At 41.3% G+C, this 144,179-nt stretch overlaps 7 protein-coding genes across 10 annotated transcripts in view; 3 read left to right on the forward strand and 4 right to left on the reverse strand.

Annotated features, from left to right (window-relative positions):
• Positions 1-18,688, forward strand: part of gabbr2 (gamma-aminobutyric acid (GABA) B receptor, 2) — a 155,535-nt gene extending 136,847 nt beyond the window's left edge. The window contains exons 14-19 of the mRNA XM_031853813.1: positions 4,820-4,930; positions 6,156-6,380; positions 6,627-6,809; positions 7,468-7,597; positions 12,660-12,777; positions 14,894-18,688. Of these exons, the coding sequence (XP_031709673.1) occupies positions 4,820-4,930; positions 6,156-6,380; positions 6,627-6,809; positions 7,468-7,597; positions 12,660-12,777; positions 14,894-15,059 (933 nt within the window). The 3' untranslated portion in view covers positions 15,060-18,688. The remainder of the gene's footprint in view (positions 1-4,819; positions 4,931-6,155; positions 6,381-6,626; positions 6,810-7,467; positions 7,598-12,659; positions 12,778-14,893) is intronic.
• Positions 18,689-22,417: 3,729 nt separating this feature from the next.
• On the reverse strand, positions 22,418-50,593 carry elp2 (elongator acetyltransferase complex subunit 2). 2 transcript variants are annotated; one of them, XM_031853955.1, is made up of 22 exons: positions 50,462-50,593; positions 50,231-50,309; positions 49,675-49,745; positions 49,454-49,598; positions 47,987-48,064; positions 47,518-47,582; positions 47,339-47,405; positions 44,089-44,235; positions 43,770-43,865; positions 42,978-43,078; positions 34,927-35,058; positions 34,277-34,426; positions 33,174-33,365; positions 32,837-32,906; positions 32,527-32,622; positions 30,982-31,039; positions 29,897-29,969; positions 29,021-29,213; positions 26,399-26,520; positions 26,123-26,265; positions 24,606-24,719; positions 22,418-24,095 (listed from the first exon to the last, which is right to left on the reverse strand). In XM_031853955.1, the coding sequence occupies exons 1-22, from the start codon at positions 50,591-50,593 to the stop codon at positions 23,912-23,914; spliced, it is 2,508 nt and encodes an 835-aa protein (XP_031709815.1). In that variant the 3' UTR covers positions 22,418-23,911. The 2 variants fall into 2 exon arrangements, with proteins under 2 accessions (XP_031709815.1, XP_031709814.1); XM_031853954.1 differs by having other exon boundaries at positions 47,339-47,408.
• A 7,388-nt stretch (positions 50,594-57,981) lies between these two features.
• ctnnal1 (catenin (cadherin-associated protein), alpha-like 1) lies at positions 57,982-102,745 on the forward strand. 2 transcript variants are annotated; one of them, XM_031853756.1, is made up of 19 exons: positions 57,982-58,390; positions 83,219-83,408; positions 86,819-87,006; positions 87,816-87,935; positions 89,303-89,392; positions 89,665-89,835; positions 90,619-90,819; positions 91,867-91,953; positions 92,297-92,455; positions 92,987-93,079; positions 94,588-94,729; positions 96,058-96,095; positions 96,184-96,234; positions 96,543-96,697; positions 97,035-97,083; positions 97,666-97,722; positions 99,054-99,173; positions 99,848-99,931; positions 100,508-102,745. In XM_031853756.1, exons 1-19 carry the CDS (start codon positions 58,295-58,297, stop codon positions 100,676-100,678), a joined length of 2,262 nt encoding a protein of 753 aa, XP_031709616.1. In that variant the 5' UTR covers positions 57,982-58,294; the 3' UTR covers positions 100,679-102,745. The 2 variants fall into 2 exon arrangements, with proteins under 2 accessions (XP_031709616.1, XP_031709615.1); XM_031853755.1 differs by having other exon boundaries at positions 94,588-94,738; positions 100,508-102,744.
• On the reverse strand, positions 101,272-104,314 carry abitram (actin binding transcription modulator). Its single transcript, XM_031853757.1, has 6 exons — positions 104,123-104,314; positions 103,891-103,942; positions 103,212-103,341; positions 103,004-103,080; positions 102,848-102,917; positions 101,272-102,562 (listed from the first exon to the last, which is right to left on the reverse strand). The coding sequence occupies exons 1-6, from the start codon at positions 104,202-104,204 to the stop codon at positions 102,425-102,427; spliced, it is 549 nt and encodes a 182-aa protein (XP_031709617.1). The 5' UTR covers positions 104,205-104,314; the 3' UTR covers positions 101,272-102,424.
• A 7,705-nt stretch (positions 104,315-112,019) lies between these two features.
• sla1a (Src like adaptor 1a) lies at positions 112,020-116,564 on the reverse strand. The gene is made up of 8 exons (XM_031853929.1): positions 116,419-116,564; positions 115,842-115,929; positions 115,483-115,582; positions 115,198-115,284; positions 114,852-114,955; positions 113,812-113,943; positions 113,229-113,358; positions 112,020-112,635 (listed from the first exon to the last, which is right to left on the reverse strand). The coding sequence occupies exons 2-8, from the start codon at positions 115,903-115,905 to the stop codon at positions 112,434-112,436; spliced, it is 819 nt and encodes a 272-aa protein (XP_031709789.1). The 5' UTR covers positions 115,906-115,929; positions 116,419-116,564; the 3' UTR covers positions 112,020-112,433.
• A 13,173-nt stretch (positions 116,565-129,737) lies between these two features.
• On the forward strand, positions 129,738-136,347 carry ccn4a (cellular communication network factor 4a). Its single transcript, XM_031854300.1, has 5 exons — positions 129,738-130,008; positions 132,349-132,637; positions 133,506-133,760; positions 134,823-135,016; positions 135,129-136,347. Exons 1-5 carry the CDS (start codon positions 129,958-129,960, stop codon positions 135,426-135,428), a joined length of 1,089 nt encoding a protein of 362 aa, XP_031710160.1. The 5' UTR covers positions 129,738-129,957; the 3' UTR covers positions 135,429-136,347.
• ndrg1a (N-myc downstream regulated 1a) overlaps positions 135,943-144,179 on the reverse strand; it is a 13,119-nt gene continuing 4,882 nt past the window's right edge. The window contains exons 1-14 of one of the 2 annotated variants that reach the window (XM_031854298.1): positions 142,724-143,220; positions 142,054-142,159; positions 141,606-141,726; positions 141,162-141,224; positions 141,002-141,062; positions 140,438-140,524; positions 140,259-140,315; positions 140,055-140,158; positions 139,860-139,916; positions 139,718-139,769; positions 139,161-139,208; positions 138,637-138,672; positions 138,230-138,281; positions 135,943-137,518 (exon numbers count right to left, since the gene is read on the reverse strand). In XM_031854298.1, the coding sequence (XP_031710158.1) occupies positions 137,259-137,518; positions 138,230-138,281; positions 138,637-138,672; positions 139,161-139,208; positions 139,718-139,769; positions 139,860-139,916; positions 140,055-140,158; positions 140,259-140,315; positions 140,438-140,524; positions 141,002-141,062; positions 141,162-141,224; positions 141,606-141,726; positions 142,054-142,159; positions 142,724-142,777 (1,158 nt within the window). In that variant the 5' untranslated portion in view covers positions 142,778-143,220 and the 3' untranslated portion in view covers positions 135,943-137,258. Of the gene's footprint in view, positions 137,519-138,229; positions 138,282-138,636; positions 138,673-139,160; positions 139,209-139,717; positions 139,770-139,859; positions 139,917-140,054; positions 140,159-140,258; positions 140,316-140,437; positions 140,525-141,001; positions 141,063-141,161; positions 141,225-141,605; positions 141,727-142,053; positions 142,160-142,723; positions 143,221-144,179 lie in introns of those variants that run through there. The other variant, XM_031854297.1, reaches the window with a different exon arrangement.

The raw sequence follows: 144,179 nt of genomic DNA on the forward strand, positions 1-144,179 counted from the left end.
GGTTTAACAGTCTATTGCTGGCATTCATTTGATGTGTTTTAAAAGTAAAAAGCAACATTTTTGGCAACAGCTTTGTTGCTAGCAGCCATTTCCAACAGCAGTGTCTAACCAGACTGTACAGTGACAAAGACCTATTGCCTGCAGACAACATAGGAAAAATAGGAAGAATATGAATTATAGTTATATGAGTTTCATCCAACCATATGCATGATTAAGGGGGAAACTAAAATACTTTTGGTTAGGGTGAGGCAATCAGAGGCTGGGCATTTACAGTAGTTGTTACGTGTTATGTTATGTGGAGCCTACAAGAAAATATCTCCTCAGTGGGTGTGAACTCCTTTTTAGCATTACTGGCATCAACCTCCCGGTCCAACCAGCTGAGCGAATTACCCACCATGCACTTCTCCTATTTGCTTGTCTAAAGGCCATTACTGCTGTTCAGAATTTCGTAGAAGGCTTGTGAAAACTCTGCTCGCTGCTTCTCAAATGATTTCCTACAAATTACTGCATCATAAAGTTGCCTTTCATCTTCCGATATCTTTTTGCCCTCTGTGCTCTCGGTTTGTTTTTCTCCCCCTTTCACTCTCTAAATCTCTCATCCTGGCTTTTCTACTTCCCCTCATTCATACGTTAAATACCTCCATCTTTGTAACATTTCTCAAAAATCCTGCTTCTCCTTCTTTCCCCCAGTCCTCGAGACTATAAACCAAAAATGGAATTTGATTAACTGTGGTACTTATTGGGTCTCTTCTAAAACCACTTTCAACACATTCGATTTTTCATGCTATGACATTTGTCACAAGCTTTTACAGTCCTAATAACGGCATTTACCCTCAGACAGCGGAGGCAGGCTGAGAATGACATACGACATGCAGAAAATGTCTGTATTTGCATGTATGAAAACAGTTGGTGCCACGCAGGATAATGTGTTTGTGTTTGCGTGATATCAGACAGCACTCTATCAGTGCGTTTCTCTCCCTGTCTCTGTGCCCAGGAAAACAGTTGGTGGGGCTGGTTCCCTGGGCATCAGCAGAACACGATGCCACCCGCTGACTTTCAAAACACCACCAATCACCAATCAGAAAATCTACATTTTTTATTATTATTTGATAAACAGCATATGACATTGCTTAGTGTTCTGAGAGAGATTTCAAATAGCCTCAGCGTTCATAAATGTAAATTATTTAATCCCTGGAGTAATCACAACACAGTAATTTGATGCAGCGTTTTTATGATAAAACTTTTACAATCATCCTTGAGGACAAAAAAAAGGACTTTTTTTTTTTTTTAAATGATTTCTATTTTTTCTCTCTGCTATTCTCAGTGGCTTTCCCTTCGTCATTTTTCATCACAGCCACAAAATAGTACAACATAAATTGCTGCCACAAAGTCTATCTTTTGTCCCCCATCTCTCTCTCTTTCTCCCTCGTTCTTTCACCATGGTGGAATCTCCTCTGTTGTAATTGCCAGTATGTTTGATGGAGTGTTTCCGTCAGTGTTTGCCCGATAGCTCATCTATATATACATGCACACACTGACACACAAACAATCCCATTCACATTACGTATGTGTGCTCACCGAATGCAAACGTTGACACCCACAGGGACAGATATAAATGGGCTCAAACAAGTAGAATAAAAAATTAAAAAATAAACTTTTATTCTGCTCCATCTTTGGGAACCGTGGAGTGTGTTCCTCTGAGCACCCATTTTGATAGAAAAACACACAAATAGTCAAACAGTTGCAAATTACTGTCAGTTTGCCCCCAATCTTTACCTCCATTTCTCCACCTTGTCCTAGCTCTTCCTGATGTATTCACTTCCCTCTGCTCTCTGATGGTCTCTTTATTTTAGATTTTCTCCTTTCCTTCACTTTTCTCTTTGAAGAAACATGATTGACAGCATATATTTATTTTGCCTCTCCACACTGTCATTTGTACCTTTCTTCCATCTATCCTGCTATCCCCTTATTATTCCATTTATTTCAACTTCCATCTTTCCATCCATACTTCTTGCTTCTTGTCTTCTCTCCATCCCACCCTCCATTTCTTTCTACCTCTTTCCTCCATCACTCCTTTCATCGCCTCATCTGGCTCCATTTCTCCACAGAGAATCTGCCTGCCCTCCCAGAGTGATCCCGTTAGAGGGCTAATGCTGTGAAAAATGACAGCGAACCGCCACTTTTGCCGCCATCACCACCGCTTTGGGGCCGCCTGCTGCCTACAGCCCTGTTGCCTGGCAACTCCCCAGACAGCTTCCCTCCGAACGGCGCTGTCTGCTCTGCTGCGATAGACTCCCGAGCCTAATAAGCATTATATCTCATTTTGTCTTATCATTTTGTTGTTAGTGACACAAGTTTGCTCGGAGCTGCGACTTTGCAAAGAGCACTGATGCAGAATGTGCCTCTCATATCGAATGAACAGAATAATTTAGCAACAAGTGTGACTCCTCGAAGCATTGTTGTTTGAATAACAGATTGCTCAGCCAAAAAACGTGACCTTAAATATACAGAAATGACGAAGATGCAGACGATGCTGTAAAGCCGTTCAGTGGAAACAAACAATTAACATTAAGGTCTGACCTAGTATGAAAAAGGTTATCGCCTGAACGGAGAGATGAACTCACCAATGTTATATTCCATGTTTGAAAAGGGCTTTAGTCTTTTCTTCCATGAATGTAGGAAAGGCAAAGGGAGCGGGGCCTGTTTTTGTAGAGTGTCATCTTCCACGCTACTTCAGTCAGCAGTGACCAGCAGTTTGCAGAACGATTGTCTGTATTGCAAACATCTATCACTTCCTGTGACAAGAGATGATCCATGCCCAGAGACTTTGCCAAACCAGGGCATCTTATGCATAACTCCTGATTTTCTCTTGCTCAGTGCAAACACATTTCTAAGTTTGAAAGCATTTTATGAAGAAATTACCCGTAGCTGTATGATGGAAATACCATGCTTGAGTCTCACGTTCCATTTTCTATACTGCGTCAACTAATTGTGGTTCTTTTTCAAATATAAAAAAAGCCAGTCTGTGCGTCATCTCCTGCCCCACTTTCCTGCGTTTCCACCTCCTTGATGGCTTTTAAAGCAGAAACACTGCTCTGCCAGTTCTTCACCGTCATGTTAACAATATTCCAGTGATCGAGTTCCAGATATGAGTGACATGAGTCACACAGTTGCCACGGAAATTCTCAAGGGGTTACATGAGTGCTTTGACAAAGTGTGTGAACTCACTGCCACCGAAGCAATCCTCGCTTTATAATGTGTTTCTGTTTTGAGACATCAGAGGTTATGAGGATCTTCGGCAGATGGTGGGAAAGTTGACTCTACATCTGAGTTGTAGGGGGTTCCGCCTGCCACGTTGTCGTCGCGGTGTCTTTTTAACAAACAGCGTGTGATGTGTTCTGCATAAGTAATCCTTTGTGGGATTGAATGTTGAAAGCAAAAGACAGCAAGTGCAAGCAGGAATGAGGAACACTGTGTGGAAGTTGTATTTCCAAGGCGGAGACATGGGAATTAAACCGAGAGAACTGTACAATGATACAACACTTCAAAGATATCCAGAAATGATACGGTATGGCCACTTTTCTGTTCCTCTCTGTTGGGTGAATCACTGCAGCTTTTTAAGCACCAATTTCCCATTTTAAGTGATCATTCTATAGAAAACCACTCATTTAAATCCATCAAGGTCCATTAATGGGAGCTGAATGGAGAATATGGGGGTCAAAGGGACTAGTGGAAGTGGATTTTGCAGCCGAAGAGGGATGTGTATGTGTAGGTGTGTATTTATTTTGTGTTGTCACAGAGACACATTTAACAAAGTGCATTCTCAGCGTAGTATGTGTGGGGAGTGACGACCACAACAAAGCTCACATTTCAGTATAATTCCTTTCTCCTCATCTTGCTTTCTGCCTTAAAGGACTTTCCTTATGAACTGAATTTCTGCAAATCAAAGACTTTGATGTAGATGCGTGTACACAAATACACACAAGCACCATCTGATGAGCCATTAGACATGTCTTACTGTAAATAAGCCTGAAGACACACACACACGCACACACACGCACCTAGCAAGCAGCATGGCATCATGCCCAGCCTTGCCCCAGGTGTCTCAGCGTTGATATATTGGTGTGGCCTCAGATGAATCCATGCAGGCCAGACTAATGCTCTTATTAAAAGTTTTTTAAAGCCCAGCCTAACAGAGAGAGTGAGAAAGAGAGAGGAGAGGTGACGTGTTTTAGCATATTAATATCCACCTCAGGTGCTAATTTCCCCCGTAAGTCACACGTGTCACCAGCTGTTATGGAAGACAGTGGAAATGAAAAGACAGCTAAATAAATAGAGAGACTGGGTCGACTGAGTGAGGAACAAGAATAAAAAGAGGAGGTGTAAATCACATTAATGAATAAGCCTCATTAGTCGTGCCCATTAGTGTCCTTAGCATGGATTCATTTAACTTCAGCCGACATTGGAGAAGCCCAGTGGCCATGATAGGACGCGGTTTGATTACACAGCTGAATGTTTGATCAGTGACACCGTCATTCTGACTAGCAGCAGACAGTCCGTGTAGCTTCTGTCCTTGAATGTGAAATTACAACACCTGCAAAGAGAAAAACAAATGTGGAAACATTTGCCTCCTGAGGATTTCTTCCTTTTCTCAGCTGTTTTACTGCTCCGCAAAGAAATGCTGCCTGTTCCACTGTGGACTGCCTGTCCACTTTGCACTTTTTTGTTCACCTGCCTTTGTTTTTCAAAAACAAATAAATTACTTTTTGGAGGTTTGTACTAAATACTCCTCCTCTCGATGTGTTTGTGTTGTCAACAGGCGGACCCCCAAGGCCGAGACATAGCCATCCGTCCCTTCTTGGAGCACTGTGAGAACACCCACATGACCATTTGGCTGGGCATCGTTTACGCCTACAAGGGGCTGCTAATGGTGAGAGGAAAGGGTTAACCTTTCATCATGTACTCACAGTCTGTACACACACATTTACACAATGAATGTAATCAATGTGTACTTCCCAAAAATGTCAAACTATTCCTTTACATTGTTGTGATATCAGTTTAGTGTTGTTGCTTAACTGACCTTTGCTTTAACTCCTACTAATCTAATGCTAATAGCAAGGGCATTGGAAATTAGCAGTAGCTATAAAGGCTCTGACACATTGTATTGGATAATTGTTGAGCAATTTTCTATGTATACTGTATAAGTCTCTTTCAAAATAAACATGAATTAATTAATTTGAAAAAATACAATCAAAAAAAGTTAAAAGACGGAGAGATCAAATTGTAGGGTAACAAGTAGGAGGGGCTTTGCTGTAAAATAATAAGACGGCAACAAAGAAGTTGAGCAGCAGGAAAAGTTTGTATCAAGTGATTGACAGGAGTCCACATCTGTATGAGGCATACAGATGTGGATACGGACAGCGCAGTAAAAAGAAGCATTAAGGCTTGAGTCATCCCTGCCTTCGCAGACACACAAACAAATACCCACACACACACACACAGTCTCACATATGAATGCATACACGTGCACATCACCACCACTTCACGTTCGCGTACACATGCTCACACACCTGAGATCCACTAATCCTTGATGACTGCTCCTGTAAATCTGCTGCTTGTCATTCCGCTAACTCTCATTTAGACTTTAGGATAAGCAGGCTGGCCAATTTACACAGCACACAGTGAATTATTCAGCAGACTGCTGCTGCTGCAACTTTAATGTTCCACAAAACAAACGCTCTAAATAAACATTTCACAAGCATGAAACCAAAGGCTGCTTTAGAAAGATGTTCTTCAGATAGTTTTCCTCCTCTTTAAGGCATTCTAATGATTCTAATGATTTTTTTTTGACTGTTTAAATGTTTCTTAACACTAAATCAAATAAGATTAAATGTTTCTCGGCACTCCATTTATGAAGAACAATAAAGAGCAGTGTCCAACAAACAACATTAAGATGAATACGACATATTTTATTCTGGAAAAACAAAAAACTGCAGAGCTTTAAAAAGTGAGGATGACGAAACTTTTGATTAACTGTGTGCGCATTGCCCCAGAGATACTGCCTGCAGTTGTTGTTTTTAAAAAGTCAGTTTAACCTTCTCTCAAACATGTTTTAACAAAAACAAATATTACTTTTCCTCTCTTTTCCCCGACAGTTATTTGGCTGTTTCTTGGCATGGGAGACCAGGAACGTGAGCATCCCTGCTCTCAATGACAGCAAATACATTGGGATGAGTGTTTACAACGTGGGCATCATGTGCATCATCGGCGCTGCGGTGTCTTTTCTTACAAGGGACCAGCCCAATGTCCAGTTCTGCATTGTGGCACTGGTGATCATATTTTGCAGCACCATCACGCTCTGTCTGGTCTTTGTTCCCAAGGTCAGTTTATTTGTGTGTGTGTGTGTGTGTGTGTGTGTGAGTGAGCAAGGAGAGTGTGTATGAGCAGACCTGGTTAACTCAAAAACTGGAGTGCTTAATTATCACCAGATTCACACACCACACTTCACTAAATCCTGTGTCCTAAACTTTCAGCGTAAACAGTTATGTGTAGCTTTTTTTGCCCATGTAATTCTATAACAGACCCTAACTCTAACTCTGACTAATACCCCGAAACCCTTCTTCCAGTTAATCACCATGAGGACCAACCCAGACGCAGCCACCCAGAACCGCAGGTTAAACTTCACCCAGAACCAGAAGAAGGAAGACTCCAAGACCTCCACCTCAGTCACCAGCGTCAACCAGGCTAACACTTCGCGACTGGACGGGCTTCAAACTGATAACCACCGCCTCCGCATGAGGATAACAGAGGTCTGACCCGATGAATACACATTCATGTTCATACATGTCATTTTTTTTCATTGATGGTCATGATTTTACAAGACAAGACGCCGGTGCAGTGGGTGTCAGGGTTTTTAATGCAATCACTGGATAAGAAGAAGCTTTTGAATGTAATTGAAGAAACAGTAACTGAGCACAAGTTGTACAAGAACTCTGAGAGAGATGCTGTTATCTCTGTAACATCCACACTGTACCTTCTCTCTGATTCATTTCCTTAACATGTTCACTGACATTGAGTGACAAAAAAACAATCACCTTGGCTTTTCTTATCAGCTCTCTCAGAGGTGAATTACTGCTGTTATCATTGCTTTTGTTCATGATTGTTTTAAATGAGGAGCTACTCAGACACGAGTAAGGACACGTAAAATGATTAAGTCTTTGGCAGGCAGAAGTCTTTTCCCTTCTTCCCTGTGTTTTGAAATGAAAATAAGTTATCCATAGAGCCACACTGGGTAATGTTTGGCTGATAACCATGTAGCCTACTTCAGCTAGGTTGTCTTTGAATGATTTCTGCAAACTTGATGTAATTAAAGATGGTTCAGTTTATGATAATAATGGACTCACTCTACTTTTACCCACTTGAAAAAAAACATAAACCAATATTTTCTTTGTTTTTCCTGTTTTATAGCTGGATAAAGAGCTGGAAGAAGTGACCATGCAGCTGCAGGACACCCCAGAGAAAACTCCCTACATCAAACAGAACCATTACCCGGATGCCAACAACATCCTCAGCATACGCAACTTCACAGACGCTAAAGGTAAGAAACCGGCTGTATGTTTCCATATAGCCCTATCGCAGTCATGTTGAGGCATCAGTGTGACACCACCCATTTTAGGCATTCAGTACTTACGAAGCAAATGGAAAAATTAACCGATACCAATACTGATATCGTATATCGGTCCGATACTGACTCAAATAGCTGGATTAATAGGCCGATCTGGTACTTGATACCATTATTTTAATAAATAACAATCCAGTACATTTCTATGTATGTATTTATTTGTTACATTTTGTTGTATAAAGTTAGAAAAGTCAAGTTTAAGTCAAGTCTGATGTTGTTTTATACATAAAAGATTGATCTCAGTCTCTTCCACACAGTGAGGCATTCAGCTTATTGATCAGACACTGGTATCGGATCTTACTTTGTATCGGCAGATACCTAAAGCCCAGGAATCGTATCAGTATAGAGACCGAAGAAGTCAGATCTGTTCAATCCTAATAGTTAATCCCCCTGTGGTCCTCGTTGGATCGATCGCTTTAACAACTGAGGAACAGCTGTTGCATGTGTTGATGCCAGACGCAGTCGTCAACTAGGTGGAGTGGGCAGATTCAAAGGTCTAGTCCCAGGCAATGAATAGATGAATAGAAAGATACAATCTCACAAAGACCATCCGGAGAAACAGCGTTGATGTTTGGTGGGCGTGAAGTAACAAACACATCACTTACTCTCACGATGTGTTGATGCTCTCCATTACAATCAATACAACCCATGTAAAATCCAACATGATGTATCTTTTCTTCTTCACTAACTGACTGGAGCTGCTCAGATGGCTTGTTTAATTAATGCTGCTTCTGGTGGCTGAAACTAGATTGCAGCAGTCTGTATAGACCAAGATAAAACCAAGAATGAGCAGCTCAGTAAGATGCAACTCAGTCCTGTCTCGCCTCATTTCAGCGTGATTCAGTCTGATGCAATTTAATATAAAGTCATATTTATAGCCGTAATGAGGTGTTTCACGTTATTTATGCAGGTACGTTTGCATATTCGGTGGCTTTCGGGAAGGATTTTAACGCGGCTTTCAGAGCAGCGGCTTGAAATAATATCGTGAATTTTTTATTATTTTTTCCCATTGCTGGAGCTCCTGTCAGCTGCATGTGAAGAAGGGACACATGAGTACTCTGCCTGACAGCAAGTCTGTGACGTTTCTTGGGATAAGTCATAAGATTAGTTAGAGTACCTGCATACTCCACTGCTGCTTAGCAAGTTTTACACACACTGTAGTCACACTTCTCTCCCACCGCTTATTATTAAGCCCAAAGTGAGTCCACACTTGATTTTGCACCTAATTATTTGGTGTGTGGGATGTTGTTTGCTGTGTGTTGAACAATGTACTTGAGAGAAGATTAAAGAAGGGAGGAGGGGTCAGTTAAGGTGAACCATAATTGGGTGAGACAAGCAAAGGGAAACACAAGGAGTAAAACATCTAAAATTTAAAGGTACGTGTCATATCCCTCTTTTCCAGAGCTTGTGTCATTCACCCTCCTAAGTTCTGCCCGATACAGGCTATTTGAATTGATGCAGCTGTATCTTAGACATTGTGAAGTCGAGGTCATCAAATTGAATCAGTGAATCTTTACACCCCAGCAGCATCGCTTTGCATTAGGCACCATTTTAGCAGACGCAGGGTGATGGTGACGTGACGTACAGCGGCCAGTTTCAGCACATCGGATGCACACGCCAGCACGAAGCTGGTCTCAAGGAATGGATTTGTCTGAGTTTGGGAAGGTAAAACAGTAAAACAGCTGCGCTCATTCTGCAGATTGGGAGCAGACGTTGGAACTGTTTGAGAAGTTTCTCATCTGTGAAAGTTCACTGTTACGCAATGAACTGATGGCAGTTAGTTAGTACATTCACCAGGCAACGTGTCAAATGCCTCTTCTTTGTGTTGTAGTTTGTTCTCTGCTTCCTTCTGTTCCTCCTCCTTCTCTGCCTGACACATCCTCCTGTCTTAGCCTTGTTAGGTACCCTTACAAGGATTGATCTGAACTAAAAATATGTGTGTTGTGGCACAATTGGTCGATGGAGCGGCTCAGTGTTGTCTTTTTATGGAACGCAGAGAGCTAGAAGTCAGTGCCAAGATTATTTTTGATTAGTAGATAATTAGTAAATGAGCTACCATCTGTGCAATTTTTTTGATTGTCTTCTGAACCAGAATACTGCATCAAATTTTGTAAGTTTGATATTTTGGTTTTTCAGCCGTGTATCAGGGTTCAAATGTATATTGAATCATATTTCCATTCCTCAGAAAAAAAAGAAAGATTGTGTCGTATTACCTGAAAATATTTGTCTTGCATTATTTAAACGAAGACATTCTGACATTTTTCATTTGTTGAAAATAATCTCTCTAAAGTCCTCGCAGCAGCTGGCGGCTGATATCAGGCTTAATTTGAGTTTACTCAAAATGTCTAATTGTTTGGGCTCATAGCGATACATTTATTTTAGACTAACTCTGTGTATGCACTGTCCTGGTTAGTTTGTCAGGAAGAGAACGGAGACACTTTTTTGTACAAATATTCGTTTACGGACATATTTTTATAGAAAAAAACTATAATCTGTATTTGTCTTCTCAAAATTTGAGTCTGATTACTAAATACAGTCATATTTAAAAACCTGTGTTGAGTAAAGTAACAAATATCTCTCCCATTCCCACCAGCTGGAGTTGGTAGCAACAATTGTGAATCAGTCATTTTTAAATTGAAATACAGTAGCTGATTTCTGGAGTGCACACGCCTTCCAAAAATAAATTTCACTTCTTTGAAAGGATTAGACAGCCATCAACTATTATTTCCCTCAGCAGGGAAAACATGCTGATGCTGGTAGAGAAATGATCCGTTTGCCTCTTGGGGCATAGGGATCAGATACAATGAAGCAGCAAAAGTGGGCTGTCTTATTAATTTATATCGGCATATTCCTGCTCCTGTCAAGTTTTAAAACTGACAGATGAATTAAAACTTAGTAGAGCCACAGCTCTCTCAAAGCAAGACTCTCATATTTAGCGATAGACCGACCTTGCTATTACTTTTTACTCACACAGAGAAGTCTAGGTTGCTGAAGTGTTCACGATAACGATCTTGTGAGGAGAGAAGGAGAACGAGAGATCAGACGAAGAGAGACAGCACATTAGATGCTGCTCAGAATTGTCAATCTGACATTATGGAAATAAAATCACAGGTCATTAAGCCTCCTTCAAAGATCACCAGCATTATAATCTTTGCCTCAATCTGCTTGTGCTTGGCAGTCATCATCATCATCATCATCATCATCATCGCCGGGCTCCGAACTGCAGTCATCAGTATTCATAAGAGAGCTGGTCTAAATGTATTGAGGTCCGTGAATGAGTGGCTGTTATAAGTGTAGAACGCCATGTCAGCAGCGATTACCCTCACTGAGAAGCCACACTTCACGTCTCCCTCTATCTCTCTGTCTGTCTATCTTCATGATGGAGAAAACCTGTGGGTGACAGTTCAGGTGTAGTTTTCTGACGGATTAGCTGCTGAGAACGGATCCATAAAGAAGTGTATAAATATGTGTGTGTGTGTGTGTGTGTGCTTTTAACACAGCTCTGAGTACTACAAGGTTAGGCTTCTTTTTTTAATACAAAGAGGACTAGTCTGCTTAAAAATAGTTCAGCGAGCTCAAAGGTCCATGGAGTGCTGTGATCAGTGAATCAGGTCAGCAGGTGCTGGGAAATCTGGGACAACTGGAGAGAAAACTCTGCAGGGGGAAAGAAATTGTCCCATTACTCTCCAGGTACATTTATTTTTTTTAACTGATAAGGCTGTTTACTACAATTCTTATTGTGTTTCAACCTCGTCGGCCCCCACAACATCCGGAGCGAAGAATGCAGAAATCAATGTTGGGAAGCCTTTTCTTGTGTCCTTTCTGCCTTCCTCTCTGGATAAGGGTTCTTTCTTTTCTATCTCACTTTGATGCTTTCTTTCTCTTTGCACCCGTTTCCACTTTTTGAATTTGTTCCAAACTGGTGTAAGTTTTAGTTTTTACCTGGGCTTTAATATCACCCTGCATATGTGATAGATTATCTGTTTTCCTTTTTGGAAAAAAGAAGCTGATAGTACAGTCAGTTGACAGACACGGTTGATGACATATTGGCAGGTCACTATTATGAACAACACAAAGGTGTCTTCACATTTGAGCTTATTGATGGTTTTTGTTTTTTTACAAACAAAGAGGACTCTTTACTTCATTGCAAGACCAGTCGTGACCAGAACTGCAGGGATGTCACTAAATTGGATTATCGGATTTATTTTGTTATTATTATTATTACTGGGATTGCTTATAGAAAACAAATGAAAATTCAACAAGTAAAATTCATCTTTTGGATTGCACTATTTTATCAAGACATTTCCTATGCATACATATAGTATATTTGGTAATTAAGAGGTGAATGAAGAGGAAGCTTCATTTGTTTTCTATGGGATTGTGGATGAATTTGAGGAGTGAGGAGTATATGGTTTGTGTGTTGCAGTGGTCTGGTCTGGTCTGGTCTGGTCTTGGTCTTGACTTGGTCCCCACCCCTCAAAGTATTTGTCTCGTCTTGGTCTTGATACACTCTGGTCTTAGTCAAGACTTGGTCTTTGTTAAGGTGCTCTTGACGACAACTTTCTTTGGTTTGCAAGAGTGAGTTTATCTTTGTGGTGTGAATGAACTGTGCAGCGACACATGTGCATTGACAATAACCCTTCTCAAACCAGGGAATTGATTCATTTTTTTGGTAATGTTGGAATATTAACATGCCATGCTCCCAGGATTTACAGATTGTTATTGCTTTTGCATGGCATCAGGATCAGTGTAACAGCATAAGTAACAGAAACCCCCTTCCATGCGCATGACTACCCAACCTCCTAAATAAACCAATGACTCAGGTATTCGGTCCACAGGCTGGTCTCAACAACTCCCTTAAAGTCATGTCCCAGATCCCTGGCACATGCAAAGTCCAGCATTTGAGCAGTTAAGGATGACAGCCCATTTCACACGGCCTATCATAGTTTTTACAAACCTACATGTGTTTTCAATGCAGATGGAGAGAAGTCGATACTGAAGAATCACCTGGAGCAGAAGCCTCAGGCGCAGTGGGGCTCCATGGATCCTTCCAGAATAAACAGAGGTCCTCTGGAGGATATCAACTCGCCCGAACAGTGAGCTCTTCTATTTCTTCAGCACCTCTACCCCCATGTCCCTCTCGCCGTCTTGTCAGCTTTTTCATCAGACTACACATCACACGTATCGCAACCACCAGCAGTTCTCAGGCGGTTGCTCTGGCAACAGAGCCCTGCGAAAGCATGGACCGGTCCTGCACTTTTCTCTCCCGCGCACATCAACATACGTATAACCAAATAGTGTGTATGTCTATTGTCCCACCACGCTAGACTTACTGCAGCACATACTGTATAGTCACAGTCAAACACGTACAAAAACACACACGTGTGCTTGTACAGTGTGCATGCGTTTACATGCAGTTGATTGGTTTGTTGTCCCGACTTGTAAGAGAAGATGGTCTGAGACACTTGTGACAAATGCTGATCTACATTCACTCACTATTCATTAGGAAGCAAAGTAGAGGTTGACTTCATCAATGGAGGGGGGGGGGGGTACTTCATGCTTCATTGAGAGCTCTCCCTCCCACACTTGTTTAACTAGACCCAGGAGAAGAATGCGTAACATAGAGGGACAGATGAATGGAAATGAATGGGAGAGGCAGCAGACAAGGTGGGGGTAAAATATTGTAGAGAGGGCAGTTACAGTAAGAAGGTGGATAAAGACAGAAGGATGTTTAGATAGGAAAGAGAGACAGAGATGAAGATGAGAAGGCGGAGAGAGAAAGAAAGAGGTAGAGACTCACAGAGGCTTATGTAACCAGTGATTTACAGTTCGCATTGGAAGCAGCTCTGAAAATAGACAGGGAGGAGAAGTAAAGGAACACTTGGAGCTATTCCCGTGCCGCATAAATGTTTGATCACATAGAGGGAAGAGAGACAAAGAGGCAGCGAGCGAGACAAGAAGAGATAAAGAAGTGAGAAAGGAGGTATGGGAAGAGTAAAGACAGAGGACCACAAATGGTCAGACTTTGTGACATGACGAATGCTACCGAAAGTCACACATCAGGTGCATAATGTTGTTTCTGTGTGATATTATACATCAAAAAATGATGTCATTTATGAGAAAAGTGTTTCCATCACAAGTAGAAACAGGTCAGGACAACTGACTAGGCCCATTAATATTAACAAAATTCACCTAATTACAACTTTTCTCTCGGTCGATCACTGATTGAGCTTGGATTTCATTACCCCCTCTTAATTTTTTACATAACTGCCATTTTGGTTATGTAATCTTCTTGCGACCCGCTGGCAGTGGCGCTAGGTGAGAACTGTCACAGCAGGCGGAAGCATGAAATGTTCTTTTTGTCAGATGATCCCAGAAGCTGAGAGGCATAGCGGATTAGAGGTTTAGTAAGGAGAAGTGGAGAAGGGACTGAGGGTGCTAAAGAATACAGGAAAAACAATTGGAAAACATCCTGAGGTCTTTATGAACTATGCTCTGCCTGTCTGTTGTGATCCACCTTTTATATGTTACTGTAAATGATCATTCCTGACCATTTTTACTGCCATTTCCACATCCCCTTATAATAACTTGAATAGGTTAACCAGCCATTTTGAAGAGATAAACGTTTGATAACTCCAAATAAATGCATTTGCGCAGTCATTTGTTTTGTTTCGTCTCATCAGTTAAACAAAAGTAGTTAAAAGTAGCCAATTGTCAGAACAATACAAACGTTCAGTTTCATGTGGCTCAAAGGTGTACCGCAGATATAAATGTTAAATAAAACAAGTTCAAATCGTATTTGACGGCCCTAATAAATTCACTTGCGACCCATTTGTGGGTGCGGACCCAGTCTTTGGGAGAGACTGCGGTAGGGTTATGTAATTTATAGTTAATATATGTAGATAATATACGTAAATGTAAAATCTAATCCAATGTCCCAAATAATTACATTCATATTGGATTTTGGAGTACTTTTACATTAAAAGTGTTCTCTGCCGATGCAGCAAGTTGTGTGACCTTAGATGTGGAGGTCAGAGTGGTGGGTGGGAGTGTAGGGCTTCCAGCTTTTATGCCAAGGACCAAAGTTTCTAGTAAAAATTAAAAAAATCATGTGAAGTACCCCAAAATTATACTTCCATGTATTTGAGTAAATGTACTTAATTACTCTCTATCTCTGTCTGTCACATTGTAACTTTCCTTTTCTGTCTGCAGCATACAGCGTCGACTGTCCTTGCAGCTTCCCATCCTGCACCATGCCTACTTACCTTCCATAGGAGGGGTTGATGCCAGCTGCACCAGCCCCAACGGCAGCCCTGGTTCCAGCCCACGGCACAGACACATGCCCCCCTCCTACCGGGTAATGGTCTCTGGCCTGTGAGCTTCATTCACTCCCCCACCTGGCTCTTTGCAGAGGAGACGTGTATGGTTCCTTTTTTTCTACAAAAATAGACTGATATCATCAGCGTATGTGCGTATTTTGTCTCGGAACAAGGAGGACAAGGGGAGAAGAGGGGGAGGGGGGCCGAGTATCACTCTTCGTACCTCTTCACCCCAGCCTCTCTTGAGAACTGAAACCCTCAGTCAGGAAAGGGGTGGGAGGAGACAGAGTGGGCACTGGATGACTCTTACAAACTCCCATGATTCACAGCAATGTCCCCGTGTTCATCTGCTCCCCTTGCCTAGGAAAATACACATATGCACAGTCAAACAAACACAAAAACACTCAAATACACACACAACCACAGACACACTGATACACCTATAGCGGAACAGTGGTGGACTAGCCCTGACCTGACGTGTAGCCTTATCTGCTTCAGAGGGGATTGTCTGTTTCTGTTCCTTATCTGTTGTATGAATGTGCTCGTGGCTACGTTTGAGCTTGTCATCTAACTTGAGTATTTCACTGCTTCAGTGACTGGATACCAGTGTGGAGACATGGATTTTACAAAAACCCAACAAAGGAAATCATCCAATATACTCCCCGTCCCCTTCCCGTTCTTGTGGAGACATGTATATATCATCATTTCTGACTTTGATGTACTGTAAGCTTTGTATATGCTGTGAATGGACAATTAAAGGGGTTCTAAATGTAGAGCGTGTAACAGAAGCAGGTGATCATGACATGGAACCCTACAAAGAATTAGAGATGCGTATGAAAGAGATCTGAATTGATTTGTGTAATTGTTGATAATTTAGATTATGGGCAGCAAAGTAAGAAACATCAAAGCTTGTGAGTCACAGAACATGAAAAGGCACCAGGGGCCCGTTCATCTTAACTTGGAGGAAGACGCACATGGCTCTTTTTTCCATTTCGCTAAATTTGCACCACTGGTTTCATCAGAGTTTTCACATCAGACTTTGCATAAGCCTTTAATATTTTACAATTTGCTTAATATGTCCTCAGAAAGCATGTTATACAGAATATTGATGCTATGCCTTTTAACAGGTCTCCAAGGCTGCATATATGAGAAAATAGAGCTAAAAGGCACCAAAAGAGTGTTCCACAGTTGTTATTTATGTGTGTTTTATGCCAAGAAATGCACACATTTAGATCAAAACGTAAGAGAGCACCTTATGACTTCAGCTGCTTTTCAGACAAGGCATTAGTGACAGGCCTGGTCATATTGATCCCCACAGAGTGGTCTCCGTAGACTGTTAAGATGTCCGTCTGATCTAGCCCTCACAGCTAACCAGCACAGACAGGGGCGGTGGCTTCATGTCAATGGGCAAAAGGGCACAATTACTTTTTTGGAAGAAATAACATTCAAGAGGTGATGTTGGAAAGGATGTAGGTCTACCACCTCCACAACTAGTTGGGATTAAATGGTTGACCTGAATTTCCACGAGCAGTAGTAAAGACAATGGAGACATGGGCGGGAGCCTTGTGTGATAAGCCCCAAAGGGCTGTAGCTTTCAGTTCCAAGACGGCGATGATACAACTGCTGGTCACATTGATGTCATTGAATGTGACATTAATGTCACATTCAGTGTCAAGAAAAATCACTTCACACTTAGCAACAGTGAACATACCTCAGTTGCTATGGAAATGTAATTCAGTGCTGTTGAACTGGGCCCAAGAAGGATGCACTGAGCAAAACGTTTATCGACACGGGAGAAAAGCAAACAGAGACTCCGGACAAAGAAAATGACTTTTTATGGAGTGCAAGATGGTTGTTCTTAGCATATGTTTCACCATTGGTGTCTTGGTTTTTAGTTGTTAAGGCGTTTGTTGAACGCTGTGCCTGTTGTCTTATATTGTAGCCTGCAGGACCCACGGTACATAAATTAGGTGAATTTGGCGCTGACCCAGCAAACTACAACATTGGCCACACATCTGTAAACTGTACAACGTGTCATAGATTTCTTTAAATTAAATTGCCTCAACTTGGTGAAAGCTCCACTTCAGCTGGAGTGGATTTCCTCTGCAAGTTGATGTCTGATCATAAACACTGTCTTTTAGTTAAAAAGGCCAGTCAAGGACACACAATTGGAGTGGGAGACAAGCTAGCAGAGAGCCGCCTGCTATTGGACATATCAGGGTGACTTCCCGTGAGAGCTCCTCCCCTTCCAGCCCCTGCTGAGCACAGGAGCAGGGAAGCCCCGAGCACAGACCTCCAAGGAGTCACGGTGTCTCCCTCATCGTTGCCAATTAGAGAATCACGGTCACCGGACAAGTGAGTGAGAGACATTGCCAGAGGGTTGGTTCTTCCTTCAGGAGAAGAAAACCAACTGCACATTTTATATATTACATTATATGTGATTGTGTACAATTTGCTGATGCCCCCATGATGGTGTCCATGTATGGAATATTTGGTATTTGGCTTTCTCAAGACGGCATGAAATGAAATGTATAATTCACAGAGTTACCTCTGTTTTTGCAACTGTCGTGACAAATCCACTCTGTCGTTTTCATCTTCTCACCTACAGTTTAGATTTTCTTTCGTTTACTTAAAAAAAAATCATGGATTTAAGTTCTTTTAACCTGTTGATCAGCTCACACATGTCAATGCCAAGATTCTCAGTGGACTCAACATCATCGTATCGACTATGCTACTGGTTTAGCAGTTATTCACTGAGGGCAATAAAGTGAAAGTAGCAGCAAACGATCAATCCTAATAACCCACTCCTGGCATTTAGCAAATTACAAAATTACTTTTTTTAGTTAATCTAAAATGCCAAATGCAGATCATCAGGTATTGTTTTTTTTAGTTGTTTTTTTAGATGCGCCCTGATTTATTTATTTTTTGTTAGGATTCATTTCAAACTTTTTGGATGAAAAACGGATGAAACATTGTTCAAATGCAATTATGGTAGGTCAAGGGCTCATAATTTCCTGTAATCAATAACGTCATGCCAATGGTTTGTATTTGCCACATGTCTTTCTACCTTTTCAGTTTGCAGATCAAAGTGACATATACGTATATAATTATATCTTTGTATGTGTCATTATCAGGGTTTCTGGAGAACACGAAACATACATGTCCAAAAATATAACAATATGACGTATATATTTAGTGGAAAAAACACACAGGTCCATACTGTTACTGTTTTGTCAGTTTGATATGTGGTATCACATGGAGATAAGTTCAATTAAAGAGTACAAAAACGAAAAAACAAAACCTAGGTTTAATGCAACATGTTCAAGAGGGGCAATAACTTGTTTTCTTATTACAGAAAGAATAGAAAACTATATATATATATGTATATGTAAAGTTCTTTACGTACATTCTCATTTTTACATAGGAAATATTTCACTAATATGCCACAATGATACTTGGTCTTTTTTTTTTTTTTTTTTTACAGTATCTGTAACTATGTTATGTACAGATGAGGTATAGATGTGAAAAAGTTGTATAAAATAAGTATCACACTTGGAACACCTGAACATTTTTTGGAGCCATTAGTTGTTATCGGGGGATTTGAATAACATTCTTCTTTTATTGTCTGAATGTTATGGACAGCCTTTACTTTTCACATCATCGTTAAATAAAGTGAGACTGAAAATAATCTTTGATGTAATAGAATCCTTCCTGTCGTTCTCCATAGTGTGTTTGCATTCATAATGTTGATCCGCACGCAGTCGATCAATGAAGAAGTCAGTCCACAATTTGCTTTTTTTCAAGTTGCTTAAGGTGGAATCGGCTAAATGTCACTCTTTAGTACCATCTAGTGGCAGCGTTAAGAAACACATTCGTAATCTTCCCCACAATTTACCTTAGAAGTTTTCCACCTGTTCGCTAACTGCTTTAATGCTTCAAAGAGAAGCAGAGATCCACCCATAGAAATAGAATGAGAGTGGATTGGACGTTGTACTTTTTGCCGTCTTCATTTGACTAGTTCAAAAGAAAATGGCGGTTGCTGTAAATTGCTATGTAGACAACACACATCAGTGGGGTTTGAGATCTCCAATTTGATGATATAACAACATAAATAAGAAGCGATTAAACTTCAACAATCCTCGATTGTTATCCAACAGCAAGGCAACAGAGATAGTGATACACTTCTCCAAACTTTGTACTAATACACTGCTCGTTTGGTCATTACGTGGCCATTACCGCAATACCTCACCTCGGTGAGTTAATGACAATGTTACATAAAAGTGGCAGCCACTAAAACATCACACTATCATAACAAATTATACATTTTTTCGACATGCTTTTCTAAACCTTGTTTCGACATGCTATACCATTACTTTTTATAAAAAAAATTCCAACATGCTATACTATGACTTTTTTCGACATGTTATACTTTAACTTTTTCATGACTTTTTCATGACTTTTTTAATACGCGTTGCAATCTGACTCAAAGGCTGCAACATGAACGGGAGACCAGACGAGTTAAAAGTAATAAATACACACATACATTTAAAGGATACATAAACTAAACATGGTGAGTCAGTAATCAGTATTGTCAGCACGTGTAGATGTGTGAAAATGTCTGAAACAACCAAAACAAAACAGCAGCCGTGTCACCCAAGTAAGAGGCTTGAACCACACCAGGCTCAGGCGGGGCTCATCAGTTGCTGATCAACAGCCTGAAAGACATATGACTTTTTTCAACATGCTGTAATATGACTTTTTTATGATTTTTTGACATACTATACTATTACTTTATTATGAGTTTTTCACCAACATACTATATTATGACTTTTTTCAACTTACTTTTTTTGAAATATACACTATGACTCTTTCCCATATTCTATACTATAAATTTTTTATGACTTTTTTCGATGTATTTCTTTTTACTTTTTTCAACATGCGATACTATCATTTTTTTCAACATGCAGCTAAATCTGAGAAAATGGGCAAATAATGCATGACTTCACACCACCAGAGACAAGTAAAAAAATATATTTTCATAATCTGGGTAAATCAAATCTTTAAAGCATCTATAATCAATACTCGTTTAGTAGTAAGTAAGTACAATTTATGTATATAGCGCTTTCCACAGACAATAGGCACAAAGTGCTTAACAGGAGCGGTATTTTAAATAGGAAAAGATAAATAACACAATGTCACAATACAAGCTCCCCTAATTTTAAAACATAAAACATATTTAAGAAAAGGCACAATAAACGGTAAAACACACAATAAAAACATAAACTAAAATGTTTGTGTTAACTATGGAGATAGAATTTGATGTAATTTATATAGTAAGCTTTAGATCTAGTGGACAGAGCCAGTCTAGCTGTTTCCCCCGTATGGTCTTTATGCTGTTCTAAGCCAACCACCTCCTCTTGCTCCATAGTCAGCTACATCATGACAGTGGTATTTCTTTCGGTAGCAGATATTCTACATGACTTTGCAGGACAACTGATAACCTTGTGATGGTTGTAATTATTGTCCATACATCTCAGTACGGAATCAAGTGAACTTGAATCCAGTATGCCTCTGCTGCTGCTTGCTGGTTCATAGATAACCACAGAGTTTGCCGAGCTGCTTCCGCAGGAAGAAACGCTCCAGTGATTGTAAAATGCTGCATGACCTTCTCTCTTGTCTCAGTGGCATCATGCTGTGCAAATGAAAGGTGGGTTGATTAAGTTGACCTGGGTGTCAGTGGAAGGGAAGTGTCTATGTATCCTCCTTCACATGTGATGGCTCCCTTGGAGAAATGAAGAGCCAGTATTATATCCAACCACCCAACTCATGCACACATGCACATATTTAGCTCCAATGATCTGAGGAAGAGGGATACACATGAATTTCAGAGGAGCTTGACAGCTATTATATCACAACTGTATTTTATGATGGTGTATGAACATTCAAATAACTGTATTTACTGAAGGCTGCAACCAAAATTGTACACGGCAGCATTCACAGTATGAGAGTAGCGCAGAGCAGCAGCCATGATGGGGCACACTAACACACACTAAAAGGCAGGAGCAGTTGGCCCGGATATGTAAACAAAGCACAGAGAAGCTCGGATTACAACACACAAAGAGAGAGAGCGACTTTATTCTCCACTCAGGTCGATATTACTCCACTATATCTTTACAGAGCAAAACGTTGCTTGCTGAGCTTAAAGGGATAGTTTAGGTATTTTGAAATGGGTTTGCATGAGGTACTTATCGATAGTCATTGTATTACTGTAGATGGTGGTCGGCACACCCCCAGTTTGGAAAGACGGGCAGGAATACCGACACAAGAGCAAAGGAATATACAAACTACAATATACAGGGGCAGCAGAAAAACACATTTTAGCAATGAAAAAGAAAGGCCTGTTTTAGAGTATGCTACATTTAGAGAATTTTCTTTGCTTAATCTTGCTGTCAGACAGCCCTAGTTGATGGGGAAGTTAACTGAACACCTACACCTGTCTCATCCAAACTGGGAGCATGCCGACCACCGTCTGCTGCAGGTAGTACAATGACTATGGACAAGTACCTCATACAACCCCACATGATCAAAACATTCAAACTATCATTTTAATGCCCAGTATTTTATAGAAAACCTTTAACTTTTCATCTAGTGTCATCACAAGTTAAAATGTTCAATTTGTCAAATACTTTGGTTTATGGCATTCACATCAGAAATTAAAATTATGCTAGCATTTACCTTAAAGCACCACTATGCATAGCCTCACAAAAGCTCTTGCATGATTGTAGGATATTATCCTACGTTACAGAGATTGTAAATTAGGATTGATCTGTTTATTATACAGCCTACAGTCAATGGCTTTGATTGATTATCTGAGATAAGCAAGCTAACATTACTATTACTTAACTCCATAAACCATAAATAGTGCCACTTTGATTTCTATCTTGTGGGCCAGTTTTAATGAGATTTTAAAATTGCCTAGAGTAAAAGACAGTGTTTGCATTTACCTGTGAGATTTTCTATACAACAGTTGTAATCCTACCTCAGAAAGTCTGCAGGAAGCATTGAGGCAGGAAAACACATACACCCCCTCACACAAGAATAACTAACACTGACGTATGACTCATTCACAAACTACAGGAAGGCAAACAGTGCACACATTAACAACAACAATCTTTCTGTTAAAAACACATTTCTGACACACATTCTTCATTATTGTCTATCTCACAAAGGCTGCAATGTCCCAATTTTAATATTAGAAAAAAAAGAGCAGGCAATTTCAAATGAAATCCAACTATTTGCCTTTGGAAAACTAATATGTATTCAACACCATAACAATACATTCATCTCCAGTATACCCTTGTGTCAGTAACATTTGTCAGTGGTTTATTGCCTTTGCCAACGGTCACCATTTCCCCCATTAATCTGCAGCATTCAAGGATTTTCAGATGTGGCTTCTAATCCCTCCTCAGTATCACATTATGGCAATATAACCTCATCAAGAGAAGTAGTCAAGGGCATATTGGAGAGGATATGTTCTATGTATTAGTATGCTAGTCTGCTGAGTGAGCTCCTCACTCAAATGTGTTGATGACAATCTCAAGCAAGATGATTATTCATGTTTAAATTGAAATATCACTGATAATAATTCAATAATTTCATTATGTTATATATGATGTGAGAAATCCCTTGATATATGGCCATATTGTCCCGAGACCTCATTTCACCATTTGAAAAACAGCCATTTCTGGGAGGAGTGTGTGCGGCGTGGGTCGACTGATGTCTCCATACATACCAGGATACGCGATTAGAGAGAGAGAGTTATGGCCAGTGGTTACAATCTCCTGCAGGTAAATTTATGGCCGACATATAATGATGGCACACTCAGCTGAGCCCATAGTAAATCGAAGACATCGTCTTCCTCTGTCCTTGAGAATTCTGCTCAATCTCCAAAAGCAAGCAATCTTAATCTATTTAAGCTGCTGCGTTCAATAACTGGACAGTCCTGCATTGATTGATCTTAATCTACTGCAAAGTTTAAAATCCTGCCTGTAAACTATATGTTTTATTTTCTTAACTACAACTTACTGCCAACTGCTTACAATTTTCAAATTCATGTGGTTCCTAAAATGGGGGTCGAACACTGTTAGTAAGATAACTCTGTGGAGACGCAAGATAACATCAAGATAATAGGATAAAAAATAAAACAATATATTTTTGCCACATTTTTAAGTTCCATGTAACTGGAAGACCCAATCTGAAATACAGCAACATGACTTGCATAATGGTTGAAATTAACATAAAATAAACAAAGGTACCATATGCGAACCTTTAAGTAATGGCTCTGCTACACACCATGAATGTTCTGTGATCTTATACCATCTTGTATTTAACAGTTTTGTGATTTTACAATCACTAGAACTTAACTGAGACACCAAAGACTCTTTCAAATTTGGATATACACACATTCTTTTTATTAATTTGTCATAAAACAAATAAACAATATATCTGTGTGACTAACTTCTTCGATTGGTCACTGAAAAGCACCCATTCACCGTATAAATGTTAACTTGGATAACTAGTCTAAATATGCGATCTGTGTATGTATATATATCCAGCTGTGTTGTCTTCTCTGAATCTAAAACACTTTGAAGTGGCAACATACCACCCTAGGGTCATGGTGTTTTCACCATCTTGCTTCCACCCATCAAATCTGTTCAGCTGTGTGCAGACAGACTGCAGGGCATGTGTGCTGTGGGTTTGTCCTGCGACTGACCCATGACTTAACTCGCTGTCACAGGGATTGAATGGCTTGCCAGCAAGCAGCTGTGGCTTTTGTGCCACAGTCAGGCCTGTGGCCCTCATCCAAGTGTCTCTCTGCATGAGAGACATAATAGTGTCACTGTTATGGGTGCTAAAGAGCCCGTTTGTTGATGTTGAAGATTTTGACAGAGTGGTCGGCGCTGGCGCTGGCAAGCTGGACCCAGGAGTTCTCCGCCTCTCCGTCAGTCTGTCCATCCAGCTTGTTGTTCTCGTGACCTACTCGGCCGGGCCTGGGCCTCCAGCGGAGCCTCTTGACCGTCAAAGCGTGGCTCTGTCTGCAAGAGTACATGTGATGAAGGGAAACAACGGAATACCCTGGATGACAGAGAAATACCTTCACAATCATACTGCAATGTCTGCCCTTCTCAGACACAACAAAGTAAAGACAAACTCAAACTTCTGTCACCCAAACTTGTGAGCAACAAAAGTACGGTTGTGAGCAGCACAGCAGCTTGAGGAACAGAGGCCTTCTAATACACAAATACAAGATACCTGCCTTAAAATTCACTTCCTGAGCTCGACAGAAGATGACTCACACATCCATGTGGGAAACAACGCACGCCTAAAGTACCAGCGATGCATCCCCCCCCCCTAGCTGCTGCCCAGCTAAAAGAAACATAGCCAATCAAATCAAGCTGCCTGCTGACTTTTTTTCTCTTTAATAATACATACCAACTACTGTTACTGTGACCCAATGTACTGTAAATATCTACTACCAGGAGCCATTGGAGGCCTTTCAAAGTGGCATGTGCTTCAGATGAACTTTGTTTGTGTTGTAAGGATACGAAATGTCCGTTTCGCCACAGCTGCTCCAGTCGTGTCCTCCAGCAGGCTCCTGACCAGCGCTCCACCTGTACAGCAAGATCCTGCCGCCCTCCAGGCCCACTGCAAGCAGGTAGCTGTGGAAGGGACCAAAACATATATCAAATGAAATACAAGTAAAAGTCAAGTTGCAGTTTCCATTCTTGTCTGTTCAAAATAGTCTGTTCAGATAGTATCGTCCAAAACCTCAATTCCGTTACGATTATCTGGCCAAGATGTTTTCATAAATGATTCGACTTCTATGGACCTTTTATAAAATGATTATTCTCAAGTCCCTCCAGGGAGTTTTTGACAATGGGCCAAATCCAAAATGGCTGCTAGCGTTATCTTGACAAATTCACTTTTGAACCACAGCACCTACAATCATTTATGAAGACACATTTTTGGTGTAAGCCAACCACTAGGAGGACAACAGTTTGACGTTATTATTGAACCAGAAATCCAAGATGGACACCATCCAGTGAAGTGAAAACGTAACTTTTGAACGGGAAGGTAAGACGTTTGTCTAAACAGACACCTTCTTGAGTACATTTTAAACTATATTTGATCATTCATTCTAGTAGATAATGACATTACATTAGTAGAAAACAACCAGATCTGTGAAGGATAAGAAAGGATTTGAGTATGATAAGACGAGATATAGTCATAGTATATATATATATATATATATATATATATATATATATATATACATACACACATATATACACACACATACATACATACATACATACATACATATATACACACACAGTGGGTACGGAAAGTATTCAGACCCCTTTAAATTTTTTCACTCCGTTTCATTGCAGCCAAAAAAGTTCATTTTATTTCTCATTAATGTACACTCAGCACCCCATCTTGACAGAAAAAAACAGAAATGTAGAAATTTTTGCAAATTTATTAAAAAAGAAAAACTGAAATATCACATGGTCACAAGTATTCAGACCCTTTGCTCAGTATTGAGTAGAAGCACCCTTTTGAGCTAGTACAGCCATATATACACATATATATACATACATACGTACGTATGTATGTTATGTATGTATATATACATATATATACATACATACGTACGTATGTATGTTATGTATGTATATACACACACACATATATACACACACACACACACATACACACACACACACACATATATATATTGTCAAGTTGCAGTTTAAATCCACGTCTGTCCAAATTGTCACAACTTCATTATTTTTACCTGTTTGACCGTTTTTGTATGAAGTTGTCATAAAAAGAGTTATTTTCATAGAATTATATCCTTTGACAACAAAATACTAATCAGTTCATCCTCAAATCCAAATACATTTTTGTGCCAAATTTCAAGAAATTCCCTCCAGGAGCTCCTGAGATATTGTGTTCACAAGAATAGTAAAACCCCAAAACATAATAATAAAAAAAAACACAATCTGCTTGTGTGCGCGCACGTGTGTGTGTGTGTGTGTGTGTGTGTGTGTGTGTGTACCTGTTATCAGAGCAGAGAACGGGGCAGAAAGCCACAGCAGTAGCAGAATCTCCCACATCCAAGATGGAAGAACATGGTTTAATCTCAGGAGGAAGTACAGAGTCTCCAGAGTCCTCTAATATGCACGGCCCCCACACTATCACCTGGACACGCACACACAAAAACAAAAAAAAAAATAAAAAATAAAAAATAAATAAATGGATGCTCACTACAAAAATGCATTCATTACATTACTACCTCAATCTGCAACCGCCACCTTAAAAAGGAGAGACTTACCTTCTTGTCCCGACTGGATGTCACAAAGTATTTACTGTCTGGGCTCCAGTCACATGACCAGATGATTCGGCTGTGTACGGCTGTGTCCTTCCCTGTATGTGCATACAGCGAGAACCGAGGCTCTGCATGGATACAAACAAGTCACACTCAAAATGCTATCATCAATCCCAACACTACTTATCTGTTGTCACATTTCTCTGACACTTCCTTTTCGATGACCGATGAGCTGGGAGTCAAACTTCGTGTCATGAATATTGTAGCATGACATCAGCATGTCTAGATCCCTACCTCACTACTCTGGAGCAACAAAGGCTCTCCCGAGCAACAAATAACCAAGACAGGAAACCTCATTCCAGCCCTTCACTTCAGTCAGTTTTGGTTTATGACCTGCTGCTGTTTATTTCACCAGCCTAAGTCATTTCAGGCCCCTGATTGTTTTTCCCCCAGAGAGCTTGTTTGTATGCTGGTGGCAGCCGCCTGTCTGCTGCTCTCCACTGGCACTCATACAGGCACACACATAACCGAAGGGACAAGTACACACAGCCGTAAAACCTCAGTGTTGCCACAAGTCTGATTTAAACACCATGTTGCGTCTATGTGCTCACAACACTCTCACCACAAAATACACACATATTTGTAGGTGTGTTGTTTGGGACACACGGGTGTTCGTCCAGTAACACTCATTTGAGGACCACGACGGGCAGGATAGGCCGTTTAGTCCGACCTCACAGAGATGGAGACGGACAAAGTTGAAGAAAAATGAGCCGCATTCAGTCAAGACACAACACGTAAAAACACATAAAAAAAGATAAGAAAGCAGCACATAAAAAGACTACACAAACAGCTGTACAGAAAGGTGAAAAAAAGGAGAAGAGTAAGGTAACCAGAAAACATCTGGGTGCTTGACTGTCGAGGGAGAGTAAAGGGAGGAGGCAGAAGCAGGAAGGACGACGTAGTTAGACAAAACAGGTGAGAGGAAAAGAAGAGACACAGAAGAGGTGAGAATGGAGGGAGTCAGTTTGTTACATCAGCTATAACTTTGTTTAACCTTCCCTGGTCGGGTCTGTGCGTGTGTTCTTTACAATCACCTTGAGTGATTCAGCAGCCAACCAGAACAGACGGAGACCCCTATCCTCCAATCTCTCCCTTCCTCTCTCACAAAACACCACCCCTGCCTCTGTGCAGTCCACTATACAGGCAAACAGGAAAGTGCAGCACTGCTTAGCCTCTGTCGGCCCATTAAAACCTTCCTGAGCAGCCAAAAGAGCTGTAAGATGTGTTACCAGGTGCAGGTAGGAGGTAATCCTCTGGGCTTAAACGTCGTGTTCTGCTCACCTTGGATGCAGGATTGGGTTATTTGTCCGAGTCAAGGTGCGGAGATTCTCTCATATAAACAAACTCTACAGGAGGACACTCTTATTTACAGCAGGGGCCCTGCAGGACGCGAGTGGAAAGAGGGGATGCACAGATCCCACTTGTAGAAAAATTGTGGTAAAAATGTGGTTTCAATTTCCAAAAAGGGTAATTGAACTTTTGTGACATCTCTTATCAACATGTTTAATTTAAATCAAACAATAAGTTATATTGACAATATATTAAAAAGGGATTAAAAAATGTATTATATTATAAGAAAATGGTTGAAATGGAAACTGGAGCAGCAGTAGCATGTAGGTGGAAGAAGTACATCAGAGAAAGTATATAATAGGGGGATTTTGCACCACATTGACAAGTGCAGACAATGACTATGAGGTTATTTGAGGTATTTTATGTTCAAACCACCTGCAAACAGTAGGCTATAATATGAGAAATAGAGTTCTATGGGACTCTCTAGGGTTTGGATTGAGAGGATTGACTTTCTAAGGCCATGTGGATACTGACAGGAACAATTCTGTTCCTCCAACCATTAATGTCACCGCCACTGAGCGTACACTGAAAGAGGTCAAAGCTCAAGCAAAACAGACTGAATGAGTAATCCTCCAAAAGGAGGCTTTGAGATTGATGTTTTCAAAAGAACAAGCCACTACACACCTATTATGATTGTATTTCTTCAAACAAGGGTTGCACAGCTCTAGAAATGTATTTACAGCGTTGATAGTTTCCTTCTTTATCTCATGTCAAAGCTTTCCTGCACCTACTATCCAAAGTATTACATGCAATAAAGATATTAATATGTTATAGGGGGGAAGTTAGTGAAATTCTAATTGTGGTCAATTTACACAAAAATGCATTGAAAACATGGTTTAATTTAATAAATAATCTTCATTTATTAGCTCCTTTTGGACTACTTTCAGTCAATGCATCACTTGTTTGTCTCTTCACAGTATTAATTAGGGGAGTCCTTCTAATCAGGCCAGCTTGACTTGGAATTTGATTTGGAACAAATCTGCCCAGTGGGTTTACCTTATTTTAATTAATTTGTCTCAGGGGAGCTGGTGTTGTCTGCCAGTGAGGCTCCAATATTGTCTCCTTGTGTTGTAATTTATTCAAACACATTTCTAATCAAGCTAAATGTATTTGAAAAAGCCCCACGAAGAACTATTAACTCATCCTGAGCTGCGACAGCTAAATAAATTCCTTTAAGGTGGACCCCCTAATTAGTGACAACTCCTTGCTCCTTCTCACCTGGACTTTCAGGTGTGGAAAGGTTCCGTCGCCATATAGACCAGGTGCGGTCCCGGGAAACAGCCAATAGGAGTTGTGCATCAGGGGAGAAGGCCATCTGGGTGACGGTGAGGGTGTGGCACGGCAGCGTCTGCAGCTGGCGCCATGTAGCGGTACTCCACAGCAGAATGGCTGCATGCTCGGCTTTAGATGCCTGGAAAAGACGGATTTTAATTAATTTATCTACAAAGAAAAAATACTTTAAGAAACTTGAATTAGTTTTCTTTGCCTTTTACTTTGTGCACTCATTTCTCCTTATTCGATATACTTTTCTCCCCTTCTGCAGCGCACTTCTGTTTTGAAAGATACTATAGAAAGTTTGTTTGCTCGCTTGCTTATTGGAGAAAAAAATAATAAATTAAAGGGAACGTAATTGGGGGGGGGGGGAATAAAGAAAAAGGAGGTGCAGAGGAAAGAGAGCAGGATAGTTGGAAGAAACCGGTGATGAAGAGAAGAGCAAAAGGAGAGGAATGCAAAGTGAGAAGGTGGGTGAGGTAGAGAGTCAAAGTGAGGCGGAGAGATTGTATGCCACAGGAAGACAGAAACATCTGTGATGGCTAACAACTGTGCATTTGTCTGCACTCAAGGTAAGGACAAGGTAGTTCCTATCAATACCTGACTAACAGCGCCATCTAAGCCTGCTGTGTGTGTGTGTGTGTGTGTGTGTGTGTGTGTGTGTGTGTGTGTGTGTGTGAGTGAGTGAGTGAGTGAGTGAGTGAGTGAGTGAGAGAGAGAGAGAGAATATAAGTGTGCAGGGTAAATATGTCACGATGCTCTCTGCTGAGGGTGGGTTGGGGGGGTTATGTGGTCTCTGGCCTCAACATTTATCACACCGACCTTGCATGCAGATGCCACCACCGCCCTGGCGCTGTCTGAAGCAAGACAGAACATCTCAAAGCCGTGGCCGTACCTATAGGAGACAGAGGAGGACAATCATACAAGCCAACAGCTGTACTGAATATGTGGAAGGACAGACAGGATCTGAAAGAGAGACGGGTGAAGGACAACAACAAAGAAAGCGCTCCCAGACTGACAGTAAATTAAGTATTCTCTTCCCCCGATAAGCTTCCAGGCTCAAGCCATCGCTGCTTGCTGACAGGTAAATAAGCAGACAGAGTGTGAAATTAAAATGCTGATCTGCAATGACTGGTCCTTCTCCCGCTGACAGAGATGAACAATGATGATGCTCCGGCTAATCAATCGCAGCCTAATTAGTTTCAGCTTGCCGACCATCACCTGCTCGTTTTAAAATGCCGACGAGTCAACAAAGTGAAATCATAGCCTGCAACGCAACGGAGAGAAATTCCTCCCCAACCACGAAGCTTTCAAAGGCTGCAGCAATTTGGCCACGACACAGAGTATTATTTATGCCACAAAAATAATTCGGGCACTTACTCATTTTAATGTTTTTATTATGCACTAAATGATTCAAAGGGGTGAAGCCAACGGGAGGGAGAAAATGCTTTTCAACACACACAACGCGAACAAATGGCCCCGCCATACGTCATGTTTATGGCGGATTGACAGGTAAATGGATTTAACATTGGCCACAAATGGAAGCAATATATTCAGCCTAAAGAAGGGGCTCATGGGATGGCAAGAAGCTGATTGGCTGATGAATACAAGGAGGGAGACAAACAGGGGCTTTGGGAAGTTCGTCCCTTTCAGTTACAATAAACCCTTTGGGCAAAACCAAACAAACAAAATTCCATCTGGAAATGTTGCTTCATTAAGAGTAATATGGAAACTCTGGTGTCTTTATAGAGAAAGTAGGTATATAAAAAGAAAACATGTAGTGGGGATTGTTACTGTATCATGTCTCAGGACTCTGGATATTGTTTGTGCCAGTAGGTAAATTAAACTAAAGACAAGCGGAGAGGGTTTTGGGAACGCTGTTAGCAGAGAGACATTCAGATACTCACAGTTTCTGGACCTCAGGCCACAGTGTGTTCTGGAGAAGATGATCCTCTGGTGGGGGCTCTTCTCACACACACACACACACACACACACACACACACACACACACACACACGGTTAACTTTAAGATCGTTACATAACTGTCATTTGCAAGGCCCTGAAAACTGAGCTGTTTTAAAATTCAAATACAACCAGTTTCCAATTTACTAAATGAGGATTACACCCAAGTGGCTATTATAATTTGCCTCTTTTAAATCCCTGTTCTTTTAACCCAAAGAGCGACAGATATAAACCTGCATGTGTGTGTGTGTGTGTGTGTGTGTGTGTGAGAGAGAGGCTCACAAATTAAAAGGGGAAAAAGAGAGAGACAGAAAAAGTGAACTTAAAAACTACATGGAAGACTGAAAACACGATTGATTGCCTGGAGACAATGTTCTCTCACATTCACATACAGCCTCTTTCAGCATTTAGCTTGCATGAAATCCTCAGCCCTGAAACTTGCCGCTTTTCCCCAAAAAAGCTATTTCAAAACAACTGCAGCTTTATCTCTGATTCTTAACGGCTGTTGGCTTTGAGGGGGATCAAATATAGCCCGGTGCCAATCTTCTCCTTCACACTGCAGGCTCTGCACAAGCCCATCCTGCGTTCGCGTTGCATGTAATTGAAAGCTACACTGCTTGTGTTTCTTGTTGGTCATCGACTTCCCATTTTGCCTAATTATTAATTTGTCTCCTTGCCTGCGGAAGCCAATCAAAGGAGTGAAAATGCATTGTCAACAACAGTCTCCGCACTTTGCTCCCTACATAGCCCGGGGTTATCGATACATAAACTTTGCAATCACATAAGCCTGCTTTCTAATTAGCATTGCAGATTAAGGAGTGGCTTCAATCATGCTGATGACAGCTCTTGAAACCCTCTGGCCCGGGGGTTTTAAAGTGCCAAGCTATGTTCTCTTAATTTGACTCTCATCCATTTCCCCATCTGCCCCTTCCCTGCAACTAGTTTCTCAATTTTGCTTTAGTTTCTTATACTCTTCTTCCTCTGTCACATCAACTCAATGGCATTTCCATTCCCAAACCCATACATTTGATCCTAGATTTGAGATTTGATTCTATTTTTTAATAACAACCTACAATTTTCTTGTCTTAATTTTTGCTTTTACTCCCATCCCCTTTTCCTGACGCCTCCTCTTCCTCACCCACTACCCTTTTCCTCTCATCCCCTCTCTGGCTGTAATACCATCAGCCTCCAGCAGACCTCAGGCACTGTGGGAGTACAGCATGGTGAGAGCCGTAATGACTTGCTGTCCATCTGGCCGCGCATAATTGTTTCTTATAAGAACATTTAGCGACGGGCAGACTGGAACTCTTAAATGTGTACCGAGGCTATTGAGTGGATAACAATGAGGACTATGATTCATGCTGTGGAGGGGACAGAGATGCATTTTTGCTCTTAAATTATTCATCGGGGAGGTTTTAAATCTTAGAAATGACCATGTTATGTTGGAAAAATACTTGAAAGTGTTGTTTTTGCAGGTGTGTGTACAGTACCAGTCATGATGAGCGGGTGAAAGTAAGACTCCTGGTATTGATCAGATACACTGTTGAACTGCCCCTCCTTTTCATTGGGTTTTGGGGCAAGGTCACCTGTAAATGTAAATGACATATCTGTAAATTAATTTGACTATTTGAATACATTGCATAAAATGAACAAAACTACTAAACAAACCCTCAGTTTAATATGACACTGCTGTCTCAAACTGCTGTGTTTGGAGCTCATGAAAATTGATCATCAAATAAAACTTGGCCCCAAACCCCGAGCGCTGAAACACTTTGATGTGGAGCTGAGCAAGTATTTTACCTTGAAATACAGCCTTGTTGGACAGACCCAAGGCAGGTGTGCTGGCTCCTTCTGGAAGGTTAGCAGAGTCCTGGCCACGAGCAGATAAATGAATGGACATAGAGAGACAGACACACACACACACACACACACACACACACCCCAATAACTAGGTGGGCCGTCTCCTCAGCAAATCTTAACATTGGAAAACAAAGTGAGACGACAAAAAAAGTTTGACCTGATCTTTGAACAGACGGCTTTAAAGGTGATGGACTTAATCACTTGACTATATCTACTCATGCAATAAAAAAAATACTTGAAAATATTATAATAGACAGTCATTTAATTTGGCACTCACACTAGATGCCAACAGCTTTTCTCTTGACGTGCCAGAGATGTTAGCAAAATTCTCCACGAAATTACGAGGTGCTTGAAACACTCGCAGCACCTTCTCGTCAGCTCCCGACACAAACTGAAACCTTCCAACCATTGCCAGACACTGCATGTCGTATCCATGGATCTGTGGCCGTGAGATTTCGTGCCAGGTTACCTGCAGAGCGAAAAGGACACAGAAAGATATTATAAAGATGTAGCTCTGGTGATGAGGATTCCAACCAGCCGCACGTGGCTGCCAGGGGAAGTGTTTCAATAGATCTCTGATGTTGTGGAACTGTGTTTCTTGGTCCTACATCAAGGAGTTTGTAGCCAAATACAACATTGATTCTCTTGTTCAAATGAAACATTTCCAGCTTAAGATGCAGAAGTGTTGTTACAAGAGAAGATTGAAGGCTCCAGTGCAATAACACCAGCATATAGTGGCATTGTCAATAACGTAATGAAGGCTGGAAACTTCATTATGTTTCTACCTGAGCTAGATGCCAAACTGGCATGTTTTACCCCATTTCTAATAATTTCATCCGGATAAACCCGAGGTGAAGAAACAAGTGGGCGAAGGGTTTTCTGAAGTACTCTTTTTGTGACCAATCAATCCCTGTATCTCAAGTCATGATTCCTTCCCTCGAAAATAAATCACTTATAAGAAACTCTTTATTATTAAGTCACAACCTACTAAATTCAATCAGGAACATTTCCTTCACATATTTGAGGAAACTCGACAAGTAGAATATATATTCGGTGCAGACTATATCCCAGAAAGGTTAATACAAAGCGCCGGTGTTGAGAGGAGAGACGCATACTAAGTAACTATTGCTCACAGCCTGGAGAGCAGAAGAAGAAATGAAGAAGTCTTTAAGTCGACATGCTGATGCCAGGTGTGTGAAAACGGTCTTTTATATTTGTCTCATGAATAAAGAAATGTGGCGCGGTAGCGTTTAACCTACACATGCTAACTATGCACTTACAACATTTAAAAATACTGTCACTACTACTACTGAGCTAAAATCAGCTTTGCAATTCTTCTCCTACATCTACATGTTACAGATGACTCTTAGGCTATTTTACCTTTTTGGCATCTTGGTTCCTCCATGGAGTAAAGAGTCTGGTGGTCTGGTCTGAGCCCACACTGAGGATGAACTCACCATCAGGATCCCAGCTCAGGTCCTGGACTGCATTAAAGTGACCCGATATCACAACCCCAGGCCTCCATCGTCCCTGGTCAGACAGCATTGCAATGATCAGTTTTCAAACCCCTGATTTCCTATTTAAATTTCCCTCTACATACACATCACTTCAATAACTAATATGATTGGCATTGGAGAGTGGGCGATTATAATTGAGGTGTTGCCGTCTGTGAAGTTGATTTCCTTTGAAACCTCTGAATTAGTCATCAACACCTTCAAGTTTGCTCTGAAGTTTAAATTCACCTTCCGAGCCGGCGTAATTGAAATGCTTTTATTTCTTCAGGCTCCCACTCTTTCCCAGGGACACCAGAGTAAGACACATGCAAAGCCAGTCAAATTTAGTGGCAGACAAGAGACTAATTACACGAATCACTGTGTCTCACACAGAGTAGCTTTGTAGCAATGCACTAACATTGAATCCAACATGAAACATACTTAGAATTCCAGTGCTTTATGGAAAACTTTCTTGTGCAAACTTTAAAACTACTGGCATTATATTGATTTGAATATTTAAGAGTAGCTGAGGCTCACCTCTTTGTCCTTTTCTTTGCACCACAGATGTAGTGCTCCATGAAAAGCGTGAGCCACGATCATGGAGCCATCCGGACTCATCTGGCAGCCGTAGAAACCCAGAGTGTTGCCACCAACCTCCCCTACACGCACCTGGTGGGAAAGAAAGAAAAAAAACGCGATGAGGGCGATCATTACTGATCAGAAGCATCAACTCATCTGCCTTTTCAACACACTCGTATCGGACACCAGGTGGCTGAAGAACATCTGGTTTCTGGGTCAGAGTCACTGACTTGCTGCAGACAAAGATGAAGGACACAGGAGGTGCATTCACTGCCACATATGGAGAAAAAGCAGCAGCGTAAATTAGGTTATTTATGCTATTTCTGAGAGTTATGAATTTAGCCTCCTTTAATCCTATACGATATTCTGACATGCGGTATATTTTAGTATATACAGTCTGGTTCTCAAACGTTTGAGTTTTGTGTAAACCTACGGGCTAGATTCATAGAAAAGAAGCAGAGTGAGATAGAAAGTTTTAATATCTGTTCTCAGTCTTCCTCTAAGAGGCTATTAATGATGACGCTCCATGATGGTGGAAAAAAAAACAGCAAATTAAGCTGACAAGTCAAATGAGAAATTATGCAAAATGGGACTTACTAGAGCTGAATAAACTGTTGTGTCTTTCTAACAAAATACATTTGTCTACAAAGTGAAAGCAGTCGCAGTGCAGCGTATCACACAAAACAAATAATCATGAGAAATGCCAACGCCTGAGAACCCAGAGGGATTTAAATAAATTGGATTTGAGTGAGAGCTTGTGACCCCTGCGTGATGCTCATAAGGCAGATCATATATAGACAGTAGGGTCTGAGCTTCTACTGAAAACAACACCCCAAATCACTGCCTCAGCTCAGAAAAATGCTAGAAAATTAAAATGACTCTTTTAGGATTCTGGCCACCTGTCTAATCTCAGACCTTGCTTTTGTGCGTCAAGACAGGATTACAACTAAAAATGAACATTCAGCCATACTGTGAAATGAAAAGCTTCCGATTAGTTCTAAAAATGTAAAAACTGAATTACAATCTGTATTCATTCATCGTGTCATTGACATTAATATCCATAGAGAACAGAAATTACATTCGGAAATAGAGAAACAAGACGTTTAAAACTGATGGGATTAAATAGGTTGATATCTCATCCTGTTGCATAATCGGTAGGATTCAATGCAGGATTATGGAACTAGACAGAAATAACTTGAAACAATGTAGAAATGAATCCACGGGAATTCTTATTTAAGCAATAGAGAGATGTTCCAACCACGAGCTGTCAATATTTGCACCTACAGCCGGCTTGTTCAAGAGACAACGTGCTTCGTCACGGAAGTATAAACGGACAGTGAAAGAGAGTAAGAGTACAGACATACAGTGGGTACGGAAAGTATTCAGACCCCTTTAAATTTTTCACTCTTTGTTTCATTGCAGCCATTTGCTAAAATCAAAAAAGTTCATTTTATTTCTCATTAATGTACACTCAGCACCCCATCTTGACAGAAAAAAACAGAAATGTAGAAATTTTTGCAAATTTATTAAAAAAGAGAAACTGAAATATCACATGGTCATAAGTATTCAGACCCTTTGCTGTGACACTCATATTTAACTCGCATGCTGTCCATTTCTTCTGATCCTCCTTGAGATGGTTCTACTCCTTCATTGGAGTCCAGCTGTGTTTAATTAAACTGATTGGACTTGATTAGGAAAGGCACACACCTGTCTATACAAGACCTTACAGCTCAGTGCACGTCAGAGCAAATGAGAATCATGAGGTCGAAGGAACTGCCCAAGGAGCTCAGAGACAGAATTGTGGCAAGGCACAGATCTGGCCAAGGTTACAAAAGAATTTCTGCAACACTCAAGGTTCCTAAGAGCACAGTGGCCTCCGTAATCCTTAAATGGAAGAAGTTTGGGACGACCAGAACTCTTCCTAGACCTGGCCGTCCAGCCAAACTGAGCAATCGTGGAAGAAGAGCCTTGGTGAGAGAGGTAAAGAAGAACCCAAAGAACACTGTGGCTGAGCTCCAGAGATGCAGTAGGGAGATGGGAGAAAGTTCCACAAAGTCAACTATCACTGCAGCCCTCCACCAGTCGGGGCTTTATGGCAGAGTGGCCCGACGGAAGCCTCTCCTCAGTGCAAGACATACGAAAGCCCGCATAGAGTTTGCCAAAAAACACATGAAGGACTCCCAGACTATGAGAAATAAGATTCTCTGGTCTGATGAGACCAAGATTGAACTTTTTGGCGTTAATTCTAAGCGGTATGTGTGGAGAAAACAAGGCACTGCTCATCACCTGCCCAATACAATTCCAACAGTGAAACATGGTGGCAGCATCATGCTATGGGGGTGTTTTTCAGCTGCAGGGACAGGACGACTGGTTGCAATTGAAGGAAAGATGAATGTGGCCAAGTACAGAGATATCCTGGAAGAAAACCTCTTCCAGAGTGCTCTGGACCTCAGACTGGGCCGAAGGTTCACCTTCCAACAAGACAATGACCCTAAGCACACAGCTAAAATAACAAAGCAGTGGCTTCGGAACAACTCTGTGACCATTCTTGACTGGCCCAGCCAGAGCCCTGACCTAAACCCAATTGAGCATCTCTGGAGAGACCTGAAAATGGCTGTCCACCAACGTTCACCATCCAACCTGACGGAACTGGAGAGGATCTGCAAGGAAGAATGGAAGAGGATCCCCAAATCCAGGTGTGAAAAGGTTGTTGCATCATTCCCAAGAAGACTCATGGCTGTACTAGCTCAAAAGGGTGCTTCTACTCAATACTGAGCAAAGGGTCTGAATACTTATGACCATGTGATATTTCAGTTTTTCTTTTTTAATAAATTTGCAAAAATTTCTACATTTCTGTTTTTTTCTGTCAAGATGGGGTGCCGAGTGTACATTAATGAGAAATAAAATGAACTTTTTGGATTTTAGCAAATGGCTGCAATGAAGCAAAGAGTTAAAAATTTAAAGGGGTCTGAATACTTTCCGTACCCACTGTATATATTCATATATATTCATGTTAGAATTCTTCATTCCTAACTACTCACTCTTCTGAGTTTATACTTCAACACCGAACCAGTCAAAGATAAGCTGTTTGAGAGCATTCTGTTGACCAGGCAAACTTCTCACTGAGGTATTCAAACAATTAAAAGCTTTATCTGGGCCCGAGGCCTTGAAAGGTAAACTGGGCCCAAAGGGGAGATCTATTCAAATCGAGAGCAGCAGAACCAACCCTGGAGAGCGCTACACTGCTCCCTTAGCAGCACATATCTCCTCCATCTTTAATTAGCTTGTGCCTTAAATGATATGGACATTGGCTGTGAGGAAATATGAGAAGTGCTAAATTCACACTTGAATGATTCCAATAGATGCACAGCTTAGCCGGTTAACTTTTCTTGAGACAGGTAGGTAGAGTGAGAGCATGTTATGCCGCAGCAGTGACCCGAGGCAGACTGCAGGAGAAACAAACAAGAACGTATTTGCACCAATTACATGTTAAACAGAGATGTTGAAAGGGTTCACACAAACGCACCAGCAGGGCACGGACATATCTTTGCCACGTCTATTGTACGAGGCGGTAAAGTGATGTCCTCAATCATTTGGACCTTCTTAGGGAGCTTCCGTCGGTCATCAATGACCTTCAAAATAACGCCTGTCTGCAGGCTGAAACACAGCGGAACTAATGGCAGCAATAAAGACACGCCTTCCCTTGGAATGGCACGATCCTCCAGCCATCCAGTGAGAGATGGGCAGAGAGGAAAGAGAGACAGTCAGGTATAAACATAGATGCCGAGATTGAGAGAGAACAAGACGCAACATTAAGCAGATTGATTTTAGAATTCTGCACACAAGAGCCTCCCGTAAATCATGCAAAAACTCACAGAGGCAAAAAGCCGTCATCTGTCTTGTTTACGAGTGAGGGAACAATATGGATGCACAGCGTGCCTTATCACTGGCCAGCGGGGGTATGGGGGAGGAATAGAACAAGGACAGAAAAGAAGGGAAGGCATATATCATTCTTTGAAGGAGAGAAAGAGGGTGATGGGTGCTAAATGAGCCGAGTCAAGCTGGGAAAACCCATACAGTGTGGAGTACAGGTTTTCTAATGAACTTTTGAGGCTGAAATACTGACCGACACGTTGAGAGACTGGGTCTACTTCCCATCAATTACTCTTGATGTTAAGATGCACAACATACAGTAAGGACTGCAACTAAGGATTACTTTATTATCTATTCATCTTTTGATTTGTCTCAATCAGTCGACAACCGTTTCCTCATTTTGTTCAACGAGCAGTCCAAAACCCAAAAATATTCAATTCACAGTGATATGTACCTAAGAAATGGGCACAGATGGAGCTCTCTACTGGACTCTACGGGTAACATTCTCCTCCAATCACAAGCATGCGTTCGCACACTGAAAAACGTAGCCGACCAATCAGGAGGTGCCTACCCAAATACGTGTGGCCCCCAAACTATATAAGGAAGCACACACTGCTGTCTGCTATCCTACAGCATCTTCAACGAGCGACAGGTTCCCTAGGTCAGTGGTTCTCTGACATTTCAAGTCTCGACAATCAAGTTGATGTTGGATTTTTTTTCCAGGTTGACTGCCCCTCAGAGTTCTTTGGATTTGGGTCTTGGAGAGTAGCCCCACGAAGCAGCACGCAACTGGAGTGCACCGACAGGGCAGTTAGTTCACACATTCTTTTAGCCGAGGTCAGCGAGAGCAGCAAAGGTGTCTTGAACGACAATGCTCTCAAGAGTGGAGTCATAGGCTGAAAGGGATCCTTCACCAAGGCCTCAAGCACCAAAGGCAGTTTCCGCTGTGGGGAGGAGTCACGCGTTGTCTCCTGAACACCTGCAAGGACCTCTTCACAAGAGGGTGGGCAAAGCGAGGGAGAAATGGCTGCTGCTGTACTTTAACAGTGGCATGAGAAAGCCCTCTGCCTACCAAACACCACAAAAAAAAAGGGGAGAATATAACCAACTGCGAAGGACAGGGGATCCAGCCTCCTATTCTTGCACCTGCGTTGGAACCCCGACCACTTTGACCTGTAACAGGCAATGGTCCCACTCCTGCAGCCTCTCTAACAAGCCAAGCCTGGAGAGTTTGGCCCAGGATGGGCAACGCACCTATCGCACCTACCTCCTGAGACAGAGACACCCTGACCTGGGCGATGGTCCACAGCTGGGCCGCCGCCATCCGAGTCATTAATGCATGCCACGGTGCTGAGGGGCGACCGGGGCTACCAGCATGACCAACAACTGCTCCACTCTCTCCAACAGGGGAGGGATGAGACAGAGCAGTGGAAAGGCTTAAAGCAGCTATCTTGGCCATGGCACGAGCGCAAATGTGTCCACCCCGAGGTGTGGATCAACTTGCAGCATAAGGGAGAACCATAGTGGGATGTGGGTGTTGCATTGGTTGAGGAACAAATCCACCTCCTCCACCGGGTCCAAACCACCTCGAGGTGAAGCCTCCACTGGTCTGGTAGGGGTCCGCCTCAAAACATGAAGTTGGCTCCTCATCAAACGGAGCAGAGAGACCGACGGAGGGCGAAGCTGACTGAAGTAAAGTTCCCGGGCCCCAAAATTAAAACAATGAGCTAAAAGCTGTAGAGCTGAGGGGTCCTGCAGAGTAAAGTAAACATTCACTGTTCTTTTGTCACTATGAGCGACACATTTCACATTATACCTAATAGTGTCATTCATTGATTATGTAACATTTTTGATTAGCGTAGCTTTAAACAAACAATCAAATATCAAAATTGTTGTTGGTCGATTCTCTTTCTTTCGATTAATTGTAATTTTAGCAATACATGAAATCAACTCATATCTCAAAGGGTTAAAGTTAAAGAGTAACTCGACACCCCCTGAACATCTTTGCTGAACTGGTTTGACATTTGTCCTTGCAGTGACCGACTACTGCTAACCACACCCATCAGTGATGTGGGGCGTGGTCAGAGGACTCCGCTTTTCAGTCTGGTGTTAAGCGTGGCGTTAGACAGCCACCTAATTCAAAAATATGAACTAATTTTGGTTTTAGTGGCTTCTCGATCTGCATGTGTAACTTGTGGAAAGTACACAAGCCAAGGTCTGAAAATAGGTTCTCTCCCATACACACAAACACACCCACACAAACTGACAATCCCCCCCAGGCCTCGTAGTGGCCCGCTGTGGTCAGTCTGAGATGTTAATTACCAGTGTGTCTCATTAGTAAGATGTGCTTTACGCAGCGGTGGACCCTGGCCACCCCACTGCTAACCCTGCTCTCCATTAAATCTCACCAATTACTCTAATCAGCGTGAAGAATTGGAGCACTTCTTTGTAAAAATTGGCTAATTAAGACACACATGGCTGGTCAGTTAGCGCTGTGGAATCTGCTCCGCCAATAACTTCAATGTCCCATAGTTACAACCTGTGAGGCCAAATCAGATTATGGAAAACACTGGAACAGACAGAATCAAAGGCATTTGGTACTTTTTTAACATGTAAAGATGGGAGCAAAATGCAAATACAGTTTAATTCAATCAGAGTGTGTGTGTGTGTGTGTGTGTGTGTGTGTGTGTGTGTGTGTGTGCGCTTAAGAGGCTAAGCTTCCTTTGTAGGTAGGGAACCTGTCAGTTCAAAGGGTTTGGCTCTCTCGTTTGAGGAAAAAACAAAAACAAAATTTAACACAGGTCGGAAGGAACAAAAACGAAAGCAGAGAACTGCACTTCCAAATTCAACAAAGGAAATCTCGGGTCGGGGGTTTATATTATTTTTGGAATCAAGAACAAAAGCCTGAGCTTTGGAGGAAAATTGGCCACACCAGACGTGATTTCAAACTCTCACTGCTGCTTTTCACTTCCACTGACCACCTTTGTCTAATAATACTGAGAAGAAATTTGCGAGGAGAATTGGCGCTGGCTTCAGGCCCTAATCATTGCCCCTTTGTCAGAGAGGAGAATCAGAACTTTCACGTTTGCTCTCTTCAGTGGTCTTTGTTGCTCTCAGTTGTGGATGAGAGTGATGAGATCAAAGGGGCAAAAAAATGTAACTGATCAAATGTGGAAACTTTCTCGTCACTCTCATATACGATCACACTCAAGGTGCCTGCTATGGCGAGGTGAGCACACACTGTGGGATACATACTGCATGTGGGAGCATGTCTGTATTTTTGCAAGTCTGCCCATGAGCACCTATTGTTTCTGTGTTTTTGTCAGGTACGTGGAAAGGTAATCTGAGGTACTTCTGAACCACTTGAGAATTAGCATATTGCATTTAGAAATTTTTTTTTAAAAAAGCTGTGGGGCAGATGGGCAGGAAACAGCTTTTTCTTCGCCATGCGCACTTGTGTTAAATTTAGCCTCATTCTGGCACAACAGCAGCTGTTGGTAGCTGGGAGAGATGAGGTAGAGGGGAGCGAAAGCTAGGCGGCAGATAGAGAATGTGTGAGAGGGAGACTAGACAGGAGGAGAGAAAGGGAGGCAAGTGGTGGAGAAAAAGATGAGGTAGAGGACAGAAAACGACAGTGAGGAATGAACGTGAAAGACAGATCATGGAGTAAAAAAATTAATAATGACTAAGGCGGTGCAGGCAGAGGCTATGGCATGTCTCCCAGAAGCCTCTCCATCCCACGTCGGATGTGTTGGGGAATGGGCCTTAAAAGAGGGGGTTCAATTTGAGTGAGTGACAAAGGGAAGACGGGGGAGGTTGATCTTGGCTTGTCTAAACTCACAGGTTGGCGGCTCTTCATCACGGTCTATCACTTCCATTCCTGACACCTCAATGTCAGGGAGAGTGGAAGCTGACGCAGGGGCACTGACAGCAGGAGAGAAAATACTAGGGGAGGGCTCAAGCTCCTGGATCATGTCAAGAGCTACTGAAAAAGGAAGCTAGCAGAAATAGAGTCGGAAATTGGTATGTGCAAACCCTGTGCTCCCTGCATAGAGTAATTGATACCATGTGTATATGTGTGTGTTTAGGCTCTGTTTATCTGCACACACCCTCCTTGTGCTCAAATCAACAATCACCTGTTCAACCCAGACCCCAGATCCCTCCTCTGGAGCCCAGAAGATCATGGTTTTGTCCATGGAGGCTGAGAGCAGACCGAGGGGCTGTTGCAGCTCACCACCTGCAGGGGGAGACAAGAGCATACAGTACACCGTCAATGGATGTCAACAGAATACAGTTAACTATTAGGCCTGTGGTTTGTGTGTTCTATGATTTATTTTTATGGTTGCACAGTGACCATGCTTTTGTCTCAACAATATATTTAAAGCTACTACAAGGACCTTTAATATTGTCTTGATCTCTTTGGCGGTCCCTGTGGACAAAAGTGGTAGTGTTTGCGAGCACTAGAATCCCTCCTGAACCTGTCACTTGACTGCAGCAGGATCTGACCCAAGCAGTCCTGGTTCTCCCGTGCCTCTTCCCCTTGATGTAATGAGCTTTTAAGGGAACCAGAGTTTAAAGAGAAGATTTAGAAACATCCATCAGCAGTTTTTCCCTGAGTGCTAATTAAGACAATAACTTTTCAAACCCGTTCTTTTCTTCTTTTCTGCCTTTTGTGAGCAACAGCATTGCAAGACAAGGGGAGAGAAACACTTTATCTCAGCTTAGCATGCAAGCATGTCCATTTACTTTGACAGGCTGTAAAAACAGAATAAATTATTGAAAGGTCTGTGAGGTAACTGTGTCAGATTCTGAAAGTTTGATTCACTTTTAGACACAACACCACTAAGAGCTTTTCCAGGAACCTACCGCCAATTATCTAGAACTTTCGTGAGTAATGACCGATCCCTTCCGTTTTTAAATCAAGGTACCTTTGTAGAGAGGAGGCTGCCAGTGGACTCCATAGACCCAGTTCTCATGGCCTGCCAGGACTGTCTCAAGAGACACAGCAAACACTGAGGAAGCGTCTGTAGCAGAAACACAGAGAGGCCAAATGAAGGGTAGGTTTACATTCATGCAATTCTACATGTGCCATGAAAAATCAATCAAAGTTGAGCAACACATAAACAGACACTTTGTTCTTTATGGAGGTGGGTAACCACCATGTGCCATTATACCATCAAAAAGCTTGTCTATTCATTTGGCTGATTAGCAACCTTTTCATGTATCAAGCCTGTATGGCCCACTCACCTCTCTCCTTCACTTCAAAAACGTCCTCTTTCATTTTGATGATGGTGTGATCGTCCTCTACGTGGGCGTCTGTCCCAGACTTGGCACACAGCCTCCACACTCTGATGAGGCAGTCCTGGGAACAGCTGGCTAATAACAGCTCCCCACCTGAACGAGTCAGAGAGAGAACATGAAAACCTTCCTGGCTGAAAGACATTTTCTATCAACTCTCAAAATATTCGATCAATTTAGGTTATCATAATTGCCTTTGGTTATTTACTTGCTATGACAAAAAGGTGTGTTATTATCAAATATTAGTATTACTGTTGCGTTGTATGGCAAAACTTTAAGAACCATCATATTTACCTCAAAGCACAGCTGAGCTAAAGTAAAGTTGATTATATTTAGAGCGATGCATAATTGAGCCATTGTGGACAATTTAGAACCGAGCCTAACAAACAACTGTTCTGACTTAGATTCAAGAATACCAGGTTTTGTTTTCTGGTTTTTAATGAGCCTCACCTCGCTCGTCTATTAGCTCCTGTTGTCTTCAATCGTTTGTTAGAACTGTTATCAAGGCATTATAACAGAGTGCTGCCGACTGTGACATGGCCAGTAAGACAGCAGGAGCACCGGCCAAATATAAACAAAGCTCAAGCCACTATCTCCGGGTGCTTCGGTCTGTCACATTATGCGTTTAAGGTTTAGTCCAATGGCCACTGGCCCAGAATTGCCTCTGCCAAGATGAACAGACATATTAAAAACACCACCTAATGCTGGGAGAGGTAGGAGGAAGGCCAGAACGGTTTGTCGATCATGATGCCATGACGTTGATGATCACAATGATGGCTTTGCTACTCGCCTGAAACTCTGACAAAACTGCTTGCATTGGCGACTTTCTTGAGCCTGTCCGAATTCTTCTATGAAACATTGTTTTGGATAGTTCTGACATTAGAAATTACCCATTAAATAAAGCATCAGATCTGATGGTGTTGCCTGAGATTCGGTGTCTGACTGACAAAGTTAAACCAATAAGGCTTCATGAAACGGAGTCACATAACTAGGAACTTTCACCAGATGCGTTTTTGAAGCAGCAGTTGGAGACTCAGAGGTAACTTTTTCCTGCTGAGCCAGCACATATTAAACATGTTAATCACTGTCAGTAAAGGGTTTAAGTCACTGCTCACTGACGCGTAGTAGAGGGAGACAGCTGTGTACGGCGCACGCTCGCCCGCTGTGACACCGGTAAGCTCTCGTTCTACACACACAGCTGGTCTGGGTTTACAGCCAAAGCGATACATGTAAACAACATTTTCAGTGTTTTGGTTACAGTACGAATGATAAAGTGTGACTTCAGATCTGTTGGTGGACTGAAGGAAACGCCCATGCAGAACAAATCATTGGAGTTACAGCCAGTCGACATGTTTCATTTCACTGAAGAAGAATTAAGAAATGTGCGATGCTGAACGTGCATCTTATTATATTCTAATTCTAACACATTTAACATTATTTTTGTTAAACTTTCTGTTTTGATGGAAACAAAATGATTTGCTCTTTACTAAAGCCGTTCGATCACTAATAATAACTAATAACATCCATGTGTTTTTAAAAACAGACATTAGCTGCCTGTTAGATGTTGATGAGGAACATAAAGCCCTGATACGGACACAGGATTGAAAAAACATCTTCATGACCCGTGGCTCTCATAAAAGTCATCTTTTTGATGCAACTATTTGATTTCTTTTTCATAAAATGTATCTTGCATGAGAAGGTTGAACTGCTCTCCCAAAAATGTCAGATTTAAAAGTATAGCATGTGACCAGCTGATTTTATACTCGTGCTTCATTTATTCTACTACTAAGATTAATGGGAAGAAAATAGTGATTTAGAAAATATGATAAAGACAGAAAGACAAAAACAGAAAATAGCATCATGCACTGAGTGCCAGTGTTTAACAGCTATAATATACTGGACCTCTAGTGCTGCAATTTGCCATCTGCCAAGTCATAAAACAAAAGCATGATTTATGTAACTACTATCACAGCGGAGAGAGGGTTTCTGTCATTCCTATGGGGATATTTCTTACAAACAAACATCTCTCTGTCTCTGTGCTGGCGCGTAGCTCGGCAGTGTGGAGTAGGTCATAGACTGTGAGTGGGAAGGAGACACTGGTGGAGAGAGCTGGTTAAGGAGATGAAATAGCTTTTTACACAGTCAGAACAGTGCAGTAATGAAGAGCCCTTGAAGAGGGTTGTACAATTAGTATAGCTTGGATTGGATCCATACATTGCCATGTGCTATCACAGTACTGTGAATAGGTAACTAGTGGCGATGCCGGACTCAAGATACGTGGTTTAAAGGCTGTGTCTAGTTTTGATTTTACGAGATGTTCTATTGATCTTAAAAATAAAATGGTGATTTTGCTCTCTAGCTGTTACATGCATGCAGAACATTTGAAAACATCCTTAACAATGAGTTTAGCTTGGATGGTTTAGTTTTCAACATGTAACAAATAAGAAAACAAAAAACGATAAAAAGAACAACATGTAACTTGTACAACAAATTCTAAATAAATTAATATTACATGTAAGAAAAGGAGTTGGTAGAAGTAAACACAAAGAAGGTCCTACCCCTTTCCTAAAAAATGAAATTAATGTTTATCACATATAGATATAAATGACCATCTTAATATATATATATATATATATATATATATATATATATATATATATTGTCTCAGTTGTGGATATTTCCAATAAAGAGTCATAGAGTCATCTGACACCAAGCTAAAAAAAACTAAAGGCATTGTTTTCAATGAACACTTAACTAATAGACTGTAACAAGCAATGTTTTGCCCATATACGGTCTACAGAACTCTTAATTAGCCATTAAGAAAACATCAAATCAAAGAATCTTTTAATGTATTTAGTTAGTATCAAACATGTCTTGCTAGCTTACGTTGCTAGCTTGCCAAAACCCAACGCTGGTGACCGACTCGTTACTACTGTCACCACCTACCAAAGAGATCCTGGGCTCAAATCTCAGCACTGGTACCCCAAAGAAATGTAACTGGGTTTGAGAAGATGCTGGGGTTTTGCGAAAGGCTCAAGAGCACTTACATACACAATGGCTTTATTTCGTGTTCTGAAATTTCTAACATAAGTGTTTTTCTAATCACAAAACCCTGCCTACACATATTGTATATTATAAGTATATCTGACCTTGAGTCAAGTCAGACCATGCTGCCATTACTTCAAACAGTAGCGCTCACCTAGAGATGCCCAGGCCACTCCACGAATCCAGTCTTCATGCCCTTGCAGTGACATGGCTTTATGGAGCTGCTGTAGATCATTTAAAAAGTTCAGATGTTGCTCTCATACTTCAGTAATTCAACTTAAAGTGTTGGAACATGAATGATCTGCCCCTGACAGAGTATCGGTCAGAGCTCACCTCTCCGTTAGACTGCACATACAGATGCACCCGAGAGTCATCGCCCCCACAGGCCAGTATGGGAACTGTGAGAAAAGAAGGTTGCGTTTTCAGACAGTCATGTAAGCACACACACACACACGCACACACACACACACACACACTCACATTGCATACATTTAAATCAAAGCCAATGTTTTATAAAATAGGAGCGAGGTGGAAGGGAAGGATGGAGCACATCATCAAACAGACAAACGACATGCAAGACAGAAAGGCCAATTGACACGAGACACTTCAAACGCGGGCTGCATTTTGAATATGACATTCAGTTACGGGCACTAAAGCAGTGGTGCAAATTTAGATGGATTACATGAGAGGAAAAATGTCTGTGTGTGTGTGTGTGTGTGTGTGTGTGTGTGTGTGTGTGTGTGTGTATGTGTGTGTGGCGCACAAGTTAAAGGATGTCTACGTAGTAGCAGCTTAGGCTTACCTCTGCTGCCTGGCAACAGTGCCAGAGAGACATCCATCATGAAACTGCTGCCAAATGATAAGGTATGGAGGCACTCAGCTGAGGAACACACATGCACAAGGAATTAAACTTTCCGATGCTCTACGAGTAAAATTGCTACACAACTGAAAACATAGTTTGGGGTTTTTTGTCTGAATAGATACAAAATGCATTAATACACAAAATATTTATTTTGTCTTCCCCGTATGTGTAGAGGCCAAGGGCCTCTCAAGCTGTCACAATTCAACACAACATAGTTATCGTATTTTTATCTGGTAATCCACCCCACGGTTACGCCCCGCATACACACACACACACACTTAGTTTCTATGACTGTCGAGCAGCATCAGTGTTCATCTGCACTGACAGGTGGACAGAAACTTTCAACAAAGAGAAGCAGATAAGGACGACAGCTTGTATCATAACTGATATTTAACTCTGTGAGGAAATTAAAGGCAATATTATAATGAATACGGCTGTGGTGATACTGTCAACTGCTTTTTAGGAAATAACAAAATTGTCATTTTTGTTCAAAAGACATAACTTTTTTCTGTTATTGACAGATTGTTTCACCTGTTTTGCTAACCAAATATTTAAAATAAGACTATTTTAAGTGCATGTTAAAAAAGACAATGTCATAGAAGTGATGCTAAAGGCTCAACAGTTCTGCAGCACTGCAGAGGTGAGGCAAATGATCACGTTGCCATGTCCCATAGCAGCCACTAGAGGGCAGATAGGCTACTTGTGAGGGAATCAATTATTTATTTTTTAAGTAATATGTAAGCCTGTTACTTTCTGGATTGAGTTGTACATAAAGAAGTGCAAGGCATCTGGTGGAAACGAACTAGTTCTTGCAAAGCTGACCTATCGAAAAAGTAAAATTTTGATTTCCAAAATAATCACAGTATCCAATAGTTTACCTCAGTGTTTCTTTACTCGTCTGAACCCATAAAAAGGAGTCTACTTCGGCACAAACACGGTTTAGTTTCACCTCTTCATGCCTAAAACGTATTTAAAAATAAAACGTCTGAGAAATGAAATCACTGTGGCAGGTTGATACTGAACACCAAATGTGTGTGTGAATGATCATCAGTTTAGACCATGATGGGCAGGTTGCACCTTGCATGGCAGGCCCGTCCACGAGTGAATGTTGACATTTAAGTGTTAAGTGCTTTGAGTGGACAGAAGACTAGAAAGGTGCAATATAAATGCAACTCACAACTCACAGACATGCATCCTGTGAAGATGGGTCTCAAGTTGACATTGATTCATATTTAAAAAAGTCACGAGCAAAAAAACGTTTGGGAATCCCCCAAATAAACAACAACCAATCCTAACCAAACTATTACTTTTCAAAAAACTATTATTTTTTACCATTTCCAACATTATTATGGCAACAAAGTGCTGAACCACAACAACTCCAGAGAGTTGTTTTTATGTGTCCATTACCTTCATTGGCTTCATTGCAGAGCCACAGTCTGACTGTGGAGTCGGATGCTGAGGAGGCCACCAGGATCCTTGAGTCCTCCACATAGATGGCATCCACAGCACAAACCGGACCAGTGTGGCCCTTGCACTCCACTAACTGGACAAACTGGAAACAACAGAGGGCCTTTCAGAAGATAGAAAACGACAGATAAAAACACCGTCTGATGAAACAGGTGACCTACCTTTCCATTTTGAGCCTCCCAGACGATGAGACGATTGTCTGAGCCTCCTGAGACCAGATGCCTCTCTGGAGCTGCCGCATCAATAACACCACAGTTATTAAGTAAAGATAACACTTCATGGCTAAAGTATCTTTTGCACACCTTCGGACTGTGGCTGTTATTCATGTCACTTAGTTACATTTTAGGTCAATATTAAATGCAACAGCAAACAATGGTATTTTAAGAGAATAGCGTAACTTCCAACGATTTGACAGAGAAGGCTTTCTGTTAGGGTGTCCATGCACTTTAGACACTATAGTGTATATTCACTAAGGCTCACGGGTGACATGTAAGCAAAGGAGCTTTTACACAAACTGTTTTAAAAAACAATGAAGAAGATCAGCTGAAGACAAACGTTGCCCACATTGTGATTCAATTTTAGTGCTTAGACCACATTAAAGTAAGTCTTGATTTTAAAAAGTCTGTCTTCTACTTGAACACACGTTGCTGTACATTTGTTGTGGTGGCAAATCAAACGGAGACACATACATCCAGATCCAGCTGTTAGGACACTCACCACAGTCCTCTCTGTGAACCCACTGGACTGTATTCACTCTTCCTGTGTGTCCGTTCAGCACAGCAACAACTCCCCTTCCCTGAGATAAAAAAAAACAAATAGTATGTTTACTGAGGCTGCGAACAAGAAGGTAGACGTTTGTATACAACTACAGGATGCTCGGTTATCGTTGGCTGTGACAGTTGACAGTGAAAGCTAACTTTACAGGTGCATTTCGGAAGACTTTACTACCTGTGGGTCGTACAGAGCTACAGAGGTACATGTCCCAAAGGCAATGATCCCGCCACGACCCCAAGAAACAACATTTGGAGTCCTGTTTGCACAACAAGCTACATGGCATGTTTCAATCACGGGCGCCGCCATTTTAAAAGCTGTAATTGTGGTGTTACTTTAAATGACGCTGTAGATAAACCGACCCCTACGAACAAAGGTTCCGCGTACAAATCTCCACAGCGTGGCAATAGATTTTAATCGTGAATTGTATTGTGAAAGAAAAAAATTCACAAACTAAAACTTATCAAATTATCTTTATTATGTCAAGGTATTGTAAACAAATTGGTTTAAATGTCGGCGATAAGCAAACGTTAAAGCGTCTGAACTCACTAATGTGCACTGTTGAGGAATGTCCACTAGATGGTGGACGTCAATCACAAAATCCAGAGAGGCTACTCAAAAATATAAAATGGTTAGAGAGGTTGTTCATTTCTTGCTTATGAATGTTTTACTTACCTTATAGTTTAACTTATTTATGAACATAACTGCCCAGTGGAATCAACCAAAGCACATTACAGTATTAAAGATGATTTTATATTTTTTAGATTTAATGTAAAAGGTTTTTTTTCTTTATCCTCCCACAGAGAGTCAAAGGCCAGAACAAAACAGAGCTGGTGGGGATTAAGTGCCTTGTTTAGAGAGATTTGGATAAATGCTTGAGGATTTGAGCGTTGGTTTTCTGGCTGAATGTTGGTCTCCACATTCATTAAGCCACTCTGCTGCATCTGTCAAGTGTCTGTAAACGTCACTGAAGACAGCCCAGACATTTATTGAACAATATGCAAATCAGAAAAGGAAGTGCTTGGTCTATCTTCCAGTTTATGTGTCATTCGTAGAGTATTCAAGGGTCTAGCAACATAATTCAAGTATTCAATACCAAAGTCAAATGTTAAACACTTTATCCAGTCATATTTGTTTTTGCCTTGGTCTAAGTAAGGAGAGAACCAGATAAAATATTCTGCATATAAACCAAATGGCTGATGACATTTTGCATGATTTGGAAATTGCTCCATCAACAATCAAGATGCCACAATAATCTATTAAAACACTGCCGTGTCGGACTGTATTATCCCCTTGCCAATAGTGACTGAGGGTGACAGGTCGCAGCTGAGCTAGCCGCCAGCCAGACGGCCTTGCTTGTTAAAAAAAGCCCTTGGGCCTTATGGATTTCAAAGGTCCAGGCGACAGTTTGGTCACAAGGTGCCCATTTGACAAGATCAGGGAGGAAATGTGATGGCATCTGTGAACCCATGAGACGATTTGATAAATGACAATGTAGAAAAGAAAGCGAGGGTAGAGCCTTTTATGAAGTGAGAATGGGAAGGAGGGGAGGCTGGGTCTTTTTTGGCTGGCCTCTGGCTATGCTGTCTTGTGGTATATGTGCGTGGCAAAGACAAAATAGACGCACTGTCACCAACACTTGGGGAGGAAATAGATTGTGTTCGTCTTGCTATTGTTGTCCCTCCTCAATCATTAAATGGGACACAGGATTTAGACGGACTTGGCAGGGTGAGACAACCTCTCTGTGCAGGATACCCATGCATCTATGGCTCTCATCTCAGGAGTGGCAGCTAGGTGATAGCTGGGATGTAGCCAAACAGCTGCGTCTCTGAAAAAACATCTCTATTATCTCTGTACTGCTGCATTTATCTTGCTCTTGCGATGAAATCTCTGTTCTTGTTTACACAATGCAGGATTAGTTTGAGTAAATGTAATAAGTCATTGCAGGACACAAGAAGATCCTATCCTATGTTCCAATATTTTGACAAAAGAGTACAATATTACACCTTTATGTGAGATGTTTTATGAACATGTCCTTGCATCAGTGAACTGATCAGTGGTTACAGGGTCATCCATGGAAAGTGCTTTGATTAAGCCTGTGGATACACTCTACATCAGCTATGATGCAGACATTATATGACTAATTGAGAAGTTGAAAAAAAACGAATTAGTGTATTACAGGGAGGTCAAATGCTTGACATGTATACAGTGGAGTCATAGTAGTGATTTATGATGAGTAATTGGCCTGCAACATCTGTGTCTGTGTGAGAGAACTGTGTGTCTGGGTTTTTTAATTTTGTCTGGCCCTCTTTCTGTCACAAACGTCATGTTAATTTGAATATATGACTTGCCTTTAATTGTATAAGAGAGTAGAGGGAAGTTGAACTTCAGAAAGTGTGATATAAGTCTAATGAATTTCCATTTATCTTATCTTTATCGCTATATTTTATTTAGTGACCATATGATCCTGACCCTGAGTAACTCTGTCCTATAAGGCATGAAAGAGGATCTCCATCTCACTGCTGTATGAATCAAGAATTTATGAAAGCAGAAAATGAAATGTTTGACATTGTACATAATACCCTTAAATGTTTTATTCATTAATGTCATTGCGCCACATGTCGCCACCGAGTGCTCAGTTACTCAATATGCCCGAGGAGCTCTGAAGCCTGGATAGTAATTGATGGAATAACTATAAATGAACTTCATACTTGAGGGGTTGAGGGATGATAAAGGGACCCTCTGTTTTTCTATTCATTCTAAAATATTCTAGGGGAATTTAAAGTGTCTTTCATTTGCTCACACACAAATAACAAGGATATTTTGACATCTCAGGTAACAACAGTATTTGTTTTTAACTGTGTATACGTTCTCTTTTTATTCTTTTTCTTTCAGCGAAAGGTGAGGTGTTTAAAAAAAAGATGTATCTTGGTGATTGAGTATAATGTAAGATGTCTGCAATTATGTAACAGGAATGAAGATTCAGAAATGCCAAGACTATTAGGATGGGTGTCTGCTATGTACCACTTTGCTGCGGCCTTGTTTTGTTTACGTTTAATCAAATTAGCGATGACCCTGAGGATTTGGCAGGAGGCGAGCCGTACATGACAGACAGATGATCCTTATTAGCACTGCTGCTTTGGTTATATGAACATATTAAAATGTGTCTAATTCTGTGGTGTCTATAATTTGCACTGCAAGCAGTGTAATTCTTCCTGGCTGGAGTCTGTACGAACATAAACACCAATAAGACAGCCAGGATTAAACCGATTAAACTCATCTAACATTTAAACAACCTCTGAAGCTGTAAACTGTAAACACACTCGGGGTCAGTCAGTAAAAACAGTGTACAGCCAACTAAATATTCAACCAGGGCACCTCACCTCAGTTTGACCTCCTCTCTTTCAGAGGGGCCTCTCCAGGCACTGTGTCATTGTAAGTGAGTGAGTTCAGCTGCAGGTCTGTGTCAAAGCTACGCTAGCCTGAAGTGCAAGTATTTCTTTTAAACTAGTTAATTTGACCTGTAAGCTCAAGTTTACCCGGAGGCTCATGTTTATGTGTGAAATATGGTGTTATAGATACAACACATGAGGCGTTATTCGACCAAATACAAAACACAATCTTCTCAAAAACAAATATGAAGAGGGCCATAATCAAGAACAGTGTTTATAAGTATACTCGGGAGAGAGATACATTTTCTTACATTTTAGAATGCAGGGGGGGGGAAATCCTTGAATATTCAACCACAGTCCTTGCTTTGAATTCCAAATTTCAATCTATGTATCCAACAGGGGAGTATGACTGAGTGCACCACAATCACAGTCAGTGTACAGCTAGAAGGAATGATCCAGAGAGAGAGGAGAAGTCAGCACTTGTAAAGCACAAGAGAGAGAGAGAGAGAGAGAGAGAGAGAGAGAGAGAGAGAGAGAGAAGCAGCTGTTAGCAACACAATCACACTATGCATAAGCATCTTTTATTTAATGAGTAATACCCTTGGACTGTGCAGATGAGAATACACAAAAAGGACGTCCTGCTTGTATGGGTTTCAGGCAAATTGTCAAAATGCAATCTGCCTAGAAGAGATTAGAGGCAGAGGAGCAAATATTGAATATTCCAGTACAAATTAGATACAGAAGTTAGAAAAACAAGCCTGTTTCACAGTTAGTTAGTTATGGCACGGACAAACTCAGTGACAATATGCACACTGTTGTGTTTGTTTGAGCTTGTGGATTGAAAGCAATTTGTGGGATGTGTCGTATTTCTTATCTTATTTTGCTTCTTGAACTTATCTGCTGAGACTAGAATGATTTAAACCAGCATATGTTGATACAGCACAATGCAAGTAGCCCGAGAGGAGTTCGTTATCATCGAATCGCTTGGAACAAAGCCTCAGAGAAGATTAACAAAAAACATATAGATATTATCTACTTAGTAGTAGAGCCATTCCTCAAAGTGGAACACAGCCCTGTCCGCACATAGCAGCCAAACTGCTTGCATGCCTTCATAATGATGCAGTGTGTGTGTGTGTGTGTGTGTGTGTGTGTGTGTGTGTGTGTGTGTGGAGTGAAACCTATGTAAACAGGGAGGGTTAAACTAAAGCATAGCTCTGGGGTTTTAAATAAATACTGGCTGAGCCTGAGAGCGGCAGACAGCCTTAACACACACACACACACACACACACATACGACTATTGTCTCTTCTGCTGACACAGAGTGTGAGCCAGCCACGATAGTTGATGATAAAGCAGGCAAAAGCCCCTCACTAACAGCGCCACAGTGCTTATAAGCCATATCTGCTCTCAGTCAGCTGGTGTGTTTGTAATATGAAGTGTTACTCACCACTTGTCATCCAGTGGCTGTACTTGTTAGAAAAGTTAGAAATAGCTACTGCAGCCACTTGAGAATACAGATAATTTGGCAAATAGTTTGGTCAGGCTCTGATCCAGATGGCCATAAAGCATTCTGAGTTCTATTGTGGATACAAGTCACTGGGTCACAAAATAAGAAGAGGAACAATGTGTCTCCAGGGTAAAACGTTCTTCTTTTGGAGTGTGAGAGCAAGATTTAAAGAACCTCAAATGCAGACAAATAACACACATTGATGATAGTTAACAACAGTATATGCAGAACTTGTGGACCTTAAACTGGGCAGGGGATGCTAGATAGTCTCGTCCCCTTGCACAATAAAATCATTCCATCTAGAAATAACATCCATATGAGTCATCGTAACCTCCAAGTCAGTCAGTTCGTTGAACATGAGATGTCATCCTGCCATTTCTCTCAGGAACAAATCATTTTAAGTAAAAATAAACCTGGTTGCAACTCTATCATGCATCAACTTGTCTTTTTATTACCTTCAGATGCACATTGGGAAAATAGTATAGTGGAAATTAGGTGTGTTGACTTATGGGTAAAATATAAGAGATGGGATCTTTACCCCGTGTACCTTATCTTTCATCTCATCCTTCTGCTTATATGGTATGAAAAAGAAATACAATTTGGAAGGGAAAAGAAAGACATCTATGTCCACCAATCCACAACTCAAGCACACATCTCTAATTGAAATGATGGGTTTTATTGATGGGTTCATGCCAAGCTTTTGTAAACAGCTTTTCAGCACTTGTCATCTATTCAAAAGATATCTGCAGAGGATGAGTCTCTTTATTCTGAGCAGAAAACAATTCCAGCCAGATCTTCATTTTCTATTTGTTTTACAAGTACTTGTGCACATGACAGAACCAAGGCAGTAGGCAAGACCACGGTCCTGATATAACTATATTTAAAAATAAACATCACCCTACATCGAACACACCAGAAGCCTGAAATAGCCTGAGGCAGACTGCCAGTGTAAAGAGGGTCGGCCAGTCTTCAATGCAAAGGCTGGCCGACCCTCTTTACACTCTGCTGACGTTCTGTGGCCCACACAGTGACCTGTCACCATGCAGGACTCAAGAGACGCAACTGTGTTTTAGCATAACTACATTTCAATCGCTCACCGTCAGCATTGGTTGTTGTAAATTGTTAATTGATCTGATTTACTTTGATTGGTTCAGTCGGATCGCTAAATAAGCATACTGTCAAACTGCTGGTGATAGAGTTGGTGATAGAATAAATACAGTGGAGAAATAAGCCAGTGGCAAGAATTCTGGTCACAATATGAAACAGCTATCCACCACAACGACACACTGTGTAAAAGGGAAAAGTTCACTTACCTGAGATCCTATCTGACTGGAGCTGCTGCAAAATCTGTGGCAGGACTAACTATGACGGATGATAATTATGATGCCGCAGTACAACTGCTTCAGAGCCGTTTTGGAAGAAAGGACATTGTAATAAGTGCACATATGTCCAGACTGCTAAACTTGGCTCCCGTGAAAAGATCATCAGATGTTGTAGCTCTCAGGCACCTGTACGATGAATGTGACCAGGGTCCAGATATAACGATGATCCATAGAAACACTGTCCTAATGTACGCCGGACACACAGCAGACAACATTCTAATTTATTCCAGAACATGCATGTTCCATCCAGCATTCCATTCCATTCTCAATTGCATTTTATGAATTATTTTCTGAATTATTTTCTGAATTCACTATTTGCTAGTTCAGCGATCACCATGTTTTCCATGGCACAGTTTTCACAAAACTCCACACATTATGACCCATTTACAGTAATGAAATAACATCGTATATATAAAAAAAAAAATTGCATACATGCAACAAGTCACAACAAAAGTTTAAGCTGTTGCAAGTAACTCCACAAATTATCCTTTTAACATTGTTAAGCTGTCTATGTTTGCAAATTCATATTCAAATGCTAAAATAGTGCATCCCGTGTTCTGTATGGTAACATCAAAACAACAAGACCTGCTCTATTTTGACATTTGTTCGAGATTTTACTGATTTCTACCAGAACTGAAATCATAAATATACCTTTTAGAACCACTTTAGTCATTTTAAGGGCCCTCTTCATGGTTTTGGATCCTGGGTAACCATACAGCGCCATTATGTGAATGAAAATGCTTTCTTCAGACACTCAAACGGTAAAGTCTCTAACTTTTTAAGATAGGCACTGTATTCCACTCAGTGCAGCTGTCCCATGTGGCTTGGTGCAGCCGGGTTTGATTGGCATATCTGGTGTGTATTTTGAGAGGATGATAAGGGATTCTCAGACTCTAGGGGATAATGTGGGATTTTTTTTGTTTTAGGGATCAAACCAGAGCTGTGCAGTGAGGAAAGCGTTGCTCTTCTCTCTGGAGGGCACCGGATTGCAAAGTCCTCTGAAATCTACATGAATGGATAGCTGGATTATGAATTTTCAAATCTAAAACTAAACATCCTCTGAAATTTGCATGACTGGTTGATGCATTTTTAAATCAAAAAGTCCTATATGATATTAAATCTTCCCTTTTCTGTGCACACTATAGCCGAACAGATAGATGCACAGCACTACTGATATACTACTACTTATATTTTCCATTACTTATATCCAAATCTGATAGTGTTTTGCCTCGTATAGCTGTTACCTAACTGCTGTTGGTGAGTGAGCAGACGGATTAAAAATCAAAATGATCATCCCGATTCTCAGCAAAATGTTGAACTGCACTTTGGACAGCCTCGAGTTGCACACGAGCAGCCAGCAGCAGTGAAAACGATGTGTGTGCTGTGGTGCGTGTGTGTGTGTGTGGTTGCCCACGGTGGTGTGCTGCAGTCTGCTCCCTGCTGTTGTTGAGTAAACTACATGGACATTAACGGCTTCAGCGGCACAACCACCGAGCCAGAGTGGATTAGAACAGCGTGCGTGCGCGGAGAGCCACTCGATAAACGACTGTGTGACCAATTCAGAAATATCGGCGTGCAATAGCAAGTCCGGTACACCAGCTTGCAAGCTGCGAAACAGCAAGGGAAAGGCTCTTAGTAAACTCAGTATAGTGCCGTGCATTGTGTGTGTGTGTGTGTGTGTGTGTGAGAGAGAGGTTGTGTGTGTGTCAGGCAGGGAGAGCTCGGCGGGAATGGCTTCATCTCCGTGCGGCAACAGTAACTTTGATTCCGGTCTGGAAATCAAAACTCGCTCGGTGGAGCAGACGCTTGTTCCTTTAGTGTCGCAGGTGAGTAACGTTACTCTATGCACGTACAACGCGTTTGTTTTTTGTTTTACCGGATCCCCCCCGAGGCCTGCTTTAAAAGGTACTTTGGCTTCACGACAACTGCAGTGTTCGCACTCATGAGGCTAACTTTGATTCTCGTGTGTACCTGTTTGTACACGGAGACTGCATGTTTTCACCTCGTGCTGTGCTTAAAGACTGTCCCACGTGCGGTTGAATTTACTATAGGTTATTGCATTGCGCTACCGCCTTTGATGTTGTCGATAATGAGACATTTATTACAGCCTACTACTATGTCGTTACAAGTTTTTGCACGCAGCAAAGTCATACGAACACAAAACGTTTAACATGTAAGATAAGAATTGGACGAAAGACAGGTTTTTGTTGTTGTTAGGCAGAAGTTGGTACGCTATTTAATTACATAACAGGCTACACTGTACTGTAAAAGGGGAAAGTAAAAATGGGAGCAATTAAAGCAATGATCAGCCATCCAAAAAACAATTAAATTCACTGTGATATTAATCCCTTTTTGTTGTTGCTGGAGCTCACCAGGAACTCTCCTGGTAGTCAGCAGACTCCACTTCGAGGAAATACTGTTGTTGAAGAGGGTTTAACAGTTTTCCCAGAAGTTGCTTGCTGTCCTTCACCAGTTCAGTGTTGGGCTACTGTGACTTCCACTTCTCTAATTGTGCTACTTTGAGGCACGTGTTTAGTTTTTCAATAAACAGAAGTAGAAGAAAGGCCCGCTTAAAGCCAACTGCACTCACTCAGCAACTCTTCTCTTGCACACTCGAAACAGTAGCCCCGGCTTTAAAGCATGGAGTTCAGGTCAATGAGTCAATTAATCATTTTATTGTAAAGTGCTGCAAAGTTGGCTAGGCCGCAAACTCCAAGGCTGTTTTGTAAAGGTTTGTTCAGCATTAATGTCGTTTTAGTCTGTTAATTTCCAGCAGATGATTGATTTTGCAAAGCTTTATAGCTTTTGAACTGTTTTCCACTGTTGTTTCCTGGGAGGTGGGGGCGTCTCCTGAATAGGGGAGTGACCACCAGTCTTATACATGCTAATATCCCCTTCTTGTCCATGATGGTAAAGAGCAAGAGGCCTGTAAATGTCCTGTTGTTTGCCTCACTGGTGGTTTAACGGAGTCTGCACAACACTGTCCTTCCCGCTGTGAACACTGAAAGCCTGCTCCCTCCCTCTCAGTGCACAGAACGATATACGGTCATCCTGTACTGAATGAAAATGGGTTGGTTGTTAAAAAAAAGGGCTCCTGTGAGGGGATGTGGTCTCTGTTTATGTGGTTCATTTTAGTTTTCACGCATTCATAAGTACACCAAAAAGAAAGTGTATGAGTTTGGTTATACATAATGAGAAATCAAGGGTAAATTCAGGTATGGTTATAGCTGTGATGCCAATTGTAATTACTGTAAGTTTATTTACAGTAAGCACTGATGTAATATTGTGCAAAAGCATTAAGTACATTTGCTGTACTCTGCGTTATCTTAATAATATGTATGTTGCAGCAAACTTATGATGCACTCCTGCCCGGGGAGAAAGACCTGCTGATCTCCGGTCTGTAGTATAGAATAATGTGCTATATGCTGACGGCATTCAGCATGTAACAGTCCGCTGTGTTGAATAGTGGGCCTCAAGGACAATCTTTCCTAACTTTCTTTATTTCTCACTGTGAGGCCTGTCCCCATAGCAACAAAGCTCTGCAATGCTGAATGAAGCAACATTTCCAAGGACTGTTATCTCCACATGTAATGTCTTGTTGTTGTGATGTCATCTGGAGGAAGGTCACTCAGCAGGTACTGACCGGTACATTAGTTTCACCTGCTGTGAGTGCTTTTCATCCAGTGTGGTCACATGCACACAAATTGCTGCATATATGCACAAAACATCTTCCTAGAGCTGGAAAGATGAATCAATCAGTCGACTCATAGATACAGCAACAATTTGTGATAATCATGTTTTTGCAAGCAGAGATGTAAATATGTACTGTTTCTCTGTCTTCTATAATATTGAAATGAATAACTGGTGGTTCGAAAACAAAAACATTTTGCCATGACGAGTTCCGGGAGCTTGTGATGGGCATTAGTGATGGAATTTTTAAGCTTTGATAGAACAAACAATTAATTGCCTAATGGAGGAAATTATCTGTGGATTCATTGATAATCAAAATAATCGATAGTTGCGCAACATGTTTCATGATAACGTGATTTCCCCATTTACTCTTTTCACGATTTTACACGAAAATAATGTAAATGACTAGTGTTGGGTTAATGTCCAGAAATAGGTGTGGTATCCTGTCTAATAGGAAATAGGAATATAACAGGAAAATGAAGGGACCGTGCAGCTATTTAATGTTTCTTGCATTGGTAGGGCGGCTGAGGCATATACACAGAATCAAAATGCCAAAAGAAATCTGTCTAACTTGTGTATGTACATCATACACAACAGTATGATACATCATACACAGTGCATGTACAGTCATCAGAAAAACTGATATTCAAGCCGGCTGTGGTACTCTGATTAGCCTTAATGTGAGTAAGATAACTCAGTTAAGGGCTTTACGTGACGGTTCTGAGAATGAGTATTGCCTTATATGGGTTATCATTGAATCATTATAGTCAGTGTAAACGTACTGTGGGGGCTGGTTTGTGTGGCTTTTCTTTTAAAGCAGCTTTGTATGAATGTGTGTGTTTGTGTGTGTGTGTGTGTGTGTGTGTGTGTGTGTATGCGTGCCCATGTGTTTTAGGGATCATTAGATGACTATGAAGGAGGAAATGAAAAAGCAGTGTCAGTGAGAAAAGCCAGTGTTTGATAAGGTATCATGTTGCGCACTATCTCCCTTTTAAAAATTGTATTACGTATCTCTCCTCTCCTTTCATGACGTTGATATCCTCAGGCCTCTGTTATCAGCTTCACTCCCACCAGGCTGTAATCATAGGGCTGGGAGTCTTGCGGCCTTGCACTATACGTACACACACACAAGCAGTTTTTTTTGACAGTGAGTGTGAATGTGGACTTCATTCCTAACGTTAGTGCTCATCAGAGTTCTTCCAAAAGATGTCTGAATGTCTCTCAGTCCTATTTTTGTAATGTGGCCACCTGGATGTTTTCTATCTGCATCCCCTATCAATTTGACCATCATCCACTTCATCCTTTTCAAAACAGAAGAGGCCCTTACTTGATTTGACAGAAGCAGTCTCCTGATCTTGGGATTCACTAATGTTGTTCACCTTTTTCCGCTACAGTCATCTCTATACCAATGTGTACTTGCATTGCGAGGGGCATGGCGAGGGTAATGAATTGCTCTTGTGGTGGTTCCAAAAATGTAATGGGTATCACACGGAGAGAAGGGAAACTACATGAATGTGCCTGCTGTTGTTTGTGTGTCCTACCTGTGATGTGCTCTGCAGCCAGCTGGAAGGCAATTAGCGGTAATCTGGCCGCTTTTTCCTTGAGATCCAATTCCTGTTTTTAAGTGGTGATTAGTGAAATAACAGCTCTGTTCTTGGGTTTTTATAATTGAGGCGTGTTCCTAGTAAAAACACACCGGCCTACGTCTCGGTGCGGGCATGGTGGTCCTCCAGCTGACGAGGTGTAAAGGTGTTGTTTTGAGGTAAAGATGTGTAGGAACAAAAAAAGGGCAAGGAAGTAATATCTGAGTCTTTGATCAGGTGAACATTTAAACACTTGTGACACACTGGCCTTGTGATTACATAGCTATGCCGGCTCCATAATTTCTTTGCAGGGCTAAGCCAGGAGTTTCTTAAAAGATTTTCAACTATAATTGGGCCTGGAAAATCTGTTCTCTGTCCAATATTGTTAGTGTCAACTTTGCCTTGCTGCCAGGGTTTCTGTAGTGCTTCCTCAGTGGTAAGTTTTAGGATGTGATTTGCTCAGAGGATTAGCATTTTGCCGCATAAATTCCGCTTCAAATAAAACGCTGACAAAAATGCTCTTCATAAACATGCTCCTCACTTAAAAGCTCTGTAAGCACAACCATCAGTCAAATGTTCATCTGTCTTTCTGAAAATATGGGAAATGCAATTTTTATTGAGGCACAGGGCACAATTTCCCTCATAATGTTCCTGGTTCTGTGGAGGGGTGACATGACAAACGTCCAGGTAGTGAAGTTGTTTTATATCAGGACAGAGAGGCATTACTGGTGCCACAAGCCCGAACAGATCTGCTTCCTAGCTGTATGACGGTAATGAAGACAAATGGGTCCCTGGCATGAAGGTGAAACCACCTGAGGATTACAGTATGCGTGTGGATACACACCCACAGACCAAAATATACTAGCCTCCTGGGAATGATACAAAATAAGCCCTTATTGTGTGTGAGAAGGGTGGGGGATTCCAGTGTGGTTCGTGTGTCTTTGTATCTGGTATGTGGAATTGTTTGTTCATGGACGACAGGAACTAAATGAACTTGTGGTGCCGCTGTTTGAGGTTTCATGTGTATGCGCCTGTATTTTCTGTGTGCTGTGTGTTGCTGCCACCATGACCATGTCACCTTCACAACAACGTGTCTGATAACACACATTCAGCGCAAGTCATATCGTCACCACAAGGCCACAATTTTTCCTGTTTACCCATTATGAGTGGACGATTTTAAGGAATGGCCCGTGTATACACTAACACTCATTATTCAGCCTATACAGTTATCTTTCTTCTTTGATTTAGAGACTGGCAGAGCATTTTTGTTTTCGTTTTCCCCCGGTTCAAACAAAGTATGAATCACAGTGAGCCTGACTCGCACTATTGTTGTATAAATGAGGATCTAAGGCAAGCTCTTGCTCGGTGGTAGGTAGTATATACAGGCAATAAACAACCCTGTGTCATCAAACTGAAATGAGATATAATTTCAGTCAACTCCCCCCTGTTTTCTAGTAAAGTGGTTGCATTAGTCAGCTGACTTTGTCAGTTTTGAGAATTCAGATTCTCTATTGTCATAATTACCCTCACTCCCATAATCCTCCCACTCTCACTCATTCTCATTTTTTTTTTTTGCATCTCTCTGACACACACACACACACACACACACACACACACACACACACACACACACGCACACACACACACATGTAAATGGCATGCATGACCAGTCTTACACCCTTGTACTCCCCCTTTCGCTCTTCTCACTATTGCTATCAGGGGAGTCATTACTGATCGCTGTTAAGTGCCGATAAAAGGGTCTGTCTCACATGTCGATCCGTTGACCTCTTCCTCGCTAATAAACTTCCACATGAGAAAGTTGTGTATTCTGTGTGTGCGCGTGTTTATGTTTATGTGTGAGTGATTGTGCGTGTGTGCCCGAAACCTCCAAATAACCCAGCCTAAAGGGACCAGTCACCTGGAGAGAACAGCGGAGTTAATTTAATGGTGAAAAAAGCTCTCTCACCTTCTGCCATTTAAGGTATCTGAAGGTTGTAGCTAATAGCGAGAACCGCTTTTAATTGTCTCAAAGAAAGCTCCTTCCTCGACAAAGACGTATTGCTATAGCTGGTAGGTTGATAATGTATTGATTAAACATCTCTCCCATTATCAGAGAGCCTCAGTGGCCCAGTGTGCTTACAAAGCTCAGAGTTTTGTATTCTTTGTCAACTGAAAATGGAAAGCAATTTCAGGGACCTGTTCTCTTCAAAGTAGGGTCCTCTGCTGGCTTTTAGTTGTGCAGTTTAGTTTAATTTGTTTCAAATCATCACTCATTTCTGCCAAAGAAATAGTCCCTAAGAAAACATTTGATAGTGAGTTCTTATAAAGACAAACCAGGACATTATGTCTTTAAATATACATTGCTATTGCATTTTTCAAATTTATTTTTATTCCGTTATCGCCATAAACCCAATTTAATTAATCTCAGCTGCCCCCTGTGTATATGATTATTCACAATGCTCAGCCTCTATGTATCATATGTAAAGGGTCCTCCGAAGGCCTGCAAAGGCTATTTGAGGAGTTCTTGTTCAGAATCAAGTGGCTTTCTGGCCCATTACCAGCCTATATTTACAGTATATTTATTTTTATAGTTTATGATGATAAGATAGTGATGAGACGTCTCATCTCAAAGTGTGAGCACAGCACACAGGAAGAGATCTCTGTCAGTGGGAATGTGTTGCCTAATCTAGCTTGGTGTTTTGTGTTATCCAACCTCACTGGAAACTCCCCTGCAGATCGAAACAGATGCATACAAAACATGCCCAGAAGCATAGACAAGGACATACTTATTGACATTAATTGCTATGTTGCAAAGAGGCCATCTGTGAACAGTGCCAGTCCGTCTACAGCTGTACGTAGCTAATATAATAACAGCACGTCATCAGAAAGGATGTACCTGATGTGTTAGCAAAAATACTTTTGGTCTACTGTTCGGTTGATACAAAGATGGACATAACGTGTTACTGCACATGCTGTATGGACAGAGGAGACAGATGAGCGTGAAGGGACAGCCCACTTACTGTAATCTTGTTGGCATGCACCCTCCCACCCGTCTGGTCGTGTATTGCCAGAGATATCACACAACGTATCTATATTGTCTGCTGCCTGGACAACCACAGGTAAACGGATCAGTATTTGGCAGGCAGCTGTTAGTAACCCATTGCTTTTCTGTTGGCGCTTTCTTGGCTCGATGTAGTGATAAGTTAGTTAGCTGTTGGCTGCAGCTAGAGTCCTGATTTTAGCCTATATTTGTTTACATTTGGGCAAATTGACATTATTAGAAGTATGCCGAATTAGCTATTAGCAGTTCCTGTTGGCAATGTGTCCATGGATGTACAGACAGATAGGGCTACAACTAACTATTTATTTCCATTCAATTAAACTGTTGATTATTTCCTTCGTTGTTTGGTCTATAAAATGTCAGAAAATGGTGAAAAATGTCATTCAGTTTCTCCCAAAGCCCAAGAAATCTATTTTCATTTGAGTTTCATTTGAGTTCATAGAGGAGATTAATTGATAAATCGTTGCTGCTCTACAGACAACTATCACCGAATACTTTCATACTGAAGAAAAGTTCTGGATTTATAAGGAGTGTTTTTTTTTGCATATCATTTCTAAGCTTATTAATGGAAATTAAGTCACAATGTACTTTGGCGATAATGACATCCGCAGAAAGTGAATTTCAAAATATGTGTATCATGAGTTAATAAAAATTCTGGACTATTTTTTAGTCCCTTACTTGCCTTTCACCTCACGCAGTAACTTTGCCTCATGGCTCTGTCTCTCATGCCCCCCCCCCCCCTCGTGGAGTAGCACCTCAGAGAAAACCTCTGCTTCTTGCGACAGGCCAAACCAATACTTTATGATTTCAGAATCATTTCAAAGAGACAGAAAAGATTTTCTAAGATATAGCGGGGGAACAAGTTTGGGAACTACTGGATTAGGATATCTGGAAAAAACATTTCTGTTGTTTGCTTTGGATGTGAGTATCATAACGATTCCTAAAGAATAGAATTGTAGTCTTTAAGGTCATACAACAGAAGTATATGGCGTACATCCAAGCCATCATGTTTGTTCCTCTCTCTAGCAGCAACATTGCTGTACCACAGAGGAATCCTTCTGTCTGACTTGTATGTGTTAATTGCTTTCTTCAAGTGTCTTTGAACTTCTCCCCTCTCAATAATGAGTTCTTTTAAAGAGACGAGGTTTGACATAACAGAACAAAGACGGTGTGAAGGACAAGGAGAACACAGAATACCAAACATTTTTCTTATCTTTTCTAATTTAGAACAGTTAGAAATGTAATATATTTAAAGTCTACTATGTGACTCCAACCTTCTTATCCCTCTCTCTCACTCTCTCTCTCTTTCTAGAATTACTTCTACACTATTTTAATGCAAATATTGACGAATGTTTGATTAGCAGTTATCGAATAAATCTGTAAACTACATTGGCAGGTGTGTCACCTTTGACCTTGTGCAATAGTAGAGGCTATAAAACCCAGCAGAGTAATACTTTAAGTATAAACTGAGCACACACTGGAATCTTTCACTTTATGATGTAAGTTCAGGGTGTTGGTGTGAGGAAGCATCAGTATGTAAGATGCTGCATAGCACCTTGTTTGTATGCCCTCCGCCCTTCCTCTGTGGCTCTGCCCAATTTCCTGGTTTTGTTTTCCTGTCACACGCCTTATTCTCTTGCTCTTTAATCCTTCGTCTTCGGCCTCGTGCTTAGTTCGTCCCCATCTCTCTACACTTAGCCCCCTTTTAATCTCAATCTCTCCAGAGAGCCCAGTGTCCCTGTATCGCCTCATTAATTATGCAGCCAAAGGAAAACCTAGCCAGAGGCTACAAGTTGTGCACAGAAAGTTCAGCCTCACCAAGTCACTTAGGATCTTTTTTTTAGGTGCTGTAAGCTGAGACATAGTCGTCAGCCCACCTATTCTGAGGAACAGCAACGGGAACACCATGTAACCGGTCCCTTTCTTTGACACAGAATTCAATCAAGATGCTGGTGTTCTTACCCGCTTTTGTCTGAGTGACACGTATCTTCAGGGGAAACGTTTTTGCAGCCAGTGCAGTGATGCGAGCACAATTGTAAGCAGATATGATCTAAAACATTGTGAAAAGACTTAGTACCAAGAATAGGACAATATCATTTTAACTTGATACTGATCAGTATTACACAGTGGTGGTGTGCTTTTTCTGAACAAACAGGTTTTGTTCTCAAATGCTCTGCAGGATAGAGATATTTAAAGTAGCCAGACTATTGCAGGCCATTTCAAAGTTGTGTTTTCGTATGGCAGCTCGGGGGTCTATCTATGTGGGTCTAACAGGCCAGCAACTGTGACGAAAAGACACAACATTGAGAACCCATTGTTTCATTTGGTGAACTAGTTCAAAAGCCAATTAAAAAACACTGGCCATAAAAAGTCCCATCAATGGCAGATTCAGCCTATTGCTGGTGTATTTGTCCTTATCGTCCATTTCTAGTGACGCTCTTCCCTGATCGATAGCCTGAAAGTGCCTGATACAGCATGGGGAGGGTGCTCTTATCTTGTCACTGTTTCTGGGTGACTGGAGCCAGTGGGTGAAGCTGGGGGCCAGCCAGCCGAGAAACCCAGCCTGGGTGTACTTACACGCACACACGCATGCATGCACACACACACACGCACGTACGTACACACACACACACACACACACACACACACACACACACACACACACACACACACACACACACACACGTACACACACGCACACAGGGTCAACCCCTATAAATAAGTTAAAGTCACTCACCTTCTATAAATAATGTTCCGGTTGTTGGACATTCATGCGTGTCTGTTATCAGATGGACCGAAAGGAGCTTTTTGAGTTGCTTGTGTTTGTGAGAGTTTGTGAGTGGAATTATATATAGTATTTAATATGGATGGGACTTCGCATTCCTGTTTGGATTGGACTTCTGCTTGTGTATGTAGACGTTTCTAGTAGTGGTTCAAATACATGTTATTTTTTTGTTTTTTTTGAGTTTTAAATAGGTCCTGACCAGATCTTCCAACACTTAAAGAGATAGGTATGTGTCATGTAGTGAAAGCATGCTCCCTAAGCCCCCCGTGAGTATGCGTGGAAGAGCTGGTGTGTCACAACACAGGCCATTATGCTGTCTGCAGTCAGGGGGGCTGCATTCCTTCACAGGGCTCATATTTCAAGCTCCTACAATGTGTAATAGAGTTCAGTCTGAAATTGTGTGTCTGTATTGTTTATAGTGGCATCACGGCTGTGGTCAAAAGTCCCAGTCCCAAAGGGTGAGACCTTTACGCACTCTATACTGGCTGGTATGCATGAGTTAGTGCCTTACCCCCCCCCCAAGGGCTTGAACTTGGCCTTTCGTTGTTCACTCACCGCTTTCGTCAATGAATCATCTTGCTCAGCCACTATCCTTCTGCAAGGAGGGTTTTGATGTTTGGTTTGACACACTTCACTGATTTATTAATGCAGTCATTCACATTTTTAAATCCTTCTCTTCTCAAATGTCAAAACCTCCAAGACCACATTATTAGAAATGCTTTTTTTCCCCTCCTTCTGGGTGAGGATTTGTCTCGCTCTGGGGATATTTGGCCAACTTTCTTCCACACCTGACATCTTATCATCCCATCTCCTTCCTTTCATCTGTGAGGAATTTTCAGAGGCTTAAAAACTGGGAGGGCAAAACATTGTGGAGGTAGCTTGTGAGATTTATTTCAGGGTTTTTATCAGAAACAAAGCCCATTTGTCTTTTTTTCACTTAGCAGTTTTATTAAAGAAAAACAAGCCTTATTATATGAGAAGCAAGCCAGTGCCTTTGTGTCAGGTGTAGTAGGTCAGCATCCTCCAAGCAGCCACCGCATGTCATTCTTTTTTCCTCCTCCACAGAACATGCCATCGCTGTGGGAGGCTGTCACAGAGCCTGGTTAAGCCACTTTCACATACTGTTCACCGCACACCATTATTTGTCCATTACTTGTAATTACCCATCACGATGACTGATGGAATATTTTCGAGGCTGAGTTGGCAAGCAGTTAGGATTATCCTGTTGAGGACTTTATATAATTACCCAGTCATTAAACACGGCTCAGTGTGAAGACAACCTGTGGGGGGCGACTTGCCAATGGCTCGTTTGTTGTGTTCGTGTCTCCAGGTTGTGGGAGCAGGCTGTTGTCTTCATGCTGTGTTGCGTCCAAGAAAGTGACTCTGGGACAAAAATCTCCAAGACTGGTACTTTGTCCTCAGGATAAAACTTTGTGAGGCCTGTTTTACAAACCGAGCCGATGATGATAATGACGAGGGGATGCAGGCTCGAGTTGTCTTGATTTTTCTGGATTAAGCTTCGTCAAAAATATGTTGGGCGATGATGGATGTGGAGATTGTTCTCTGACAGGATGCATCAATTTAGAGTTCCGCCTATTCGGGTTTTATACAGGTACTCATCGATCTTAACTGGTGGGCCAGGAGATCTTTACTGAGATAATTGAGGAGCAGAATGAAAAATACAATAGAGCCTCATCAGGAACTGGAGTTTGCCCTTTTCAAGTGCTTTCTTATCGAGTTTCAACCGCAAAGAAATCATGGAGGGGGATATTCAAAGTTTGACGTCAGATGGCAGGAACAAAGTAGGAACAGTGCTCTGGGCCACATTGTATTTTTGTCAGGGTCCAGAGGTTTCAAAGAGAAAGATTTGTTACAGTTTATGTACATTTTTTCCTTGTTTTTTCGTTTGAATGTGCGTCATCTCACAAGGTGAGACTGATCTAAATTATTCAACTCGTAGGAGAAATTTATGTTCACGGTTGTCTTTTGAGGAGTTTGAGCTTTGTGTGTTGTTGATTGTATGTTGTTATTCATTAATTGCAAATTTTGGTCTGTTTATGCACACCAACAACGGGCCATGTCAACAAATGAAACCTTCCACTGGAAAAACAGTTTGTTTGTTTTCTTTGCTTCTTCTCCTCCTGGAATGTAACCACTTGCATAATAAAACGATATGAATAATCTATTATGGAGCTGCAAGTCTAATTCAATTAATGGAACGAAATGTGACTTCAGTGTCCAGGCAAATGCCTTTTTACGAGGAATGCTGTTTGAATGTCAGCATCCTAATCGGACGGAGAGATTGGAGACATCACATATGGAATATGTGATGTTTCAGTGATTTTTCTGCTGTGTTTTTCTCCCTTTGTTATATTTCCTTTACAAATTAAGCAACTGCCATATCCTTGTAAAAGATGTATTCACAGGCAAAAGTATGAAATACCCCGGTCTTCTATGGAACAAAGAGCCCCAGTGTAGCCTGGAGTCAAGTGTAACTGCATACGCTGTACATTTCCAAATGGGTGGGATCTCATCTGAATTGCCCTGCTGCCTGCGTCAGAGATGCCTTTGATATTACGTCTTGGATGTTTTGTGAAAACTTGCTCAGATCAAAGATGTCTGTGCTGTCAGGCTGGCTGTCTTGGTCTCAGCATGATAACAGTGGGATCCAAGTGAAAAATTCATTGTGTTGTCAGGATCTCATGTTGCTTCTGTCTGTTTTCGGTTTATTACATCACTCTCTGGGACGCTGTTACTCTCCCTTAGACTACGATTTGCTTGCTAACTATTTTTCAATGGTTGCTTTTGAAAAGGCATTATGCAGTAAACATCTTTTTGAAATAGTCAAGAAGATGCGTGTTTTGATTATTCACTGCCTCTGAACTATTTGTTGCACCTTTAAAGTGAGATGCTATCAGTGGTATTCAGATGCCCACCATACCAGCTGCATCACTTTTATCACCACTCACACACTGGTAGGGCAAGGTTGAGCCCATCTCCAGCATAGAGGCTGATGGGGCTACTCTTATGAAACGCCGAGAGAAACTTGTTCCATTTCTTGATTTAGTATTTATTTGACAACAGCACCGCTCTTGTATTGTGTGTTTTGCTGAAAACAAGTACAGAAAAACATCCATGTTAACAACAGACTCTACAGCCAGGAGCCGGTTAGCTTAGCTCAGCATAACGACTGTGAACAAAGGGGAATAGTGAGCCTGGCTACTAGCTACTTAACATGTTCTTGTGTTTGTTTAATCCGTGCAAATTCTTAAAGTCACCGTGCTTGAGCAAGAATGGTCAGATACATAACTGTTTTTCCCAAAACTATAACCTTTAAATAGCTTATTAAAGGTAGTTGATGCTGTGTGTTCAGACAGGGAATTCAACTGTAACAGCTAATGGCTTCATATGCACAGCAGTGGAGAAACTGCAAGTGAGTTTTTTGTTTTGTTTATAAGATGCAGCTTGTCAATCATGCTCATAAAGGGCCTCTTGGTGCACTGTTTAATTCAATATTGTTATTGAATTAGTTGTAATCTGATTGTTCTTATTCACTATTACAGCAACTGCAGAGGGTTTTAAAGAGAAACGAGGTCGGTGCACCACAGCAGTAGTTTGAGTCATGGTCTGGTGCTCTGCAAACAGAGGGGATCAATTCCCTCTGCTCCCCTTCCCATCTTAGTTAACCTTGGATCGTGGTTAACAGAGCAAAAATTGATCGTCAGCCGGGTTGTGTTTGTCTACCCCCCCCAGCAAGGACCGTTGGATCAGAGGTCACACTGTCTCGTCTCGTCAAATCCTGAGTGTCACTCTTGACTGAAAGAGAGCAATTTCTTAAAAAGTTCTTTGATACAGTAGAGTGAGCTGGTAAAAACTCATTTTGCTTTGTAGCTCTTCTCGGGCGTGCCTTCTGTTTTTCTCCGTCTTAGCTGTCCACCATCTTCCCTTATTTACTGTATGCCCTCTGCCATTTAGCCGTCTATCTCTCCATCGCAGCTGTCCGTCTGTTTTTCTCCAAGGTTTATCATTGTCTCTTATCAGCTGCTGCTGGTTCTTCTAGGCTTCCTGCACCTCATATCAGCCGGACTCATTACACTGTAGCAATGCTCTGCTTTCAAGAGAGATTATGCGTTACTGTCGGTGCACTAACAAACCAGGTCAGGGGGGGGGTCCCATAATACAACCGCTCAAACACCAAGTACAGCTTTCATCCACATGGGAACCAAGCATTTGAATACAAGTGTATTATGGGAACTGCTGATAAAGGATGACTGCTTTTACTATTTGTCAAACGGTAAACTACAACTAGCTCAGGTCAGAGTGACTCCTTGGGAGCTCTCCGCTCAGCGCCCTCAGTGGGCCCACTTAAGACTTGATAGATTTCTCATTATTTTTAGGCAGCCATGATGGAGCACTCAGGTAGCACACAGCCTGTTCTGATTTTCTTTTAGATTCTACTTCCTGAGTGGAAACACTACCCCGCTATGGCACATGAATGATAAGCCAGTCTACTGCCTGCCAAGCCCCGGAGATGAATACTTCTCTTCATGTGAAACAATAACAAATATGTAATCTGGAAGCCCCGGGACATTTTTCCATCCCTCCATTTGGATATCCATCTCTGAGAGGTTTCAGAGAGGCTACGAACACTTGAACTGTGGCAGAGCACCAAGGAATCGATGCCAAGCCGTAATACCAGGCAATAAGTGGGATTATATTTGTCGTTTATTTGACAGTGAGCTGAGTTTATTGGGTTTGTCTACAGTGTGCCAACCTTACAATCTATTCTGATGTTTCGTCTTGGCTTTTCTGCATCCACGTGGGCAGGTTGAGCCGATCGACTGTCAAGATTGTTGTAATACAGACAAGAGCCAACTGCACTTTACAATCACAGCAGTTGCAGAGGAAGCAACTGAAGGCAGAACAGATTCAAAATATGTGTAAGAAACACAACCAACATTCGACTTGCTGTTGCATTTTAGATTTATACTCCATTCAAAGAAATGTACCTTTTACATTGTTTCAAAAGCCGGAAAAAAAAGTTGTTTTTAAATTGGTTTAAGTGCTTCGTCCAGTAAAACATATCTGCATTTTCCATTATGTTCATGGGGCTACTTGGTGAGTCAGCTAATTTGACCAAGCTTGAGTTACTTACACACAAAAAAATGATGATGCACACTGCACACTGCAGCAGCACTTGCTGTTGTGCCGTGGTGTGACAAAAGCTGGAACAGGAGAGAAAGAGTATAGTGTTTGACACTTTGCCACGCTGTGAGTCATATGAGGAGCCCGGAGCAAACATTTCAGTTGACGACTCGGGTTAGATGTCAACTCAGCTTTAATGGGAAAGTCACAGTCACCTGCAGAGATTTAACTGCAAAGAGAACAATTTAGCAAATCACAATATGGCTTTGACTATGAAAATGCACAGTGAAAGCAGCTGAAATCTCAGGTCTGTACGACAATAGTGATTAAGAATAATAACAGTGTCATTACAAGAAATGTGTTCAGAACATAACCGCTGTTTGAGCATTGAGTAGAAGTGTGAAAACGTTGAGTAGTTGAAAACTAACCAAATATTGAAAGTAGTCATCGAAAGCCTCGCTAAATTCGTCTTCAGTCCTTTTTACTTATTCTTAAATCAGACACTTTCTCATAACCATTGCTTATTTTAGACTCTTGACTTAAGTTCTTGTATGGATTTGTATGTATGTAAAGGAATAGTCCAACATTTTGGGGAATACTCATATTCGCTTTCTTGTCGAGAGATAGATGAGAGGATTGATACCTCTCTCCCATATGTACAGTAAATATGAAGCTTCAGCCAACATGCTTATATTCTTCAAGCCGGAAAATCTTGTTTGGGTGCCGTATTGACACGAGTATCATAAATATATACCCAACCCTAGTCATGACTGCAATAGAAAAGAAATAATATTTAACATGCAGCACTCAGTCAGTTTCTAAAGTAAATGGTTAGGGCACAGAGAAGTCACCGTTTGTAAAGCTTGGTGCATGTGGGTCTCAAGGCCCAGGTGAGCCACCGCCTCGGGTTGCTCTGTATCTGATGCTGACCCCCCACAGTATTCACAGGTACGTCGGAGAAGAGGCAGGTGAACAGTTGAGACAGCCAGAGGGAGTTTGACCCGGCAGTCGCGTTGTGTTCAGGGCACATCTCTCCTCTCCTTGGCTGACCCCCTCCCTGACTTTCCCTTTGTCTGTCTCTGTCTCTCTCTAACTCCCTCCCAGAATTACGTGAGCAAGAAGGAATGAAAAGAGGTATTGTGCTCTGTTAAATGTAAGCTGTGTGTGTGATTGTGTGTGTGTGTGTGTGTGTGTTTCAGTGGCTGTCTCTCCTCTAGCGCTGTGAGATGCAGCTACTGTATGCACAGCCTTGGCATACAACACATTGGTCAGAGGAGCAAGGAACCAGCGTCATATGTACTTTTGTCAGGGTCAAATCTCACATGCAGTACCAAAATACTGTCTTGTGTCCACTGACATACCTGTACTAGTTAGACAGCAATGCCTATTAGTGGCGTCTTCCTGTGCAGCACTCAAGAGGTGCCAGTGATTGTTCACAGTGAGAATGAAGACATATTTCATCATGCTCTTAGCATGAGCCTTTTAGAAAAAAAGTAGGAGTTATTTTCCACAGTGAGGAAGAAAACACATCAATGCTTGTGTTTTCACAGCTTGTTATGCGAGGCTTGTTTTTTTTTGTCCGGATATGTGAACAGCATGCACTGGCACTCGGGATAAATGCTCTTCTAGTACTGACAGAAATAGGCCTGTAGCACAAAGTAACAGAAACCATACAAAGTACCAAAGGTTGACGCTGAATGTCTCGGTCAGATAGACTACTAAAAAGTATGGTGTTATTGGTGTTAGTATAAAACCATTCAAACACTAACCAGCCATAACTGGTACACAAGTAATCGTTGTGACTGTAATTCCTTTCAGCTCTTAAATAAAAGGCCTCACTACTGCATCCACCACAGACCCATTCATGTCATTCAGACTCACTCAAGAGACATGATACTCCATTATTGGTCATTATCCATCTGGAGTAGTTGGTTACACACACTGGCACGTAGCTAGTTATTATTCGTAAGTGATAACCTTTCTGTCTGATGTTTGCTGTGGATCCAGTCTGCCTGTCCTCATATCTAAATGTCAGCACTGATTGCTGAGCCAATCAGGGCCCTTCTATCATGCAACCCCAATGGGATATCATCTGATAAAGATACAAACTCATTCAACTGCTAGCCTTTATGGCGTTTACAATGTCTTTATTGTCCGTCAGAGCTGCAACGATGAGTTGACAGACAGAAGAATAATCACCAAGCTGTTGTCAGCCTCTCAAATATGGACATTGTCTGCTTTTCATATTATATTAAACTGACAAAACAAGACATTTAAAGACATCACCTTGGACTTTGAGAAACTGGGATGGACTGTTCTCTGACACTTTACAGATCTATCAATTAATCGAAGAAATAATCAGCATGATTAATCAATAATCTAAATATTCTTATACATCTGCCCTTTTTTCTCTGTCTGCAAGCCATCAGTGTCGCGGGCTTGTCCGTCTCGATGGCTGCGAGTGGGCTAAGGTTCACGTCACGCGCTCGTCTTCTGATCTGTGACCTTTTGTCACACGTCACCCGCTTTCTCCCCCCACCATGTTTACTGAGTCTATCCACGGCCCAGACTTCAGTCAAACAAAGTGAAAACTGGCAATCACATTATGTGATTGCCAGCTGTGAGCAAGTTGGAACAAGAAAACATGACAATGAAAAGGAAACAAAGCCAACAAATACAGCTCACTCTCAATAATAATAAGTCACCCATTCCACTTAACAACTGTTACTGCTAACATACGCTTTGGAAGAGTTCTTAACCACGGGTTAGTACCATCATCATTATTTTAATGCTTTGTTTAAAATGAGCCAAGACATCAAAAAACAAATCATGACTAACAAGCAAAATTCCTCCAGTTTGAAATGTCAAAAATATAATAATTCAATCAATATTATAATTTATTGAGTCCATATCATTCTATTAAGTACATTTTTAAAGCAACACTGTTTTCCCCCCTCTTGGGATCAGTAGAAACAAGCTGTGAAAGCAACAGCAACACATTATCTTCTTTTAAATTCATACATCTCCAAGTTGTTAACAAACGTTTGCCTCTTTGCAACATTAGCATTCATTTGGAGTCGTGCTTCTGGCCACCTGGGGGATGCAAGTCCAATATTGATAATATCATTATCAAACTAACACCGTGGTGGTTGCGATGAAGAAGAGGAATCAATAGAAAAGCAGTGTTCTCTTGCAGCTGCAGTTGAAGTTCAATATTAACCTAATAATGAAAATCATACTCTCTCAGATAGACATAAGTAATAAAGATGCTGGCCCTTTGGGCATAAATACAGAGGAATACTAATGGCTGACAGCATGCCCCTCTGTTGGCTTCTGTAGTCTTCCCACATCCATCACCTCCCAGAGTGCTGTGCCCTTCTCTCCCCCCTCTGCCTCTCTCTTAGGCAATCAGCTGGCATTATCCCCGTCATCTTGTGGTTGTATAGGCACGCAGTGATTTGACTATCTTTTCTCTGGAATTATCTGTCTTGCTCGGTAAAACCATCTGCGTTCATTCATCCTAAAAGGCTACCGCCACCACTGCCAGCTCACTGCAGTCTCTTTCTTTATCTCTGGAAAGGCAGCTAGAAAGGTGTGTCTTTGTGTGAATGAAGAAGAAGAGAGAGGAAGCGAGCTTCACTAGTAGGAGGTCAGGAGGTCAAGAGGGTATCACTGGTTCGGGGAAGCCTAAATATAGCTCCAGAATCAGACGGATCTGAGGTCAGCTTGTTCCAGGAACAGGTTCACTACTGTCGGTTGATAAAACATTTTTCACTTTCTATCCCTTCTGTCTCTCCACCTTCTCTCTCCCCCCCCCCCACACACACACACTAGTTAATTAGATATTTTAATATGTGTTTACTGTTTATAAATGTGCATTCCAGATAGCTTTACTTATTCAAGTAAGAAAATAACCACATATTAAATCGCAGCAAAATCATATTCAATCGAAAGCCAGGTTTTTAGAAACTGTGTAAAGGTGAAATTAACTTCTCTGGGTGGCCCCTTAAACAGACTTGTAGTGTGTGTGTATGTGTGTGTTTGATGGAGTATTAAATATTAAATGAAAAAAAGCTCTGTATATGCAATCTAATTCCTAAAGAATGCATGACTAGAAAAGACTACATGTGGTTCAGCTCAGCTTTAATGCTAAGTTCTACTGCTGCTTTGTGTTTCTAATTTAACAAGGTAAAGCAGAAAACCTGCCTGCTGACTCTGTGACTCTTCGCAGCTTACTTTTGCTCCATGAGGGCATGACTCTAATGTGCAAAATACGGGTGTAAATTGGCCACGAGCCCAGTATGTCTTACTATGTTTTTGTTCAGTTATGACCAAATGGTGCACTGGTGTCGAGAAAACTGGCCTTATTAGTTTGGACCAATCTGCTGCACACTTGAAATTAGGGCCCTAGAAATGAACTAAATTCATGGGGGTAATGAAAGGGCATATGTTTTCTGCCTAAAATGTTTTGATGGTGCAGCCGCTCTACTATTTCTGCTCTTCTCTGCACCTTTTTTTGACAGTACACCCCAAAGGATGTAGCTTAAACATCACAAGCTGCTACTGTATTGCGCTTTAACAATGGGATTCACAGTTGAGTGCTAAACCCAAAGTCCAAAAGTAAAAATATAGCACATCCCAAATTTCAAAGTCAAGAAGGACAAAATACTATTTCACTGGTTTGTTTGGCTCTCTTCATGAGTCACTAGTCAGGTGATGTGAGGCAAAAAAACGAGTGACATGTTAGCGTTTTGTCTTCCTTGACTTTGAAATTAGGGACGTGCTACCTTTTCACTCTTGTTTTGGCAATATGCTACTGTAGTGTATCACACTGCACTGTACTGCAGCAACCAGGCTCGAGAGACAGACTTGAATCATTTACAACACTGCACACAGAGGACTAGAGGAGAGATGGATGAAGTTGTGGAGGGAGACTGCTGAAGTCACAGGGAAGGGAGTTATTGAAACAGAGAAGAATGGTGTTAGAGGAAGGAAGACGTCAAGGTAAAGTGGGATGCAGATGTGACACGTCCAACTCTTTAGTCTTCCCGCTCCCTTAACATCTCCCCATCGATCTGTGTCCACTCTCCTCCAAGCTACCTTGTCTTTCTTTTCATCTCTTCATATTGTATCTCCAGTCTGGCTGTGGACCAGCGCAGCATTGAACTCCCATCTGCTTGCGGCCAATTTGGAAAGAATTTGCCCATCCGTTAAAGTGCATGTTCAGTGGGACTTTCATCCCTTTCCTCTTATGTTTTTTTTCCCGCTCTTTCTCTCTCTCTTTTGCCATCTCAGATTAGTGAACAGCCAGCTAGGTCTCCCCTGACATCAATAAAAACAGCTTTTTCAAGAGCAGATTTTGTGGAAGACAAAAGCACAATGTTTGGAAACCTTCAGGGGAAATCCACATGGAACAGGCAAACATTGTGCTAGTCTCTTTAGGTGCAGCTCTCCCTGCAACAATGATCCCTTTGTACTGTAATGGGCCAAAATAAGACCTGGAAGTATTCCTTTTCCTATTTACTTTAACAAAGTGATCCATTTGCTGTAGAGTTTGTGTAATGAGAGCGACAATGTGCGGTGCACAGAAAAAAGGAGGTTACCAAAGTTACCCAAATGAAAATTCTTTTTAACATTAACAAGGACAAACAAGAAACTCAGACAAGATGATGCAGGTAGTTTCATCTGATCAGAAAAGACACACGACCAAGGCGTAAAATCCCTCTTTTGTTGTCTTCTCCTCTTCACACAAGCTACTGTCCAATTATTTCCTTCCCACAAACATCAAGGTTATTCAAGCACACATACTGTACATACATACAGCTGTACTGCTGTCACGATAGAAGGATGGATCATGTTTCTTCTTTGATCAACACCCTCACATCCACACATGTGGATATTCTGTTGAGCTTGACTGCTAATGGCTGTCAAGTTTCTTTGCCAGGATTCTTTACATTCAATCTTTTTGCTCTATAAAAAAGTTATTTTAGAGTTGTTACTCCTCCTCGGCAGGCTAAGTAAAGCTTAAAGGAACCAGAGATGTAATTCAGACAAATAAGCAGGTTTTATATAACAGTTGCCAGGCCAGGCATTATTGTGATGAATGGCTACAATGTGTGTGTTAAGGATGAGCTTGCTCACACTCACTTTTAATCTTACTGCCTTTGTGAAGGATTCTTTGCAGTTATTAAATGACAAGAATGACGCATCATTGCCGCTGGGAAAGAGGCTTTTAATCGATCTGTTTTTAGCAAACTGGATTTTTCTTCCACAAGCACATCCATTTATCGACAGATTCATACAATTGCATTATCCAAGAATCAGTACAGAAAAAAAAACACGCAGAGAAAGAATGACTCAACGGCAAACTTTCTCCCAGAAAAGCCATTCAATGAAACTCAGTAGCCATGGGAGGCCTCCACAAATGTTTCCAGCTTTTGTTACCCTCTGATTTATAGTCGGTCACTGTGTCCTTGAGGTGTTCATTTAGATTTCCCGCGAGCCAATGTGTGGGCTCTGTTGGGGCATTGTGTTGCTCAGAGTAAGCAGTTGATTTCGCTTTTATGGCCTTGTAATTGTCCTCCTAATTATGGACAACAAAGAGATGTGAGGTGGATGGTTGGGAATGGCTGGTTGTGTGCCAGAGGAGTAAGTAATAAGAAGGGGATGAACAGCCTCTGCGGTGTTAATGAGAGAGTCAAAGAGAGACACTTTATAGGAGATTGCAGAACTATGTGTGTGTAGCAGCTTTTCATTTATGTCCAGAGATATGTCATTTCCCCCAAATCAGGGACGTCAGGGAGTTTGTTTGATACACTCTTCAAGTGGACCATTTGTCATGAATATACCAGAATATACATCCCAAGTTGAGCCCCAAATTTCTGATATTAGATAGTAGATAAAGCTCTTTCTCTTTATAACAAACCACTGTGTATCTATGCCGATACAGCAATGGAGAGACAACCAGCTAGCCCTGTCGATAAACACATCCGCTGGAGGTCTGACTTTTACATCTACAGCCACATTTGAGCTTATGTCACAGATTTCATATTGTGTAAATCCTCAGTGGAGGTTTTGGAGACTTTGGGCTGGATGCTTCTTTGTTGGTAGTGGTCATTGGCATTCGAACACTGCTGGAGTGCAGCAGAGCACAGCAGCATGGCATACCGAGGGTGAATGTGAAACCGAGAGATGACGAATGAACTGAGAGCAGCTTCAATGATTGAGCAGGTGTCTATAAGGGAGTGAAGCTGGGTATCTGGTCCATAGACTATCATAATCTGAAGCAATGAATGTCTGGTCATTATGCATTCTTCTTTACTATATATCCAAAAATGTCACTTGATACCAAGCACTGATAATAAATACTTTTTTTGTTTTACTTAAAAATGAATCTTCACTATTTTTTAAGTGTTTCACTCACAAATCTCTGTCTCTGCAAAATGAAACTGAGTTCAAGTTCCTTTTGATACACACAAACACAATGGCCTCTCTGCTGCGATGGCACTGTATCAATATTATGTTCTCTCCACCCTGCTCTGTTCCTGTTTGCACAGCCCAGTAAATGTACCCACCTAGTAATCGCCAATGGAGGAAATTCCAGTCTGTGGTTTTCCTCTGCTCTGTCCCCGTCTCTCTTTGTAATTCACACGGACTTTTCACACTTGTTTGTCTTTCACAGACACACAAAGTGTCAAACCAACGTCACCCTCCGCTCATCTGCTGCAGTGTAGCAGAAGATACTTTTTCCACAGGAAGATCTGTAACCAGGCTTTCTCTTACTGTCCCTCGCTCTGTGAGTGCTGCTGTTTGTGTACCTACAACAACACACGCACACGCTTAAGTTCCTCTCTCATGCTCTGACCCCCTGAAACACTGGTTTCTGGATCAGTGCCAGCTTGAGTGTTCATGAGAGCCCTCATTTGCATGTACAAGCCATCTGGGAGAACAATAATTCCTTTCCCAGCATTCAGACATGCATGGGCCCTGCAGACATGAAAATACCATGCATACATACACACTTTCAGTTGTGCACAGGACACAAAGTCCTCCACAAAAGCCAAGGACGGATGCTTGCATCATCAGAAACTTTACGTCACTGAATTTTTTATCAAGCCTGTTTTATTACTTGACTGCCACCTGACGTTGAACAACAGTCTTATTTCATAACGTAGGTTTGAATCATGTGTCGCCGTGCCCTAATTCCTTCTTTTAGGCTGCATCATGTCCAGCCGGCGTTGGTGTTTTCTACGGAGTATCTTACTCTGTGCAGATGAGTCAGTAGAAAGAAATTGGGCTCGCAGGAAGGGAAGCTCGACTACTGAGATAAAGAAGACAGATGATAAAAGAAAGTGACAAGTGACGGACCAAAAGCAGCGCTTTATGAATACTCTCTGGGTCAGGATCTTGCTACAGAGCAACAGTGTTTCCGAGAATGGAGAGAATTAAATAAAAATAAGCTAGTGACGAGGTGACAGTGAGACGGGTATTGAAAAAAGGTCATAATAGTGGAGGAAGAGAGCGGCAGGTTTATTTTCTTTATTTTCTGTTTTTCTATATATTCTTTAGCTCGTTGAGTCAACTTTTTCTTTCTGTCCTTATTTCTTCACGGCTCTTTTTCACGATTTCAAAAAATGTGCTTCTTAGAAATCCTTGATGGGTGCCATTATTACTTTTACTATTATATACTATATAGAGATGTGACCTTCATTGTTTAAGGACTTTAGCAGCACATTTTTCTGCGTTATGCAGAATTTATTCCCAAACCAGGTAGCACTCTTTGTTCTGTATTACACGTCCCCAGTTGATTTAAATTTCTTAACAATTTGAAGATGCAAAGTCTGACACAATATTGCATTTTCTCTGTATCTTACTATAATGGTATATTTTAACAAGGAACGTATTCGCTGTGCTCAGTGCTAATGAGCTCGGGGGCCCTGAGAAACAACTTAAGCGGCATTAAACATCAACATTACTTTGAAACTCAGCAAAGCTTGTTGAAACTGTCAGTGTGGATGATATGTGATGTACAGTTTTAATGTGGGTCATGTCTCGCAGGGCTGCAGCTCAAGAGGTTTGCTGACTCAGGATAATTTAGCATTGTAGCATTCAGATTGAGGAGGATTTGTACTGCAGCAGGTTTGTGGTCCCACTTTTATGGTGTGCCGTTGGCAAGCGCGAATTTGCATGATTGAAGACAAATAAGATTTCTGAAGTGATTGTGATGGGAATTTTGTCACAATTGTTTGAGAGATTTCACACGATTGATAGATGGAAAAATAATCAGATGAATTGATTACATAAGTAATCGTTAGGTGTATGTAGAGCTACAACGTGATTTCATCCGAGTAGATCGAAAGACAGTTAATTAAAAGCTATTTATTTTGATTGGCTTCGTCTTTTAAGCAAAGACAAACCTGTTAACTTTCCATGAGATCTCAGGGTTAGTTGTGTCACACACTGTCAAATAGCCGAACACATTTCAAAGGATTTTATTTCGAATCGTTTGTGAAACCAAACAAATGTACTGTGTTCCTGTGTCAGGGATGCTGCTCGTTCAAACAGCCGGCTGAGTTCAGCAGAACCAGCGTGTGTTCTGTATCCCACAAAGACTTTACTGAGAAAGATTCCCCACTTGGAACACCTGCAGCTGTAGACCAATTAAAATCACCACCCACCACTCCCTGACCCATTTGTTTTGACTCGCACACACACACACTGACACCCACAATGATAACAGCTGGAGAGAGTGAAAGCAATCAATGAATAATTGATGATAATTGGCTCTACCCATTCATAATTCATACCCTCAATTATCACTAAGAGGCCCCACCTGAGTTTAGTGTGTGCGTGTGTTTTTGTGTACCCGATGGTGGACTGTCTTATATCACAGAATACATGCGTGCATGTCCCAGCTGCTGTGTTTGTTGCTGCTGTAATTTCAAATTTCATTAAATGTTTTGTAAGAGTTGTTGGAGGTTGTGCTGTAGACATGCTTTATCTCCTTCTGACACGCATAGTAGGTTATCAATGTGCCGTCTTCCAAAATGTTATCTCCCCTTGTAGCTGCACAAGCAGGAAACTCCTCTCTCCTGATAAGCGAATGGAGTACGTGCTCCACACTCAACACGCTCCCTTATCGAAGATGTCGTTTGGATGCAATCCCAGATTCTTACGCTATCGAACAAGAAGTTGTGATTCTAGATAGGCAATATTCAGCCATGCAACTTGTGTATTCATTTATCCTCCTCCACTCTTTTATATAGGTTGATGGAAAAGTAACTATAAAGTACCTAACTCTGCAAGGGTAAGATAACTGGCTCCAACGAAAGTAAAGAATTTCTCTTAATGTACATCTCCCCTCCTTTTCTTTCTCCACACTTTTCTGCAGATCACAACTCTGATCAACCATAAAGACAAGCCAAAGAAGTCTGAGCGTACCCAGGCAGCCATACACAGGGTGGGCCAGGCAGTGAGCGTGGCTGTGGGGCGCTTTGTCACCGTCGGGGAGGCCATCGCCACAGAGAACCAAGAGCTCAAGGATGAGATGGGTCAAGCCTGCTTCGAGGCACGCAGAGCAGGTAGGCCCCTTTTGCTCGCTCAGATTATGTACTCAACATTTCACCAAATTTCTGACCTTAAACTCAACACATTGTTGAGTGTTTCTCTTTTTCGGGCGAGATAGAGACGGCACTTATTTTGTGGTCGCACATTAATGTCGTAAATCTACGTGGTGCTTCATTCTAAAGACCTCCTCGTAGTGGAGACTGTGTCTTCCTGTCATAAGCATGGCCATGGTGTTCAGAAATTGCCATTGAGAGTGTTAGCTGGTCAGCCAACAAGACGTATCAGTGTTTATTTGTTAAGATAAACTGTGACAGTTTCTGAAAGCATCGGGTGTCACCGTCAGACTTCAGTGTTATTAAATTTGAGCACGTTTTGATTTGTCTGGACAGCCTGGCTGTCAGTCCGCATTACACCAGAGGACCTCCAGATTGTTCTAAAGACATTGTTGTTATTAGGTTGGAAGTAAAGGCTGAAACTCCAGGGTGCTGTGTAGGAGGAGGGAGTGAATGTGTCTGTGCTAGTTTGGAAAGCACTGCGTAGGTTATGGTAGAACGCTCCTGGAGACTTTATATATCAGGCTGTTGGCGAGCTTGAAGATGTTGTAGTTTTCCCGATGTTCACCACCTCATAGATTACTTCTGTGTTACAATGAGGATGTTTTTCTCCACTTGAGGTCAGGACCTCTCTTTTTTTTTTACTGGTTTTGAATCTGCTGGCTGGGCATGTCTGTGTGGAGTTTACATTTCTCCCCACGTCTGCATTTCTGCAGTTTCAATCCTATTCTAAAACATGCAGGTTAGGTGATAGACTGGCAACCCGTCCTCTCCTAATGTGCAAACCTGCAATGGTTATCAGTTTGATGTACAGTATATGGATATATCAAGGTTAAAACAGCAAACAACTGAGGGAAACAAAGAGGTACAGAGGATTGTACGAGGGGTGGAAACAGTGACAACCAGTGTGAAGGAACAAGAATGTGTGGATCACTCTTTCACAGCACTGTCAGCTTTTATTGAACCCAAGAAAGAAGAGGTGATGGTTTTTGTCAGGAATGTGTTTCTTTCAGTGTTTCTACACTTTCTTGTAACGTTTTGCCGTTAAACTTCTGTCTAAAAATACACACTCAAGACAAATGTCAACCGTGTATCTCCCTGTCTATCTAAACTCTCTTGTAATTCTCAGCTTAGATAGTTGACGCCACTTGCTTGGTGAAACACATCTTTCTATTGGGAAACGTAGTTCTTATCAGGCAAAACAAGGGCCCCTTTTAGCCTTCTACAGAGCAGACCAGAAACAATATCACAATTGATAAGAATTTAGACACAACACCGCGATAATAGGTTTATGTCGGGGGAACTAGCTCGTGTGGAAAAGCGTCTAATCCTCAGACAAAGAGAGTGCTGGTGGGAGGAGGCGAAAAGACTGATGAAAAAATGTGCGTGTGAATGTGTGTGTATAGGTGAGGCTAAGTGAAGTGTGTGTGTGTGTGTGTGTGTGTGTGTGTGTGTGTGTGTGTGTGGTAGTGTGTGTGCTTGTGCAAATGTGTGGATGTCTGAGCCCACTGCGACTAATTTATTCTAGTTCTTATTTTCCTCTTAGGGAGGCGTTTTCCCTTACACTTCTCCTGACAGACACTACACAACTGTTCCCTGAATTGAAAAAAAAGAAAGAAACTTTTTGTCTCTCGGACCACTTTTTAAATATGACGGAGATATCTTCAAGGATGAAAAAATGAGGCTTTTTGGAGGCTTTAAGTCTCCAGGAGAGAGAGGGCTAGTTAGTGAAGGATTGGTGTTTCTCTAATACCTAGCCACAGGGAGAGTTTAATCAAGCAGGCTTCAGCCTCGTGTGCTATAATGAATGAAATAAAAGCAGGTTGAAAGCTCTAGTTTAATTAGATGCTACCCATCATCAGAGCGATGGAGAGATGCAATGAGGCAGGTCAGTGAAGGCGATCGGTGTTGGATCTCCGTCTCTGTCTCTTCCACTGAGTCTCTCAGTGTCATTCTCACATCTGCGTGCTTCTGTCTCACTTTTCCTTTCTTTCTCAGAAAGATTCAACATAAGATGGTAGTTAGGATCGAATAAAGTCATAGCAGGTACAATATGTGAGTGTGTAGATACAGGACCACCGGTGCAGGACAATAAGTTGGTAAAAAAGGGTATTGTTGACAACTGAAGGACCAGAGGGATAGCTCTGTTTTACATTTAAGGTCATGAATATATCCATCTTCCATACCGTCCATAATCATTTAGAGAGGAGAGTTGGCTCCTTCTGCTTTCCACCCTGCTAGTGTCATGGGGGTTGAGCAGCATTGTTTGCGAGCCCAGCCTCGATGTTTTAACTGGTTAACAGAGCTGGCACTGAAAAGTAGCCTGTCAAATGCAATCAGTTCGTCAGTGCTGCTTCTTAGGACCAGCCAAACCAAATAGACAGCCAAGCAGCATGACCCGATTTTACTGAGAGATTCCCCCTCCTCTTCCCACTCGCTCTTAAGTCTAGACATTTTCCTCTTGATAGGGACTATTTTACTGATGGGATTTTAGCTTAAAAAACTCTGTATTCTTCCCTCTTTGGGGCTAGTATGAGCAGCTGAGAAAGAGAGAAAAGGGAAAGTTGGACTCTGAATGAATATTTATCATTTGCATATTTCATGCAAGAGCAAATTCATGCTTGGCATGTTTGCGAATTGTATTTGAGGGCTCACGTCACTCAGAAAGCATGCCAGTAGTGTTTGGGTCAGGCTGGCCTAGCTGTCATACAACTGTGCCGAATATAGAGTTTCATCCTGTGTAGGACCATACGTTCTCCCAGAGGTGAAGAGTGTCTGGCTTAATTTTGAGGGCATATCAATTGGCCTCCCATCTTTTCATCTTCTGCCTCTTGTCTGGGTCCAGATCTCAGTGGCAGCAGGCATAGCAGAGAAGCCAAAAGGTCTTTCTGGCCAGTCACATCCTCCAGCTCTTCAGAGGGAATCCCAGGGCGCTCTCAGGCCAGATGGGATATGTAAACCCTCCAGCATGTTCTGGGTCGGCCTCCCCAACTGGACATTTCCTGAATCATCTGACAGGCAGATAGAAAAGCCTCATAAACTGTCTAGCTCAATACAATCAAAATATGCATAAGCCTAGAAATAATGTTGTATGAATGTCCACTTACAGTGTTTTAGTTGTCATGTGTGTTCCCAGTGAGCTCCACACTTTGAGGAAGCTTTGTATAGATTTTAAATTTTGGGGAAAAAAGAACACTGGATTGGGATCAGTACTCCGTATCGGCAGTTAACGAGAGTGTATGTAAATTAAAAGCATTTGCAGGAGGGAAAAAGTCGGATCCCTATACACACACATACTATATCAGCCTGAGCAGTTTATCACTCCAGCTCTGCTGTTGAATCAAACAGTAGCCTTCTCTCCTGTCTTGTAGGTGATGCCATAGCCCAGCTGACAGATGTGGGATCAGCCTTGCCGTCCCAGTCAGACGGACTTGTCACAGTGTTCAGTGATAGGACGGGGATGGTGAAGGCTGCCCGCTTGCTCCTCTCTTCAGTCACTAAAGTCCTGGTCCTGGCTGACCGCATCGTCATCAAACAGATAATCACATCACGCAACAAGGTGAGACATGCAAACGTGAGATGTGATAACCTTTTAAGGACATGCATAAGCTCTCTTGCTTAGTCTCTCTTGCACACACACATGCACCTCAGCAAACTCCATCCTGAGTCCTGTATTTCCTAATAGATAAGCTCTGGCTCTCTGAAGAAGTACTCGGGAGGTAATTGAAGGGAGCAGCACATTTAGCGATCACATAAAAACACAGAGCAAGAAGCTGTCCCTCTTCATAGTACCTGGCTATGCTCTTAGCCAGACAATGTGATATGGATGTAGCTGTAGACTGAGCCAAGAATGGAAACAGGGGGCCTAATCACGACTGGTTAGCCTCGTTGGAACAGACAGTCGACAGCCCCCTGCCCCCCTCCATTACTGGCAAACACAATTACATCTCCTCCTTCCTCTTTGTCTGGGGAGAATAAAAGATGCTGCATTAGCGCTGCCAGCTAGCCTATACCCTCGGCAGCTAAATTAGCAGCTGCATAGACTACTATTAAGTAAAATGCAGGTTAGAAACTACTTAATCTGGTGGTTTTATTTTAGGAGATCACAGATCTAATTACATCACATTGAGCTGTTAATACTACAAAAGGGAGATCTGGAGTAACACAGAAATAGGATATAAAATATGGAATATTGAAATAAATCGCAGTCAAATAACTTGTATTCTTGGTTCTGTTGAAAGGTAAAGCTTCAGTCTTGGGGTATGAATAGATCTGAAATAGGTTGTTAGAGTGTGGACGGATTTCAAGAACACGACCATTTGTGGCCGGCCATTCACCGTGGCACTCTGATCTTTTCACTCCTCTCAGGTGCTGGTTACCCTCGACCATCTGGAAAGAGTCAGCACCTTCCAGGAATTTGTACAGATTTTTAGCCAGTTTGGCAACGAGATGGTGGAGTTTGCCCATCTTACCGGAGACAGACAGAACGTGAGTAGCATGTGAAGAAACTAAATCTCTTCAGTTTTAAGTGCGAGTGTGAAAATCATCAGCGCACTGTAACATTCTTTCAATGAATGAAATAAATATGTGGTCTCACATATGAAAATTGTGTTCATGAACATGTAGTTATTTGCCTATTCATTTCTGCAACACAGAGGACATTTCGTTTATTCATGCAGATGTAATCTTCTAACAAGCCGTGGTTCTTCTGAACATGGTGATCTGAATGTGAAAGCAGGTGGTGGAAGTGGACTGTGAAACCTGCAGCTCTTACACTGTGAATGTGCAGGCAAACCCAGAACAAATAAATAATTCAGGCATCAAATATTTACTCCTCCCAGAAATCTAAAAAAATCAAACAATGAAGTAACAAGGCTTCGTCAGGCTTCTCATATTTCTGCAAATATTTCTTTCCGTATCTTTTAATTTTTTCTAACTCATGTCTCAATCCATAGCAGAAATGTAAAGGTAAAGGTTTACATTACGATTCATTGTTGATAATAATTGACCTATGCTTTCAGCGATCCCTTCTCTCAGCAATATATCAGCTTAGGCTACAGCACATTTGCAAAACAAAACTTCTGCCTAGAGCTTTAGAAAAACCGTCCAACTTAGGGTCTTTAACTTTGTTCTGTCAAAGACTGCTAATCCTTCTTTGATGCACACGTTCAGCCTCTGCAGCTAAAGTGCTTTGCCTGCAGAAGCTGATGTAAAGTGCGCCGGTTGCAATATCTAGACAGGGAGAGAGGATCGACCATCCCTCTTTCTGGATTTCTTCGGACGCATGTGTTTTGAAACACATGTAACGTCTCTCACCAATGCAGCTACTGCTCCCTTTCCTCATGTGCCACCCTGTTTTCTTTATCTTTTTTTGTTGTATTCACTCGCATGCACAAGCATGCACAAGCACTCAGCTCTTTAGAAAATCTACCATCTTCTACTATTAAAGCCAGATGAGCACAGAGGCAAAAATAATGACAGATAATCACATCGTCTTTGTGATCTATGGCACAGTTAATGGGAGAGGAGTTGATTCAGCTGCCTTTTCCAAATACCAAATTGAAGCTGTCTATTTCTATTTGGAGTACATGGATGGGGATGCAGCAGGTCATACACCCTGCATCTTCTTTCCTATACTCGTAGTATCTCTTTTTTATTAGGAGATAATTAACCTAGGAAGTTTTCATGTGTGTGTAAACTTGGAGAGGAATCTGTGTCTCTTCATACCAGCATGAAAGAGATTTGTTGCTTACTTTTGAGGCTTTATGTCCCTTGGACACCCAGAGAGTTCTCAGAAGTTACAACTGAAGTAAAGCCACCCATCACCATCTGGTGTGTGTGTGTTTGTGCTGTAGGACTTGAAGGATGAGAAGAAGAAAGCACGGATGGCAGCAGCCAGAGCAGTGCTGGAGAAATGCACCATGATGCTCCTCACGGCTTCCAAGGTAAACAGCGTGTGCACCGACAGTGGACCTCTGGGCGAGGGTTATAGATTATGTCCAGTTTAAAGATGTATGGCCTTCTCACATTTATTTAATTTCAAGTTTTCTCAAATACTGCGATCAATGGATAATGCACGAAACCCAATGCCACAATATCATAAAGAACACCAAAAGAGAGTGAATAATCATGGTGGTAAAACATGAAAAGGGCTAGAAGTTGAAGAGAGTAAAGGAAGGCATGAGCTTTGACATTTCGCATCGAATTCCTTCCAAAGACCTGCCTGAGGCACCCAGATTGCGAGTCGGCGCGGATCAACAAGGACGCGGTGTTCCACCGGATGCGCTGTGCCCTGGAGCAGGTCATCGAGATAGTCACCGAGGCACGGAGCTGTGGGGAGAACAAGATCCTTCCTGTCAGCATCTATAACGGCATCAAGGACTTCAAGGTAGGGTGAAGGTGTCCTTTTCAAAAAGAAGGCAGTAACATAATCTGCTTGTATTAATAAGAAAGACCGTCGTTTTCAACAAGAATCCTCAAATGATCTAAATGTGACTCTTATGTGGCTGTTGATTTGTGGTTTAAGTGTAAACATTTTAGCATTCACTGTGCTTCAAATGTAACTCAGAGAATCAATATGTAGGACCAGACCTACTCTGTATCTGTTTTATGATCTGGTTAATACGGTTGTGTCAATCCCCATAAACCTGAGTCTCATCTTCTTTCTCCTCCTTGTTCACTGGCCAATGAAAGAAAAACAACATCAAAGAAGGTTTTGAATGGGTCTTTTCCAGTTTGCGGTATTTTAATGAAAGGGCCCAGAGATGTGTATTGGTTTTAATAAATGGCTTCTTAGCTCTTAATGTCAGAGTTAAGCTAAAAGCTTACGCAAACCTGTCATCTTAGGACACATAAACAGAGACCGTTAAAAATAGATTTTTGAAAGAAAAGAGAAGGATGAAACAGAGAGAAGTGCTTTAGCTTTCATGTTTGTGTACTTGAGATGTTGTTTGCAGTATTTATTGTCCACCTTTGATGGTCCAAGGTGACTCCCGGGCTAAACCCGCGTCCCATTTACTTGATGACGAGGTCATGTGCATAATGATAATGAGATAATAAACGACGGCTTTTTTTTCACCTCAGAACATTGGCTCGTAAAACTCTTGTGTGTGTTGCCACCTCCATGTGCTCCCTAATTCCCAACCCTCCTCCTCCTCCTCCCCTCCTGCAGTCCAGCGTGCAGTGCCTGCGGGAGAACCTGAACTCCTTGTCCCCCCAGAGCGTGGGCAGCCAGCTGGAGGCGCTGGTGGAGCGGACAGAGGACTTCACAGATTCGGCCTACACCAGCCACGAGCAGCGGCAGGCCATCCTAGGTCTGTGCCAGCTGGCGCGCCAGGACACTCAGCAGCTGGTGCAATCCTGGGCTGAGGCGGTATGTTGGCACTTGCACAGATGCTCATACACCTACGGAAATATTCATGAAAAATATATGCTACTATATGAAGAAGAATAATAAGTACCTCATATGTAAGACACTTGTAAAAGTATGATAATGAGATGCAAAACAAGAAGAGATGTTGGTTGGAATACTTGTGTTAGTGTAAGGAATGATGTTGAGTTGGTAAGTTTATAAACTAAATTTAATATTTAATATCTTGTTTGTGCCTTTTCATATAGCAGACAGTGTCTGTTCAACACACACACAGCATGCTACACAGGCCGTCACACATTAAGACTCCCTCCCCGGCTCATCTAGTCATTCTTCTTGCCTACTCACTTTCTTTTCATACATCCCTCCCGGTACAACTGAGCATAATAACCAACCTGAATACCCGTTTTTACCAAGGCTCATTCAGTTGAGAGAGAAACATCACGTAGTGTCCCGCGGTTTGTCTCCTTGCCCTTCGAAATTGAAACACAAGTCGTTATGTTTCAGTTTCTCATTGTACATTTTTTCAGCGTGTTCAGAGCGGACAAAGAGACTGCTGCCACGTAGTTGTACAGTAGTGCCTCATCTAGCCTCTGCAAAAGAAGGTCAGCAGGAGAATTGAAAAGACCAGAACACTGTGGGGTTTTGAAATTGCAGCGAACGCATCTGAGTGTGTAAATATTCTTGGGTATTCTGCACAGTCCAGTTTGTGGTCTTGCTTCTTATCGTTGAAAGCGAAATATATAGTTTTCATTCCAATTGGATTTATGACTCTGGAAGTATGACATTTTGAAAAATGTTGTACAATATTTGAATAAAATAATTAATTACAAAAGCTTTTTTTTGCATATTCGGAGCATAACTGGTCACAAATGTAACTGGAAAGTCAAAAACCATGTTAATAAGAGCCCAAGTTCATTTTCCAATCCAGTTGTTTTCTATTGTCAAACTCTTCCAGACATAATAATGTAGGTTTGTGTGTGGGCCTGTAAGACCATGTTGAATCTCATGTTGTATTCCCTTCTTCCACTCTCCGTCGCACTGGAGCAGCAGTCTGTCCATGCCAAAGAAGCCACAGAGGACATGGAGGTGGCCATCCTGAAGACATGCCAGAGCGTCAGTGACCTCAGACGCGAGGTGAGCAGCAGTCTCTCTCTGCTCTGCCCGTCTGCCCTCTGAGTCTGAATAGATGTACAGAGAGACACAGACATGACTGAGATGTCTCTCACTAGATGTTCTGCCTCTGTGGTTGGTTTCCCACTTTCCTTTTTCACATCGCTCTTTGGCTTACCTGTCGTCTATCCGTCAACTCAACTATGTCATTGTGTCCCCTCTGCTCCTCTTTTTTTTTTCTTTGCCTCCTTAAATTCCACCCTCATTCATGTCTCCCCACTCATCTTTCTTTCGTTTGTGTTTGCTGCAGCCTCCATAACTCTGTCCTTTTTTGATTCTGCAATTTAATTTTTGATTCCTCCTCCAGCTCCATAAGGTGGCAGTCATTCGTGCCTCTGACTTGCTCAAAGTTCATGGGGAGCAGTTGCCTCTCCAGGCTCTCAAAGCTGCAGGCGCCGAGGGAAACCTGGAGGCAGTGGCGGAGTATTCACGCACACTCACTGAGCAGAAGGAGCAGCTGGTGGAGGTAGGTAGGGGTGGGGGCAAAGGGAGCAGGGAGGCAGGGGGAGGTTTGATGTAGTGCCACCTAGTAAAGGTGTTCAACGGGCAAACGATACACTAGAGGAAATCTTTTGTGAAGTTTAAGGATTCGTGGGCAGAATTTTAAGAGAAAAAGCTAGTTGGCCATGATTTGCAAAGTTGCAAAAAACACATTGAAATTGCTGTGCAAGTAAACACAAACAGCCTGAAATGAATGAATTTGGAGACTACGTTTCTAATCCTCAACCAAATGAAAGTCCACATGTGACTTTGTTATGCAAACACTTTGTTACGTCTTTGTTAGGGGCCCTAACAAACAGAACATACGGTACAGTATGAAGAAATACATTAAGAGGAAGGTATACTCTTTGGAAAATAATATAAATTTACAAAAAATGATTGTGTTCTTTTAAGTAAGTGTTAAATTGTTAGAAATACACGGAGTTAGAACATTTATCCATTTCCTACAGTGTGACTTTAAAACTGACCTTTTTTTGTCCTGCGTCTCTGACTTCAGAATTGTCGGCTACTGTGCCATGTGTCGGGGACAGAGCCTCTGGAGATTACCTGCATACACGCTGAGGAGACCTTCCATGTCATTGGTCCACAGGTAACAGCCAAACATGTTCTGTCGGGACCTTTGTTTTTGTTAGATTTGATATTATAACTCATTGACTGGCCAAAAACCCGGGGAGACAGGATCCCTGTAGAAAGGGACACAGGTTAGGGTTAAACCTGAAACCCATTTCATCTGATTCAACTGCATGCCAGTTCAATCAAACTGGTCACACAGTGGTCTGGGAGTGAAATCAAAAACTGAGTAATATTCTACTTAGACATAGTGGGGAGGGAAAATAGACAAATTACCTCATGTCTCCTCAGTCTACCTCCTACACCTGAGAACATGTTGTTCACCTAGTCCACTATCTAATTATGTTTGCTCTTGGAAACCATCCATGCCAGTATTTATCCAGCAATGTAGAATGTTCCCGTCCTGCGGTACGAACGTCAGGCCCCGCATGACTCTGCAGCACTCCTAGTTCAAAGGTCAACCAATCAATAACACTGCAGCATGGGGTGGCGGGGGGATACGCGTCTGTGTCGGCCCAAAGTAATAGAGGGGTGGCCCAGAGGGTAATTGGCTATTAAATACTACACTGTAGGGGAAGGCTGCGGGATGTGTGTTTTTGTGTGTGCGTGTGCGTGTGAGCGTTTGTTTTTTAAAGTTGTTATAATGCTGTCTTGCCGTGGTGGTGGTGTTGATTAAAGAAGAACCAAGTGAACTGTAGCCCGCTTATATAAGCCACAGCCCAGAGAGATGGGACATATTAATGACTTGGTTTAGTTATTGTCTGTTGTTAGTTCCTGTATTAAATAACGGTTTGAAACGGATAGCAGCCTCTAGTCTTGTGTTTTGAATTTCTGTCACAGTCTGGGAAGCAGTCACAGGGGATGGACCCAAATTCAGACACAGACGAGGAGCCAGCAGTAGCAATGTAATGATTTAATTCCAAACTGCTTGCAAGTTGGAATCCAATTTAACAGACAGGAAACAGCAGGCAAGGACACAGACAAACTGGTACAGAATTACGAACAAAACTGAAGACAAACCAACAAAGAACAAAGGAACTGGGCTGGTATAAATGAAGACTGAGTAATGTGGAAGTGGGAACAGGTGAGGCGCAGCACAGGCGACTACAGGGCTGAGGAGAGTCAGGTGAAACAAATGAGGGCGGAGCAGACAATCACAAAGGCGGGAAAACATAAAAGGACCCAAAGTAAAACAAGACAAGACGCATGAGGAGTACACTTCAAAATAAAAGCAGGAAACACTAAACCTGACCCAACAGAAGACCCAAAACACAAATATAAATGCAACACAGTCCAGTCTCACATGACAAATGTGAGAGCATGAGCCAGACTGCGACAATTTCACTAGTAGGAAGACCATTTGGTGTATTTTTGATCAACAGTGGCAGCTGATGAGTTTAGAATTATAAGCCACATTTTGTTTCTGTCTTTTACTTTAATTGCATAGTTTTTCTCTCTAGTTACTGACCAGCTTTATTTCAATATAGCTTTTCTCATGTCGCAATTCTTCACACACTTCCCACTCAGATCATCTCGGCAGCCCAGACGCTGGCCCTCCACCCGTCCAGTAAGATTGCTAAGGAGAACCTGGAGGTGTTCTGCGAGGCCTGGGATTCGCAGCTCTGTGACATGGCCCTGCTGCTGAGAGAGATCAACGACGTCTTTGAAGGCAGGCGAGGTGCGTTTTTTTTGTTTAGTTGGTAATGGATACTTGTGTGCCTTTGTGCGGGTCAGCAGCACATACATCAGAGAGGATCAGAGAGTCTTTCAGGGAGAGTGCGACGCAGAAGAGAATACAGGCACAAAATATGCTCTCAATGGCATTTTAGCCTTAAAAGAATAACGTTCTCTGATAAAAAACCTTGGTGATCATTTTGCCCCTGACAACACTTCAATAGCCTTTTTATTTTAGCAAAGCAAGCACATCTCTTTTAAAAATGTAACATCATACACTGTGGGAAGCATTTTGTAAGAGGAAAAATGTCAATGCCATTAACCACCCATGCATTCATTCCTCCTCTGTACTCCCTCTCTCTTATTCATTAAAGTGTTCAAATGATGGGCTCTTCAATCAGTTGTTCGTTGCCTCTGTGACTGTGTGTGTGTATTTGCATCGACTTTACTATGTATCCATGTACACACAGATCTATGTTTGTATCAACCCTGTGCTCTCACACACGGTAAGCCGGAGGAATCTCAAAGACAGGAGAAAGATGTTTTGGAATATATCCACGAGGTGGTTGCCCTCAAGAATGTGACTTACATAAAACAATATTTTTAAGTGCAGCTCAGCGGGTAAAAGGATCAAATCCGTCACACATTTGTGTTCCCGAGAAGCCCAAATGCTTTGTTAAAGTGTTGTATTGACACTGTGGAGAGATTTGGTTTTATTATTTTTGTGTAATCTTCCCCCATAAACATGACAGAAGAGTTTTATTGTCCCTGTAAATTTATATAAATAAATATAATAATTATTAATAAATATTGAAATGAACCAAGCAGCTTGTGTTTATGATGAAAGATAAAAATGTTTTAAGGGTGGACAGTGATAAAAGCAAAACAATTTCAGTACCATAACTACTGAATAACCATAATTAACACCCTAATTGTCTGTGTCAAAGATATTGACTTTTAATATATTTAAAACTGCGCCGGCGACAGCGTTACATCCCATTCTTGTGAACGCGATCTCCCAGGAACGTCTGGAGAGAATTTCTTCAAATTTGGCACAAACACCCACTTGGACTCAAAGATGAACTTCTTAAAATTTGGTGGTCAAAGGTCACTGTGACCTCACAAAACACGTTTTTTTTTTTTTTTGCCATTGTTTAAGCTGCATATGCTAATTATGACAAGTCTACACAAATGTTTAGTAAGATAAAATTATGAAGTTTTGGACAGACATGGCTGTAAACTTGGGGCTATCTCTTAGATGGCTTTGTTAGTCCTTACTTGTTACCATGTGTTCAGATAATCACAATTACTTTCTTCTTCTAGGAGACAAAAGATCTTATTTGTCACTTCCCAGACCCGGAGTGAGTATCACAACATCCGTCCTCATGAATATTCCATTGATCCGATGTTTTGTAATCCTCTTATTAATACCACTCTCTTTACCCGCAGAAACACTCGGCTAACTTGAAGACTGCCAAGGCTGTCAAGTTGGACGCAGAGGTAGCACACACACCATACTCCTCTAGCTTTCTGCACAATACATCACGACACGTCTGACAGCAGTATATTCATCTCCCGGAAACTTTGTGCCACTCGTTTGAAGGATTGATGGTGTTCGTATGCTAATAGGCTGCGTTTTTTTTTTTTGCTGGGCCGGCAGTTTTTCACATGCTGTACCACCACAGGAAGCGGGATTATGCTGATTGTAGAATTTATGGTGTTAACAAATGAAAATACCCTGTTTGCTAATATACATTTCTGAAATGACATCCGTCATATTTCTTTGTGTCCTTCTTGTGTGCGTGCAGGAGCAGACAAGCATGGCCAAGCTGGGTCTGGAGCTCCGTCTGCTGTCGTCAGACGTGGACACGGAGGTGGAGAAATGGGAGGAGCAGGAACACGACATTGTCCGACAGAGCCAGAGCCTGGCCAGTATGGCATACAACATGTATCTGTTCACCAGGTGACCGAACGGCACCACATACGACCCGAACATTCACATGCTCCGATGGCTTTCATTTCAGAGCTCTATATGGTAAAGCCTCTTAAGCATACCACATGGATCTCTTTAGAGGCTTACCGTTAATGAGATTCTTGAGCCGCCAGCTATCGATATTCACCAGGCATAATTAGAGGCACTGACAAAGTTGACATGACAATGATTGATTTTGACAATTCAATTATTTCGATTTATCTAAGTCACAGTTTTTGTTGGTTGCTGTAGATGTATTTAGTCTTCATCCATTTCTTTCATCCATGATTCCTCTCCTCATTTTCTTTTTCCCATGTTGATTCCCTAGAGGGGAGGGGCTGCTGAAAACAACACTAGACCTTTTTCATCAAGCTGAGGTATGTGTATCCATATCCGCTAATCTCTCCTTCTCTCCACCTTCTGTTCTTTTTTCCTCTCGTTTTATCGAAGTTGCAAATGAATGCATCTGTTGTTTTATTTAGTCAAAGACATACTGTGGCAGGCAGATCAATAGATTAGTAAATGCCAGCATCCCCTCGTTCACTTCCCCCTCGCATCTGATGGGGCGAGACTAGTAGGACTTATCATTATGATGGAAATATAGTGCTGTGTGTTCCTGGCCACGTCGGACACATGAGGTGATAACAGACAAAGTTGCGTGGAGGCGAGTCTCTATTGAATTGGGAATGTTCAGTAATTTGTAGAATCTGCGTTGAAAATGCAGCCAGGATCTATTTCATTTGGGGTGAGCGAGGGAGATAAGAGAGGAAGAGGAACGGGAGGGATGAAAGACGGGAAGGCATGCTGATAAGAAGAGCCGAGGAAAAGTAGACTGTCATTTTTTGCTCTTTTTTAAAAAACTTTTGAACGGCTTTCTGTTGGATGCTAAAATAATTAGAGTTTTGCCTGTATTGGTGTACGTTTTCAGATTTTTGTCCATTTTCTGTCTCATTTTTAAGGTTCTGTCTGAAGAGGGGCTCCAGCTGTGCTCATCTCTCCTCTCTTTTTCCACTCAGGTAAACACCGATGCAATAAATCTCTCTCTCTTGAACACACACAGTTTAAGGCCGAATACCAAATCACGATGTACTCGCATAAAAACCATTTGCAAATGTTTTTGCACATTAAGCACTATCAAAATAAATCGAATGTGAGTTATGTAAAAGTAAGAATATTTGTAAAAGCAGCAATGAAATGATTGCAGTAGAACATAAAAACAATATATATGTTTGTGTACCATATGTTCTTGCTTCTCTGCTGGAATCTGACAAAAGAATAGTGATATGAAGCTCAGTCAGTACACACGTTAAAGACTAAAGCCAAAGAGAAAAGAAAACTGTTCATTTTCTTTTGCATTTGAGCTGCTGACCCATCTGTATGCCCCACCCTCGTTACGCCTCTCATACACATACACACCCGTATCACCTATTCTGGCATGCCACGGTGCCAGGTTCGCCTTATAAATCACACAGCAAGAGCAGGAAATTAAGGCTGTCACACACTTTCACCGTCCTCTTTCCCTCTCTGAGTGGAGATCCAACAAACAAACGTAGCCTCGGTGCCTTCCTTCCTCTTGCCCTCCACCAACTTCTTCCACAGGTCCTCCAAGTGTAATTAAATGGCTCTTTTTGACAGCCGTTAACGACTGCAATTTGTCACTGCCGGGTCCGTGGGTGGTTATGTTTGTGCACATGTGCATGTGTGGAGGAGATCAGGGTGGGGGAGTTGACTGTTACCGCACAGGACTAATTCATAATCAGGAGGCCCAGCTCTTCAACTTGCCTCACGCTTTCCGATTAATTACATCAAAAAAACTGGTGCTAATGGAGTCCCTGTGTCTCACCCTCCACTCCCATAGTTCTTCGGCACCAAACACACATCTACGTTGGCTTCATTCAAAAATGTTGAGGCTGTTTATGCAAATTAGCTTGAGCATTTCTTTGTAATTGAGGTTTAAGAGGTTTTATATACTTCTGTCTGTCATGAGTATTGCTACGCTGAATAAAAGAGCCTGTGTTTTTAGGTCGCTGGTGGTGTAACAGAAATAGATTGATGGCCCCCGTGACTGAGATGGAGGGATTAACCCAGCTGGATAACAGACTTAAGCAGTAGATCATGACCTGGCTGTTGCTGATGGATTACATCAAGCTACACTAAATCTGAATGTATTTCACCCTCGTTTTTGGCTTTTTGTGATGTTTGATTTGTGTTTGAATGAGAGCACTAGTAAACCCAGTCCAGTACATCTATCAGTGGCTGTACACATCAACCCAGTGTCTCTGGATAAACCTGGACATACCATCATAAACCATCTCTCCCTCTGTTTCTGTCTTCATCTCTGTTCCAGCTAGTTGATGAGGAAAAGTCTGTGGTGATGACAGAGATGGAGAAAATGGTGGCATTATGCCAACAGCTGCAGATGGGAGCCAAGACTCCTGTACAGGGCAAGACTGCCACCTTCCAGAAGGTACTCATACTACGCTTGCGTGTCTTTATCTTTTTCTGTGTTTGTTTGGGTGTATACTTAAATAATAAATAAACAGTGACTTCTTTCTGCCCCTAGTCTGTTTTGTTTAGAAGAAATCAAATTAGACGGAGTGTGCAGAGCAGACTTACTGCTGTTTTTTTTCTTAAAGGGATAATTAGCTTGAAAAAGCATCACAACTACATCCCCAACAACAGACGGGCCTCAATGAAGCCCTATGCTCAGTGAACACACAATCGAGCGTGACTTAGTGCGTTACTTCATTTTTGGCCACGGCATAATATTTTAGTGATCTGCGAGTAACACCATTATCGGACGCAGGGCGTTAGATTAATGAATGTCTGTGGGGAATTAATGAGCATCTTGGGCAGGGATGAGCTGCCTCAGGTCACCTTGTAATAAAGGCCAAGGTTGTAATCAAAAGGACGGGATAAAGAATCGCTTGTCCATTGCTGATTTATGAGCATCTCTTTGGCTCCCATCTCTGTCTCTTCATCCTGATGTTCACTTTATCATTCGTCTCGAATGGAAGAATGTGTTCAGGGTTATATTCTGATGTACGTGTGTTGGCTGTTGGGTTTTAAGGTTTGTGTGCATTTGTATCCATGCTACCCCTCTTCAACTAGTGTATAATAATTGTATTTCTTTGCCTCTAGGTGGACTCATCCATTCAGACAACCAGAGGTATCTTGACTGTGGTTCTCTCCCTTCTACCGTCCTGCAACAAGCTCACCAGAAAGGTGATTAAACAGGACTCATGACTTAGTGACTGGCACTTGTAGTAGCCTAGCAAGCTACATGGAAATCCACTAAAAGAGAAAGAGCTCAGAAACATTTATGTAGGCCTAGAAAATAAGATTAAACTTGCAATAACTCATTTTAAGGCCACTTAGGGGCAGTGGAAGCTCGCTTTAAACACAACATGGACATATACCACCTTTAGTTGATATGGTCAACTTGTAAGCAAACAGTTGCCTATTTACACATCCAACAGATAGAATGCAACATTAGCATTCATTTGGATTTGTGTTTCTGGCCACTTGGCAAATGTTAGTCCAATATTGACGAGCCACTTAGCTGTTTTTGGTCTCCACCAACAAAGCTTACGGAACTACACTTAGTCCATCAATAAGTTCGTCCACTATAAATATGAAACATTCATTATAGTAGCTTTAATTATATTTAACAGCTGAAAGTGCCGTCATTCTATTCTCTTAATTTTTTGCGTATATAAAACAGCAAAAAAACATACTTCATTTCTCATCATATCTTGTTTCTTTCCATTCATTTCTTCTCCTTGCCGTGTCCATTTGCAGTACAAATCAGAGAGGAGTAGCCTGGGTTCCCCGCAGGACTGGAGAGAGAGGCCGGATGCATCCACACCTGTCAAAGAGGAGGGAGCTCTTAACAACAAGAACACCAACGGCTTTGGTGCCAAATCTCTGGAGCAACACATGGCCGGTCTTAACCTCCTTGAGAGCAAATAACCCAGAGAAAGGTCCTTTGTCCCCTATTCTCCCTTGGAGCAGCACATAGCTAACCTCCCCTTTCTGGAGAACATCTATTCCAGGAAGTACTTTACTCCCCTCATCCTCATGCACCCATCAATGAGTGGGCTAGAGCAGTGTATGTGGTGAAGATGGATGCCTCGGTTCATTTAGAGTTTGTATCTGTTGTCTGGATGATGAAGTGTAAGGTTTACAGAGGAAAAAGCAGATCCAAGCTTGCTGTGCCCAGGGGAAGTTTGAACCCAGGGTAGATGTGTTACCTAAAGCACCGGTTCCACACCAGTCCACCAGATGGAGACAATCAGCCAACACTATGACTTTGCCACTTGCTGTGAGCCGCCTCGCTGATTTTGGAGTCACTTTTATCGATTCTCTGGATATTGAGTTGATAAACTGATCAGAATCAGGGAAAGAACTTCTCTTAATGCTCAGCTTAGCCGTACATCTGTCTTCACTTCGTGCCTCTGTGTTACAAGTCAAAATTGCTTCGTGGTATACTGTAAACGTGTTGCACATGTTCGCCAAATTTTAGGGGGGGGTGCATGCATGATGCGATCATCACCAAACCCTTGTGTTTGAGTCTTTTGTGGTCGTGTCATAGGCTTGTAATGTTAACACTTTCTCTGTAATATTAGATATAGTGGTACACTGTGTCCTGGCATTCTATTCATCTCACTTGGATAAATAAGTATTTAAAAAGTCAACCACACCATATGTTTAATGACTACTTTCCATACAGTTTGCTATGGAATGTTAGCCATGTTAGTAACAAAATCACAATTTAATGCCAAATATGATTGTGCTCATTAATAAGCTATGATCTTCAGCTTGCTACTAGTGTGAAATATAAAGCTCTTACACCTCCAGTTTACATCACTGGATGGGCCCGGTTTCTCCAAAAAGTCAGGTGATAAAAATAAAAGTTTATCACTCGGATGCTTTTGGGTTGTCGGGACCTTTCTTTATGCTGTCCTGTTATTAAATCATAGTGTGTAGTTATACAGACATCTTTTTTTAACAAAAGAACTGAAACATAATTCTGAACTGGCACCGGTGTCAAATGGAGCCTTGAAGTGTACTTGTTATGAAGACTATCATTGTGAAGCTGCCTTACAGGCCAATATGTAAATGGTATATGGTATCTATAATATGGTACTTGAAGCATAGCTATAAATAAATATATATATACAGTATGTATCCTAAGGTAATTACTTTGGTACTAGATGTGCGGTGTGATGACTAAGATGAATAACATACATTAAGCTTTAGAGATGCTCTGTACAGTGTGAGAGCAGCTAAGGATGCTGGGTATTGTAGTTGCGCTACAGATGTGAAGAAATCGTAGATCTAGTTTTGGACCATCTATTCTTTTGGCAATTGAAAGGTTAATAAAAGTGACACAAACAAAATAAACTATTTTTCTTAAATCCCTGTTGGTTATATTTATTGACATTCTAGAAAAATAATTCAAACGGATTAGTTGGGGATATTAAACAGACAGACTTCAAGTAAATCATCATGCTTTCCTCTATTTCAAATTAGAAAAAACAAATGAAGAACTTGAACGCAGGGTGCTTCCTGAAACAACGTACAGAAATATGCAATAGTCTCTTTGAAGTGACCTCACTCAAGTGTCACTCTCAAGGATAACGTCCTCAGTCTTAACCCAACCTGATGAGAGTCAGAATACTTTTGACGCAAATAAGGCAGGAACGTGGCGCTCGGTCATGATGGTTGAGGTTGGGCAACAGCACGTTTGGAGACAACGCTCTCGAACTCCTCTCTGCTCAGAAGGTTCTCCGTTATGGTCTTGCTCTCCTCAAACTTTGGCAAGATGACGGCAATGTATCCTTCAGTGGACGGCTGTTTAGATTTGACAGACAAAGCACGATTAAAGCATTTGTTTTAATAAGATTAGATGACACTTCAATGATTGTGGGAGAGAAACTATAACAGCCATCTAGTTATAAATGATATTGAACAGTGTTTTTTTTATTTTATTATATTCAAACAGTGTTATAGAATGTATGGCCTTATTGAAGAGGGCATTCAATTATTAGAAATACACATGATTAAATTCACAGGACAAACGTACATGCCAATCGTAACCAGGTGATAACAGTATTGTGTAAAAATATACATATTTACCTTTTCCAGCAGGAGAGTAGGTGTTTCTAAAATACTCTCATTGACCTCCAGAAGACGGCCCCGGATGCAGCTAAAAAGAGATGACAGAACGTGTGACTGATCATGACACACAAGCATGTGGAATGTATGGCTAGAAAAACAAAACTATTATCTCACCTGTAGATTGTGTATTCAGTTTCATCCGTGCATGTTATCCTGCACAGAGGTGCGAAATCAGTAAGGAACTGACCCCCCTACAATGGGAAAAAATGATTGACGGGCATTTCAGGCCAAGCTGAAAAATAATGAAGTGGAGCTGCACAAGTACACATTCATGGACATAGACAACAATCATCTGTAGCTTTATTAGTCATTGTGAATTTACCCGCTTAGACTTCCCAGACACTTTGTTGTTCAGCCGACTGCAGCAATTGCTGATCTGGTAATTGATGCTTTTGATTGCCCGTCCATTCTGAAGGATTGGGTGAGTCTCCGCTAACGTGACAACACATAGTCTGCAGAAGAAACAAAGAGAAAAGTGAGCCGTAAAAAAAAATAAATAAATACAAAGTTAATATTATCAGTAAGTCACTTATACAGAGTGTGGATTATATCAAGTTAAAAACATTGTAACACAAATCTTTGAGGTCAATTTTGGATGAACATTTTAATTTAAGGGGGGGTATCGACACACACACACACACACACACACACACACACACACACACACAGGAAATATAACATCAATTTAATAAACTGGGTGACCAGAAAGCTGTACTTGCTTGTTGTTTCACTGGTTTACGTTAAATATGTATGTAAAGGTTTTTTTCTGTTAACTCAAAAGCAATATTTTAGAAATCTTTTTATCAATATAATGTAATACTACCACAAAACCATACTGGTACAAGACAAATGTCTCAACAATACTGAACAGTATAGTAGTATCTGTCCCATGAAATAGCAGTTTATATCGAATAACCAGTTATTAAGATGACGTTTTGTAATTCTCACCACCCGGTGTGGATTTCACTGAATACCCGTCACGTTGCTCCTGTTAACATTACCTGTTTGAATGCTGCAGGATGCAGTGGTCCTCACACGGTTTCCCCTTCATATCTGAATAAAACAAACAATACACTCAACGTATTTGAATTAAATGCATTATGCTGGCTAATCGAATCAAAATGTAATGTTAGTGCTCTTTCCCCCACGAGATGTCAGGTCCTACTAACGTTAGCTCATTTAGCCACCGGGCAGCTAACGCAGCATGAGAAACAGTTCAGTGATGTTATTTACCGGCTCTGAACCATCGCGTGTAATATCGCTCGATAACTGAAGGCGCCGTCGCTTCTGTGTCTTTCTGCTCCGAACAGTCCATGACAAGTATTCACAATACAGGTTGTAGAACAAAAAGACGAAAGAGTAGATTTACAGAAATGTATACACTACTTTGTGACGGACATCATTTGGCGTGACACTGGGAAGTCCGGTCCGTCCCTAGAACGAATCCGACAGTTTTAAAAGGAAAAAGGTTCCGGAGATTATTTTCGCCTCTTTGAGTTTGTGAATTCGATAAGAAAGCTTTCACTTTTAAAATGACAATGTAAACTTGAAAATGAAAATGTAATTCCACAATAACAACATGATCATTTTCCACATATGTGTTATTTGGGTAAAAATTAAAACTATTGATCTCAATAGGTAGAGCTTTCCATAGCCTGGGGCTCTAACCACTCTTGAGATTATCTAAATTCACCTACTTAGTAGTAGTAGTAGTTCAATTGTTATAAAATTGCATTTCCGTTTTAAATAATGCATGCCTAAATGGGCCACAGTGTTAATATCGCATTTACATTTTCAAATTTGAATTAACATTTGAATAGTCCACTGGATAAAGAGGGGACAACTTTGAGAATTAAATATCAAACAGCTTTTACATTTTATTTTAATACAGTCATAGAACAAAAGCCACCCAATGAATTATTGAATCGATCTGAACAGGGTTGAATCTCGAACTGCTGTCAAATTCACACCAGCCTTGAGGACATTTTGAATGTCTGTGTTAAAAATGTTCCCATTAGCGTTTTGTGGGCGGTGTAGCAGGGTCATGTTCATGCTGTTGTGTAAGCTGTGTTGCTACCTGGGACACATTTTGAGAGCAATTTTCACTTTGCCCACTAGATGTCCAACTACCGCTAAAAACTGCAGTAAACTCTACAGTCAATGTGATTTGACGATACACTTTCAAACTCCTCAGACAACATCAAAGTTTATTCAAATGCAAATCCTCTGCATGATGTGGGTGCATCTCCATATATTTAAACTAACATAGTATCTCCAGCTAAACATTTTCACATTTGATTAAGATGCATTTGTTTATGTGTAAACCAGTTAAACAACATAATATAGTTGTTATAAGTGATTGCATAGTGTCTGTGATCAACCGCTCAATTTTTGTGCTATGTGTCATTTTTTTTTCACTTCGCTCTATTGATTCTCCCAGATGTGCGATACATATTTAAGTATGTTGAGTGTGCATCCGAGTGGATTATGTAATGAAGAGGTCTGAGAGAGAAGGGAAGCAGGAGTGGATCTGTGAAATCGCCGCTCTCTGACCCAGACCAATCACATACTGAATGCTTAGTGAACATTTTACAGGGATTGGCATTGGCATTGGCACAATGACTTCATCCTGGTCACATAATTGAGAGAAAGAGATCACAAGAGAGAGAGAGAGAGAGAGACAGAGACAGAGAGACAGAGAGAGAGAGATTTGTCTGATATTTGGGGGCACAATGAGTTTTCCATGCTCACCACTACCAAGACTTGGAAAGGTTTGCTGTCAAGACCCATCGTAATGAGTTTTTCCATTACTCCTCCGTCTGTGGTCGGCCGTGGTCTGCAACTAATTCAGAGATGAAACACAAAACCATTGTGCAAGCAGTGGACACAAAGGGAGTATCTCATGGATATGCAATTTTGCATCAAACATTTACATGCAATAAACATGGTCATCCTTAAAATATGAGTCAACAGCTTTTGCTATGATTTGACTTTTTCCAAACAAATCTTCCACAGCAAGATATACAGCTGCTGCTACTAAAACAACACCCAGATGCTAGATAACAAAAGTTAGGATTTATCATTAGATCTTCAGAATAGATTCTGTGAAAGTTCATGAAGAAGTTTCACACGAGAGGGAAAAGGGCCCTGTATATCCTGATAACTATATGACCTCCATGGATATTTGCATTTGCAAGAGTGTGTATGTGCATCTGTGTTTATCAATCCGTTCATTGCCTACATGTATCGGTCAGTCTGTGTACATTCCCAAGCCTTAACTACATTTTGTTGGAATGCAAACATTGCTCCATCTCCCCCTCTTCAAGACTTGACTTCCAGGTTCACTGGCTGGTTCTTTAGACAGGCACTCTGAGTGTCTCCAGCTGCACATCCTTCTGTGTGTGTGTGTGTGTGTGTGTGATGCAAGCGTATAGCTCCACGTCAGCTGCTGAATCGAGCAGCCCTTCTTCTCTGGCCCGCTGTTTGCCTTTTTGGCTTCAGCAGTCTCTCCCTCCACATTGAAGTCGTCCGGCGTATTTCCGTAGCCGGTCTTCAGTGCCAGAGGAGAGCCTGATAAGGGAAGAGAGAAGCTCTGACCAAGTGGGTGACGGGACTGTAGTCATAACAGACCAGAAAATTCAGGATTTCCTGGTTCGTGGCGCATAGTTAGCTGGGTTTTAAGACGAGATATTTCTGTGTTGTAATGCAGATGGAAAGAATTATTGCGTGAGGGGGATTTCTTTTTCATAAGTGGTTCATGCAGACAAGCTATCAGTAACACTTTCAGATACTCCTTGTTTATAGGTGGAGAATTGCATGCAATCCAGGCTTGCCCACAGTATCTCATCATTTGATAATGTCTAGGAAATTAGACACAGGCATGCTGCAGTTAGAGATGCTGCTCATCTTTTTCCGGGAAAGCATCGCGCCTGCATTTGCCATTTAACAGATTGAGTCGTAAGCTGCCAAAAGGCACATTTAAAACCTGTTTGAATCACTGGTGTGTATGGCCGGTGTCAGTTAAAGAACCTTCATTTTTGGGTAATGTTTTTAAAGGGCTGACAATTGTGATTTTGTGTCACAGGGCAATAATTAGATTTGACTCAGACTGTGATGAGTGCCCTGGTGGACTGATCAACAAATACGGTGTTGCGGTGATCTGTTTTCTCTCTTTAAAAGTTTAGATAGGGAGTCATAAAGGAGTCAGGCTGCTGTCAGTAAATGCGCTGACATGCAGCAGCGCAGAAACCCCAGGTGGTTCCCGCTACAGTAGGTGTCTCCCGGACCACATTTTGCCACACACACAGACTCATAGGATGAAAAAGAATGCCAGCCACACACAACCACGGCTGGTAAAGATACAGTTGGTTTGCATTAGCAACACAGTGCTTGAAAGAGAGCATGACCAGAGCCAGTAAAGCAGACATCTGCCTCTGATAAAGGATACAAAAATCAGTATCTTAAATATTGGTGTGTGTCTACAGGAACTGTGTGAGTGAAATGGATGAGGTGTCCCTGGCTGCAGAGCAGGACGCTCCTCCCAGAGCCACAATGCTGGTTTTAATGCGAAACCATAATGATACAAAAATGTGTGCAGGCCAAATAAGTCTCTCATTGTTCCCTTAAAAGGACAGCCCGATAGTGGTGTCACTTCGACCTCTGAAGTGCTGAAACAAGAGGAAGTGGTCAAAACTGGTTTGTTTCAACTGCTGCCTGTCTGTTTGGACACTACTTCATTTTTAACTTGGTAAAGGCAATCTGTATTTTCTTAGTGATCACAGGTTAGTTAAAAAATGAATTGTCCAATGATTGAGAGACTCTAACAGATCTGGTTACATCAAACACATATTAGTTTCTATCTTAGCGACTCATCCATCATTACTGCCCACCTTGTCTTCTTTCAGCTCACTGACTACGAAGTGCTTGAGTCTCATTCCTGATGCTAATTTGTTGATAGCTGTCATTCTGCTTGTCATTCTCCAGTGACGAATGGGGTTCAACAGGAGCTCAGAGCAATGGAAAGAACATGCACACTGTAAGACGCCAAATCCATATGCACACACAAGGAATAATTTACAGGTATTAAGAGGTTACAGCTTTGGATTCTTACCGCATGCTTTCTCTTGCAAAGCAATAAAATTTAACAGCATGTTTTTATGAGACACTGAAAGGGATATATGCATATATATTAAGTCACCAACTGGGCTTCTTAAAACTGCACGGTGCTTGTTTTAATTATTTGTAAGAAGCCACGTGGCAAACATCTCCTCATGGAAAGTGAACTTTTCTCCAAGAGGAACTCTCCACGTCTTGTTTTCTTCTTGTAGCGTAGCAGCAGGCAGGATGCTCTGAGCTCTAACACAGCTGGCGGTTGAATGACAACGGAGCCAGGTTGTCCCTTTTTATCCAAATGTCCACCCTTCAACTGCTTCCTTGAAAAAAACTCCTTCATGGCTCTGCTCTGCCTGACTGAAGCTTTCCAGATTTATATGGTTGTTTTCTTAAAAAATATTAAAAATTTTTCGCCATTTAAATCGGTTTCAAAGCATTTCGCTGAGGCGTTACAATTATCCTGTATTGTTAAAGTCTATCATGGTCACTCTATAAAGCAATATATATTTATACTCTATAAACTCAATACAAGTTTCCTTTTGCAGCAATTACAAAGGTAATTGCACAAACCTGTAAAATGTCAACGTAAGCACACAAAAACACAACTTTGCGTACCCATGCAATTGTTTTGTAACTCAACTTTCCTTGTCTCATTTTTTGTTTATGTTACCTAATATGGTAAAATGGTATTTGTGGGCTCAATGAACGTCTCCGCCGCATTCCTCAGTAGCTTGAGCAAGAAATGGCTTGAGAAATGATAGCAGACACAGATTCAGCAGGTCACATAAGAACACTCCATTCCTTGGCAAAGATGTGGACGTTTGGAGCTTTTTTTGTATGTGTTCGGTTTTTGTTTGTTTTCCCCTGGCTCCCTGGACATGGTTGTGTGTATTGGCTGAGGCTCTTGGCTCAACATTAAAGCACATATTCTCATGTGCTGGTTTCTGAAGCAAACACTCAGTGTTGTTGACAGTGCTCTTTGGGGGAGGTTGTTTCACAACTTTGGTGAAATTTGTCAAAAGCAGCCTGAAGTTAATGTGTTGATTTTCTCTGGATAATTTTACCGTTACCGTCATTTTTGCACTAGTGGATGAATTCTCCGTCTCTCAGAAAAACAAAGTCATAATTATCTTTCAATCTGCAGCTAACATATTTGTGTCCATCTTGGGTCTGTATTGACACAGTAATCTAGAGTGATTTCTATTCTAAACCTGCAGGAAGTGGTCAGCGATAAAGATATCCTTTGCACGAAAATTAAGATGAAAGCAACAACAGCTCATAGAGTGAGGTTTTCTGACAGGAAACACATTCCTAAAAACAGAGTAAAAGAGAAAAACGACTCATATTTTATACAAGAGCTGGTTCGAAAACCCTACAACATGATCACCAAGCCATCTCCACCTTAGCACAGTTTCATGTGATGAGGACAGAGGCAGGAGGGGGGAGAACAGCATTTTTAATTAACAAGAAGGGAAAGTACAGAATGCGCTTTTGATTGAGCAAAGCAAACATTTATCTGGATATTTTTCGGCTGCAGCGTGCATACAGTGCAGAAGTGGTGAAGTCAGAGGTTTGTACAGCTGGGCCTCGGGATAGAAGCTAGGATGTGGCGAGATTAGAAGAGCCTGATTAACAGAAAACAGACTGGAGGAAGAAGAATATCCCTCCATCTCTTAATTTCCTTCACTTATCCCACTCTTCTCTCCATGCCTTGATACCATTCCTAGAGAAAGAGACATGGACGGGCCTCAACTCTTCTTCCTCTTCTTGTTTTAGTTCAGGGGGGAAAAAAATCCAGGGCCAGAGGGCATTGTTCAAGTGTTTTCGTTGGTGCTTACATCCACTGTAGCATTAAACTAAATGCACATGGAGAACAAAGGGACTCAACTTGGAATCCCTTTTGTCTCATCATGAAGTTGTCTTGAACCCAGGGTTTTCTCGTAAGACAGCATGCGCTGTGCGGGTGTCTGGTTTTGTTGAGTTTGAGCTGTAATTCTTCCGCTCTTCATCCCACTGAGTGCCTTTGTTTTTTGCCAGATGTGTGATGATTGGCAGGATGAGGGAGTATTGTCTTTCTTATCTGCATTGTATCACAGTATCACAGTAAATGCCTGAATAATTTCAGGGAAGAGTTGTTTTTTGTTGAATGTTCCCAGATGCATATATGGATGAACAGATCGGTCAAATGGAGTTTATTTTGAATACCTAAGTGGCCTTTGAAGAAAACATATTTCCCACAACTTTGCTTTTATTCTGATTCAAGATAAACTCTCAAACTTCACCCGTTGCTTCACCCCAGATATAACGCACATCTGAGTAAAACTGTCAATGAATTACATCAACAGCAAATTTTACCCAACGGAGCACCACCTTCTGTCTTTTTTAGACTGGTTCCACGTGGTCTGGACTCCAGAGAGGTGCCTGATGTGAGGAGTGAGTAATGCTGACTGGACAGCAGTCTCTGCATGGTGCATCAGTAGGCTACCAGATGTGTGTGTGTCTGCATCACTGATTGTTCCACTTAACACACACACACACACACACACACACACACACACACATTGCTTGACTTCTCTCCCAATCTGTTACTTAATCTGGTATTTTACGAGACTTTAAAACCAGGAAACACACGTATTAAATGGTCCTGCTTTTTAACTGAGATGAAAGTGCTGACCTCGTCTCATGCACAGTTGACTCATGAATTAATAAAAACAAAAAAATTGGATTTGCAAAGTTGCCAACTTTGAGGATTTACATCAACTTCCTGAAACTGATCTAAGACAACACACCTTTTCTGTGTATTCTAATAGGCAAGTGACCACAGTAGCCATGTTTCACATCCACTGATTGTAACTGGTGATGATGAAAATGCCTCCTAACATATTGTAAAGTGATTTTTTCATTTGAATATTCTTAAAGGCCTGAAGAAACAGGTTGTTTAGTCGTAGAACATACATGTATCTAACATTTCCTCACTGACTAACTGACTCTGCTATGCTTCTGCTACTATTCTCTGACATTTTTATCGTGGTAAACTGTCTGACTCAGATAAACCAGCAAGGAACAGAAAGCTATAGATAACAACAAATGCTGCTCTCTTTATTTAGGCCCAAGTTTATTTTTTCACATTCTGCTCTTTGGGGTTAGCGGTTCAAAATGCTTAGGTCAAACTCTTAAAAACAGAAGAGGAAGTTGCTCAGGCACAAACAGGAAAGTGCAAGAGGGGAGTTGGTTTTAGATTCTTCTGGCACAAATAAGTATTCTGCAGTGCTGATAAATGTGTACTGTTTGCATTCCTCTATCACAGATGTTATCTGTTATCTTATAAAATAGCAGGTGTTAAGTCTTTTAATGAAAATGTGAAATGAGTGAGAATGTCACACTGGCAGTAGCAGACATACAGAGGAAGTTCAACATACATCAAAAGTCCGGCTTGTTTCCGTAAACATTTTTTTTCCTCTTAGGAATAAATTGTGAATCCCTCAGTGAGGTTTATCATTTTCCAAATGATTATTTCTTCTGCCAAATATTTTAGACTTGAAGTTGCACTTTCAATTATTCAAATAACGATGTTTAATGTGAAAGTATGTCGTGATGACAAACCCACTGCGACCTATCTCCCATCTTCCATTAGCTCCACGGAAACGTAGTGTCTTTCAGCGCATTGGTTTGGTCTTCTGGTCTGCACCTTCACGGTTTTGGTTCATTCCAGTCGCTCTGCATAATGTCAGCTGCAGCAGGCAGCTGTTTTTATTGAAAGCTCTGATAAACCTTTGCACTACCTGCCCATCACCAAATGGCTAACAGACAAAGTTACCGAATGGTGTACACAGTGGAGCATTTAGTAGATAAAGAGCCAAACATTTCCCTCTGGAGTTGGTGGAGACCAAAACATTGCTAATGCTGCTTTATATCTCCTGGATTTATAAATGCTGTTTTCTAAAACATTTTCCACATCAACTTTACCATTTATAAAAATGTCAAAGTGGCCAAAACAAGCAAACAATGCATGCCTAAGTTGGTGTCACAGCCATTTGACTGTATAATATTTATTAAGAACAGAGGAAAATAGTTTGAAAGCCACTAATACTCATACACATTAATATTAGCCAACAATATCCATAGCATTCAGGCCTCCTTGTCATTGTATTTCATGTGCAGAATACACATCAGAGTTCAATTGCACCATCTTCCAGTTCAACTCCATAAAGATACGTCTTATTGGCTGAGTCAAAGTGTAAGTGATCATGTAATTTGTGTTATCTTTAAAGTATTTGAAAGTGCTCACATTAGAAGCTATCACACTGCAATGTTTGGGATGCTTAAACACAAACTTTGTTTCACTGCCAACAGTAGAAAGGTGGTGGACTTCAGAGAAGGAAGCGCTGTGCTGCCTTGCACTTGAAGGTATTCCAGTTTCTTGAACCTCTCTCTAGAAGTCAGCTTCATAGTCAATGTTTCCGAGGTCGTTTTCAGGTAGAGCATAAAGAGATTTACTCTTTTTCTTCCTGCTTTCTGCTCTCGTCTGCGCAGGGTTCTGACTCCCAGAAAAGGACAGGTAGGCAGCGATGCTGTTTCTGACTCCGTAGCTCACCATGTTGTCACTGCGGCCGTCTGTGCTGACCAGTTGTCTCCTGTTAAGGGAGAAGATGGACAAACAAATGAGAACATAGCATCTTATTTTTTACATTTTCTTGTTCACTTGTGAAAAAAATATGAAAATAATGTACATCGTCTCATGGATTTCGCAATCCATCCATCACAGATCTGCTTGAATATCTGTATTCAATAAGGACTAGTTAATTCATCAATTAGCCAATTGAAAGAAAATAAATTTTGATCATCGCTTAATTGTTTTAGAAATATTTTAAGAGAAAAATAACAAACATATCTGGTTCCAGTTTCAGGATTTACTGCTTTTCTTTTTTCTTATATGATAAAAAATTTGGAAAGACAAAACAAGCAATTTTAAAAAGTCATGTTGGACTGAAATTGTAATGGTAATTTGTCACACTTATCCATGTAATACGCAAAACAATTACTTGAATATTATTTGATGAATTATTTGAAAATGTTACCAGCAGATAACTCAACATAATATCTGATCTTTGCTATTTGGACTTACAATACGAGACCAGTAATCAGATGACACCTAATAAGCTACCATCTACATAATACTGTCATGCAGACAGATTCAAGCTGGTACATATCGTCCCAGAGAATGTACCTGTCTATTTTCTTCCAGTCAAAGTTCCGTCGCATGACTACAGGTGGAGCTCCAGGAGATGCGTCTGATGGAGGGGTCATTCCTGACAGACAGGGGGAGGTTAACGCACAACACAGGCCATCTGCAAAGTCTGAAAAAGGCGAGGATAGAGGAAGTAAAACACTGCCCGTAAGCTTACAAACAAACAGAACACATTTTGCATAATTTGCCTTTGCTACTTTCACACTCTACTGCTCAGGCAGAAACACAAACCAAACTTCATCCATATTGACCAAGAATATGTTCACTATTACAGCAATGTTCGCTAAGTATGCACCAGTACAGAGCATTCATATTTGTATCTCATTTCCTGTTTTGTTATCAAAAATCTCCTGTCAGAGCAGGAAATGCATTGAAAGTCGCTGATAAGAAAGAGTTCTATATTAAGAAGATGATGAGTTATTGTCAGTGCTTAAGTGCGTGAGATTGACTCTTTGTGTGCGTGTGTATGGCTCGACATGTTGTGATGCTTGTTTCCTTTTTGGTTTGTTTGGAACACTCTGTTTGTTTTTTTATCTATGTGTTCTTGCATGCATCCACCCACCACAGTAGTGGTTGATCATATCTTCAAGGCACTGGAAAGTGAGTCGAGGGGAGATGTAGTACCAGCTGTTGTCCAGTCTGAAGATACGATAATGCTTTACGATCCTGTGCTTCACTGAGAGCGAATACACACCTGAGGGTATGACACAGAAATATTTCAATCACGACACCAAGCTACTCTGTTTTAGAAAACAAACACACAATGGCATCATGTCAATGCAATTCAGCCAGAACCCCAAAAAACGTCAATAACTATTTACTGACTCGTATTGAAAGTGTTGTGACAATGTAAAAGTAGAAGTAACGTGAATGTCTATCCTTTACCGCCGAGCGCATCTCCTTCCATGCATAGTCACTGTGGATCTTTGCATTATGAGAACAGAAAAGATTCAGATCACCATATGACCACACTTTCTTGCAGAGAGTCAGATGAGAAGATTGACACGACTCGTTCATCTGTTTGTAAAGCTGGAGTCAAGCGATGGTTCGCTTAGTTTAGCATAAAGACTGCGGAACAGTGAAAAGTTAGCCTTTTCACTGTCCAAAGGTAAAAACAAATCTGCTTACCAGCACCTCCAAAGCCCAATAATTTATGTATTATTTAATCCAAAAGTGTAAAAACATTAGGTTAGGTGCCAGATTATTTTTTGGCTGCTTTGATTCTTGACTTCTGACTATTTTGAACTCACCCTCAGCAACAAAGTGAATAAGCATATTTCCGAAAACAGTAATTTGAGCTTGTCCTTTTTTATTTTTGAGACGGAAATGATCGAGCAAATGGTAATGACGTGCATCAAAAATCCCCTGCCAAAAATTAGATGCATGGGCCTGAACACTGTGGTTCACCCAGGTCTGAACTAATTTTAGCCAACGTGATAATATCTCAACTGTTTTAAATTACGTCAAATTCCCTAAGAATCCTCATATCCCCTAAGAATGTATGTGTTCAGGTGGAAATATCAGTGAATACCTTGTTCTTGACTCATGATTTTGTTAAGACAAGAGCTCATCTTGGTTGATGGTGAACTCTGCTGTACTCACCTCTCTCCCTGGCGCACTCCCTCACCAGGAAGGAGCCCACTCTGTTCCCAGGTAGACGGAGCAGGTCTTCGGCCTTCTGCCTCTCGACCCCCTCAAACAGCCAACTGACCAAAGAAAAACATGCTATGAGTTGAAGATCACATCACACACACGTTTTTAAACCTTAGCAGTAAACTCTCATTCTTATTAATGACAACACCTTCAAATCTACACACATGACAATCTTGAGTTACTAACATCTCCCGCTTCCTGAGATCTTAGATAGTGTAGTGGAAAAATATATTTCAAATTCAAAGAGATCAACTCGGCTGATTTCAGAGGACAGTGTCGGTATATTTCTACTTACCCATGGTATACTTTTGCCGCATGGCTGCTGGGTATGTAGTTCTCCTTTTGTGTTTGGACAGAGCATACTCTCCACCAGTAAGCCTCCCTGACCACGAAGAAGATAAGAGGAATCAACAACTGACCTTTTTGTGTGAACACTTCTCTTTACTGCAAACTTAGAGCTTCAAGTTACAAATTAGACTTTATTTCCTCATAGTTGTTTGAGATCTTCTGTTTATCAAATGTACATCTGGTTGGGAAAACTGATTATTTTTTAATCAAGAATGTAAAAACATGATCGTACTGAGCGAGGAGTCTGAGCTTCTCCCCCATCCTGTAGATGGGCTCGCTGATTTCAGGCGACGGGTAGTCCTGAAGCACCACCACCATGTCATCCTCCGAACCTGCCAAGCCCGATGATTATAGCGTTTACAAACACAGCCACATGCTGATGCACAGACGTCATGATTTGGAAAAGTCCAAAGATGTCTAAACCAAACCTCTGAAATGATTGCCAATTATTTTTTATGTAGATGGAGACCATGACATCTCACCGCTGCTCTCAAAATTGCTGAGAGCAGTGGTGAAAGATTTCACTCCGCACTATGCGAAATACTATTATGTTATTTTAAAAAAGAAAAAAGAAACTTTGAGAGATCTTACCTTTTAAAGAGCTGTCTGTGTTGACTTTGCCCGTGGAAGTCTCGCCTCGCATGATATTCCCCATCCTCCAGATGGACCAGACTCCAGCCTGAAGTCAGGGCAGAGAGACAGGTATACTATTAATGTACTAGCCAATTTCCACTCATCTACCAATCATTCTTTTTTACACCACTAAACTTCTTTGCTGCTGCACCACCAGCTTTTTAACTTCCTATAAGCTGACCAGTTAACGATCTCAACTGACACACTCTTTGCACAATGGGGAAGCTGAGACTACATCAGATATCAATCAATTTTCCATTGCGACACCGAACTCTGTGTACTGACAACTCACAGCTATCAATGATCCTCAATTCATATATTGTGAAATACTGTTCCCAAGTTGCAAAGCGCAATTCATATTTCATAATTTGCATTATGATGCATTTCAACAGATCCTGCCCCAGTGACGATACTCTTAAGTAACATCACACAGTGTTCAGTTGGCCGATATGGAGAAATAACTGTCCCGTCAATACAGAAATATGACCTTACGTGTAGCAGAAGCAGTTGATGTGATGAAAAGGTAGACACCTACCTGTGGAACCTATAGCTGGCCTGCTGTGATGGCATCAAGTGTGGTGAGAGATGTGAGAGTCCAAACGAGGCATGGTGGGTGCCGTGGAGTCCAGTACTAGAGAAGTACCATGTTCTTAAGAGGTAACAGCAATGACCTGTCACGGAGTGTGGCGACAGCGCTGCATCTGACTGCAAACTCACTTCCTGTATTGAAATGAGGAAGAGGGCCAGCAAAAGTGTTGTTGAGACACACACAACAGATCATGGAACACATAACGGCCCTCTAATGGTGTTTGGAGTTACTGAAAGCAATACTGTGGGCTAATGTTTTTTGTTTTTTTATTAATCTACTAAATGATATGTTTGCTAATGTCTAGATCAACCCAAAACTATTTTATTAATGCCCAATAAGCTGTTGTTTAGAGATAGTTTCTGCTGTTATGGAAAGCACAAGAGCTGTAATGATTAGTCAGTTGATATTTGATTAATAATTTGAGTTATTTATACCATACCAAGCATGACCTTGTTCCAGCTTCTCTGATGTAAAGATGTAAGGCTTTTCATTGTTGTAGGTGATAGTAAATTGAATGTCGTTGGGTTTCGGACTGTTACCTTGGGTTCATCATCTTCTGACATTCTATGGATCAGTTAAAGTAAAACTCCAAACTCTTTTTAAACACACGAATATTGTATTTCTTGCTAGAGTTAGATGAGAAGATTGATACTACTTTCATGTTTCTACATTAAATATTAAGCTGCAGCCAGCAGATGGTTAGCTTATCTTAGAAGTAAAGCTCTCCACAGCGAGCTCTTTCCAACAGAAACACAATCTACCTCAGCACCTCTGAGAATGTAGTAATTAAGACCACAGGAAGTTACTGGTTCCTGGAAGATAGTGACTTCTTACTGGGACTTACAACTTGAAGTTACTGTTTTCCCTTGTCTCCAGGCGTTGTGCTATGCTAACCTAACTGGCCTCTGGCTAGTAGCTTTATATACACGGTACAAACACAAGAGTGTTATCAGTCTGCTCATCTAATTGCCAAAATGGAGAACTATACCTATGCTCAATTAATCAAAACAATAATTAGCAGATACATATGAAATAAATAATAAGTGTTATTTGCTGCCCCAAAGTGAATTAAAAGTACATTTTAACCATATTGTCAGTGAATTAAATAAGTTGAGATGTGCAAAAAGCAACAGTATTCAGACTCTCCTTCACAGCCGTAAGTGGCTGTGCTTAAGTTTTTTAACTATTTGTGTCATCAGTGGAACAAAACTGAATTCCTCTTTCTTAAAGTCCACCAGAAACAAAGAAGTAATTATATTTATTGGAACTGACATGTTTAACACAAGTTATTTTTAGTCTGTGAACTAGTTCTTTTTGGCCCAGAGGAAGTCAGCTTTTATCAGCTTTCATGCTCAGACACCCAGACATTTTATGTGACATGCTGCCACTGTGGTTATCTAAATGTGTCATGTCAAAGGTTAGGGATGGCATAGTGGTCATTTTCTGGTATGAAAAAGTATGTGCTAAACTCTTCTTAATCATAGCTATGAATACACTGGAAAACAATAGTGATTGAGACAGAAAGATAACAATAACGTCACTCTGGTGAATTTCTCATATTTCTATCTACAGAGGTGAAACTGGAAATGTGTTGGTCTTACCTTCAGCTGTTGTGTTTGGTGTCTGAAAGTATCACAGAATAATAAAGTTGAAGTTCAAACTAGGGAACGCAAACCCCTTCAGTTTCAGATGTATGACCTTCTGAGACCATTCATCATACTCTGTATGACATGTATATCTTTAAATCTTCATGTTCTGTGTCTCAGGAATCTATGGTATTTTGCATGATGTATTATAACCGTAGATGTTTGACACACTGCTGCTGATTTCACAGAAATGTTCAGTGGGGATTTTCCTTTGGTGTCTCAGGGTAAAGAAAGTTTTATCCGGACTTTCCTTTCCACCTTCACTCGTGACGAATGACAAACCCTTTCACTCCCTGTCTCACCCCTGCTTTCCCTGTGATTTATTATCTTTCATTCACATCTATTTAGCTTTTTTTCCCTCTTCAGCAGACATATATTTCTTATCTCAGCTCCACAAATGTGCTTTTTTGTATTTTAATCACAGTATTCTACCTCAGATCCCTTGTTACATAAGAATGTTCCTCTGTGCCACACTTAACTATTCTTAGGAAAACTTAGCTCATATATTTTCCATATTAAAACCTGGATCAGTCTGTTCCAGACCATTGGGCCTATATCTCCTGCCACCTTTCCTTTCTGTATGCAAGAAAACAAAAACTGAGAGAGAGCAAGCGATCAGTCTCACTATTAAAGTAAACTCATCTTTGGAGATTTAAAAGTAGATAAATAGGGCTATCATATAAACCCTTTTCATATTGGCGTCACTGTGGAGTTTTTAAAGTCTTATTAGTTGTAGTGAGAAGACACTGAGCTGTCAGTTCCCTTTGTTGGCTTCCTGCTGTGTGTTTGTGTGGGTGTGAGAGAGAGTCAGTTCTGAGAGACAAATATTCCTCAGAGGAAGAACACAGGAATTGTACGTCAAATCATCTCTAAACTGAACTGCAACACCTTTTCATTATAGGCTGTACCAAAGACTGTTTCTGCCAGTTGTAGAAAAAAAGCAGTTGCTGTAGCCTGGTGGGTGGTGGCTGGGGTCAGATGCCAGGGCTCTTGACTGTTGTGGCTGCAAGGGAGGAAGGAAGTCTTCCTCGTCGATGAAAATAAATACAAGGTCAATGTGTAGCTTGTGTGTGGTGACGGTGTAAAGAGCTCACAGAAAAGAATTTGCCACATTTCCTGTGGCCAGTTCTATTCATTTTTAGAACGTTTTTAAAGTTTGTATTCATTGGTGGATGTGTGAGAGGAACATGTCTCCGTCTTCTTTTGTGATCTTTTGGGAACTGTTGGTTCAGCCACGTTACAAAACAAATGAAATACAAAACATACCGTCTCACTCAACTTTTTCTTTTATTTACTGTATATTCCATTTGTCAGTGGTTTATTACCAATGCACCATATCGCAAAGGATCAGGATCAATATATCTAAATGACAGCGGTAGAAGAAGTAAGTGTATTATGTATTCAGATCCTGTATTTTAGTAAAAGGGTAAGTACTGAAGTTGTAAAGAAGTACAGTACTTGAATAAATGCATCAAGTTACAATTTCATGGTTAAATGAAAAACAATAACAAGGATTTCAAAGGGAAGAAATGGGAAAATGTACAGATATAACATGCAATAGCCACTGTGTAGTAAAAAGATGAATAGGTTTTTAAATATGTAGTATTCAGGCATAGAAAGCTATTACTTCACTCTGGATCATTTTCCCTCCTTGACTACACAGCTTTTTATTTTCAGCTTTTATATTCAGGTCCTGGCTCATGCCACTGACTGAGCCAGGGCCATGTGTTTCTTTAAATGAGTCACTAGCAGACATAACGCAGGTGAAACTAAACCAGTGAGGCCGTTCACACTGGCCTCCAGCTCAATGGACTCTTTGTTACATAGCGATGAGAAACGTATTACCCAATTAGTTAAGGTAATTGATCGAGACTCCCTCCCATTTAAATGACCTGTGACGTTTGTTTATAATTGGATTAGACAGGTGTTTATTTGCCAAATGACATGAATAACGTCTTATAGACTATTCAGCTAACAAACAGGAAGAGATTAAATTATAAGCGGCCATTAAGCTGCCACACACCATCACCATTACAGATAAAACCATGAATTCAAATATCCTTTTTTTGTAGATCCACGTCTTCTTGAGTGAATGCAAAAATGCACTTGTAACAAATATTTTTGTTAATGAAATGTTCATAAAAACAGTGCAGCAGGTGTTTGCAGATGTTACGCTGGCAGTAAAGCTGTCAGAGAGTTTCCTGGCGTGTATAATTGTGAAAGAGGCCTGCATGATTGATGTCCCAGTGCCCGTTTATAAAACATGTTGGGAGAAGTCTAATCTCCAACTCGGAAGATGATGATGTGAAAGCACTTTTTTCCGGGCAATACAGTCTTTCTCTACCTCTTGTAAAGACAGATGCTCTCCGCCTGTGGCTAACGTTGGCCACAGTTGCCATCGGCTGTTGTGCGGCTGACTGGATGTGTTTGAACATTTCAAGGAAAAGCGACTTCCACGCCCTCTGTCTAAAATTACAAAATTACTGACTGTAAAGAATTCCCCTTATAATTTTTCTAGAAGTCTAAATCAAGATGGGTTCATATGCCTTTAAGGCTCTTTGGGAGGGAGTGGAAGCAAGAGAGGTGAGTGTTGTTATAATGAATCTTTCCACAGTTCCTCTTTTCCTAAAAAACAATACACATTCCGCATGCTCGGACACCGATAGTTAGTCCTGATGCAGTTGTTGTGTTCTCTCACTGTAATGAGTATATCTAAATACAGTCGCAAGACTGACCCCACTGGACTCCAAACCACAGGATTGAAAGGAACAGGGAGTGTGTTGCTATATGTGAGCATGTATGTATTCTGCTGCTTTTTAGCCACAGACTTAGAGGCAAAATTACATACATATAGAACCCCAAATCCTCCAACAGTTAGCCTGTAATCATTAATGTAATGTGGTCATTCAGGCATCTGGATCATCTTATCCACCAAACCATCTGCACAAGTATCCGCGCTCCCTGCTTCTCACACCCATTAATGCATTCCTCTCAGCTTTCAAAAATATTTCTCGAGAATAATCCTCAGATGACTTTTGTCAGCGGTGTTATTTCTGTTTGCTTATTTAGAGATTTAAAATAACTCTAATTACATAGCATTTTATCCACTTCAGCAGAATAAGTTTGGTGATTGTAATTGTAACATAATTGGATGAAATTGCATTAAGAAATCGGAGCCTGCACTTGCAAACCACATCATTATAGCAGAGATTGTGAGAGGAGAGAGCACAGGGCTGTAAAGTTGTCCTCTGTTTGGTCTTTTCTGGCAGGAAAGCAAAATTAAAGTTCTTCAATCAACAAAAACAACTTTTAGACCTGAAAACCTTTCCTGAAACATTCATTCCAGTCTGCTGCAATAATGAGAACTGACTTAATGGCTTTTTTCTGCAGTGTATTGGAAAATATTACTCAGAAGAATTACATCACCGACATGACTGTGAACCACGACCACCATGAACGAAATCCAGGACTGGACCATGTGATGGCACTTATAGTGGTACTTAGGAGAACTGTGGCGGGACTATCATTGCAAAATAACTAACATGTGATGCCACTATTCCTTCTCATTCATATACTGGTCTCAAATCAAAACAATCAAACACATTTTTGTTACTATTTATGGTCAGCCTTTTTTCAGCAATAGCCATTTAATGTATTTACAGTCTGTAATTAACTCACTGTATAGTAGTTTTCATTGTTTGTGGTGGAGATTGTCATTGCTACTCTAGATTTAAATTGGCTTTACATGCATGAGGGATTCACCGGAAGCGATGCAGCATGTAATCCAGTGTTACTGTTTTTAGGTTTTTACACTCTAACAAAGTCATATCAGAGTTTGCGAACCCAACATTTGCTGCTTCACATTAAAAGCACTCAACTAGCAAAACAGGTGTGGCTTTTATTGTGAAGCAGTCACAGAAAACCCAATGTATTTGTCACCGCAGTTAGCGCTAAAGCTAATAACGCTATAACTATTAATACAATATGAGTTTGTTTGGCTGCACTGCAAACAGATACACCAGCTGCTCTTCTCTTGTATTTTTTGACACATTTGCTCAGGCAGTGACAAATTTAAAGAATATTGATACAGATGCCGAAATATCATTCAGCCTCTAGTATGGGCTCCAGCTCCAAAATCACTGCGGATCCTACATTTCCCTTAACTCAACAGCCTACTTTATAAGACTCTTTGTACCTGATGACTTTGTCAGGGTTACTTTCTCAGAAGGAAGCTCCCCCCAGAGCCACAGGAGACATTATACAACTGTTTTCACTGGCTGAGTGGGACTCGCCATGACGAGTAAACTGACTTTGATGTGTAAAATCTCTGGAGAGCCCCTTCAACTCTCAAAGTCAGTAAGGTTACCTCAGGTTATTCCAGGACAGATTTGACATCATGCATCCATTATTGGAGGAGGAGCAGACTTGCACTAATTGTGCCATTAAACTAACAAGTCTCTCTGCAGTGAAATCCCCAAAGGTGTGCTCTGCAAAGAGGGAAAGTGTTCCTCATGTCAGAGCATCCTTCAAGCTCTGTTATCAGTGATTTCATGTCGGGCTACCTGTGTATTCTGGAAGCCCCGCCCTTCACCTCCACAAGCATGCTTAAATGCACACACACATCAAGGATAATGCCAGCCTTCACATACAGGGCAGGGTAACTATCGGTTACCTTGCCAGCCAGCACGGCAAAGCCCATAATAAGAGTCTGCGTTGGTGGACGCAGTCGATCTCTCTTCAGCGATCCAGATGGGAGTTTACCGTTTATCGCTGCGTCATCATCTATTACCCAGTCATTATATGCCAGCAAGGTTTATTTCATGATGCATGTTTTCACTGTGCACCTGTGAAAGTACATCCACCCCCCTACAAACATATAGACACACTGCTGTTTTTAAGATCCCAAAAGAGCCCCAGAGCCAGATCTTAAAAATACTTTAATGCTGTTGTCGTCGGCTTTGGTGTAAGCATGTGTTTGCTCTCTGGAAACATGTAACGTTAATGAGTGACATTACGTGTAACTGGTAGTTTCAATGATGATAAGAATATTCCATTTCTGTACTCCGGTGAGGGAGCTTCCCGGTGTTCATTCCACTAACCTCCTCTGAATATGTGTAACGTGATTCCTGTCATTTCCCTCGTTGCTGACATTCCTGTCTGATGTTTTTAACTTTGGATCATCTGTGTTCGGTATCAAGCCTGAACTGATCAGCGCTCGCTCAACTTCCTTCATCAAAGTCAAGGATATTTCACTCAAGTACTTTATTTAGTCTCCAAGATGATGAATCAAAAACAAATTCAAACTTTGATTCCATGCATTACCAGTCAGCAGCCACATGCCTTGAGGAGAATCTGATCCCAACAATATACTGACTTTGTGTCGAGATGTATTTCATGGTCGAGCGGCGCGCAGACGCCACCAAAGAGACTTCCACTGTGTGCAGGTTGTTTTTCATCCCAGTGTGTAATTTGCCTTCAAAGGTCAACGGATCAAGACTGGGGCGATCTGGAATAATTGCTGACAGCTTTGCAGTCTTCTTATTTATACATTTCTATAAAGATGGAGCAAGACATAAAAGGGCGCCCTGTCATACAGTCTCACTTTCAACTGGTCCCTGCAGATTTGGAGTTGTGATTGCATAAACCAGACAGACTTTTAAAGTGCACTTTTTTGCTGCAGCGGGTTCTCCAGTGATGTGCTGAACTCTAAATCTCGTTTATGGCTTGACGTCACTTTAAGAAAATCCGTTCAGCCACAATGGCTCCAAGATTCCCCTTTCCCATTTGAATTTCAGATGGACCAGATAAGGCATCCTGGACTATATATATATTTTTTCTCTTCTACTTTTCCTCGTGCTACTGATTCTATTCTTCTATTCTGCTATTCTTCCAGCCTTTCAAATTTTGTTATTTCAAACCATCAACTTGATCGTAACAGAATGAAGGTAAATACCTGCAAAAGTGCCAATGATTGATTCCATGAATGCTGAGGGGATTAGTTGCCGAAGAAATAGATCTGGCATTAAAGCCTCAGAATGCCTCAAGTCGTTTAGCCCTGTCAGTCATTTGGATGTGCACAGGATCCAGAGGGATTGTGGCAAACAGCTGCTGAAAAGCCTCAGCAGAGACCTGATCTCTGTGCTGTGTACCCATCAGCATGTCAGATAGCACCTTGGGCTTATTCTTGGCTGCAATTGGAAGCTTTTCAAAATCACACATCCTGAGGCAAGGCCTTTAGAGATATCAGGTCAGCCAGGGTAAACACCCTAAGACAAAGCATTCCTACAGTTGGCTGGGCTCATGCAATCAAGAAATGCCAGGACATCAACAAATCAGCCATTTTCAACCAAGACATATTCGAAAACAGTCATATGATTGTGTTTTTGAAAAAGTCAATGTCTCCACAAAGGAACTGTGTTTGGTTTGAATTACAGCCAAAGCCATACTGAGCTGAAATGTATACGCCTCACTGGGCTGCTTATTGTTGACCCAGACACAGACGCACTAGAAGACAACTTTAGTTTAAAGTCATAATCTTTACAGCAGTTGGGATCCTGCAGCATCCTTAAGTCCCTCGCTTTGTCTACATGTCACCTCTCGCCAGCCAAAGCTAAACAAAGCAGCACAAAAGCTCGATCCAGGCACAGTGTGTTAGAGGCTCAACAAGAAGCTCCACTAAATTATGAGTTGTGAGCCACAACCTTTGCACAAGTGTGTGTTCAAAGCACATTATCTTCATACATACTGGCACTGGCATCCCTTCTGACATTATCACACACACACACACACACACACACACACACACACACACACACACACACACACACACACACTGTATTAATGTATAATGCTTGGCTGGCACAGTACCAGCATGTGCAATACACTCACATGAGGCATGCCTGAGCCTGAGCCTGGACTTAAATCACAGACAAGGCTGATGTGAGGTGAGGAATTTCAGCTCAATTTACCTTCACGCAGATGTTTTGATATCATGAAAACCAGCGCACCACTGACATATTCTTTAATTCTTTAATTCTTGGATTAAACTCCATCCTGTTGGCAAATCATGTATCTAGCTTGTATAAGTCCTTTGTCGGCTGGTGTTAGTTTCTGAATTCTTTATTCTCTTTCTTAAGTTTTACCCGATCATGATCACAAGAAAATTACCAAAGTTTCATACCAAATTCTACCGCAGTGATAATGTGTGGACAAATGCGTCTAAAATTGTGATCCAAGCCAAACCAGCCAGAACTACAACAATAAAGATTGCATCCTTGAACTTTCTATTTCGGTTTTGTCAGACTAACGCTGTCCTGATTGATCTGTTGTTGGCTAGGTGTGTAGCTGCAGTCAGAAGATACATCAAAGCAGGTCTTTGAAAAGAAAAGGAAATGTCAGACAAAAATGTTTCACCAAAGCAATGAATCCAGCCTCACTGGGTCAGCCAGTGGAAATCAGCTGCTAGGAGAGAATAATGATAGACATTATAGCCTATTACACAGAGTCGACAGCATTGGAATAAATTAAAGTGAAAGTTGTTTTTGGCAGGGTCGTGACATACTAAATGTTTGCAGGACGTGTCAGGATTTTCCACTTAATGACAAACACAGGCATGAATCTCTGTTCAAGAACTGCTAGTTACTAAAGGTGGCGAATCATCTACAGTTGTGCAATATGTCAAAGGGCGAATGCATCAATTATTAATATGTCTTCACCCAACCTTACTCATATAAAAGATGCTGAGAGCCTTTCATGTAGTAAATCAACTGTTTAAATAGCTGACTGAGTGGCATCATTTTGAGCTTATTTTTGTTTGAACTGTAACTGTGTGCTGTTAGCCTGTGCCAACAATTTTATGTATATATATCTTTAATTATCACAGCATTAGATGGTAAACTGTGTTAGCAAATATCTACAGCAAGCTGCATCAGGAATCGCTCGCTATTAGACCGCTTTAAGTTCATGTAGGTTTCTCATATCTGTGAAGCCCAGCAGATGTTTTCCTCAGTCCATGAGTCTCAGACCACAGCTATATAGAGGCAGTATAATTACTGGACTGGTCTGAGCACAGTCTGCCATGCCCTTTCTCTGTCACACACACACACACAAAAAAAACAGACAAGCCACTCATATAGTTTAAGCACGTAGACCTACATATGGCTCACAGAGTTCAATCAAGTTTGAGATTTTGGGAAACATGCAACTACGCTTTCTTGCTGAGGGTTAGATAAGAAGGTTGCAATGCTCATGTCTGTACTGTAAATATAGCAGAACGTACTGTCTGGACATGTTGGTGGAGACACTAGCCTGGCTCTGTTCGAGGTAACAAAAGGCCTTGTTTTCCACCCGGGCAACTCTCTTCTAACTGTCAGCAAGAATATGAATAAGTGTATTTCCCAAAATGACAAACTATTCCTGCTTATAATGTCTTTATCACAATTACATTTTTCTGTTTTTTTTGTTTTAGTTATTCTTGCTAATTTGCTTAATTAACTTTCAAACTTCCATTTACCGGTAAATATAATCAGTATGTTTTTGCAGCAAGACTGCTGTTTAAAACAGTCTAATTTGAGGCCACTAGCTGCAGAGGAAAAGCTGCAGAGAGTTTTTTCCCACACTAGTGGTGTGCTGTGAAGGAACTTTTTTTATGTGTCACCTCAGCAGTTTTTGGTCGCCTCAAGGTGTTGTAAATTCATTCTCCCATTCTAAGGAGGATTACCGACCACACTTGACTTTGAAGCTCCAAAGATTTCCAAAACAAGGTTTGACTTCAAGGCTTCTCTGTGAGTTGAGGGGATTTTAATGAGGGGATTTTGACTCCAGTCATAGATGATCAGCTCCCGTAATCAGGCCATCTATCACAATTTTGTGCATATAGTGCTTTACTGGCTCCTTCACCCTCACAGATATACTGCACAGAGCCTCAGGGGGGTTAATTCTGCCTCACATACAGGAATGTGATGCATCCAAAGAGTCTAGCAGTGCACATACTAACATAGGGTGACACAGTGTTTCAATGATTATTGCATGTTTCTACCCAGACAGTTCATGCAAATCAAGTGGAAACTTTTAGCTCACCATTGATAAGAATGAACGAGTGACAGAAACATGTCTACAGTGTTTGCAGCTCTCCACCCAATAAATGCAGGGATATCCTAAAGGCCCAAAGAGGATGAAAAGAATAGAGTGCTGCAGGAATGAGTCCTAAAACCCGGAAATGAGTTAGCATTTTTGCACATCCGGATCCCTCATCTTAAAGTCAATGCGCTTTTTGAATGTTTTTTGGGTTCTATGCCTTAAATCATGTCTGTGGTTTACACAAGCTTAAGAGATTTACGTTTTGTTCTAAAATATAAAACACAAGTCATACAAAGGCAGTTGCTAACAAGTGGCTAAATGAGACAGCATCGTTGTGTATTCTCGTGCTCATACGACTGTTCGTTTAGCAAAATGTTAGCTTTTTACTGCTGCCCATTGCATTCACGCTTCAAAAATCATGAAAATTGTAGCTACAACCAGCTGCCTGTTAGCTTAGCTTAGCATAAAGACTGGTTCTTAGGGAAAACAGCTAACACGAAATACCATGTTAATTACAGTACTATAGTTAGTTTCGTGACCTTTCGAACAAGCCAGGCTAGCTATTTCCCCTTTCCAGTCTTTATGCTAAGCTAAGCTAATCACCTACTAGGTTTAGCTTTGTATTTCGCAGACAGGTGAGAGTGGTGTCAGTCTTTTCATTTTACTTTTGGTAAAAAAGCGAATGAACGTTTTTCCCAAAATGTCCAAGTCTTGCTTTAAGACAATAAATGAACTCTTTGTTTCTACTCTCACTCCCTGTTAAGCCTTTCCCTTAAACAACCTTCACCTTTAAACTTCGACTGAATCATTAAAGACTCGGAATTCAAGTCAGCTGACAAACTGAGCCCTACATCCACTTCATGTGAGAACAAAGCATTAGTCGCCTCAGACCTGGCTTTCATTATGACATATTTTTGCCAAATGCACCACAACAGAGACATGAATAACACAGACATGTTGGCACGCAGTGCTGCTTTGATTGACGTCACCTAATGATGCATAAAGGTCCACGTGAAGCCCCGCAGTTAACACTAACTACTATCAGACCAGAAAATGGAGGACAGATGCTGACATGAGTGTGTTGAAACTTTTCTTTCCTGTCTCTGTATTGTTTCAGTGGAGGATGACAATTTCCTTTAGTGTGCGAGAGAAGGTTTGAAACAGACAATTAGACAGATGTTAAAGAAATATGGAAAGAGACAGACCTAGTCTTTTTTAAGTCTCCATTAATGAATGACATAACCGCTCTACTTTTCAAGTTTTGTGATCTACAAGAGAGAAACTGTGCGTGAGAGAACGAGAGCGCCACAGACAGAGAGAGTGTGTACATTGTGCTGTGTAGTCGGATCAGGTCGTCTCGGTCAGAGCAGAGAGAGAAGTACTGCTCAGATCAGCTCAGATCGGCTCAGAGGCTGACAGCTCCCTGACAGGGATTTAGAGGACTGCCTGTAAATAATAGGGGTTCAGACCTGGGGCACCTTGCTCCTTTACAAAGTGCTCATTTCTCATCTCTCTTTCTCTCTCTCTCTCTCTGTCTCTCTCTCTCTCTGTTGCCAACGATACCTAAAATTCCCACAGAGTTTAGATAACTTTCGGTGACATTTGCATCAGCAGACCACTGACTCGAGAGGTTCAGCATTACTGAAATAAAAGACATTTTCCATATGTTTTAACAGCAGGGTAAAGGGGAATTCTTATGGCAATCATCTGCGTCATCTCAAAGAGAAACATTCAAATTTCCAGGAAAAAGAAAGGAAAGCAAAGCAGCAGACTTTGAGATAGATGACGTCATTGATTCAAACTGAACATCTGCACACCAGATGCAGACCCAGCCTTAAAATAGGTACTGTTGGTAGGAAGTATAGGCCACCTGCGGGGTGTATTTATACGCTTTGTGTAAATAGTTTGTTTGCAGTGCACATAATTCATGTTATGGCTACAGCTGAGTGGCCTTAAGATACTTACGGATGAGCTGAGATGAGATGAGATGCTAATGAAACGTCAGTGACACTTTGGGGCTTGATTTGAGTTAAACTGTTCCAAATCACCAATATGCAGATTGCAATCCAGTGCAATAAATACAATAAAGTACACAAAGATTTTTAAAAGTGGCATTTTTTCGGGGGGGGGGGGGATCTAAACCAAATGTATACAACATGTGCAAGACAATCAAGCCTACTGTGACAATGTGAGCTAAATGTTGAGATGTGCAGTGTACACATTGAATTTGTTCTATATATTCTGCACATTTAAAGACTTGCTGTACTATAAAGTTTTAAAAATAATTTTGAATGTGTTTTTGCACTGAATGAAAACTGTGGATTTTGTCACCCATCATTTTTGCTCAATCGGGATCTCTCACGGCCAGCATGGGGAGAAGAAATGAAAGCAATGTATAACTCTGCCATGTGAGTAACACGTGGGGGCCTCTGCCTAGCCCTGAGTGTCTTTGGGTTTTCCAGACACGCCTTTTAACCACCGGGGCTGCAGTGCTGAGGAGGAGGATCGGGTGAAGGTGGAGCGGAGGGAAAGGGAAGAAACCGTCCCCCTGTCAGAAGTATGCGGGGCTCGTCCTCTCAGACCTTGCGTCAGCCCGGACGGTTTAACAAAGCTGTCAGCCCCGGTGCGGACGCAGACGGAGGTGCACGGAGCTGACAGCGACGGGACGAGGAGGATGTAGCTCACCTGCGGAGAGCGGCGTGTCGTGCGTTTAAGACGGGACTAATTCAGGAGTCAATGCATTTGCAGTTCATCACCAGTGATGAGTTGGCTCCTGGTGTGGATTCTAACTGCTGCCGGGATTCAACAACAGGTGGGATGGAGGATAGATTTTTAATGATACTGAGCTCTCATCCAGGATGCAGAGGAGTTGTGAGGTTAACATAATTCTCCATTTATAGCCCAGAGAAGCTTTAAACTTCCCATAATGACATATAGTGTGTTTCTAGTTCTTCACAGTATGTTTGATTGACTTTTGACAGTTTGATTGTAAAGTTTTTGCTCCAAAGAAGTTAAAGTATTTGTTGAATCATTATAAGGACTTTTGTGGCATAGTGGTAAGTTTATGGGAACCGCGTCGTTGGAGATAACAAATAAATGTGACATCAAAAAAATAGTTGGCCGTAAAGTAAGCTTGATTGAATTTGTTGACTAAACTGAACCCATAATTCTCTTTGCATGTTTCTGAAGTGACGTCCCTTTGTCATCTTCATCCCGGAGTTAAACTTGAGAAGCTGACAGTGGCCGCCGCTTCACGTCCCCTCGTTTGTTTTATTCTGGTGCCACCTCGTGGTTATATAGGAAAGAACTTGTTTTTTAACGGCTTCGTTACTTTTTTCCACACTCCGCTATTATCTATATTTATCAGTCTGTGGCTCAGCTTTTAAATAATGTATGCTGGAAAAAAAAAAGAAATAAAAACTGTGATTTATTACAAAGAAAATGCCGTTTTGCCAGTTTTAAAGCCATTTAGCAAAGGAAAGTAATTTATGTTTGTTTTACTTTATTTAAAAACTAGACCATGATAATACATTATTTCATATGGGATATTATTGTTATCCTTTCAGCTGATAATGAAACGTAATGTGGTAGCCTAATAATGCATTTTTTCCTCATTTTTCTTACCAGCATTGTTTAAAGTATGAACATGTTTGAAACAGTTGTTTTTTTTCTCCTTTCAATGTCACATAATGTGTTGAGGGAGATTTTATGACAACAATACCTGTTTCTGTTTCCCCCCTGGCCTTTTTGGAAAAAAAGTCTCATTTTTCAAATGTTTTCCCACCTCCCTGAGGAAGGGTTTGTCGGGCACAAATCAAAGGTCATCTGGTCTGACAAGGAAACAGATCAAATCAGCTGAGGAAGGAGGGTCATCAGTCCTTTTCACTTTTCAGAAGAGAAAATACTTTTATCAGCCATCACCAAAATATGACAGCTATTGTAGAAAAACATTCAAAGAGATGATGATTTGAAGGGTTATATGACAAGATATGACATGAGATGATGAAGCATGTTTCCTCACAATTAATTGTGGATTAGGTGTGGTGTGTGCGTGTGTGTGTGTGTGTGTGTGTGTTGGGGGGGGGGGTGCATGCATTTCTTTCATGGATCAGCTCTTTACTAAGAACTAACTGATCATATGGATGATATTATAATGTATGAGTATAGGACCTCCAGTGGATTATTTGCTTCCCTAGACAGTTTCAATGTTTCTTGATAAATACAGTTGTCATTTTATTATTACCTCATGTGTGTTAAGTGAAAATTGACATACTCCATATTAGTTTTAAGGATGTATAGTTTGGTGAACTTTTCTTTGCCTAGGAAGCAAACCTTAGTGTCTCTCTCACTGAATGATGACCCCGAGACCATCTTCTGACATTCTTTTCAAGCACGCTGTGTTCTCAAAACAAGCAGAATTGAATTTGACCTCTCAAAAGGGATATCTGTTCCACTGTCCAAAACTAACTTCCAATTGTTAGGCTGTTAACGTGGATCATGTGGCCTGTTTCAGTGACAACATCTGCTTTTAAGAACCACAGAGCTCTTTACTGTGTGATCTTGGCTTCACAGAGCAGCTTGTAAGAGTCAAAACTGGGGGTGGGGGGGTGATTAAGTTTCATTGGCAGGATTTTTAACAGCTCAGCACAGTTGCAGATTTTAAATATGAGTATGAAACACTTCTGGAGTGTTAAGTACAAACAAGACTTTACTATGTCACTGCTTTAATGAGATTATCTCCACTGGGTTTTTCATTAATTTTTATAGGCTTAATTGATTTATTGCTCAGCATGATGTTAGCAGGCCGCCATGTGATTCACCTGTGTAGGCAGTGAAACAGAAGTGTGTGTTTGTTAGGGCAGGATATGAAAGAATTCAGGATTAAGGATATTAAGAATATTGCCTCGCCACATTAACTCTTTTTGTAATAAAAGATGGCGTTTTCATCATTCAAGTGTTTTACTTTGTGTGACCAAAGATAATACTGTATTTGAGGGTTCATACATGATGTTGCATTTATTCATTATGAGAAGCCAATGGTCATATTGTGAACAAAAACATTATATTTTATGAAATTGACTGGTTAAAATGCATTTTGTTTTAAGAAAGTTGTTGTCTTTTAGGCTTAATTTACCCACTTTCCTCTCTCCAGGCCTACTCCCAGAACTCCACTGCCATGCCGCCTGCGACAGCCTTCACATCCCCAGCTGCGGACCTGTACAACCGCACACAGTACTGCACGTGGCCCTGCGATTGCCCCATGGTCCCCCCCACCTGTCCGCCGGGCGTGAGCCTCCTCATGGACGGCTGTGACTGCTGCAAGGCCTGCGCCCGTCAGGTTGGCGAGGTGTGCAACGAGGCAGACACATGCGACTACCACAAGGGACTGTACTGTGACTACAGCTCGGGCAAGCCTAGGTACGAAAAAGGAGTGTGTGCATGTAAGTGTCACTCATCGAAACCGACAAAACAAACAACAGATTTTACACAGCAGGTTCTAGTTTATTCATCTGATGTATTTTAGGCTCACTGTGTACACCGCGGCACAGATTGCAAGGAACAAGATTGTAGGTTATTTGTTGTAGAGCATGGTGTTTGCTGCCACATCAATGCCGGTTGTCCTAGCAACAACACAGATGTCACTTGACCAGAATACTGATGCAGTTTAAGGTTGTCTGTTTGGCACCACGGGCTGCAGCATACAAGCCATTTGTTCACCTCCTCTGGTCTTGGTTTTCAGTTCCAGTAGTTCATAGTTGCATGAGGCATTTTGACAGCACATATTTCTGTGCAGAGCTCTGTTTGCTGCTCTCGATGGGATATCCTGCTGAGGGAAATCACTTCACAATACAATAACAGTTGCATGTCCACAAATGTGAAGTGGTTTGTATTACAAACCGCAATGGAAGTGACTTGTTGACATCATAAGCCTGCATTCTATATGTTTGGGGATGTTTACACCTGGGAAATGATATCCAACTCACTGACATACAAAACATTATTGGTATTATATTATTCTTATTATGTATCACTCACATTTAGTGCTAAATGTAATTTAGACATTTGATTTTTCACACTAAAATAGAGAATGTTGGGTTGTACATTACAATATAGTCACTTTCAAAATGAATTTTTTTGTCAAACCACAAAGTAATTTATCTTATGTCAAACATTTTTACCTTTTAAGAATGAATTCATTCATAACTATTTGGATCATGAATGCTATGACATTAATATAGCTCCCAAGGGTTTGCAGTATGCATTGCATGTCCGTATAATATGTGACTGCTTGTCATTTCTCTCTGCCAGATATGGTGGGAACAGGCTGCGAGCATGATGGCGTGATCTACCGTAACGGGCAGAGCTTCAAGCCCAGCTGTAAATACCAGTGTGTGTGTGTGAACGGTGCCATCGGCTGTGTGGGGCTGTGCACGGAGTCCCAACCTCCGCGGGTGTGGTGCCAAACCCCACGCCGGGTCAAAGTCAGGGGACAATGCTGTGAGCAATGGATCTGTGATGAACCCAAAAGAGGGCGCAAGACGGCACCACGACACGCAGTAGAGGGTAGGACGCCTCGGATATATGTATACACAAAGGGGGGGGGGGGGGGTACGCTATTACTTGGTAAAATTAAGCTTTATCTTTCAAACTCTTTTCAAATCCCCTCATTTCTTTCCAGCCCACTGAAATGCGTCACAGTTCACAGTTCAGCTAAATCAAAGGGACTGCTTCCAGTATAGTAAGAACACAAAAAGTAGGTAATGCTAGTGAGGAATAAACTAGTGGGTTCTTTAAAATAAGCATTGTCATTGCTTTAAAAGCATGGTTATGTCAACTAATTCTTAGGTTCTGGAGGCTTTTTGAAGGACTGGGATCTGGAGAATATCATTGTAGATGCAGTTCTCTGAATAGCGTTATATCTACAGTTGAATATATTGTACATGTAAAAAGTTGTAAGAGGCCAGGGAATGCAGATTGATCTTATACAGTTTCAATTCTTTGGATATTTCTCATAATATATTGTTAATTTACATTTTGTAGAAGAAAGAGTTAATATTGTTTTTCAATAACAGATGGATACAATTGGATTTGTATTTGTAGCTGCAGCTGTGTTTATAATTGGCAGTACAACATCTGTTAGTTATGTAAGGACAGTTTGTAGTCCAGGAGGATCCTGAGGTTTGGGTGTGTGTGTGTGTGTGTGTGTGTGTGCAGGGACAGACCAACCCTTTCCTGTGGAAGCCCTCATCCAGTTTTTGGATTATGTCAAGTTTAGTGTCTTATTATTGCAGCAGTGCTGTGGAGGATCAATGTGAAAGAAGATATCTTTGTGTTGCATACGGATAGGGATCAGATCCAGATTACGAGGTAATTTAGATTAAAAACAGAGACAACAGAAGGTTCCTATGCTTCTCCTGGTAAAATATTACAAATATAGAAACTGCCCTGAACAGTTTTCTGGCCTTTTGACTTTTCTTTTTCGTCAGTTTAAACATTTATGTTGATATCTTTATCCTTCAACATTATTGCATTCATTAGTTCTTTATCTAAATAGAACTAAGAGGTATCTGTATAAAAAACGAAGTGTAGCAGTTTGTAGACATGATCTATTTACCTCACTTCCAGCTTCCCCAGCTGAGACCAGGAGCTGGCACAAGAACTGCATTACCCAGACTACCTCATGGAGCCCCTGCTCAAAGAGCTGTGATCGCGGCCTGTCCCTGAGGATCTCTAACGCCAACGAGGAGTGTGAGCTGGTCAAAGAGTCTCGCCTGTGCAACCTGCGGCCCTGTGAGGTCGACATCACCAAACACATCAAGGTAGCAATTCTGTTTGATATCTCAAGCAGGCAAACGATGATGTGCATGATTAAAAACTGGGTATTCAAAAGGTTCCTAAACTTTACACCTTTCTACTCCCGTCCTCCATCAGCCGGGAAAGAAGTGTCTGAACATCTACAGGGAAGAACTGTCCTCAAACCTCACCATCTCTGGCTGCACCAGCAGGAAGCAGTACAGGCCCAAATACTGCGGCGTCTGCACAGACGAGCGCTGCTGCATCCCCTACAAGTCCAAAACCATCGATGTAGAGTTCGAGTGTCCTAACGGGACAGGATTCACCTGGAAGATGCTTTGGGTCCAGGCTTGCTTCTGCAACCTCAGCTGCAGAAACCCCAACGACATCTTCGCCGAGCTGGAGAGTTACTATGGTCACTCAGAAGTCATGAACTAACAGGTGGCAATCCCGGTCTCTGCCTGTGGGAGGATCCTGACTTACTCCTGGCTTCTCTTTCTTACGCAATGTTTTATATTTGTGATGCGTATGATTATGTACAAGGTATTTACTTACGGTCTCTTTTCCTATTGGAAAAATCTGTAAATATGAAACACATATGTGTCTCCAGATTGGATTCATAAAGCATGATGTGCTTTTGAAGAATATTTGAAGCACTGCTTTGCAAATGAAAACAATATTCAGCCCGTGAGTGTATGTAACAGTGAAGGCTTAATTTATTTATGTAGCTTTTTGCATATGAAATAACACATGCAATGTTCTTGACATTGTCTGTCTTTAAACTCACAAGTCAACTTCGACGATAAGGCTTTATTCGAGATGTTTTCCTTTATATTTCTTTAAATTTACTGTATAAGAAATATTACAAAGACAGATATGGACTGATGTGCCAAAGACAAAGCCTTATTTTAGGACTGCATGTCCAAATATTCAATAATGACAATCAGGGAAGATCAGTTACACGTTTTTTATTGTCATTTTTTTAATAAATACAAACTGTTATGTCACTTTAATGCTTTCCTAAAGCATTAGACGGTTGTATGTCACATCTTTACAAAGCTGTGTATGTGTTCTACAAAGCTAAATGTTGCTGTAGTGCAAGTAAAATTAAAGAGAAGAAGGTGTCGGGTAAGTTATATGGTTATCCTCATGTTAAAATGTGGACCTATCACTTCACTCACCCAAAAATCCACAACCACATAAGAGCATCACGTCTAAAAAAAAACCATTTCCATGGCACATCTTTGTTCCATTGTGCTTGATTGCATATAAATCATCATAAAAAGAAAAGAAAGAAAAAAAAAAAAAAAAGAATGTCTGAAGCCATGATCCATCAATAAAAGCATACAATGTAAAAGCTTTTGAATTTTGATTCATGACAAAGCATACAGCCTCATTGGAATGTACTAAAAATGATCGTGTAATTTGCGTTAAGAGTGTGAACAGATGTATAGTTGCTAAAAAAAAAAAAAACGTGTTTGTGAAAAAATGCAAGGGTAATAGATATTAGCATATTAGAAACAATATTATTTGCTGTATAAACATGATATACTTGAAGTCTGTCGATTCATTTTCAAAGTTACATTGCAATTTGTGAGAAAAACTATAATTTTTATTAATCCAAGCGCCATATTCTCTCTCCATATCTACAAATTCCACGTACAAAGAACATTTCAAACATGGAAAATACAGAATAACTGATCAAACAATTACAGTGAGAACAGAATACGGTCATTTACAGTCAGGTATATTTGAGAAAGCCGTGTCAATATGGTAAAAATAGGATGCGGGAATGCAGGAATGGAAATTAAAACATTTTTTAATATGCATGAGTGATTATGAGAGATACATGTACAAGCTGGTGTACTCTTCGCCACAGCTTTCTCCGACATTCTCTACTTCGGTGTCCCAAGATGCTGCGGTGACCCCAACTACACACTCACCCGACCGAGGAGCTCAGGAGCATTTTCTATTCAGATGTATGCGAGTCCCTCAGAATGACAAAACAGGCAAACAGTTGACCCTGAACTCCCACTCAAAAGCATTGTATTTTCAAATTTGGGGCATCTCGCCTGCACTGAATAGTCTACAGGTGAGTGTCCGTTGTGCGTTTTTACAATACCAGGTATGTTATATTAGTGTCCTTCTCGACATCGGTGTGTAGTGTATGTGCAGAGGAATGTGTGTTTCTGTGTGTCAGTTAGAGGCAGCGCAGCACAAGCCGAAGGGACCATGAGAGGTTTGGGTGCCTGGAGAGCGACGGGTCACTTAACAGGAGACTTCGGTGGACTTGGGCACAGCTTGGTCCACGTTGCTGTTGGCCGTGCCGTCCATGGAGCCGCCTGTGTGTGAGCGGCCGCGCTGGTTGTCGCCCGTTTGGCTGCGGCTGCGGTTGCCCTCGTTGGTGTGCGAGCGAGAGCGGTTTCCCTCACTGGTGTGGGAGCGGGAGCGATTGCCCTCGAAGGAGGTGACGCTGGAGCCGGAGGCTGTGCGGGAGCGGACCAGGCGGGTCATGCTGGCAGACGGCACTGAGGGGAGAGGAGGAGGAGGATTTAGTAAATGCACTGTTTTGACTAAAGATTATTCTAGTGCTACTGTGAAGAAACCAAGTTCATTTAATTACATTTCTGAGGTACTTGTACTTTACTTAAGTATTTTGATTTTATGTTTTAAGAGTGAAATGATGTAGCTTTTACTCCACTACATACTTCTGAACACAACAGTTACTTGTTACTGTGCAGATTATGATTTTAAAAAAATCTAATGAGCCTACGAAATACAAACCACCCAACAGTATAAAAAAAATACTAGAATCAGTTCCACTTCGACCAATAACACATTCAAATGTCATTTACACGTTTATGTATCAGTAATGAATATCCAATGCTATGTTATTTTACATTAACACCATAACTCTGACACAGACCATTTTACCAGAATACCCCTTAATGACATTTGACTGATAATATTGACCTGCTTTTTTTATTGCACACTCTGCAGTACAACAAACAGTTGGAGTTGACCTTAGGTTGAAGCGATAATGTGAGTACATAGGTCATTTATTAACCCCACACAGTGGTGAAGAGGAGAATGTGGGTGAACTCTGCACTCATGGCACCAGGAATTTTGAGTACAATTCTTTTTTCAAATTGTTTACAAAAATCGTAAAATTTAACCTCAATATTCCTGTGAAGTGCATTGTCAATTAAGTAAAGATACTGCATGTATTGAATACGTACTGTATCCCATGCCCTGAATGAAGTACTTGAAAGCTTCTGTCAGTTTGGCAGGCTGCAGAGAGAAGAAAAAAAAAAACACACAAGTGGGGAGATAATTAGTCCTCTTGTCATTAATTATCACACTTTGTTTACATAACATTGACAAAACTCAATCTCTCATCCAGCAGCTCACTGCTCAGGGTCTGAGATATGACAGCTGCTATGAGCAGGTGCAGCGCAGCGTGGAGGATTACAACCTGACAACTGTGGTTCATTTCAGCCACTTGCTAATGCTCTTAAGTGCAACCTTCTTATGTCATCCACACGTCCACCTGACCCCTTCTGCGGCGATTATCCAGCCCTACACAGCCTGCTCTACAGCATTAACAGTGTCTCGCAAAGCTTTTCTGTCACACAAACATACACACCTGGTCAACCTGCGGCATGCCTCCGCAGTCAGACATCTGGAGAAAGGAGGGAAAACACAAAAGAGGCCATTAGCATTTAGCATGTTGTACATTCGCACAGCAGTGGACACACGCCATTACCCCCACATTGCATTCGACACATCCTATTTCAACACGTCAAACACCTTGTCCCTGCTACCTCCAATCAGTGATCCTCTAGACCCTGAACAGTTAACCCCAATAAATGGTACCCATTTGAGCTCTAGCAGCCATTTGGTTGCAGCTGTGGGTCATAAAATAGGTTGCCTTGGGCCAACACAAGTAGGTCAGTTCAGCAGATTGTGTCCTCAGAGGCGATATGCCATGCACGTCGCCTCTGAGGACACGTTCAGCTTTCCTACCCCTGGTTAATATGTCACCAGGTAAATGCTGAGCCACTGGAATCTAATCAGCCGATGCGTTTCCATCAAGGCTATTATAATCTGAATGAGAATATGGGCCAGGAGGTGAACGAGGCGAGAGAGTGGAGAATCGGGTCTGCTTACCTTAAGCAGGGTAGTCTTTGTTGGGTCCAGCTTGGTGTTGCACTCAACCTGTGGGTTCAAATAAAACACATCTATTCAGTTAAGTATCCTACAAGATTAGCAGTCATATTTTGCAGGTTAAATATATAAGCTGCTATGGCAAAATAATGTGAGATAAAATGTTAAAAATAAGGTTTTAATGTATCGCTTATAATCGCCGGCTATGGCTCATAAATGCTAGGAAATCTAATGCTGTTTGGGGGATTTGGGGCGCCTCCCTGAGCTAAAAGCAGTAACAGTCTTTCACTGTTAACAGATTAAAACTACTCTGCATCACTTGATTTCTGATCCCAACTTTGTTGTTTCCTACGTTGTGTTATACAGTTGTCCTTAAGCATTTAACCGTACATCTTGGGCTTTAATAGGTGACTGGACGGAATAGAAAAACATGTCCAGCACAAGTTTGCTGGGTTAACGGTGGTGGGAAATCGAGTCATTAGCAATTCGCATTGAAGCTTTTTTTTTTTTTTTTTTTTTTAAACGGCTGTGTGAACGACAGAGATTGTGCCTCAACTCACCACAGCCTCCACAGCAGGAGAGGTGTCGCCAACCACCAGCAGTGAAGGGCACCTGGATGAGGGAGACACATACATAACAAATCAAGCATTGGTGAAATGTAATATTTAATATAACATTGTGACTTGAATGATGATGTCTTACTTGAGGGTTTTGATGGTGCCTCCTGGGATCGGCCTCTCAATTTCCAGATCCCTCCGACTGTAGAGACAGACATACGTTACAGAAAATCTTCATATTTCTGTTAATGAAAAGTTAAGATTCTGCAACCTATTGCATCTTTGGTTGTAATTTACTTAGTGTTTTTCTAGTCTACTGACTTCGATGTGTTTTATTTACCTTTCGTAGGACTTGACAAAGAGATGCAGGTTGAACTGGTTCATGTCATTCGTGATGTGGTGGCGGTATGTTCCAATCAGGTCATGGTTGTGGTAGATCTCCTCCTGAGGCAACCAAACACAAAATCTGTTTAAAATCACTGAGAGCTAAAGATATCATCACACTGCTCTGCAACAAAAAAAAAAGAAAAATGTGAATCTGTACCTTTCCAAAGAGGTGGGTGATGAGCATGTCGGGCATGGCATGGGTCCAGCCGCTGATCTGAAATCAGACGTGAAACCATTTAGCTTTAATGCAGCGCTAATATTTTTGTTGGCAGTCCAAAAATTCTGCCAATGTTTTAGTCTTTATATGTGTATGTTTGAGCTAATAATGTGTGTTACCTTGTGTGCAGCCCAGTCCATCCATCCCTCAGCACATGGGTTGATGTTGATGAGCAACAGTCCCTCCACCATGTTCGGGTAGTCCAGCTAAAACACACGCACAACATGATATTAGTGATTTATTACTGTAAAACACAATGCTGCATTTAGCTAAATATATGTGCAAAAAAAGGGGAGCTCCCTCTTCAGGCTGCCGATGTTTTGAGCTATTTGAAAATTGTGTGTGTTAGTCTTATGTTTTGGATTAGTCTTTATATATATACGTATATATATTGTCCTATGATGGACACTTAGCTTATTTACAGAGAAGGCTGCAGCGAGGAGTTAAAAGTTGTATCTCTGTCAGCCTTGTGTCGACAAAGTGAGACTTCCTGCTGTGCACAATGTTAGTGTTGAGCTGGAACATTCCTGAGGCTTTTATGGCTCAGCAGGCTCAAGCAATAGGCAGTGTTATATTGCCAAAATTAGCATAAAGATAAAACACATTAGCTGGCTCTGTTAATCCTAAAATGATTAAAACTCATAATTATTAAGTGTGATTGAGAGGGGAAGGGCCAAACTTACAGCGAATCTGGTCAGAATGTAGGCCCCGGCTCCAATGCCCATTCCTAAAACAGACTTCAGCCTGCGGTCAAACACGCAAGGATACTGTTAGAACAACAGGTTAGAAAAAATCCTAAATTGAAGTGTGAAGAGTTCGTGTGAAAGCTGAAGCTCAATTTACCCAAACTGCTTCAACACCAGTGGGAGGGTCTCAGAGAGTTGGTCCATAGAAGGGTACTCGTATCTGGGAAATAAAAAGCATATCGTTTCAAATGAATGGTTAACAATTTCATAATAACCACTATCTAATCCTTGGTCTATATTGGTCTGTATTGTTGATATCAGCCTGTAACAGCCATCTGTTTTCATATCATGTTCAGCTCAGGTAGCGTCAACATGAAGCAAAGTCCCACCATCAAAGCAGAGATTAGGCTGAACGAGATAAACACCTGTCCCCACAACACATTTGTCAAATTAGGTCGTCTTAAATTCACCCGCAGGGATCTAACTGTCGAGTCAAAGACCACAGCCTGCTTGACATACATTAAGTGCTTGTGTGTGTGTGTGTGTGTGTGTGTGTGTGTGTGTGTGTGTGTGTGTGTGACTGCATGTTAGTCTGGCTCACCCAGTGGAAAAGGTGTTAGCTCCCTCATGCTGCCCGGGGGCGTCAACATGTAAGACGGCAAAGTGCTGCATGATCTCTGACATGTCCTCGTGGTTGAAGAGCGTGCTCCAGCAAGTTTTTTCTGAAAAAAAAACCAGTCCAATGAAAGGGAGGGGAGAGGTGGATAAGTGATACTTGGCTGGTAAGTAGAAATGACCTCAAGTAACTGAAGAACAAGACTTGTTTTGTACGACATGCAGATGCTGTGCCTCGCCCACAATATTTGACACCATCACAAAAATCTATCAGTAAGACTTTAGATACTGTAATGTAATAAATTTAACAATACAAAGCTTTCTTGGTGAACCTAATCTGGTCCCACGTGGTACGGTAATTCAAAACACCCAAGGCTTCAGGCACAACAACAGATGTTTCACTTGGATTGAGCTGAATGGGTCGCCAGGCTTACGGTTCAGTCCAATGTCATGGAAGGTGAGGATGACTGGTCTGTCACCCTTGGGAACCCCCTTCATTGTACAGTGGATTCTTCCATAAGCAGTCTCCACATCAGTCTCCTACAGATGCAGAAAATAAATGAACAAACTTAGCATAAAAAAACATTCCAAGTAAACATATCAAGAGATTCATCTTGAAGCTACAAGGATGAGAATAATGTTGCACCTCAACATTATGTCCAGCAACAGAGGGATGTATCAAACCTGAAGACATTTACCACCACTACAGCGCACTTAAAATGCATCTGTTTAACACAAATATATGACCAAATTAACAACACAAGAACTTCATGTTCAATGATTCATTCACAAAATGTTTTAGTATTGCTTCATTTAGTTTTCAAAATATTCTTTATGCCATTCAAATGTAATGTTTTTTTTTTTTTCTTTCAATTCTTAAATCGAATCACCAAAAAAAAAAAAACTACAAAACTGCCGAAGCCTTTTAAAGATTTTCCACTTATTTAAATCCAGTCCGTTCCTAATAAGGAATCTATCAGAAATATAAAACGATTCTCTATTCGGCGCCGACACCTGTTCTATAACTCCAGCAGGGAGCATAATCCGCCAATGCACTTGAAACTACTCAGTGCAAACATTTCAATACCGCCTTTCTTTACTCACACTGACTTCGATCTCAGTAACGATCATTTCCACGTCAGAATCCTCCAGAACCATGTTTGCAGGAGTAAAGCTCTGCTCGCTACTGAAAAGGTGTAGTTGCAGTGGCTCCCTGAGCTATAGATCCAAACGCTAATAAGCCTCTGAAAGATCCAAACGTTAGTAAGCCTCTGAAGTTGTTTAGCTCTGCTCTGAGCACTTTATAGCCCCCCTACTTACCAGTTGGCCTAAGCTCCCAGCCTCCTATGACGCCTTGCAGGCTGGTCAAAACAAGCTAACTCTAGATGGAGAGATCCCTAAATTGGATCAACCAATGTCAGACAGAGGGGCATTGGCTACTGTGTTGACATGATGAGTACATTATGATCAGTGGGAAAACATGCTGAATGAATTGGGGGAGGGGAAGACATTTCCAAAATAATGGCTGAACTGAGGAACCTTTAACTAAAATGTAACACAGCAGCAAAGGCTACAAAGAGCTTAACAAAGACTTTTAATAAACATTCACTAAAAATACTCCATTAACAGCAAGTGATTGATTTAATAGGCTAATAACAATACGGACATAACACCATGTATTTCAATATAAAAGCTTAAACTCTGAATGCTGTTAATTGCCAAGATTGCCAAAATGCTTGTATACAGCCATAAATTTATAAATCATAAAAAAAAGTCTGCCCTATTGTGACCTGACATCATGGTCTACAAGATGACCTATTGGGTTGTTTTCAAACCAGTTTTGACTGCCCTGGAAGAACATCCAAGGAGGTATACCACCTATTTAGCAGACATAAAAACATCTAAGGATTCTCCTCGCCTCGCTCCACCCACCCTCCCCCTCTACAATCAAACACGTGGGCTTCACGGGCGAAATAATCCTGCAACACGACATTGGCGTGAAAGTACATATGCATTTACTGTGAATGTCAGGAGTAAACCCGCAATATTGTCACCTTCAACTAATCCTACATCAGTAATTGTTGAAAAATTGGCAACCACAGAGATATAGCACTTGCCCTGGATATTTCAGATCGTCTAAACTGTCGGTGTGACACAAAAGTAAGTCAGACGGCTCAGTCGGAGCATTTTTAAAGAATATTTACTTCATACTGAAACTGTACCTTTAAGATCAGCAACTTCTTCTACGTCTTTGCTGACTGTGAGGGTCTGAGCGCTGTCCGAGGTGCTGAGAGGCCCCCCAGACTCAGCAGCACCCATATACCCTTCAAAATGTGTGTGTCAATGTGCTGGAGACGGACGAGAAAGGGTCGATGCACTGCAGCTGTGTTATCTGCCCAGAGTGCGCCTCATCACTCTCAGTACCCGACTGAATTAGCGAGGGCCCAATAAGATCTCAGTCCTGATAAAATCACAGCAGATGAAAGGTCACCGCCATGATGGATGAGCCACTGCCACAACTATGTTGATTAGTGGCAAAGTATTTATTTTTATCCACCAC

Source organism: Anarrhichthys ocellatus, unplaced genomic scaffold, assembly GCF_004355925.1.
Source record: "Anarrhichthys ocellatus isolate YVR2014 unplaced genomic scaffold, GSC_Weel_1.0 scaffold14, whole genome shotgun sequence".
NCBI lineage: Eukaryota > Metazoa > Chordata > Actinopteri > Perciformes > Anarhichadidae > Anarrhichthys > Anarrhichthys ocellatus.

Excerpts from the sequence above, each read along its gene's own strand:
- ctnnal1 (XM_031853755.1), top strand. The coding sequence starts at position 58,295 with ATGGCTTCATCTCCGTGCGGCAACAGTAACTTTGATTCCGGTCTGGAA. Across the intron at positions 90,820-91,866 it reads TGCAATCCTGGGCTGAGGCG|CAGTCTGTCCATGCCAAAGA; the intron begins GTATGTTGGCAC and ends GCACTGGAGCAG. Across the intron at positions 96,698-97,034 it reads AACATGTATCTGTTCACCAG|AGGGGAGGGGCTGCTGAAAA; the intron begins GTGACCGAACGG and ends TTGATTCCCTAG.
- elp2 (XM_031853954.1), bottom strand. The coding sequence starts at position 50,593 with ATGGCGGCGCCCGTGATTGAAACATGCCATGTAGCTTGTTGTGCAAAC. Across the intron at positions 49,746-50,230 it reads GGTTCACAGAGAGGACTGTG|CTCCAGAGAGGCATCTGGTC; the intron begins GTGAGTGTCCTA and ends TTGATGCGGCAG. Across the intron at positions 31,040-32,526 it reads TCACCCGCTCATCATGACTG|AGCCCCCACCAGAGGATCAT; the intron begins GTACTGTACACA and ends GTGTGTGAGAAG.
- ccn4a (XM_031854300.1), top strand. The coding sequence starts at position 129,958 with ATGAGTTGGCTCCTGGTGTGGATTCTAACTGCTGCCGGGATTCAACAA. Across the intron at positions 132,638-133,505 it reads CGAAAAAGGAGTGTGTGCAT|ATATGGTGGGAACAGGCTGC; the intron begins GTAAGTGTCACT and ends TCTCTCTGCCAG. Across the intron at positions 135,017-135,128 it reads ACATCACCAAACACATCAAG|CCGGGAAAGAAGTGTCTGAA; the intron begins GTAGCAATTCTG and ends GTCCTCCATCAG.
- sla1a (XM_031853929.1), bottom strand. The coding sequence starts at position 115,905 with ATGGGGAATATCATGCGAGGCGAGACTTCCACGGGCAAAGTCAACACA. Across the intron at positions 114,956-115,197 it reads GCGGCAAAAGTATACCATGG|TTGGCTGTTTGAGGGGGTCG; the intron begins GTAAGTAGAAAT and ends TTCTTTGGTCAG. Across the intron at positions 113,944-114,851 it reads GGAGTGCGCCAGGGAGAGAG|GTGTGTATTCGCTCTCAGTG; the intron begins GTGAGTACAGCA and ends TCATACCCTCAG.
- abitram (XM_031853757.1), bottom strand. The coding sequence starts at position 104,204 with ATGGACTGTTCGGAGCAGAAAGACACAGAAGCGACGGCGCCTTCAGTT. Across the intron at positions 103,342-103,890 it reads ATCCTGCAGCATTCAAACAG|ACTATGTGTTGTCACGTTAG; the intron begins GTAATGTTAACA and ends TTTCTTCTGCAG. Across the intron at positions 103,081-103,211 it reads TGTCTGGGAAGTCTAAGCGG|GGGGGTCAGTTCCTTACTGA; the intron begins GTAAATTCACAA and ends TTCCCATTGTAG.